The sequence below is a fragment of the Hemicordylus capensis genome, chromosome 4 (genome assembly GCF_027244095.1).
Source record: "Hemicordylus capensis ecotype Gifberg chromosome 4, rHemCap1.1.pri, whole genome shotgun sequence".
Taxonomy (NCBI): Eukaryota; Metazoa; Chordata; class Lepidosauria; order Squamata; family Cordylidae; genus Hemicordylus; species Hemicordylus capensis.
Genome location: NC_069660.1, coordinates 14,276,130 through 14,420,308, shown reverse-complemented (window position 1 = coordinate 14,420,308; position 144,179 = coordinate 14,276,130). Strand labels below are relative to the sequence as shown.

At 44.9% G+C, this 144,179-nt stretch overlaps 3 protein-coding genes and 1 non-coding gene across 6 annotated transcripts in view; all 4 read right to left on the bottom strand.

Moving 5' to 3' along the window:
* Positions 1-23,227, bottom strand: part of LAMA5 (laminin subunit alpha 5) — a 362,437-nt gene extending 339,210 nt beyond the window's left edge. Inside the window, exons 1-2 of one of the 3 annotated variants that reach the window (XM_053245482.1) lie at positions 23,209-23,227; positions 22,038-22,120 (exon numbers count right to left, since the gene is read on the bottom strand). The gene's annotated coding sequence lies outside the window, so the exon portion shown is untranslated. Of the gene's footprint in view, positions 1-10,848; positions 10,950-13,228; positions 13,277-22,037; positions 22,121-23,208 lie in introns of those variants that run through there. The other 2 variants (XM_053245481.1, XM_053245483.1) reach the window with 2 other exon arrangements.
* An 11,488-nt stretch (positions 23,228-34,715) lies between these two features.
* TRNAV-UAC (transfer RNA valine (anticodon UAC)) lies at positions 34,716-34,784 on the bottom strand. Its single transcript has one exon. It is a non-coding gene; the product is annotated as a tRNA-Val (tRNA).
* A 2,935-nt stretch (positions 34,785-37,719) lies between these two features.
* RPS21 (ribosomal protein S21) lies at positions 37,720-52,484 on the bottom strand. The gene is made up of 6 exons (XM_053249705.1): positions 52,343-52,484; positions 49,471-49,566; positions 42,253-42,316; positions 40,881-40,952; positions 38,804-38,859; positions 37,720-37,783 (listed from the first exon to the last, which is right to left on the bottom strand). Exons 2-6 carry the CDS (start codon positions 49,518-49,520, stop codon positions 37,774-37,776), a joined length of 252 nt encoding a protein of 83 aa, XP_053105680.1. The 5' UTR covers positions 49,521-49,566; positions 52,343-52,484; the 3' UTR covers positions 37,720-37,773.
* A 6,509-nt stretch (positions 52,485-58,993) lies between these two features.
* On the bottom strand, positions 58,994-127,443 carry CABLES2 (Cdk5 and Abl enzyme substrate 2). The gene is made up of 9 exons (XM_053250619.1): positions 126,611-127,443; positions 83,423-83,515; positions 82,730-82,807; positions 78,023-78,131; positions 74,935-75,097; positions 69,446-69,546; positions 66,988-67,094; positions 65,388-65,592; positions 58,994-63,103 (listed from the first exon to the last, which is right to left on the bottom strand). The coding sequence occupies exons 1-9, from the start codon at positions 127,297-127,299 to the stop codon at positions 62,963-62,965; spliced, it is 1,686 nt and encodes a 561-aa protein (XP_053106594.1). The 5' UTR covers positions 127,300-127,443; the 3' UTR covers positions 58,994-62,962.
* Positions 127,444-144,179: the final 16,736 nt, after the last annotated feature.

Genomic DNA, 144,179 nt, shown 5'->3' with positions numbered 1-144,179 from the left:
ACATACCTACTCTTTCTGGGGGAGTGTAAACCCATTCAGATATAAGCTACTTCCAAAGTCTTGACCTCCCACAATGAGTACTTTTGTCTTCCTTGGATTCAGCCTCAGTTTGTTCTCCCTCATCCAGCCCATTATTGCCTCCAGGCAGGCATTTAGGGAAGTTAGGCCATTTCCTGATGAAGTTGATAAAGAGAAATAGATAGCAACAGCAATAGCACTTACATTTATATACCGCTCTATAGCCGGAGCTCTCTAAGCGGTTTACAATGATTTAGCATATTGCCCCCAACATTCTGGGTGTCATCAGCACATTGGTAACACCTTGCACCAAATCCCCTGATGATCTCTCCCAGTGGCTTCATGTAGATGTTAAAAAGCATTGGAGATAGAATCGAGCCCTGCAGGACCCTGTACAATCACCAACTTCAGACGTAATGCCGAACCATGGGTCCAATGGACCTGCAGTTCTATGTCCCTTCCCCCTGCTTTCCTGTTCATATTCGGACGAAATGGAGAGTGATCTAACTGCAGTCACACTGACTGCAGAGAGGAGGGGGAACTGGCTGCTGAGGCTTCCTTCTGTAATGAAGGGCAGTTGCCAATGGCAGCTAGGGTGAGGGAGGAGCTTCCTCCCTCAACTCCGGTTCCATGATGGAGAAACTCTGGTGCCAGCATTCAGACGTAACACTAGCACCATGCAACCAGAGTTGAAGGGGTGAACCAAAGGTTCAGATTGGAGTTGGGGGAGGAAACCATGGGTCACTTTTCTTCTCCCTTAACTCTGATTGCCTGCATTTGAACATATGGCTACGGAAACCAGAGGTGATGGGACCTCCAGTTTCCTGTTATGTCTGAATTCGGTCTTTAGCTCTCGTTTTGAAGAGCAATAAACTCTGAGCACCACCATCTGGAACCTACCCAAGAGGCAGGAGCAGAACCACTGCAAAGTGGTACCTCCCACTCTCAAACCTTTAGATGCTCCAGGAGGATAAAATGGTATTCAGTGCCACCAAGCGATCCAAAAAGATGAACAGAGTCACACTCCCCCTTTTGATTCCTAATTGGAGATCATCCAAGAGGCCGACCAAGGCTGTCTCAACCCCATAACCCCATATTCCACCCGAAAGCCAATTTGAAATGTGTCCAGATAATCTGCTTCTTCCAAGATTGCCTGGAGCTGAGAAGCCACCACCCTCTCAGTCACCTTGACCAACCATGGGAGGTCCAAGACAGGCCTATCATTGCCTAATTCTGAGGGATCCAAAGCAGGTTTTTCTGACAGAGGTCTAATAATTGCCTCCTTGAGACAAGGAGGCATCCTGCCCTCCCTCAGAGAAGCATTAATGATCTTAACAAGGCAGGGGCGTAGCAAGGTTGTAGTGGGCCCAGAGACAAGATTTTAAAATGGGCCCCCCCACACACACTGAAGCTCAGCTCATGAAGTAAAAAAATCTTAAATGAGGCTGAATAGTGGTAACAAAAAGCATAGTAAAAACCTATGTGCCACAATAGAACTTCATCCTAAATTATTTTTTTTAAGGTTTTGTAAATTGTGGACATGCAAGTCATTGAATGGTACTAGAGAAAGACACGTTGTTCTGGTTGCTCCAGGTCTCAACACTCACATCAGTTTTGGAGGATGAATACAACTGTGAAGGAAGCCCAGGCGGGTGCATGGCTGGGGGAGTCAGTCATGTGACTTGCCTCTGGGGGGCCCCCCAAGGCAGTGGGCCCCCAGACAACTGTCTCCCCTTGCCCTATTATAGTTACGCCTCTGTACAAGGCCCTCTCCAATAACCTCCTTGCTAGATCGTATAAGCCATGTCAGGCAAGGATCAAGAGAACAGGTAGTAAGGTGAAGTGTCCCAAGCAGCTTGTCCACACATCATCGGGAGTCACACACTGAAATTGATCTAATTAAACCGTACAAGAGGAGAACATAAGAACAGCCCTGCTGGATCAGGCCCAAGGCCCATCTAGTCCAGCATCCTGTTTCGCACAGTGGCCCACCAGATGCCGCTGGAAGCCACAGGCAGGAGTTGAGGGGATGCCCTCTCTCCTGCTGTTACTCCCCTGCAACTGGTACTCGGAGGCATCCTGCCTTTGAGGCTGGAGGTGGCCCACAGCCTTCTGACTAGTAGCCGTTGATAGACCTCTCCTCCATGAAATTATCCAAACCCCTCTTAAAGCCATCCAGGTTGTTGGCTGTCACATCTTGTGGCAGAGAATTCCACAAGTGGATTATGCGTTGTGTGAAAAAGTACTTCTGTTTGTTGGCCCTAGATTTCCTGGCAATCAATTTCCTGGGATGACCCCTGGTTCTAGTGTTGTGTGAGAGGGAGAAGAATTTCTCTCTATCCACTTTCTCCACACCATGCATGATTTTATAGACCTCTATCATGTCTCCCCGCATCCAGAGCTATTTGACACCTCCACAGTGGGCTCTGTAGTCACTGTAGAGCAGGCTTCCCCAATCTGCGGCCCTCCAGATGTTGCAGAACTACTAATTAAAATATCCAGGGTTGCTCTCAACAGTCACCTGGGGATTGATTGATGCTGATCCTGGAATCTCCAGGTCACTCCTAGGGAGCTGCAATCCTAGCACAAGGATTAATATCAAGCCCTCTCCTGCTCCTTGAGTATCTCATGCAAACCGCAATGCAGGACACCAGGAATTAGAGCTACAGGAAAGGAAGAAAAATTTCTTTGGGGGTCATTAACTATTCTGACTTTCCAAATGCAAAAGCCATTGTAAATATGTTAAAGAAGTTTGATTCATGATTTTAACACAACCATGATTAACCAAGGTATTAGGCTTTGTGCCTGTATAAGCTTTTGTAGAAGTGTGTGTGTATGTTGTAACTGGACATTAAAGATCCTATTTTTCAGAGCTAGACCCACAGAACTAAACATCAGCAGTGGCAGCCTCCTCTTTTTTGATCACTCCTTTAAAAAAATTATTGGCTGAAAGCCAGACTCAGTAGCACTACTTAGGACTAGGAGTTATTCTAAAGGATTGCTTAATTCAGCAGAACTTCTTTTGAGTAATTTAATCAGGATGTCAGCCATGGTTTTTTACTCATTTTATTTAGCTATAAAAATACAAATTTATAAATTTATATTCTGATAAAAAGCACCGAGGTTCACATACTTTTCGTACATACAAAAAACCACAATAGCTCCTTCAAAAGAGGACATAAGATGATAAAAACAAAAGAAAAAATAATAGTTTATAACCACATATAATAAGACATAATTCATATCATGTAAAAACATTTAACTTATGATTTACTATTCCAGGATCTAATAAAAGGACCTCATAATAGATAAATATTATCCTTTCTCAGTGGACTTTTCTTGGCATGAACAAACCTTGCTAGTTTAGTCAATTTTGCAGTGCTTCAAAATTTATTAAGCCACAATTTTATTTAATCTCTGAAGATTTTCATTCCAAGACCACCAAGATCCTAGCTGTTAACACCTCTGCTGCAGTGCCTGATGCAGAGGTATCATCAACTTCTCTTATGTGGTTAGGCTGGATCAGTTTCAGTTTGTGACTCCTGAGGATATGGACAAGCTGCTTGGAACTATACGATCTACCACCTGTTCTCTTGACCCTTGTCCAACTTGGCTTATACTATCAGCCAGGGGGGTTGTCATAGAAGGCCTGATAGAGATTATAAATGCTTCTCTGAGGGAGGGCAGGGTGCCACCTTGTCTCAAGAAGGCAATTATAAGACCTCTTCTGAAGAAGCCTGCATTGGATCCCTCAGAATTAAGAAACTGTAGGCCTGTCTTCCACCTTATGTGACTAGAGAGTGGTGGCCTCCCATCTTCAGGCAGTCTTGGGGGAAACTGATTATAGACCCCTTTCAAACTGGCTTTCAGGTGGGCTATGGGTGGGGACTGCCTTGGTTGTCCTGATGGATGATCTCCAATTGGGAATTGACAGAGAGAGTGTGACTCTGTTGGTTCTTTTGGAGTTCTCAGTGGCTTTAGATACTATTGACCACAGTATCCTTCTGGAGCGTCTGAGAGGGTTGTGGTTGGGAGGCACTGCTCTGCCGTGGTTCTGCTCCTACCTCTTGGACAAATTCCAGATGGTGTCCCTTAGAGACTGTTGCTCTTCCAAATCTGAACTTTCATATGGTGTCCTCCTATAGGTTCCATAGTGTCAGCAACGTTGTTTAACATCTACATGAATATTTGTTGTATTGTTTTATGCCTGTTTTTATATGTTTTTATACTCTTAGCATGTTGTTTTTATTGTGTTTTTATTGTATGTTTTTAACTTTTGTAAACTGCCTTGGGGCTATATTTTAATGAAAGGCGGTATAAAAATGCAAAAATAAATAAATAAATAAATAAATAAATAAATAAATAAATAAATAAATAAATAAATAAAACTGCTGTGAGAGATCATCAGAGCCCCTGGTGGTGCAGTAGTAAAACTGCCGCCCTGTAACCAGAAGGTTACAAGTTCGATCCTGACCAGGGGCTCAAGGTTGACTCAGCCTTCCATCCTTCCGAGGTCGGTAAAATGAGTACCCAGAATGTTGGGGGCAATATGCTAAAATCATTGTAAACCACTTAGAGAGCTTCGGCTATAGAGCGGTATATAAATGTAAGTGCTATTGCTATTGCTATTGCTATCAGGAGATTTGGTGGAGAGTGTTATCAGTATGCTGATGACATCCAAACCTCTTTCCAGCCCTGGTAGCCCCAGGCCCCATGTTTGGAGGGGCCCTGCTGTGCCAGTGAGTGATGGGCAGCCTCACAGACTGCCCACATGCTCGGCTCCTGGCAGCAGCCACTGTAGCTGCCCGCCACCACCATGTGTGCTTGCCGGGGGGGGGAAGCAAACCCTACACCCCCTGCACCTGATGATTTGCTCTGAAATGGGGCTGCATGCTCTGTTTCAGAGCAAATACCAGCAGCGCTGCATATACAGCACTGGCCAGCATTTGCTCTGAAATGGGGGGTGCAGCCTCATTTCAGAATGAGGCCACACCCCCTGCTGCATCTGACATCAGACGCTGCTGATGTCAGACATAAGGGGCAGGCCCCTTCGCCCCAAGACACCTCCCCCCAAGGGACGGCACTGCTTATTTCTCCATGTCAACATCATTGGGAGAAAGCATAACCTCCCGAAATGCCCACCTGGAGGCGGTTATGGGCTAGACGAGGGATAACAAACTGAGACTGAATCCAGATAAGATAGAGGTACTCATTGTGCCGGGTTGGAATTTGGGACATGACTTTGATCTGCTGGTTCTGGATGGGATCACACTTCCCTAGAAGAAACAGGTACACAATCTGGGGGTGCATCTGGATCCTAAGCTCTCCCTGGTGTCCCAGGTTGAGGCCGTGACCAGAAGTAATTTTAATTATCTTCAGCTGAGATGCCAGCTGCATCCATTTCTCGAGATAAACGAGCTCAGAACAGTGGTACATATGCTGGCAACCTTCAGACTTTATTGCAATGCTCTCTATGTGGGGCTGCCTTTGTATGTAGTCCAGCAACTTCAGTTGGTGCAGAATGCAGGAGCCAGTTGGTCTCTGGGTCATCTTGGAGAGATCATATTAATCCTGTGTTGAAAGAGGCTGCCGATAAGTTTCTGGGCAAAATATAAGGTGCTGGTTATAACCTATAAAGCCCTAAATGCCTTAGGCCCTGGGTATTTAAGAGAAGAAGGTGGGTTTCATGATCAGTGAGACCCTCTTTGAAAGCGTTTGTGGGGAGAGCGAGCTAAGCCCGCTCTCCCCACAGATGATCAGCAAGCCCTGCCTGCTGATCCGTCACAGAGCCATCACAGAGCCGGCGGGGGCTTGGGAGTTCGGGTGCCGCATGGCCCCCGGAAGTTCCACCATGCCCTGCGCGAGTGCGCAGAGCATGCTGGAGAGACCCCCAAGCCGGGAGGCTGCTTTTTAGCCTCCCGGTCGGGGGTCTCCTCATGAGTTGCCACAGCGTGCATGGAGCAGCAGCACACGATCCGTTAACCCTGGTTAGCAGAGCGCTCACTCCGCTAACCTGGGCTAAGTGGAGGGCTTCTCAAACGGGTTAGCCACTTGTAAACCACCGGGCTCTGCCTGCGAGCCCAGTGGTTTACATGAGCAGCAAAAACTGGGCTAGGCTCTCTTAGCCCGATTTTTGCTGGTCATGAGAAAAGCCTCAACAGCTTCTTCACCATGACCCCCACCGCCCTTTGAGATCATCTGGAGAGGTTTTTCTGTAGTTGTCACTGGCTCCTCTGGTGGCTACTCAGGGATGGGCTTGTTCTGTTGCTGCCCTGAGGCTTTGGAATGCATTCTCAGCTTTTAAAAAGACAATGAAGACACATTTGTTCACCCAGGCTTTGAATTAGATGTACAGTTTTTAATAGATTTTAACAGTGTTAACATTGTGTTAAACTTAAAATTAATGTTTTAATTTGATTAAAACAATGATTCCTTTTATTTAGCAGGGGGAGAGCTCCTAGCCCTATCCACTCCCAGGACAGTACCCCTCCAGTGACTACTGCTGGTATCTATCTTATGTTTCTTTTTAGATTGTGAACCCTTTGGCAACACGGATCCATCTTATTTATTTATTATTTCTCTATGTAAATCACTTTCAAAACTTTTGTTGAAAAGCAGTATATAAATATTTGTTGTTAATTCTGTTTTAATTTGTACTGTTTTCATTGCAAACCACCCAGAGACATATGTTTTGGGTGGTATATAAACAAACATACAAACAACAAAATATTTATATAATGCTTTTCAACAAAAGTTTTCAAAGCAGTTTCCATTGCGAAATAATAAATAAATAAATAAATAAACAGATAGATAGATAGATAGATAAAATGGATCCCTGTCCCCAAAGGGCTCACAATCTAAAAAGAAACACAAGGCAGACACCAGCAACAGTCACTGGAGGTACTGTGCTGGGGGTGGATAGGGTCAGTCACTCTCCCCCTGCTAAATAAAGAGAATCAGCATGTTAACAAGGTGCCTCTTTGCACAACTAGCAGGGGTAAATTTATAAATTTGTCAAATAAAATGAATGAATGAATGAATTTTCAACAAGTTGGATATATTACATTTTAGCATAATCTTTGGCTAACCTAGAATAAATGAGTTTTATACCAAATATACTCAAATTAGCCTGAAACCCCTTAAACAACTTTCTGTAATTTGTGAGCAAAACCAATAAATATGCAAAACATCCATTCTACTATAACCATATTTCTTGCTTCTTGCTTGATTCAGTTTGTTTATGTTATTTGTTCTTTCTGGAGTGAGGTACCATTGATACAGAATCTTGTAAGGATTTCCTTGTAATTCCCGTGTGTGGAAATGTTGCTGACCTAACTGTAAACATCCTTTTCCATTTTTCTTTTGATAAATTACCTTCTAACTTTGTCATGCCTGTTCAAAACTGATTTTCATCTCTATTTGTACAGAAGTCCTCTTGGATTAAAATTCTCTTCACTTAAAAATCCACTTTTTAGTTTTCCTTATTGTTAAATATATACTCCATATTTCATCTACAGATCTCATGATGGCTAACCATCTAGACTAAGACCACCGCAGAAACAAAACACAGTGGAAACTGAATTGGCAGGACATTGTGTGATACGCAAGCCACGATCTACTAATTTAGTACATTGGTGTAAATTTAATTTTCTGGACACCTTTGAGGGATATGTTAATAGGTGTGTTGTGTTTTTCCACGATGCTAAGGGATTAGTCAAAACTGGGGTTTTCCCCCACACAATAAATGGAACAGGCAAGAGGAGAAAGTTCCAGTCTTTTAAAAATCCCAAAATTTTCCATGTGCTGACTGCTTTTTAAAGCATTTGTTTTAATAGTCTTTAGGATGTAAAGTTTACATTCTTGGAGAGCACTCAGGATGAGAAGAGATGGGTCTTTCTTGGGTGGTCTGCTGATAACAAGATTTTAGTGATGGTACATAGAAGAAGCAATAAAGTTAAGCTGAGATACTTGGGGGAATCATCTTTTGTAGCCAATGGATTTACGACACCAATTTATCAATTAACAGCAAATGTCTTGCTGAGCAAAGGTCGTACTCACAGATTTGACATGGCATTCAGCTACCTACCCCATCTGTTCTGACAGACTGACCAGTGCAGTTAAACATATGTAAAAATATATGACTGACCAGCTGTAACTTTTGGTGCTCTGCTTGATCATAAAACCTTTCTAACCTTATATTAGAGACACATTATGTTGTTTTATGTACAGCAGTGCTCCATAATTTTACAGTAGTCTAAGTTAGATAAGTATAGGGCTGCCATTTATTCTTATAGGGAAAAGTGAAGATCTGCACTTGGGGATAATTTTGCAGTGGGGGCAAAACTGCCCCCCTCATTAAAAAAAGGGGGGGGATATCTATGGTGCGGGGGGGAATGCCCATTTATTGTAAAACAATCCAGTAGCTATGTTTGCACCTGGCACATTTTGAGCAATACAGCTCTTTCTCAAAGACAGTAATATCTTCTGAGTTTTAATGAACAAGATACTTCCATCCTTAGAAAAAAAACAAACCCACTAGTTACTGTATAAGTCACCTAATGGCGCAGCAGGGAAATGACTTGATTAGCAAGTCAGAGGTTGCTGGTTCGAATCCCTCCTGGTATGTTTCCCAGAGTAGGGGAAACTCCTATATCGGGCAGCAGCGATATAGGTAGAAGCTGAAAGGCATCATCTCATACTGCGTAGGAAATGGCAATGGTAAACCCCTCCTGTATTCTTTCAAAGTCAACCACAGGGCTCTGTGGTCGCCAGCAGTCAACACTGACTCAACGACACACTTTACCTTTAGTTACTGTATAACCTCTCACCACCAGACACAGAAACCACCATCCACCAGAGAAAGAGAGACACCACAAATGGAAAGTGTTCCTCTTCCTCCCCTTCTCAAGGCAGTCCCAATATTTTTCAAGAGGGCCGCTGTACTCTCTACCCTGTCTGAAAAACGTGATGTGCCTTTCAGTAATATAACATATTTTTCATAACGGGACATCCAGGTAGAGGAAAGTTCTGCTTTAAAAATATGTTTGCGGAGCCTTACATGAACATCTCTTGCCTCTACCATTTCAAGCAGTGGGCAGAAGAGACAGAATGCTGACGAACAAAGGATCTACCCAACTTTCCTCTGGAATGCAGAAAAGCCACCAAGTCCTAACTCATATTTTTCTACTCTCTCTGGTTTTTGCTAATCTTTATGACGTTTACATTCCATCCATCATATTTATAACCAGACTTTAGGGTGAGGGATTAGAACAAGGAGCCTGTGAGGTATTCGGCAAAAGCTCTGCTTATCTTAACTTACAGAACGGCTGATCCGCATAACTTCCTTATCACTATAATTTAACATGCATTCAGGGTGCAAATCCTGATCTCAGGCCTTTGGCGAATGGCTGAACTATAACTTCTGCACATTTTCATGCTTGGCCACAGTAAGAAAACCACGAAAGGAGGAAGGGTAGATACTACATCTATTTTAGGACTAATAAGAGATGGCCCAGAGATCAACAGCATTGCTTTTAACCTGCACTAAGCTGGGAATGGAGAAAGGTGAGTGGGCCAGTAGGAAGGATTGAAAGGACCTTAGGTATGGGAGAAGGAAAAGCTAAGCACCCATCTCCCATGGATTCTTTGACACCTGGGGCAGCTTCACGCAACTGTTGGCAAGCCAGTAAGTTGGGAGCATTTAGGTAAAACGTCAAGAACTGGGAGCATGTGCTCCCAACAGGGTCAACATCTGATCCCACCCAAGTCTGGTTCCTACAGCGGCTTACCAGGTTATACCCAACAGTCTCCCAAGATCCTCCACTCTGTTGTCACCAAGAGTTGAGTTGGGCAGAGGATCTCAAGAGAATGGGCAGAACTCAGTAACTGGCACAGGAACCGGACTAGGGGAAGGGGCTGCAGCTCAGTGGCAGAGCACCTGCTTTGCATACAGAAGGTTCAATCAGCATCTCCAGGTAGGAAACTCCTGCCTGAAACCTTGGAGAAGTTGCTGCCAGTCAAGGTAGACAATACTGAGTGAGATGGACTAATAATCTGACTTGGTATAAGGCAGCTTCCTATGTTCCTATGGGTTCGGATGTCACACCTGCACATTCCCGGTTCCTGACATTTTACCAAAACGTCCCTTACTTACAGGCCAGTGGCCATGGGAAGCCACCTTAAAGTATTGCCCCAACCCTTGTTTTGCATGCAAGTGGGGCATACATGTGTCTCCATTTTCATGTCTAGTTTGCCACGCAGAGCAGACCCTACTCCGCGAGCAGACCCTAATCAACCCCTCTGGCTTTGTCCAGTGTTTTCTCATATGTCACAATTTGGAGTTTGAGCCTTAATTTGCTTCAGCCCTTCTCAAACCTTATTTGTGGGGGTTGGAACCAGAGAAACCATTTCAGGGGCATAACGAGGCTGGAGTGGGCCCAGAGACAAAATTTTGAAATGGGACCCTCGCTGATACCCACACACTCACTTCACATGTGACTTGCCTGGGGGGGGGGCCTCGAGGCGTCTCCCCTTGCCTAATGGTAGTTATGCCCCTGAACCATTTCTCCTGCTGCACAGTTCTTTCGGGATTATCAAAGGCAACACAAACGGAGACGTAAAAGAGCCACCGCAGTTTGCTAGCCTCACAGCAGGCTCCTTTGTGCAGTCTGTTTCCCTCCCTGACTCTGCCTTGCAGGCATCTGTGTTGCAATGATAAAAGCCCACAAAAAGACTGGCCCATTTAATTTATGCCAGGGGATACCATCAAAGGATCAGCAGCAAACAATGCATCACTGTACAGGTTCAAGGCGTGGCTTGATGGCAGCTTACCTTTCACTCCTGCCCCCTCAGCAAAAGGACCTCTGGGCCTCCTCAGGAGACAGGATGAACTGACAAATGACATGCTTCTTTGGGGATGGCAAATTCTTTGCCTGGGAGGCAAAGAGGGAGGTTCAGGCACATTTTTCTGCTCTGAAATCACTCCCAGGAACCTGCCTGCCTTTTCTGGCTCTCTTTGCTCCTGTTTCCCGCCCATAAGACACATTTTAAAGGAGGATTCTGTCTCTGTGCTGTGCATAGTCTAGATAAGATGGTGAGCAAATCCGGAATGCTGTGAAAGGTCTTGTTTCATGCCTACGCTGACCCTGGCACTTCTCCCAGTCCTTTTACAGCATGGCAAGGTGACAGAGGCAGGAGGAGGCGGCTGGGAATTCCTGTGTAGGAGTAAGTACCTCTGGAATTCATCGCTGCGAGGCCTGTTTTATCAAAGACTTCTCTAAACAAAGACTGTTGTGAGTGGACAGTATTTGCGCCTTAATTATTACAAGAGGAGATGTAAAGTGGAATTCACTCAGGGAAGAAGAAATGCGGAAACGTAGCTTATTGACCACCATCTGCTTTTTTCTTTACAAGAGGCTAGCTTTGCACTTTATAATCTTATGATTGCCAGCCATTTGTAATTTTAATGATTATGCAGTTTTCATAAGTTTCACAAACTCAGACAATAAAGCACAGAATTTAAGAACATCGGAAGAGTTCTGCTGGATTAAACCAAAGGTCCATCAAGTCTAGCATCCTGTTTCCTAAAGTGACCAACCAAACACCTCTGGGAATCCCACAAGCAGGGCAAGCAGAAGTTGAGGCTGTTCACACAGGAGCTGGGTAGAACAGCTTTTCCTCCTATCATGGTCAAATGCTGGGTAAGAAAGGTGAGTAGGACGGCTTTGTCCTACCCAGCTTTTCCTCCAACCTTGATTCTACACAGTCACTTGTCCCTCCTCCTAACTAGCTGTTTGTTCCCACACAACTGAAAATTGGGGGCACATACATCTCCCAAACCTTGGTAGGATACTTGTCCTACCCAGTTTTCAGTTGTGTGAGCAACCTTGTTGTTAGACTACACCTCCCATCTCCTCTAGCTACAAAGGCCAATGACCATTGTGCCATTGTGGCTGGGGATAATGGGAGTTGTAGTCCAGCAACATCTGGGGACCCAAGTCTGAGAACCCCTAACTTATTGTATCCCATTTTATTCCCCCAAAAGCATGTGAGATAAGTTGTATGAGAGACATACCTTATTCAGGACAAATACAGACTGCAGGGCGCTTTCCAAGTGAGCCACTCAACTGCGGCAAAATGCTTCCGTTCAGGCAAATTGCATTCAAAACGTAAATAGCAAAATACCGCCAGCAGGGGGAGCAGTCTCATGAAAACGAATATCCCGGAAAAAAAACAACTTTCCCCCGCCAGATATACAACGTTATAGCACTATATCGCAACATTAAATTGGAAACAAGGCATTGTAAATATGAACGGCACCGTCCTGTCAGCGTAGGGACTGCGGTGTCACAACACAGGAAGTGCGGAAGCATGCTTCAGAGAAATGTCATGACCCCGTTGCAGGGTGTAATCTGGAAAGCGCCCGGAACAACAGTGTCACGCCTGCTAGCCTTCGCATATTGGCTGCAGCTAGTAATGGTCAATGTGTGGAGGTTAGGGACAGGAGCAGCAGGTGGATCCCCTTCATCACCTGCACACAGATTTTGAACAACGAGGGCTACACTGATTTGCTGAAAGCGACCCCATGAGCTCTGGCTATTAGACCACAGTGGCTCATGCTATACCATCTATCTATCTATCTATCTATCTTAAACGTACCCGTCGCTAATCCCATGTGTGGCAGCTCTCGCGAGAGTTTGTAAGCTAGATGGACCAATGGCCTGCCTCAGTATAAGGCAGCTTCCTATGTTTCTAAGAGGCATGGAGGCCATCGCTGGGTGCCCATTGCGGTAACCACGGTGGCCCCAGCAGCAGTACCGGGTTCTTGGAACCCGTGCACACAGTTACAGCCCCACCCCGATGGCAAGACTTTAGATTGTGAGTTCTTTGAGGTAAGGTCCTGACTTAGTTGAGGAGAGGGAAGTAAACCACCATGTAAATTGATGAGCATGTTATCAGTAATAAGGAATGGCTGAAGGCTGCAACTGCAGCCAATGCAGATCACCCTTCTTCAGATTCCTCTTTTTCCCTTCCCCTTTATTCCCATGCTCCAGTGTGCTTTATTGTCCCGCTTCTAGGTTCTCTGCTTCTCTGGAGTGCTGACTCCTCCTTTCCCAGAACCCCCCATTTCTTCTGCCCACCCATCTTTAGATGGGCCCTCCACAAATGCCCCTTTCCCCTCAGGCCTCCGCCTCCACTCTGCTCCACTTACCATTTCATTGGGAGACTGATCCTCGGTCCACGTGCTACTTTACTCCCTTTGTCTCACAACTGATGCTAGGCTCCCTGCCTCTAAGCTACTGTCACTGCTCAGATTGTTTGTGACATCAACACTGCTTGGTCTCTGTGAATCAGCACTGCTCCGCTTCTGTGACATTCCCACTACAAACAGCAGCTATTTGGTGCTTAGGGTTTCATTGCTGCCACAAAAACCTCTCAATGCTTTAAATTATAGTTATATAACAGAATAAGACTACGTTGGAGGTTGCAGTGGTGATTGCAGAGAAATCACCACAAAACAGTGCAACAGAAAGGGTCATAATCACACATGAAGCTGTCAATATTATGTTGATATGGACAACGGGTTTATTAGGGTCAAAAATAATGATCAGTGAAGAAGACCAGGCAAGCTGCCTATTAAAGCAGTATAATGAAAGCAAAAACAACTAAATCACGAGTCAGTTAAATGTCTACTTAATCAGCATAGATAGATAGATAGATAGATAGATAGATCAAGGGACCATATATATTGCCAACACCACAATGTGATGCAGAGGTACAGCTTGGAATGGGAACAAGGTGTGGAGGTAGAGGGTAGCCCATTTCTTCCATGCTATTTTCCAGCTGAAAATTGCACCTCCAAGCAGTGTTCTCTCTAATTTTTTTCATCTGTGTGCGGAATGACTTTTGTTCTGGGCGGCAGTATCAAGGCAGTGTGTGCGCACGTATATTCAGAGTGGGGCCTTCCTAGTTCAACCTGAGCGGGATCTAAAATTAACTGAGCGGACATCACAGAATCTGTGAGCAGATGCACGTGCACACACCTTAGAGGGAACACTGCCTCCAAGGTAGCTATTTAATCCTGAAAGTGCCATTTGCTACTTTGTGGTTAAATAACCACTTTGGAAGTTGTGATTTTTGGCAGGAATATGACACAGAAGTACAGGGTTAAATACTCCTTCCTCTGTGTTACATAGGAGCATAGGAAGCTGCCATATACTGAGTCAGACCATTGGTCTACCTAGCTCAGTAATGCTGTCTTCACAGACTGGCAGCGGCTTCTCCAAGGTTGCAGGCAGGAATCTCTCTCTGCCCTATCTTGGAGATGCTGCCAGGGAGGGAACTTGGAACCTTCTGCTCTTCCCAGAGCGTCTCCATCCCCAGAGGGGAATATCTTAGAATGAAAGTGAACCGTGAGATCACATACTCCCTCCCCAAGCCCCTTCCTCCCACTGTAAAAATACATCCCATCCTCCTCCTGCTAGCCTTAATCACAACTTAAGTATTATATCAGCACCAGAGTTCCCTCTAAGGCATGTGCACATTCATGCGCTCACACAGTTTTTGATCTCCGCTCAGTTAATTTTAGATCCCGCTTTGGTTGAATCAGGAAGACTCCATTCTGAATGCGCATGTGCACACACTGCCTTGATACTGCTACCCAGAACAAAACTCATTCCGCATACAGCTGAAAGAAATTAGAGAGAACACTGATCAGCGCTAAAATTAACTTCAGTGGACACTAACTAGGAACATAGGAAGCTGCCGTATACTGAGTCAGACCATTGGTTGATCTTGCTCAGTATTGTCTGCACAGACTGGCAGCGGCTTCTCCAAGGTTGCAGGCAGAAATCTCTCTCAACGCTATCGTGGAGATGCTGCCAGGGAGGGAACTTGGAACCTTCTGCTCTTCCCAACACGGCTCCATCCTCAGAGGGGAATATCTTATAGTGCTAACACTTCTAGTCTCCCATTCATATGCAACTAGGGTGGACCCTGCTTAGCTAAGGGGACAAGTCATGCTTGCTACCACAAGACCAGCTGTTTTGATCCCAATCTGAGCCACCCACATTTCTATGTGGCTGCTACTCCCAAGCAAAGTTATGTGCCTATCTGCATGCTGATGCCTTTAATATGATATGTATCTCGGTCCTTAGTCTCTGTCTTAGCCACTGTGCTACAACAACTCTCAATTTTCCCAAGAAGCAACAGAGATGGCTGGAGATACAGCTAGACAGATGTTATTGGTGGCTTTAGCATTATGTCTATGAGTGTGCGTCATTTCAGTACAAACAGAGGCAATCTCACTGGGAACCAAGTGGGTGTATTGGCTGTCACTGAGCGAGTAAACAAGTCCTTAAGGGGACACACACTATCTGGTCCTGGACAGATGCATTCTTAAGACTAGCTGCCACATCAGTGTAGATACAGGTGATGTTTCAAAGATGCAGTCAGTGCAATGTAGCATTTACAGCCCGACTGCAGATTAAGCAAATAGCACAAGGCTTGACTGTGACAAAATAAGAATCGCTTTTTATATAAAATTCTTGAGAGTTGATGAAGCTGCCGTAACACTGAGTCAGACCAATGGTCTATCTAGCTCAGCATTGCTCTCCAGGGTTCAAGACGGGGTCTTTTCCATCCCTACTTGGAGATACTACCTGAGATTGAACCTGGGGCCATCTGCATGCAAAGCTTGTACCCTACAACCAACCTCTTCAGCTATGAAGTTGTCTTCGGCCAAGACATTGGTCCATCTAGCACTGCTTTACCTGCACTGACTGGCAGCATCTCTCCAGGATTTCAGACAGAGACAAGTTTTTCCAGCCCTACCTTGTGCCTGTTCACACAAACAGCCATGTTTGAACAGCCGTTTGTGGAAGGGCGGTACAGAAATCGAATGAATGAATGAGATGCCAGGCATCAAACCTGGAGCCTTCTGCAGACAAAGCATGTGCTCTAAAAGTGAACCACAGCCTTTCCCCCTTGCTCTCCTTGGAATGTGGCAGCTACAAATTGTTACCAAATATAGGAACTACAGATTTGCAGAGAGAAAACAAGAAACTAGAAGAGATAACCCCCTACTTGGGCTGTGAATCCATGCCACCTCCTATTCTCTCTTCAGAATCGATTCACAGTTTATACTCGGGACCAAAAACTACTGTCAAGTACATGGCAAAGTCCTGAGCCCTAGTCCTATGTGATGTTCAGTACACATACAGTGTAGATACATACAGTTATTCACACATGATGTTCACTTCCTAACTGTATTCTGCATTCAAGAAGACCTCCTGTACTCAGGTTCACTTTCAAAATGCACACATGTACAGTCATTCACACAAAAACATGCACACGTATGCAGACATTTGTATACATGCATAACACAATGTTCGAACAGGGCTCTTGTCATGTGTATTGCCCTTAATGTAACACACATTTAAAGGGCCAGGGTTCCTACAGGATTCACAGAAGAGGCACTCAGGAAACAATTGGGCCCCAACTTCTGTGTGCGTTGTAGGGAAACCTGGCCACTAAAATGCTCATGTATCATTCACAGCTAATGTTGTGACATGTATGTTGCCTTTAAATGTTGGTTCATTTTGCATCCTAATTCAAAAAGTCAACAAAGAATCAACTCTAAGATAAGTTGTGTCCTAACTTCCAAGAATGAAACAGGAGATCAAGAAGAAATTTGTTCAGAATTACAGTACTAATGGTAGGGAGCCACCACATGGAACAACACTTAAATCTTTGTTCCATACTATGTCCCCAAGCCCTGGGAGCTTGCGCCTTTTACTCTACCCACTCCAGCCCCAGCAAAATTCTCCTTCCAACGTAGGCCAGTTGCAACATCTTAACTGACCAATCTTAGCTTCTTCTAACAGTGTCAGGTTTGTACGAAACCATCCCTGCCTGTGCAATTAGGAAGTCCCCTGCTAACTGAGCAAAGAGGCACTTTTTAAAAGTCAGTGTAGTGTAGTGGTTAGAGTGCTAGACTAGGACTGTAGAGACCCAATTTCAAATCCTCATTCAGCCATGAAACTCACTGGGTGACTCTGGGCCAGTCACATATCTCTCAGCCTAACCTATCTCACAGGGATATTATGAGGATAAACATTCCCATGTATACCACTCTGGGCTTCTTGGAGGAAGAGCGGGATATAAATGTAAAATAAATAAATAAAATCTTTTTATCCAGCAGTGGGAGAGCAACTGGCCCTATCCATCCCTAGCACAGCATCCTTCCAGTGGCTGTTGCTGGGGTCCATCTCATGTTTATTGTTTAGATTGTGAGCCCTTTGGGGACAGAAGCCATTTTATTTATTTATATCTATGTAAACTGCTTTGGGGACTTTTGATGAAAAGCGGTATATAAATATTCGTCGTATTGGTATTTGATGGGGACACACTGAGAGCGTGCCTGTCAGGACATCCCCCATGGACATCCCTACATCCTTCTAGCACATCCCCTTAACGCACAGAGGGGACTGAATGGCCCCTCTTCACATGCTTCAAATGCTAATTTAAACAAGTATTTGGAGCAGGATAGCACTACTTTGGCCATCCTGCAGAGGCTGGACTACAACATCCACCACCCCTGACTATTGGCCACTTTGGCTGAGGATTATGGGAGTTGTAGTGCAGCAGCTGGAGGGCCAGAGTTGTGTAGTCCTGATTTGGAGCATGTGTCAAGGGGCCATTCAGATGCCTTCCAATACGATAAAGAGGCATGGTGCGAGGCTGTCAGGACCTCCAGAGAGGACCTCCCAATAGGCAAACCTTTGGTGCAATAAAGGGCATCTGCAGGACTTTTTTTTTTTTGGTGGTGGGAGCCAGCAATCCTATACCCCCCTCCCTGGGACTCACTGGGAGTCTGTCTCACAGGGGTGTAGGAAGATCGCTGGCAGCCCCTACCCCATTGCAAATAGTTAGACACAGAGAACATGGCCGGTATCAGGAGAGAGACCGCTGAGCGCCACTCCCCATTCTCCCCAGTCAGTGCTTTGTTCAAGTGCTGGCTGGAAATGAAAGAAGCGTCCCAACCAGCGCTTGAACGAGGTTCTGACTGGGAACAATTTTTAAGTGGGGCTGTGTGGCCTCCCTCCTAATACTGGCCACGCTCCTTGCATCTGACGTTGATGCGAGGTGTGTGTGTGTGTGTGTGTGTGTGTGTGTGTGTGTGTGTCCACGACCAGGAAGAGGGACTGCTCAGCCCATCTCCCAATCCTCCTCAGTCAGCACTTTGTCCATGTGCTGACTAGCTGGGGATTTCTCTGCCTCGCTGAGAGTGAGGCAGGGAAAAGAACACTGAGGCAGTCAGCCAACGTTTGAAAAAAGTGTCAGCTGGACACTCCCAGCTGACGAGCACTTCGTTCGCCGACTGGGTGCAGGAGAGGGCAAGGGGGGGCCCCTGGGGGATGGGTGCCTTGGCAGACCCCCTGACCTCCGCGGCCCAGGAATTGTCATCTCTCCTGGTCCAGTTGTGGCTATGCCCCATTGCCCCACTGAATTCAATGGGAACTGGTTCAATCCGGTGGCATCTTCCACCGCTTGCCCCTCTTGCGGCTCAAGTATCATCTGAATTGGTTCCAACTTCCTTAAATAAACCTAAATCCAGACCCAAGATTTAACCATGGATTTGCATGATGTCTGAACCATCCCAATACTTAGATGGCTTTACAAGGCGATTAGGCAAATTCTGAATTGACCGGTATTGGACATGATAATAAAATGAAGCCTCCATGTTCAGGAGCAGTAATATCAGTTGTGTGTTGGCGGGAGTGTCCTATGGTGGTGGGTCTGCTATAATCTTCATGTCTCTGGACTTTATGTGAATGAAGAATGTTTCCTGGAAGCATTTAGTTAATCACTGTGGGAGACAGGATGCTTAGAAGAGATGTGACTTTGGCTTGATCCTCACCAGGGCTCTTCTTATGTTCTCCTGAATCCAGAAATAGGCAGTTTTCTTTGAAACTGGTTTATTACTTAATGCATGCCTTTATATGATTTATGCTACCCTTCAACAAGGCTCAAGGAGAATTCCTCCTCAATACAAACATGACGAAAAAATAAAGTAAAACCCTTAAACCCTGCAAAAACAGAAGATAACATTTTTCCAAATCATAACATTAAACACTGTGACCCTTAGAAACAACTTCAGCTGAAACCAGCATGATTTACATCCAAGTACCTTTGTTTAGATTAAGATGTATGGAAATAAGTCGTGTCCATTACGTGTTTTCTCTCCTGCTAAAATGGGCTGAGCTTTCATTCAGTGTACAACGTGTGCCCCTATTTTCCTCTGACAGATGCTGAAATTGCAGAATGTGGACTATTCATAACTAGAGTTACCAGGCTGGCACCAGATATTCACTCTATCCCTTTAAAGCAAATAAAAAGGGGGCGGGGAGCGTAAAATGGGAGTTGTAGTCCAACAACTGCTGGAGAGCCTCAGGTTGGTCACCCTCATGGAGAACAGGTCTATCAGTGGCTATAGTCTGGTGGCTATTGGCCACCTCCAGCCTCAGAAGCAAGATGCCTCTCAATACCAGTTGGAGGAGAGCAACAGCAGGAGAGAGGGCATGCCCTCACCTCTTGCCTGTGGACTTCTCAGAGGCATCTGGTGGGCCACTGTGTGAAACAGGAAGCTGGACTAGATAAGCCTTGAGCCTGATCCAACAAGGCTGTTCTTATGTTCTTTAAAACTACTACCACTGCCCAAGACTTCTTCAGTCATCCCCTTCATTGACTGCAGCAGACAAACAGGACTCTAAGCAAACAGGACTCTAAGTTCAGTGGCAGTTCTCTGCTCTGCTGTGTTGACAATGAGGGAGGTTCAGCTGTCATGCACGGAGAACAGGGCCCTCTCAGTTATTGCCCACAGTCTTTGAAATGCTCTCCTGGTGAGCATCCACTCCTCAGGCTCCTTCACAGTTTTTAGAAAGCACATAAAATCTTAGATCTTTACCCAGGCTTTTATATGAGTGTTGTTTTTGTTGCTGCTGCTCTGCATTTTATGGTCCTATTGTGTATGGTTTTTAAAAACTTTTAATTAGATTTGTATTTTTATATTCCAATTTGATATTTTTATTGTGTAACTGTTTTATAGTCTTATCTAGTTTTAAACATTTTGTAAACTGCCTTGAGATTGTTTTAATGAAAGGCGGTATAAGAATTTAATGCTACATACATACATACATACATACATACATACATACATGGGCGTAACTATAATAGGGCAAGGGGAGACAGTTCTCTGGGGGCCCACTGCCTTGGGGGGCCCCCCCAGAGTCAAGTCACATGACTGAGTTCCCCAGCCGCGCACCTGCCCGGGCTTCCTTCAGTTGTATTCATCCTCCGAAATTGATGTGAGTGTTAAGACCTGGAGCTACCAGAACAGCGTGTCCTTCTCTAGTACCATTACATGACATTTTACTATGCTTTTTGTTACCACTATTCAGCCTCATTTAAGATTTCTTTACTTCATGAGCTGAGCTTCAGTGAGGGGGAGGGGATTTTAAAATCTTGTCTCTGGGCCCAATACAACCTTGCTACACCCCTGCATACATGCATGCATGCATACATACATACATACAGTCCAAGGCAGTTCAAGGCTCCTGTGCCCTGAAACAGAATACCTAGCGCTGCCCTCCTCCTATGCACCCTCTTCCTCTTCTTCCAAACTTTTTTATTATTATTATTTTAAAGCAGGGGCCTGTAGGAGATCTTGCCACCTTGTTGGTGCCCCAATAATTTGCTGCCTGAGACAATCACCTCACCCTGCCTCATGGAAGGGCTGCCCCAGGGCATGTTGCATAGCAGGAGAGGGATAGATCAAGTGGCTGAAGAAGAATCTGGTGGGAGACACTGTGGCTGCTATTACAGCTCCTGTTTAATCCGTCATTTTAAAGAGAGAGAGTGAATCTCCAGGTTGCAATCTCGCAACCCTATTTCAGTTATAGAACTGAAAATCTCAGTTCATGTATTATAGACAGAGATGAGGATGTGAAGTATAGGGTTCACTGGGCCTGTGCACAATTCCACATAAGTTAGTGCTTGTTAAGAGGCAACATAGAAACTCCTCCCTCCAAAAATTCAATTTAGGATCATTCTAATTTAGCTGGAGGCTTCTTGGCATCTGCCCAGGCTACCGAGAGTGGTTCTTTCTCCTCCTTTCTTGGCCTGTTTTCTTTTCTTTCTAGGTTGTGGATTTATTTTCTAATCCTAGATGTTACCAATTAAAGACATTTCTTTCTAGTTGAGACATTTGTTCTAAATGGTTCTAAGTGGTCGAAAGGGTCAGAAGAAGGTCTACATTACTGCACATTTGTAGCATGATTTGTGAAGTGTATCAAAATATTATTTGTCTCATGAGGTTCAGAGATTAAAAATTCCCCAGAAAGAAAACAAATATCCTGGGGGCACTGAAGGGGAAGTGCTCAATGGGCAAGATCCCGGTGGCCAGGCCAGGGGATGGAAGCAAGTACCAGCTTCAAGCAAAAAATATAGCCCCAGGGAAATGAGTCAAAACATGTCTTTAATCCCCTGGAAACTGGGTGCTTTCCAGCCTAGCTGCGCAACAGCAGCAAAATGCCTCCATTCAGGCAAGTCGCATTCAAATTGTAAACAGCAGGGGGAGCAGTCTCGCGGAAACGAACAACCTGGAAAAACAGCAACTTTTTAATGCAGGATATGCGGTGTCCTAACTCTATATCGCAGCAATTACATTTGAAACAAGGCATTGGAAATGTGAACAGCACCCTGCTGTCCACATAGGGACTGTGGTGTCACAACGCAGGAAGTGTGGAAGCACACTTCCAAGATGCGACGTGACCTCGTTGCAGGGTCTAATCTGGAAAGCACCCTGGAAGGTGTCTGTGCAGATCTGTGACCTGATCTAGGTCTCTCTTTCTCTATTATGGGGCAGCTGTCACCAGGAGTTCACACCGATTCGACGGCACACTTTACCTTTATATAAGTTAATAAATAATCATATTGATAAAATTCTAAACATCTCTTACTGGGAAGCTGCTGTAGTGCTACTATCAACGAAATTGGAGGCTTAATTTGAGGGCTGTGGAAAGAGAAGTGTACAGGAACCAACCTGAGGGTGAAGAAAAGAAAAATTAATATGTTAGTATCCAGCTTCCTCTCTACAAGAATATAAAATTAAAAGATGTTGTATAATTTCCTTTCAACCAAAACTATCTAAATCCGCTCTATGAGAAGTATATATACATGACCTCTCACATAAGCCTTTACCTCTGTATTCGATAATGTCATTTTTCCAGCTACATAGTGTGACAGAGAGAGAGAGGGGGGTGAAATACACATCTAGGAAGAAGATATGGAGTGGGATGAGGGGGATGAACTTAAAATCACACATGGTCTATTAAAAAAAACACCCCACAAACTTGCACGCGCCGTAGGTGATTTAGTGTAAATGCATCTTTGCTCCATACTGTTAAGGGGAATGTATTTTAACAAATGTTTGCAATCTCTTGTACACCTTTAAGCAAAATTAAGTAATTAAACTGCTGAAAAGCAATTACAACAACTCATTTTGGTCATATTGCAGTTGCTTCACCCACACAACCATCCACAGTTGAATTGAGGGGCTGGGGTGGGGGGGGAGGAGGCAGCTGGTCATGGTAGTAAGCATGGCTTGTCCCCTTAGCTAAGCAAGGCCTGCCCTGGTTGCATATGAATAGGAGACTAGAAGTGTGAGCACTGTAAGATTTTCCCCTCAGGGGATGGAGCCGCTCTGGGAAGAGCAGAAGGTTCCAAGTTCCCTCTCTGGCTTCTCCAAGATAGGACAAGATTTTTATTTTTATTTTAAATAGGACAAGATTTTTTTACTGAACCAACAAACTACCAAAGCATACAGTACGTTGCCAAAGCACAATTATATACAAAGTGGTTGTTTGTACATGATATGTCTGAGAGAGATTCCTGCCTGCAACCTTGGAGAAGCCGCTGCCAGTCTGTGAAGACAATACTGAGCTAGATGGACCTATGGTCTGACTCAGTATATGGCAGCTTCCTATGTTTCTATCTGACAGCTTCTGGAAGGCTTAGGATTTTTACTATACTAAGGCAATAAACATTTAACAGACTCTACTCAACAAATACAGGGGGAAAAGGGGGGAGGTATCCTTAAACATCTCTAAGGAGTTGCTTGTGCTGTTTCACCTTGAGGTTCTGAGACTTTAATCAGCCACTGCCACCCTTGAGGTAAATTTCAGCTCTCCTCCTCAGCCTTCAAGCATCTCAGGTTGTGCTATGCCACCTTGACACCACAGACCTTCTGTCCTCCTGATGTGGGAACTGACAGAGAACTATGCCACTCAGCATAAACAACCACCAAGGTTTATTCTTGTTTGAACATAATAACAACACTTTTCTCTTTTTCCCACAGAACTACAGTACAGGACACTTTCCAACCACTAACTGAACAAGCCTGACACTAACTGACTTAAATTGACCTTAAGTGTTGCAGACCCTCTCTTCTCACCTACATTTGGAATCCCCACTGCCCAGTCAATACAGTGCTTTTGCTGCCTCTCTTAATTTCAAAACAAAGCCTCCAGTTAAAGCGGCATTGCACTCTCCGATGCCCCTTTAGTTAAGGCGAGTAGCAAAAATAAGGCTCCGCTATTATAAGCTTCATTATTCTATTGCTTAAAAATATGACAGCTGTTGAACTAATAATCTGAAACTTGCTCTGTGTGATCTACTTAATGAGGTCTACAAATGTGCCGGGTCTCAAGGAGATCTGATACCAGATGTCCCGTGGAACACACATGGAATGAACTTTCACGCAGTGCAGTCATGCTCACTAGCTTAAATGGATTTTAAAGGAGTCTAAACAAATGTATGGGTTTATTAATGGCTACTAGACATGAGAGCTAAAAAAAAGCCTCCATCTTCAGAGGCAGTATACCTCTGAATACACAATACTGGGGTTAGGGTTGGGTGACCTCATGCCCCCCTTGAGAGCTTCCTACAGGTTTCTGGCTGTACTAAATGGACCTTGGGTAGCCACCTAATGGCGCAGCGGGGAAGTAACTTGCCTAGGAAGCAAGAGGTTGCCGGTTCGAATCCCCACTGGTATGTTTCCCAGACTATGGGAAACACCTATATCGGGCAGCAGCGATATAGGAAGATGCTGAAAAGCATCATCTCATACCGTGCCGGAGATGGCAATGGTTAACCCCTCCTGTATTCTACTAAAGAAAACCACAGGGCTCTGTGGTTGCCAGGAGTCAACATGACCTCCACAGCACAACTTTACCTTTAAATGAACCTTGGTCTTATCTAGCAAGACAGTTCTTATGTCCTTTGCTATCAACTGTGTCATTTCATCCTGTAAGCATCTCCAACAGTGCTCAGCAACACGGGGTGGGGGCGGCTACCTTCAGTGTTAGAAGTGCTATTAAAAAACATTGTGTGTGTGTGAAACTCATTAACCAGTTACCTTGCAACACAGACCAGGCACTGCTATCTTCAGGGATGCAGCTGCGTTCTTTCATGGATTCAAGCAACTAAATTAGTCTTAGATCTGGATGCATGCTGTTACAGATGCATGACATTTTGTTTAACACATGTGGGGATTTATGGGGATCTCTGATAAACATTTTATCTCCAGTTACAATCAGTTACCACCCTCTTGGATGGAATTTCCCTTGGTTTATTCATCATGTTTGTTCCCAGGACATTTGCTTCTCCATAGCTTAACTGGAAGGCTTTTGTTATGGTGTTTTGCAAATATGGGTAAAAATGGATATTTGGGGGCTTTGCTGTTATCTTCTTAATTTGCCTTCAAGGGTATATTGAGCTGGGAGGAGGAGCAACCAAATTCGACCCTTAAGGCCTTTTTGTTAAAGAGATGATCAGTTTGGCTTTTGCATCTTCTCCTGCCTGTAACTCAAATGTAAAATCTACACTGTTTAGAAAGAACAGCTGATTTGAATTCTCCTCCATTTTATAGATCATTTTACCAATATTCACAAGGTGACTATTGAGAGCAAATAGCTGCTTTGGGAGCAAATAGCAGATTGGGGGAGATTTTCACCAAAAAGAGGGGAAGATTTTTTGTGGGTGGAGGTGGGGAATGAGGTGCTTCCAACTAAAAGCGAACTTCAAGGGCCAAAGCCTAGCTTGGCCCTTAACTCCACCACCTGACATACAGAGCATGGATGCACCAGTGCAGTGAGAGAGCAGCCTGACAGAACTTCCCGATCCTGACTAACTGCACTGGTGCAGTGAGGAAGCAGTGATTTTTGACACCCTTCTCTTCCAGTGCTGGTTCAAGGGGTTGTGGTGCTGTTGGCTAATTTTGCTCTGCTGCCCCCCCCCAACTCCCTGCTGTGTTGGCTGTCCCGCTCTGACCGCAGCAAGAGCTTAATGGAAATTGCAACGTGTGTGCATGGGCCCTGAGTCTGATGCCATTATCAAGGCACACACACGCCTGTCACCATTTTCGGTAGGGGTCTTGCTCTTGCTGCGGCCAGAGAGGGAGAATCCGTTCTCTCACTTTCATGAGAGAGCTGATTTTACCACTGTGGCCACAGCAAAAGCCAATGCAGCAGCAGTGGGGGGAAAGCAGCAGTGGGGCGGGTCCAGGAAAAGGCGTTGCAGCAGCTGTTGCAGCATGGGGTGAGACTGTGTGGCTGGCTGCATGCTAAAAATAGCATGGGATAAAAATATATAGTTTCTCTGTGTAAACCACCCTGAGCTATTTTGGGAAGGGTGGTATAGAAATCAAATAAATAAATAAATAAATATAGTAAAAATACGGGGGCAGGGGGGGACTAGAGGCTGTGCACCTTAGAGGAAACACAACGGCGCCCCTAATCTTCTGCGCCCTTGGCCAGTGCCACTTTGGCCACCACCCTAAGCCGATCCTGTTCTCTTCCACAGGAAGCCCTCTCTGTAACCCTCAGGGATATACTTTTGGGTGGCACAGAGGGCTTCTTGGGGAGGAGAGGCATGTCAGAATTCAGCACTTCTTTGCTGCACCAGTGCAGTTAGTTGAAAAGTTCTATTAGGCTGATCTCTCAAGTCTTTCCTTGCTCTGTTTGTCAGCCACTGACTTTAGGTCAGTTCCAAAGGATGCTACAATGTCTGTTCAGGGAAGCAGGGCTCCACTACAATAATGGGACTGTTATGCTGTGTTCTTTAAAATCAGATGGGGGCTGTGAGGGAGAAGAGCCAATTAAAATGGCTGCTTTGTAGTTGTATGTGCAGGGAGGCCCTAAATCCTTCCATAACATCCTTTATTTTTATCACTCAGCTTGGTCACACAGATTCCACCTACTCTATTAAAAGAGCAGCATGGAAAAATATGAACATCACAGACCTCCCTTATTAAAGTTTGATTCCACTCCGGAGTCTCAAAATAGAAGGGCTATGATTTTCCCTGCCTGGCATCACTACACAATGAAAACAAAAGGTGATGGGGAGCGGGTGGGAGAGGCTTTTAATAGTAAACAAACAGCCCAGACCTGTCCGAATTTACTTGGAAGTAAGCCCCATTCATTTCAGTGGGAATTGCAGCCCGAGGTTCTCTTTACATGGCAGTTCATTACATTTTTAACCTTTCTCCAAAGCGTTCAGAGCGGCTTTCATGGTCTTCCCCTCATTTTATCCTCACAACAATCCTATGAAGTAAATTGGGCTGAAAGAGAGTTTGACTGGCCCAAGGGGCCAGGATCTGACCTCTGGGAACTCTGATTCAGGACATTCCAGTGCATTACACTCCCTCAGTTGTTGGAAGCTGGTCTAATAAAAATTATCCTCATGCCCTTGGGGGATATGTACTCCCCCAATAAACTAGGTTTTACTTGGCTCAGGCCTGTGGGGCATAAGGCTCAGGCAGTCTGCTTAGAGAAACTCTAGAGAGCAGAGACAGAGTGGGAGGAGGGTCATCCTTGTCTTGTTCCTGGGAAAGAATTTATATACATATTTAGCCTTTAACCCTTTAATTATGGACATTGCTGAGGCTGAGACCATAGGCCTTCTTCTGGGTCTTTGTACGTAACTGCCATTTCTGGAACAGAAGCGAGCAAGTCACCTCTGCAACGCCAAAAGAAAGGGTTTTCAGTTTAGAGCAGCTTCCAGGAGGTACGTTTTTTATTTTTCACCAGAACGTTGGGAACTATTAGCATGAAATTGTAGCTTGGGGAAGCAGAGCCAGACACAAAATGGCGGCTTGAGGTGGCGGAGCCAGTCACAAAATGGCAGCTGGTACAAAACTTATATCAACAGAATAGGGGTTTTTATCATCAAAACCACTTAATTCCAGGAGAACGTTGCTACAGGGTAGAAGAGGGAGCCAGAAACAATCCAATTACATTTAATTAAGTAAATATTGATTTCCCACTTACCAGTCTGCACGGTTCATATTAGCTATACAAATCTACCATTGCTATAATAATTCAAAACATATATACTCCACATTGCAAACTCGATTTTACCTTACCCAACCTGCTGTTGTTACTAAATTTCAAACCCTGCTGAAAGGTTCATATTGGAAAAATAGTTCTTTAAGTAAAGTAAGAATGGTTCCCAATCTTCTTTGAAGCATTCCAAGTTTTCATCCCTTATAAGTGCTGTAAGTTTTGCCATCTCAGCGTATTCCAAAATTTTTATCAACCAATCTTCTTTTGAGGGCATTTTATTATCTTTCCATTTCTGCGCATATACTATTCTAGCCGCCGTGGTTGCATACATACAAAATGTTAAGTTTTTTTAACATTTAACATTAACATTTGTTAACATTTTTTAGAATTTGATATTATTAAAACAATTTTATTTGAATTTGTCATATCAAGTGTTATTTCTTTATATTCTATATCCTTGCAAATTCACTTCTGAATTTTGGCCCTTAGGAACTCACAGAGCTTATTTGCTTTGTATTTATTCTATAAGTAGGGGTTTAAATGACACCTGCTTCTTGTAGTTGACCACCTTGAGATACCACTAAAGGTAAAGTGTGCCATCAAGTCGGTGTCGACTCCTGGCGACCACAGAGCCCTGTGGTTGTCTTGGGTAGAATACAGGAGGGGTTTACCATTGCCATCTCCCGCTCAGTATGAGTTGATGCCTTTCAGCATCTTCCTATATTGCTGCTGCCCAATATAGGTGTTCCTCATATTCTGGGAAACATACCAGCGGGGATTCGAACCGGCAACCTCTGGCTTGCTAGTCACATCATTTCCTGCTGCACCATTAGGTGGCTTTAAGGTACCACTACAAATATTAATATTCCTATTATGAAGCTCTGTTTGACAGGAAAGGCAGGATGTAAATGTTCTAGAATAAAAAATAGCGGGCAACATTCTGATTAGCTAGTCATAACTAAACACTATTGACATCAATGAGGAGTTAGTCATGACTAAACTTAAGCCCCATTAATTTCCGTGGGATGGTCCTGATGTTGTCCTGACTTTTTTTCATCCATGGATCTCAAAGATGAAATGCTAAATCAGAGAGTTGTGGGTTAAATATGAACTAAATTTTTCTCTCTTGTTCAAGAACATGTTCAAAAATAACATGCGTCATTTTCATTTCAAAGCACTTACACATATTAGTCAACATTGAGTTAAGCTATGTTTAATTTAAACAAACTTAATCTGCAAACTGTGCTTTTAAGTAGACCCTGCTTGAAGATTACACAACAAAATGCCTGAAAATATTCAGAGTGCGGGGGATGGGGGTGGGCACACAAAACCCTGATAGCATCAATTTTCATCCAAAGAACTGAAAGAAAAAGGAGAATCTGAAATCATTAACATAACCCAGCATAAGGGTTTCTGCCATATGCCTGGCCACTGTGAGTCCTGTTGGGTGGGCTTTGTGAGCTTCTGGGGAAAACAAAAGACAGGTATGCACACACAGACCTTACCTATTTTACAGGTGGAACAAAAACAGCTCTCTGGAACCATACAGTGGCCAAGAGAAGTAATGCAAAGCTGAGCGGTTGAGAGGCCTGCACTTCAGGTGGCCTTGACATTGTGACACTTCTTGTTGTTTACAGCATGCACATGACCACTAATCCATTATTTCCAGTAGTTCTGTCAGGATCTGGCCATTGTCTTCCACATGCTAATAACCTTGCCGTTCCATTTCTGCAGGGTATTTGTGTTGTGAGCCGCCCAGAGAACAATTTGTTATGGAGCGGCTAACAAATAAAGTTGTTGTTATAAATTATAAATTAGTAGTAGTAGTAGTAGTAGTAGTAGTAGTAGTAGTAGTAGTAGTAGTAGGTGTGGCACTGCCTTTGCAGTGCAGACAGTTTGAGATCTACAGTAGCCATGTAACAGAAGGAGATCCATCTTAGGGAACACATCACCACAATTCTGGCAGAGCTGCACTGCCTTCCAGGACTGATGTAAAGTGCTGATTGTTAAGGGCCAGAGTACATATGGATCAGCTTTCTTCTATACTTCCCCATTCCCTTGCATCTAAGGGGGACACTGCGTTTAGCCTAACTCCTATTGACAAAGTAAAAACTGTCAGCATATGGAGCATGTTGAGTTCCCTGCCCTATCGGAATGACTTCCTGTGGAAATCTACCATCATTATACCCTTCTGCTAGCACGGTTAAAGCATTTCGGTTGATATTCTAACTAAGGCTGCATTCCTGCAGCAGATGCATTCCTGCTTCTCTGACATGGCTGTTCACATGTGGGCTGGGGTTTTTCACCAAACCTCCACGCACCCACCTGGAAGTGCTCTTGGCAACCTACTAATATTGTCCTGAGAGTTGTGCATCCCTCAGGGACATATCAGTGGATTGCACAGAGCACTTCTGGGAAAAGGGGAGATTGGTGAAAATGGCAGCCCCCCTCCATTCAAGTGCCTGCACTGCAGACGTGCAGGTTCTATTGGCTGCACATGTGCTGCATTTGTCAGAATGTTGGCCTTTATTTGAAAGAGATATATGATTTTATTATTGCTTCATTGCATCTGATTTTTAGATATTTACTTTTAAAATAGGTTAATTTAAACATTATGCTTGTATTGAACTGTTGTCATCTTGATCTTTTGGAAAGTCATGTTACAAATCTTGTAAATAAATATTAGATACACATCTTGGGTTAGTCTAGGGCAGGGCTGCACAACTTCAGCCCTCCAGCTGTTTTTGGACTACAGTTCCCATACTCCCCAGCCAGTGTCCAATAGTCAGGGATGATGGGAGTTGTCAACCAACCTCTTCAGGAGGACCTAAGCGGTGTAGCCCTGGTCTAGGGTTACTATGGCGATCTTTGAAATACTTTGCACGGTGCACACAGGGTGCAAGATTCAGCTATGATCACGGCTGAATCAGTTAAAACGGCAGAGATTTTAAATCATGTCATTCGATTGTATCACTAGAAATGTATGAAGTACAATAAGGATCTTTTTGAACCTATAGCCTGAAATCAGGAACATAGTTATCAACTCTGTTGTAGGCAAAGGAGCAAGCCAACAAGATATATTCAAATGCTTTATTCATATGTTTGGGGATGGGGTCATAGCTCAGTGGCAGAACATCTGCTTAACATGCAAAAGGTCCCAGATTCAATCCCTGGCACCTCCAGGTAGGGATGGGAAAGACTCCTGCCTGAAACCTTGGAGGGCTGCTGCCAGTCAGTGTAGACAATACTGATGGACCTATTTATGTTCCCAAATAGCACATGAGCCTTGCAGAACACACTTTCATGCTCTGTTGTAGACTCCCTCTTTCCCACAGTACAAGATGCTTCGATATTTTAAAAAACTTTGGTTTAGGTACCTTAAGGGGAAGTATTCTGAGAACTGTCAAACCAACTCCAAATGCTGAGTCATGGGAGGTTGGGCAGTTGTTTTAATTTTTTAGACCCACAGCTCTGATCATGCCTAGTGGAATGGAGATCTTCTAGGAGTTCCCATGTGAAGCGTTTGGGGGAAAACTAGTGGATGAGTGCTCAGTTCTACATGTTTACCCATGGAAAGGGAAAACTCCATGGACTCTCCTGTGTTAGAACAGTCTGTGAGTGGGAAACAAACACAACAAACTGGTCATGAAAAGAGATGGGGTGCCATCTCAGGGAAGGGACTGAGACTCAGGAAGGTTTAAACGTCTGCTCCTGGATATATTGCATACACAGTGTATTTTAAGAAAATTCAGTGTGGTTGTGTTTTTTTATTTTAAAGGAAAGGGATTTTTGCACTTGGCAAGAATATCTAGAACGTAAGCACATTTAATGTATAACTGTCCTTACTTAATGGCAAGAACCAGGACATTACTAGCACATGCGCAGCTCCTGAAGAATAATCATGTGCTGCCCAATGGAGCATTGCATGCAGTCCACCCCAGGTTCAGTGCAAGTCCGGCTGGGAAAGATCCCATCTGAAACTCAGGAGAGCCACTTTCAGGCAGTGCGTAGACAATGCTCAGCTAGATGGTCTAATGGGCTCACTCAGTATAAGGCAGCTCCATAAGTGCAGATGAACGCTGCAACCCGTCTAGACAGTTGTGGGTTACAGAGATCCATGGCTGACACCGGCAAAAGACACTTTCATATAAGGCAAGATCAGGGGTTGTGAGAAGGTGCTTTTCCTGACGTGAGGCCATAACTCAGAGGTAGAATGTACTGAGGCGACTTGCACGATCGCCACTGGGTGCAGAGGGGGCGAGGGGCAGGGAAGGCAGGGTAAACCTTCCCTTCCCCACAGATGAGCAAGGTGAAGGTGGTGGGAGTGCATTCCCACACGGGCAGCCCTGCTTTATGAAGCATGGAGCAGGGCGGAGGGATCCAGGGCCAGAGCCGCTTCTTCCAGCCTCCAGCCATCCCACAATGCACCGCACGGCACATGCATTGCATTGGGGGATTCCCCCATCGGACAAGTGCTCTATGCGCCTGTCTCTCTCTCTCGGGCTGAACTCAGCCCAAGGAGACACACAATACCCAGCAGCTGGGTTAAGTGTGCAAGCGAACCCTTATCATTGGCTAACAGCCAAGTTATTTAGTAGGGTTAGTCGGACAGGAAGTGGAGGGATCCGCAAGGATCCTGCTGCTTCTCACGACCAGCCTAACCCAGGCTGGGCTGCCCCAAGCTGGGTTAGGCTGGTTGTGAGAACAGCCTCATTCTTTCCATGAACAAGATTCCAGTTCATTCTCCATTTAAAAGGGATCTCGGATAGCAGAGCTGAACCATAACTTTGCTTGAAGCTTTGTAGAACTGCTGGCAATCAGAGGATACCATACTGGGCTAGACTGAACGATGACCTAACTCAATACAAGGCAGTTTTATAGCTACCTCCTTCTCGAAACAGCAACTCTGGAGTTTTTAAAGGGATTAGAAAGTCATAGAAAGTGCCTGAAGTACTGCAAAGAGTCCCCAAAGTCATGTTGTCTTCAAGTTGTTAAAACTATTTTCATTGGATACTGATTAACAGTAGAAAAGCAGATCTTTTGTTATAATCTGACAAAAGTCTGCCCAGAGTTTAGTTAATCCAGCAGAGTGGATTTAGCTTCAGTATGGGATTTAATCAAGAGGAACTCTTGCCTGCTCTTGAACAATGGTATACTTCCTCATTGGAAACAGTGTTTGATTGGCTTTCCTTTGTTTATTCCGGAATGATTAGTCCCACAGATAACGGTGGAAGTGGCGAATTGTTAAAAGGACATTGTTTCCATCACAAGTTCCAAATTCCGCAACCAAACTCAAGTTAGGAAGGATTCACATTGCAGATAAAAAAAGAGAAATATTCTAACATAACTGCAAACAAATAAACACACACACACACACACACACACACACAACAAATGATAATTATACAGTACAACTTACTTAAATGAAGCTTAGCTAATGGGTCCACTTTTGCAGGAAATCATCCTCTGCAGGGTGCTGTAACATGAGTCCTATGTGGACAGTTATGTTTTTGCCTACTTGCCCTAAAGGGGTTCTGTGAGGAATTACATCTTCCTGAGATTCAGGGAACTCAACTAGTTTTCAGCCATCAAAAGGCTTGAACCATTCTTGCTATCAAACACATAGGCGTGTGACTTTCCCCAGAAAGGCCTGGGGCACCCTGGAAAAGCCACACCCCTAGACTGACAAACTCTTCTCCTCATCACGGCAGTCTTCTAAGGATAGAGGTAGTGTGTGAGTGTGTGCACATTTTTAAACCGAGGCTTTCATATGCAGCATGAAATGGCACAGTCCCAAAAGAGAGATACCATGATATCCAGCTGGACTCATTTCATCTCCTCCTGCGTTGTCCGACTCCTGACTGCATCATCCGGTATTTAAGGTAACGCCTTCTTTGTGAACCCCGCTGCCTATTAAGATCATGATCTGGGGAGATCTGGTTGCGGTTGCCACTGGCTGAATGGCAACCTGAAATGGGGCCTTTTCTAGGATTGCCCCAGGACTTATTGGAACGCGTTTCCTAATGAAATTAGAGCCTCCCCTTTTCTGGATTTTTTTAAGGACCTGAAAACATATACCTAGTCAGGCTTTTCGTTTATAGTTTTAACGTTTTAATCTGGACTTTAAAGTATTTTAATTGTTGTAATATTTTAATTGTTGTGTTTTTAAAATTGCAAACCACCCAGTGACCTGCATATGGGGAGGTATTAAAAATGTGTTCAACAAAACAAACCACATCCCCTCTAAACTATTTGTCATTCCTGATCTCTCCTGCCTCCCTTCAAATCCATCCTGCCTTGATAATGTAGACTGTAACTTGTAAATGATGTGAGGAGGAATTGGGTCACTGCTCCAGCCCATAAAGCATGCAACACACCTCTGGAAGAATATAAATGAACTGCAAGCAAAGCAACGAATAACCACTTATGCCTCAGGGATTCCTTGCACTGAAGCAGGAAGTCGCTACTTGCACGTGATCCTGATGGACTAATAATCCCCCCTCCTCCAAAAAAGTAAATGAGCTTAAAAAACAGGGTTTTGTTATGAACCAGTGAATCTGCTGCTTTGAGCTCAACTAGGCAACATGAAATAGCCCAAATCCATACAGTGTCTTTTGAATGCCAAGTCTCTGTAAGTATCAGATGAGAATTTCACAAGTTGGTGTAATGTAACCATGTAAGGACAAAGGGGTGCTAGCTACTAATGCAGTTCATTCCCTTTCATGGTTCTTTTGAGAACTGAACTATTCTTGTCCAAGAACAACACAGGCCATGTTACTGCGTTCTGAAAAAAGGGTCTTAGAAATACATCTGAAAAAGCACCCTAGAATAGACCAGGCTGGCAACACTATTTTAGACGGGTAAGAAAACAAGATTTTACAGTCCATGATAGAAGCATATTATTGCGGAAAAAGTCATATCCAGCATGGAGTATATTACTGTTACTCCAGTGCATACAGATGAAAATCCAGGAAAATACATTAACAATTGTTTCAAAGAAACAGATAAGAAGTACATAAGAAAATAGTAGCAGAAGTTAGAATTTGTGAAAAGTGTAGTTAGTTAACTATAGATGTCTTCTTTTACCTACTGAGTAAATTCAAATACTGAATGCTACAGGGTAATTGGTGTGCGGTGGTCAGAACACACAGGAGTGGAGAGACCCAAGTTCAAACTCGACCATAGGAAACTGCCTTATACCAAGCCAGTCCCTTGGTCCATCTAGCTCAGTATTGTCCACACTTGACTGGCAGCAGGTCTCCAAGGTTTTGGGTAGGTGTCTTTCCCACCCCTACCTGGAGATGCCAGGGATTGAACCTGGGGCCTTCTGCATGTAAAGCAGATGCTCTACCAGTGAGCTACAGCCTTGAAACTTATTGGATGACCATAGTCGTCACAACAGCTATAGAAGTTAAAAAAACCAAATCCTTTTATGTGCCATTGGTGTTCCAATTTGAAATATCAATGAAGTCACAATTGAAGTCTCAATCCTGTTGCAAAATATGAGCTGTATTTACTATTTTTTTAATAGCTTAGATAAATATGGCTGACCTGATGAGCAGTGAGCCATTGACAGGATCAGAGCTGCCTCAGTGTAGGAAGTAGTTAGTTGCTTGATGGGCAGGGCAGTATGTGACAAAGTTATTTCTGCTTCTCTCTCCTCTGCAAAAAGTTTGCCACCAAAAAGATGTCCATGAGGGCTGTGCAGCCCTCAGGGACATCATTCAAGAAGTGAACAGGGTTTTTGAAGGGAGAAGCAAAAATAACTTCCAATCTCCTTCCTTGCATGATGCCCTGCCCATCAAGTCTGCATTACAAGTACTCTGAAGGCTCCCTGCTTTGAGGCAGCTCTGCTCCTGTCAATGGATCACGGCTCATCATATCAGCCTATGAATTCAGCATCTAGGGCAAATTGAGTGGGGCTTAATTACAGGCCAAGTAAAAACTATAATTTCAAATGAATTACTGAGTTTTAGTGTGGAAGAAATATGTAGATCTATGCTTTCTGCCCATTTTATAGTCAGCTCAAATGAAGCACAACAGTCTTGAATAAATGAACTACTTGTGCTCTGGTATGCATGTGGAGTACTTTATACCTGTTCTTTACCTCCCACTTTGTACTCCAAATTGCTCCTTCCTATGGAATGGTGGTGATCCTGATTCAGCCTAAATCTCATAGAGGAAGGAAAGCAGTAGTGTGAAGAGTTGTCCAGTCAATAAGGAAAGCATGTAAACACACATCAGTTTTACCTGTGATTGTTTCTGGATCCAGATCAAAACACTTTGGCACCCCAAGGGAAAAGAATGCTGTGCTAAAGGTTGTTGTGCTTTTGTAGTTTCAGTACATAATTTCTGATTATTGAAAAGCATTTTGGCAGTAGCTATTGATTTGAGAATTGCTAGCTTAACTAAACATTGATGCAGGCTTGCTCTAGTTCTATAAGCTGCTAGACCATGTTTTGTCCTGTTTTTGCCCAGAATTGTCTTGCACTTAGGAGGTGTTGAGTGAAAAACAGGTAATTGGGTAATGGAACATTTCAACATGGAGGCAAAAAGGCAGTAAACAAGTGACCGTAAACAACCGGTACCCTGACGTATGGGGACCTTGCACAGATCTTTGTACAGAAGCGTGTCATACCAGTTCAAATTGTGGTAAGCTGTGAAATAAAGACTTGTTCTTAAGGAAGATCTTGTCTCTGCCTGAGGTTATTAAGGAAATCTATGCCTAGAACTTAGAACCTAACTTGTGATGGTGATGCTTCTCATTGGGTCGAAGCCAAGCTCAGTGTGAACCATCCCAATAGCAATCATCAATTTCTTTCACTATACCTGCCAAATCTTGTCCATTAAATGATTTCCCAAACAAAGATCTGCTTCAAGAAGAGTCTCAGGCAAGTTCTGATTATCAGTGGTTTCTGTCATCCTTATTGGCACAGCTACACCAAATCAAGTACCTGCTGTAAAGCTGTTCCCTTCCTCCTTAAGGCAAAGCCCTCTTCCTGATACTAGGAACATGGACAACTACACGTTCCACAGCAAAGAGCTGCCCTGTGTAGTTACCCAAAGCAGCTGTCATCTATTGGCACATGTACTATTCAATCTATGAATCTTGTATTCATAGATTCTATACTTTGTTGCTCCAGCCTTAGATTCTAGAATACAGCTGGATAAAAACCAAGATACTTCTTTAAACTATATGAAAATTCACCATTGCCTTCATGAATGTTTCTACAAAGGTCTGTCACATTAACATACCTGATTGCTGCTATCTAGCAGCTTATAAATAAGCATCTTTCAAGCCTAAAAGCACAAACAGCTGCACGTCAGGCCAAAAGTGCAGCATGGTGGATATTAGCCAGAATCAGGGGAGTGACAGATAAGGCCGTGTCAGCCTGCGTCTTCTCATTGCATCCAGCTGCGTCCCTTCCAGGCACGGCTGTGGAGATAGCCGAAGAAACTTTTTTACCTGCTGCCAGATTAATAGGCTATTATAGGACCTACGGAATTAGCTGCTCAGCTATTTGGTAAGATGTTTCTACATATTCTGAAATAATGATATTTACCAGAGGATATCAACATCCTGCATTTTCCCTGCTTGAGATCTTAACAGGAAAAGGGAAGTTCTCTAACAATTGGTTTCTTGCCGCTTAGTTAATCTAGGAAAAGCCTGCCCAGAAATGCAAGCCCTTGTCTATAAAGTGGGAGAATATCAGCTAGCATATGGAGGAAAATGACTCAGAATAGCCCCATTGCCATTCAAAGGTTTAAGTCTGGCATTGCCTAACTTGCCCTTTTACTTTCAATGGGACTACTTTAAGTAATCTGTCAGTCTGTCAACCATCAAGGGTAAGAATATTGACCACCAACTACAAAATGAAGAGGGCACATAGGAAGACCTTGATGGCTAACCTTCAGCTCAGAACTCTCAACAGGCATAAAGTTGACAATACTAGAGTATTTCATGGCAAGGATGATAAAACACTTAGTTTGAAGCAACAATTTTAAAAGCAGGAATGATTGTGGAGCTATATGTATTGTTATGTATCCTAAGTACTTGTGAAAGATGGACCACCACTTTTTCATATCCAAAGACCAAAACATTCAACCATCCAGTGAATAACTACTTCTGAAGAGACAACCAAGTACCCTGTAAAAATGACACAGACCTTTGCTACCACTGTCTTATATGATCCACATCAATAATACTGTAATATTCAGAATAAGAGGGACACCTAAATTAGCTGCCTTTTAAGAACTGTGCTCAACTTATGAACTGAAAAGACACGCTGTGTACATCAGATGTTTTCCAACATTTTTATTTTATTAGAAATTCCATTTCTTGATGTTCCTTCAGTTAGAAGTTCCTGGAACAGAAGAGGAGAAAAAGCTCACAGTTACAAATGTATAACTTTCTAACAGCTTAAAGAGTTTGATAAAGCAACAGCAACAGAAATTCATTCATTCATTCATTTGATTTCTATACCGCCCTTCCAAAAATGGCTCAGGGCGGTTTACACAAAGATATAACAAACAAATAAGATGGAACCCTGTCCCCAAAGGGCTCACTGTCTAAAAAGAAACACAAGATAGACACCAGCAACAGTCACTGGAAGTCCTGTGCTGGGGCTGGATAGGGCCAGTTACTCTCCCCCTGCTAAATAAAGAGAATCACCACGTTAAAGGTGCCTCTTTGCCAAGTTAGCAGGGGTAGCCAAGTTAACAGGGGTAAACCTATAATACACAGCTGCAAATACTCCCTAGAAAAAGAGATTCGATGCAAGGAGGAAAAGAAGGAAACCCGCTCCCCGCAGCCAGCCCGCCAACCACGTGTGCCTCCCGGTCTCCCTGCCGCTGCAGGTGGCTTGAATTAGGATTCGTTCACTCTGTCGCAGAGCCGGCAGAGTATGCGGATTTCTCCCCCCATTCTCATCCTCCTTTTTCTTCCCTTTGGGGAAGTTCTTTTTCCTCTTCCCCTGACCATGTGGGTCAGGGGAAGACAAGTGGCGGAGTCTCTTATGAGACTTTTTCTTAACCACCCTAGGGTCTTCCCCGGTGCTCTCTGAAAGGGATACCTGTAGGGTATCCCCTGTCTGAGAAAGGTCCATGTTAGTAAAAGGGAAAGCTCACCAAGAAGAGTTGGAAAGGATGGTCCGGGCAGGAGCCTGCCCAGATGTGTCTATTCAGGAGCTAAGACAGGAAGGAACTGGGGAAGTACACCTGGGCATGCTGGGAGAAGGGGGACGGATCATCACCTATCGGAAACACCTGAGACTTCCTGTCTATCTGGAGCAAGGAGTGGAAGACTACCCATTGTGAGCCGTGACCTCCTACTTCGAGGGAGAATGCCTGGTCTACAATTTCCACAGTTTCATGAACATACTTACTTGGAAACAATGCCATCATTCTTTGCCAGACGTAGAATAGAGTCATCAGATTCCCCCTGAACACAGACAATAAATTCTGTAATTAGCTAAGAATACAGTGTTAACAGAATTCCAGTCTCAAAGTGCTTAGGCTTGCTTTGGAGTTTGTCACTAGCTACAAAAACCCATGGAGCATACTGCCCCAACACACCTATTCAATGTGACTGCAAAGCTGCTGCACAATTCTTGTTTCCGTATTTATTTTTGCTTCCTTCCTGTTCGAGCCCAGCAGCACGTGTGGGCACAAACAGCACAGCTAAACTCTCCCATTTGGTGTGCTGTGCTGACTTGCTCCAAGTCAACTCCAAAGGCGGGAAGTTTGAACTCCCGGCTTTTGGAGGTGACTCCAAGCAAGTTAGCACCGTACACCAGTCACAAAATGCTGTTTTAAACTACTACAGATACAGAGCACTTATGTGGCACTTCAGTGTGTTCAGCATGCTTCATGCTAATTTTGTAAGCACATTAAGATAACAAGGATGAAATGCTGAACTTCTCATGCAGCTAGCTTTAAGAGCACATGAGCCAGAACTGACACGTTAGCATGCTCACTTGATTTGCTTTCCTTTCTGCTTTAAAGCAACCAGAGCAGGAGGAGAAAGGGCAAGCAAGCACCCTCTCAGTAATGATCTTCCAGAATGATTTAGGCTATGTTTAACACATTGCTAATGGTTACCCAGGCCAGGTTTTTGTATTGCTTTTTGAGGTGGTCCAGACACTACTCTTAACCCTAAGCCAGTGCACAAAATTATGGGGGATAAGACCTCCCACCCCCACCCCGATGTTAGCCAAATCAGATCCCTCTCCCATGGCTTTCCAAAAAAACAAAAGCTAAGAGGGCCAGGCTCCCTCTGTAATTCGAGCACTAACTAAATGAAGTCCAGTTCCCACCAGTGCAGTCAAATGTGTTATTTGCTTCTTAGTTATTTTATCCCATTATAAAGTGGCACAAGAGTTGAATTCTTACAACTTATCCTGAAATTCTGTTCACAATATCAAAACAAGGTTCACCCTACCTATTCTACAATGACTGCGTGTATGACAGAGGAAATTATTACTTCCTTCCCTAGGAGCAGGTATTTATGGTGGTTGCTTCCTGTGTCTGGAGAAGTACAGTCTGTGAGGACTTGTAAAGAATCACTGTGCATGAGCACATGGGGGGGGGAGGGGGAGAGGGAGAGAGAGAGGGGAACTCTTGAATGCCCCCTGTGACTTCTCTAATTCATCTGCCATTTTCTGGGAGAACTGAAGATACATCAGAACACTACAAGTATACCACCTACTACTAGTGCCTCAATGTGGTTCACAACAATTTAAAATACATCCATAAAATGTCAACAATTAAAACACTGAACAATTTAAAATCAAACTATTTTTTAACCTTTCAAACCAGTTTTTCATGCAACTCACCATTATTTCTTATATATACATACCTCATACCAGGGATCATGGGTTTAATTCATAGCCATAAGCATACTGACTAGCCAACAGCCAGAAAGACCTTTGAGGGGAGCATCAAGGTTTTCTGTTGTGTGGTGGGGGTGGCAGATGATTTGCAGTGATCTTGATCTCCCCTTCCCTCTGCAGCCACTCATGCCTCCTGAAACTACATCCCTGAGAATTAGGAGACCCTCAGGAAGATTGTTTTAGGAGGCATACATGGCTGCAGAGAAAAGCGGGGGATTCCACAAAAGGCACCCCTTCCCCACTGTGCAACAGAAAGAGCTGGTACATCTGTGGAAGGTTAGTTTGGATTTTGGCCTATGATGTCAATGGCAATTACTCTGAAGTGAGTGTGCATAAGATTGTAGCCCAACAAACTGAGCAACTGAAGCTTTTAAAGAAAAATATATGTTTAAATATCACTATCAGAAAAAAGTAAATATTTTCTTTTAAATGGCAAATGTCTACATAAATGCAGAACACAACATGTAGTGAGGTCAAACTCCTCATGGCTGCCAAAGAAAAAAGAAACCAAAAGTTGGAAGGCAATGAAAGTTATACCCATCTTCGAAACATGTTTTAAGAAAACACTTACCATCCTACGGATTGCTCCACAAATCGCATATGTTTTGAACTGGCCATTGACTCTGCCTGTGACCTTATCAACCTGGGATTGCAGTAAGATAAAAAAAACATTTTAACTGATAACACCACGAGGCTGATAACACCACGAGGAGAAGATATGCACACAAAAATCCCTAGTGTAGATTTTAAAAACCAGAGCCTAAAAAAAAATACGTGTGGACATCATCCAGTTCAACTTCCAGCCCAAGGACAGTTGAGGATTACTTCCATCTAAAGATGCAATTAAAAATAATTGTACTCATAAATAAGAAGCTGGAAACACAGAATGTATAGTAGATATCAAATGTTTTTTTGGACCCCACAGTACATCCAGCCAGGGAGTTTACAGAAAGCAAATTGATGGGTTTAGCTGCCTTAATGAAAAATGCATTTGCCCAGATTCACTGGAGTATTGAAAGCTGGGGCAAAAGCCATTCATATCTCATGTATAGAAGGGGATTTATTTTTCATTTCTACTAATCCACAGCACATCTAAACAAGTAGTAAGTTATTTAAAGGCATAATGGGAAGTGATGGAAAGCAACAAGAGCAACCACTACAAAAAAGGGGGCACAGTACTAAAGGCAGCCCGGTCGTGAATCCATGAGGAATTGGTTGCCTCTCTATTGTCTTGGTCACATTCACTCCCTACCTTCTGCCACCCGCCCACCCCCATAATTTCCTGTGTGTTTCCTTTGGACCTCAGTGTCCTGGATTCAACAGAGGTAATGGCAGAACAAATCCATGGTTGGCTTTCTCATGCTCAGTAAGCCAAGAACAGCAAATAATTCCTCACCCCCATTTCCCTTGGATCCAGGAGTCCCAAAGAAGCCATGGCAATTGCTGCGGTTGTCTAGTAATGCTTTATCTTGTTCTGCTTTAAAAAGGCCAGTACCTCTAGATCAGGCATGGGCCAACTTGGCTCTCCAGCTGCTGTTGAACTACAACTCCCATGTTGGGAGTTGTAGCTCAACAACAGCTGGAGGGCCTGTTCTAGAGGAAGAAAGAGAACTATGTCCTACATTTGATGCATGACTGAGCAAAAGGTCGCTGCAGCCAATTCAGTGCTGCCTGGCTTTAAAACGCTTAGCCAACTACTGTACATGTAGCCTGGCTCTTGTCCGCTGTAACCAGGGGAAGTAGGCTTCCCGAGCCACGAAGAGGGTGCTCAGCATATGGAATCACAGTGTAGCTTGTCATTCAGAGACAAGTACTGATTGTTTGGGTTGAATAGAAACGTTACTATAACTTAACTGTCAGTAAATTAAATTCAACGCCTCAGAAGGAAATACACCCATTTGAAATATTTAAAGCTTTAATCTGTATTCTGATATGTTACTCACCTCAGAAATATTCATTTGGATGGAAGCATGGTCTTTAGCACCAATTATCCGGTTGCTAGCAGAGCTGAGAAATAGAAGACAAAACATTATCTATTTTTTTAATTAATTATTATTTGTTCTGTACAAGAGGCAGAAAAGGCTGACTTGGCAAGAGACACTGTTAGGGCCACACACTAAATTTAGTTTCATAACTATATCTCAGCTTCCTAAAATACAATCAAGGCAGCTCATGATAAATTCACATAAAGACCACCACCCCAAACAAAAAAATATAATCAAGCTACAAGAATAGGATAATCACAAAAGCCTGTTGGAACTGAACTGTTTTTGCTGTCCATCTAAAAATGAACAATGAAAGGGGCAGGTGTATCTCCCTTTGGAGACTATTTCAGATTCAGAACAGATGATAAAACTGTTTTGAATAGCTGTTCCCAACATTTTTTAGCATGGGTGCCCCCCTTTTTTCACAAAACATGCGTTCAGGTATCCCATATAGATTGTTTTTATACACACACACACACACACACACACACACACTCTTCAAATTCATACACACACACACACACACACCGCCCTTCCAAAATGGCTCAGGGTGGTTTACAATTAAAACAAACCACTAAAACAATAAAAAGCTAAAACAAATTAAAAACAATATAACAACAATTAACAATTAAAAAACATTTTAAAACAGCAATTAAACAATTTACAGTAATTAAAAGCCCCAAAATCAGGTTAGAATTTAAAAACCCTGGAAAGCCAGGCCAAACAAATACATTTTAAGGGCTCTCCTGAAGACTAATAGAGAATTCAAATTACAGATTTCCACAGGGAGCGCATTCCACAGCCCTGGAGCAGCTATAGGGAAGGCCCGCCTCTGAGTCGTCACCAGAAGAGCTGGTGGTAACTGGAGACGAACCTCCTCAGATTACCTTAATGTACGGCGGGGATCACGCAGAAGAAGGCGCTCTCTAAGGTAACTCGGGCCTAAGCCGTTCAGGGCCTTAAAGGCAATCACCAGCACTTTGTATTTTGCCCAGAAACATATCGGCAGCCAGTGCAATTGTTTCAAAATAGGCGTAATAAGGTCTCTCCAGGTTACCCCAGAGACCAATCTGGCTGCCGCATTCTGAACTAATTGAAGTTTCTGAACTACGTACAAAGGCAGCCCCACGTAGAGCGCATTGCAATAGTAAAGCCGGGAGGTTACCAGCTGGTGCACCACTGTTTTGAGGTCAGCCTCCTCAAGGAATGGACGCAGCTGTCGAATCAGCCAAAGCTGATAGAAAGCACTCCTGGCCATGGCCTCCACCTGAGAAACCAGGGTGAGGCCTGGGTCCAGGAGTACTCCCAAGCTGCGCACCTGCTCCTTCTGGGGGTGTGTAACCCCATCCAGCACAGGGAGATCTAACTCACTCCTCAGATTCTGAGCCCCCACAATGAGCACCTCCGTCTTGCTTGGATTCAGCTTCAATTTGTTCTCCCTCATCCAGCCCATTACTGCCTGTAGGCAGGCATTTAAAGAGTGAGTGCCATTTCCTGAAGATGAAAAGGAGAAGTAGATTTGGGTGTCATCAGCATACTGATAACACCCAGCACCAAATCTCCTGATGACCTCACCCAGCGGTTTCATGTAGATATTAAAAAGCATTGGTGACAGAATGGAGCCCTGAGGGACTCCATATAATAGCTCCTGCTTTGAGGAGCGACTGTCACCAAGCTCCACCATCTGGGATCTACCCGAGAGATAGGAACGGAACCACTGCAAGGCAGTGCCCTCTATTCCCAACTCCTCCAGGCGACCCAGAAGGATACCATGGTCGATGGTATCGAACGCCGCCGAGAGATCCAAGAGGACCAACAGAGTCACACTCCCTCTGTCGATTCCCCGGTAAAGGTCATCCATCAGGCCGACCAAGGCTGTCTCAACCCCATAGCCCGTTCTAAAGCCAGTTTGAGATGGGTCTAGATAATCAGTTTCCTCCAAAACCGCCTGGAGCTGGTTAGCCACCACCCTCTCGATTACCTTGCCCAGCCAGGGGAGATTGGCCTATAACTATCCATCGCTGAGGGATCCAGGGTAGGCTTCTTAAGAAGAGGTCTAACTATTGCCTCCTTCAAACAAGGAGGCACCCTCCCCTCCCCCAACGATGCATTTATGATATTAACTAGGCCATCTCCAACAATCTCTCTGCTAGATCGAAGCAACCAGGTCGGGCAAGGATCCAGAGAACAAGTGGTAGGCCGCACCGCTCCAAGCAGCTTGTCCACATCATCAGGAGTTACAGATTGAAACTGATCCAACCTAACACTGCAAGAGGGATTGCTGGATGCCTCCCTCACAGACCCTGCAGAAATAGTGGCGTCCAAGTCGGCCCGAATACAGGAGATTTTATTCGCAAAGAACCCACTAAAGGCGTCACAGCAGAGTATCTCTGGGAGCTGATTTGAGGCAGAAGGAGCAGAGATTATACTCCTCACCACCCGGGATAACTCTGCTGTACGTGAACCTGCAGGCGCAATGCGCGCTGACCAAAAACGCTTTTTTGCCGCACGCACTGCCATTGCATAGGTCTTAAAATGGGTTCTATGCTGCATCGTGTCAGATTCGAGCCGAGTTCTCCTCCACTTGCGTTCCAGTCACCTACCAAGCCGCTTCATCGCCCGCAACTCCTCCGTGTACCAGGGGGCCATCTTAGAAGCAGGCCTGGAGGGACACTTAGGAGCAATAATATCTACTGCCCTGGTGAGTTCTCTATTCCATGTTCCCACCAGGGCATCGACAGAATCACCCGCCGGACCAACATCGAAACCCTCCAAGGCCTTTTGGAAACCTGCTGGGTCCAGTAGCCTTCTTGGGCGCACCATCCTAATAGGTCCATCACCCCTGCAGGGGTGGATTGTGACCGTGATGCCAACCTTAACCAGGTAGTGATCCGTCCATGACAATGGGGTAACCACCGGATTCCCCACCCACGGAACACCCCCCTGATCCGAACAGAAGACCAAATCCAGTGTGTGGCCGGCAACATGAGTTGGTTCAAAAATTAATTGGGATAGGCCCATAGTTGTCATGGCCGCTATGAACTCCTGAACTGTACCAGACAAGCCAGTCCCAAAGTGGATATTGAAGTCCCCCAGCACCAAGAGCCTGGGGGACTCCAACACCAACTCCGCGACCAGCTCTGACAGCTCAGTTAGGGAGTCAGTTGGGCAGCGGGGTGAACGGTACACCAACAGAATCCCCAATCTATCCCTAGTTCCCAGCCTCAAAAATACACTCTCAATATAGGTCAACTGTCTCACAGGGCCCTGGTAAGGGAGATAGTATTTTTATGGACCACAGCCACTCCACCCCCCCTAACCTGCTCCACAACAGAGTAACCTGGAGGGAGAAGCTGAGCCCACACTGGGCCACTCACTTCCCCCAACCAGGTCTCAGTTATACATGCCAGGTCAGCTCCCTCATCCATGATCAATCATGAACAATTTCAGTCTTATTTTGAACTGACCTGGCATTACAAAGGAGCAAGGTCAGGCTCTGTGGGTAGTTGGTGCTGCTCCCCAAGGCCTGAGAGTTGTCAGAACAGTTGGAAGTAGAAATAGTTACTAAATTACTAATTTCTCTTCCCCTGTAACGGCCAGCTGTTCTGCCAGCGCCAATTCTTCTATTCCCCACCACTACAGCAATAGCTGCCCCAAGGCTGCCAGGCACACCCCCTGCATCATCCCCTTCAGGAGAGCCCAAACACATCTCATCAACTAGGCCTCTCATCAACTCAGGGCAATAAAAACAGCACTTGACCCAAAAAATCCACCCACCCACCCACAAAACAACCATCCCCCAGCCCTCAGTCCCACCCCCGAAGGCCCGGCCCCAAAGGCTGGCCCCCTTTGGTGGCCGCCTACAGGCAGGCTGCTGGCCACGCCACCGGCGTGTCTTCAGCAGTATTTATGAGTCTCTAAAGCTTCCCAGCAGCCCCTTCTGCCACAAAGGACTGCTGGCCGACACAGGTGTTAGTTGTCAGGCTTTCTGAAGGCAGCAGGCAGCTGCTCATCGGAGCAAGATGGAAACACAAACCCAGAAGGGCCAGATGTAAAATCCGAGCAGTGGGGGGGGGGGGGGGGAGGAAACAACAACCAGACCCTCAAACCTTCTCCTCCTCCTCCGAGAGAGATCCAGGCTTCTCCAATCACTGGCTTACATTCAGTCTAAATTACTCATGAGTACTCCCACTGAAATTAACAGGACAAGTAAAGTGTGCCGTCAAGTCGACATCTGGTACCCACAGAGCCCCGTGGTTTTCTTTTGGTATAATACAGGAGGGGTTTACCATTGCCTCCTCCCGCACAGCATGAGATGATGCCTTTCAGCATCTTCCTATATCGCTGCTGCCCAATATAGGTGTTTCCACCTTCTGCTTGTTAGTCAAGCATTTCCCCGTTGTGCCACTGCAAGCAGCTAGGACAAGTAAACTTGTCTCAATTTCAATAAGGCTACTTATTAATAACTTAATGTGGCTCTAAGCCAGTGATTGGAGGAGCCCGTCTCAGAACCATAACATTTAAGTGTGCGTGACTGTGTGTGTTTATGTTCACCTGGGCTTCTCAACTTCAGCCCTCCTGCAGATATTGGCCTACAACTCCCATAATCCTTGGCTATTGGCCACTGTGGCTAGGGACTATGGAAGTTGTAGTCCAAAAACAGCTGAGGGGCCAAAGTTGAGCAGGCCTGATGTACATACACATACACATCTCACTGAAATTTAAGAGTTATTGTTAGGGAGACAGGCTATTACAGTCATTGGCTCACATCCGTGTCAAGTTTACTTGCATTAATTTCAATGGGAGTACTCAATGCTAGTTTTCTGAAGCCTGTCAGTGAGACAGAGGGGAAGGGTACACTGAGCTTCCACACGTAGCTAGCCAATCAGGAGCAGAGGAGGTGGGTCTTCACCCTCCCCCTCCACTTTTGCAGTGGACACATTGCTGAGGATGCGTCGGCTTCAAGCCAGCAAACATAAGGAGGGAAACAAATAGAGCAGCTGTAGCGTGGGGAGACAGGAAGGCCCAGAGTACCCCCTGGGATCTCTTCAAGAACACCTAGGGGTATTTAGTGCCCCACTCTTGGGAACCCGATTTATAGCTTAAGATATCATGGAAGCAGCAGTTCTGCTCACACTGCATGACATGCCTGCTAACACCCCTCGTCTGACCCACATAGCCTTGGCAGGAACTCCACACGCACTGCATGGTATGGATCTAGTCAGGACCATCCTAGTAAAGTCTTGCAAGGCTTCCCCCCATAAGCTTTAACCTAATTTCCAACAGCCTTGCCCACCCCCGCCCCCGAACAGGTATATTCAAATATGTATATATTTGGTCATGCATATTTGATTCAACCATTTATTGGCCTGGACTTCCAAAGACAGACCTTGCATGAGCCAGGAAAAAAACCAGCTACCTGGTTCTGTACAAATTTGACCTGGGCACCTAGGAGTTTGAAAACTGTTCTAAACTGGTGCTTGATGATAGCTCCTCAGTTCCAAAACATTTCCCACCTGACTTAGTTGGTTCCTTGAAAAGTCACTATAGGGAACAGCTGAATCTGCTGCACAGCTGGACTGCTGCCACTATGCATCTCTCCTGGGTCACAGGACAGACCTTATCTTCTCGCCTCATGCAGGTTACTCCCTCGCTTCGGAAGTGCCTGACACGTACCTTTTTGCCAGATTTCATCTGGAAGTGTTCCTGGATCTTCTGGGGAAGAACCTGATTTACTATCTATTAGTCATTGGTGCTGCTGGTGCAGGTGGCTTTTACACCTTCAAAATGGTTTCTTCTAATAAAGCCAGATACATTGAACGTATTGATGATATCCAACAAAAAGATTCAGCAGAATGGAAACCAAAGCCTTGGCCCCCATGGTAATAAAATAAAAGGGACATTTCCAGATCTGAGGAATCAATTTTTAAAAGGACTGTCCAATGTATGCCTTGCAAACTTGAGAAAATTGTCTATTGTAGAACTCCGTATCTGTGAGATTTTCTTCCAATAACTGTATCTTTGCAAGGCCAAGACACCGCGCTATTTAAATGCACCCTGTAGAAGATTACATGGCATTCTTAAGACACTGGCTATTCTGAATGACTGCACTTATAATCTGAATGTCCAATAAAGTGTACTGAATGATGATTATTTTTTTAAAAGTCACTACAGGATGCATTACTTTACTGGGGAAGCCACAGCAATTTGACTTTATAGCTGCAAGATTCTTATAGATTCTTTCAGCATCCCCAGATATTAACATTTTAGCAATCTACCTTTGAAGATGGTCAGCACTCAGTGACAGGACATTTTGAGGCCACTATGGAAAAAAAGAGTTTTTGCTTGCTATTTCTAACCTCACTGCCAGCAAGTAGAAAAGCCAGGATTCTCCCACTTTTGACTAGTGGTATCAAGAAATATGTTCATTGGCATTAATGGAAAAATTAAAGCAAATTCATGTCTGTAAAAAGTGAGATAGTTCAGACTCTTGATATCCATTCATCTGATTTGTAAATAATAAGCCATTAGTGATGTGTTTTTCTGTAAGACGTGCCAATTTGGCCAGATTTAATTACAATACAGTACCCTTTATTAGTCTTATAGGAGTGATAATGTATCTTTCGTAACATGCTTATACTGAAAGGAATGAACTGTATGATTTCCTCCCCTTTTAAATAAAAACAGTGGCCTACATCCAGAGTAACCCAGCACCAATGCACCAAGCTTTCTCGTCATGTGAAGAGTGGGGTGATTTTCAGCAATCTCTCCTTCCCTCAGTAGCCACCGGTGACCAGTGTTCCTTCTAACAAGGATTCCCAGATGCTGTTGACTACAGCTCCCATAATCCCCAGCCAAAGGCCATTGCAGCTGAGCATGCTGGGAGTTGTACTGAACAACATCTGAGAATCTGTTAGAGGGAACTGTGCTGGTGACCCCCAAAACTATGCCCCTGAGGGCTGCTGAAATCAACCCTCTGTGTGACAATTCCATCAGGGTTGATCTGGATGTAGCCCTGCCAAGACCTGAAAACGTTACAATAGCTTACATATGCTTTTCTGCCTGGAACATCAACCAAATTATCAGCTGCATTAACAGAAAATGGTAAGTGTGAAACATTTTCCAAGTTACCCATGCTTCCTTGGGTAACCTCCATGAAGCAGACAATACACTCACCATTTACGAGGAACATAAAGATCCACAAATTCTCCAGCGTCGTTCTGCATGTTGTGTTTCTAGTTTTTGCCACAAGTGACACACAACAGGATATTCCTAAGACGACATGTCAAGAGGATCAGTACCTGGCAGATGTTCAAGGGACTGGAAAATATAGAAGGCCCATTTCTACTAGTCTCTGCAAGCTAATATCCTTGCTGTGAAAATATCACTACACCTTCCCCAGTGTCATGCTGTAGCTCAACTCCTTATTCATTGAAAACCATTCTCAGTTCTGGAAATGAGACACAACATGATACTGGAGACCACACACTTGGGTTCAAATTCCTACTCAAGACCACAAAGCTCACAGGATGGTTCTGAACAGCTCTTTTTCTCACAGGACTGTTGGGAACATAAACCAAGGTAACATAAGTACATGGCAACTGACCATAAAGGGCTTAGATCAAGCTAAATACATGACATCACCATGTACACTTCTGGAGGACAGACTGTGTCTTTTTCATTTTTTCTTGTAATGTTACAATGACTACAGGGTACATAATACCCCATACATAAGCCCACTGAGTCAGTGGGACTTCCTAAAAACATTTATCAGGCTGGACACCTGTTTATCCCCATGAACATTATTCAAAGTCTATTAAATCCTAGTACTGAAGCTTAACAGTGCTATATTAGTTATACCTGCTATTTCAACCTCCGAACCTTGGCAAGAGAGCTGGTCTTGTGGTAGCAAACATGAATTGTCCTCTTTGCTAAGCCTGGTAACCACTCTGGTTTGCTTTTGCATGGAAGACTATATGTGAGCACTGTAAGATTTTATCTTTAGGGGATGGGACTTCTCTGGGAAGAGCATCTGTATGCTTGCATTCAGAAGGTTCTAAGTTCCCTCACTAGCATCTCCAAGATAGGGCTGAGAGAGACTCCTGTCCTGCTTGACACCTTGGAGAAGCCACTGCCAGTCTGTGTAGACAATACTGAGCTAGATGTTCCAATAATCTGATTCAGTACAAGGCAGCTTTCTATGGTCCTATGACTAGGGTTCTGTCAAGATTTATACTCTTTTCCAGAAGTGAGAATCTAAAAGCTAGCTGGAGAGCACAGATTATCGTTAGCCTTCAGCCCATGATTGTTGTGGATGTTTACATGCATAGAACACCTTGGTCTACCGGGGGTCTAGGAATGAAAGCACATTGCCTGACATCCAAAAACATGCTGCATGCGTACAGTGTTTTTCACTGATCTGCCTCACTTCCCTCTGAAGTCCACTGTGCTGCCTGAAAATATTCCCTGAGAGTCTCATGACCTTCAGGGACATATTTTTGGGAGGAACAGTTGGCTTCAGAGGAAGGGAAGATCATCGTAAATTGCCCTTTTTTGTTGTGCTTGTGGACGTCAGCCACTATGAGCAGAATGTACTGCATGCATTGTAATCATCTGGAGGAATGGATGAGCAAATAAACTAGTATTTTATTATTATTATTAATTCAATTTCTATACCGCCCTTCCAAAAATGGCTCAGGGCAGTTTACAAAGACAAATAAAACAAATAAGATGGCTCCCTGTCCCCAAAGGGCTCACATTCTAAAAAGAAACATAGGACACACACCAGCAACAGTCACTGGAAGTACTGTGCTGGGGGTGGATAGGGCCAGTTACTCTCCCCCTGCTAAATAAAGAGAATCACCATGGTAAAAGGTGTCTCTTTGCCCAGTTAGCAGCTCACCTTTCTAGTCAATCCCTTAACTCTAACAGAAGAGCAACAGAGATGAAAATATGATACAAAGTGCACACAATTGTATTTTAATTGAACTGGCATAAGGACAAGCTTCTGATTTCATGCAACTTTTCCAAGCATCAACAGCCCTTTTCTAACACACAAATGTAAGGATTCAGCACTTGAAGTATATTTAAAAGTTTTGAAAGCTACCTTGTACTTTTCAGAAGCAGGATATTATAATGGCCAGCATCCAGCATTATGCATCCATAACATGGTGTTGTGGGGCTGCTGTACCCTTCAAAGGCAGCTTTGGGGGTGTGCAAAATGTGCGGTCAGTGCTTTCATCGATTTTCCCGAATGGGGAAATCTATCGAAGCACTCGTAGCACAACTGCACATTTTGTGCAGTCCCAAAGCTGTTTTTGAAGGGTGCAGCAGCCTTGCAGCAGACCTGCAACACTGTGCTGGACGTTGGCCAGTATTTTTTAAATCACCTTTCTAGTCAAAAGCCCTCAGGCAATTGGTCTACAAATAAAACAAATGAGCTTCCAAACTGCAAACTCACTACTCCAATCCCACCCCACCCCTTGTGGCAGCCTATATACCCACTTAGATCTGAAAACTGAAGGGTTGGGAGAGAGACAAAGAATACTACCCGCAGTCTTGTCCTTCCCAATCCAAAATCCTAAAATGCGGCAGAGAATAGGGCTGCTCCCTCGTTCCTTCCCAACCACCAAGGAACTTACACTCCAGCATCTCAAGCATGAAAACAAGGGCCCCCTTCCTTCCACCAGGAGTCAGGGGGTTAGCATTCCTCCACGATCTCATTTTGCTAACAGCAAAATACATCCATTTACTCTGCAACCGCCCTGAAACACGAGCTCGCGAACTGGCCATAAAAGCTTCTCCCCTTTAATTGAGAATGTGTTTAACCTCACCATGGGCTTGATTGAGGCTTATTACAGAGGAACTAATGGGGTGGGGGGGGCGCATCAGCAGCAGCTGGGAAGCTACAGCGGACCGGACAAGAGCTGAAGGGGATGGCGGGGGAAGGTTCACTGACTACCTCCTCCCCAATTTTAATTCTCCCCCCCACAACTGCCGGGAACGAGGAAGGAATCCCTTCCGCGAGACGGAGCAGGCCTCGCCTCACCTCCTCACACGCCGCGAGCCCAGGCCGGAAAGGAAAGGCTTACGTCACTCGGAAGCGACGCGGAAAGCAAACGGAGGGGGAAAACGACGCGAAGAAAGGGCGCCAACGGGAAGAGCCAAACCACGCGACGCAACTCCCGCGAGGCCCCAGGAAGGCGTATCCAAGCGGCGGCAGCCCCTCCTATTTCTTCTCTCCGCCTCAGAGCGAGGCACGCTGCGTGTAATGAGATCCTTGGGCCCAAAGGCAGGAATTCCACCCAGTTGCGCGCGCGTGCGCGGTCTGTCGCTCGAGTGGGAGGGGGCGAGGCAAGGAAACCTGAGGAGAACGCTCCCAAAGTCCCTTATTGGCAGGCACCGGTGTTCCCTCTAACAGGTGGGAATATTGTTGACTACAACTCCCATAACTCCCTAAGCAAAGGCTATTGCCGCCGAGGATGCTGGGAGTTGTAGTCAACCACATATGGGAATCCCTGTTGGAGGGAATGCTGGCCTGGTGGACCGTTGGTTTGACCTTATGCTCTGGAATTACTTGATTTCTCAACATTATTAGCAGCAGCAAATGTGGAACTAACTCCACTGAAAAGCATTTGTGGAGGTGACACAAAATCTCTCCCTGGGACTTCTACACACAGCAGGCTTTACCACAAGGTTTCTGGGAGGCTTTACTGTGAACTCGAAGTTGTCCCCCCAAACCGATGCAAATAGTGGATTAGTTACATTTTTGCGTGGGGAGGGGAAGGAAATATGCTTTTGTGGGGGAGTATGCTTTGGGGCCTGAAGATATGGAGTATTAGATTGACGGGGAATTCAGTAAAATGCTGAGGGGAACTCGGGGATGGAGAGAGCACAGCACCCCTGAATAGGTGCAAGGTTATGCCTGACCATTTAAAAATGTTTTGTTTAATTTAAATACTAAATGAAGCAATAAACCAGCATGCCTATAATCTAGTTCCTTCAGTTATATGCAATGAGTAAAAGTGGCATGAAAAGGAAAAGAGAACAGACTTCCTCCACTCCAGTAGCAAGAACATAGGAAGCTGCTTTATACCAAACCAAACCATTGGTCCATCTAGCTCAGTATTGTCTACATTGACTGGTGGTGTCCCTCCAAGGTTTCAGGCAGGAGTCTTGCCCAGTCCGATCTGGAGATTGAACCTGGGACCTTCATTACATAAAGCAGATGCTCTACCACTGAGCTACAACCCCAGTGAGCTGTGGGGGTTCTCCACCTTCCCCTCATCTTTTATTACATTTTTATAACTATCCCTCCAGTAAGGTTCACCTGGCTTCATCACTTTGTTCTTTTAGATGCCAGGTAAAGGCCATTTTGTTCACCCAGGCCTTTTAAATCCAGGTTTTCAGATTTGTCCTGATTTTTAACTAATTTTAAAATGAGTTTTTAAGCTGCTTTGTATTGTATTTTGTTTTCCCCCCTTTTCACTTTTTTGTCTGTTGTGATTTGATGAGGCGGGTCTCACGATCAGTGAGACCCGGTTTTGTGGGGAGATTGGGCTAAGCCCGCTCTCCCTGCAGACAAGCCGTGATGGAGCCGGTGGGGGTTGGGGAGTTTGGGGGCTGCGTGGCCCCTGGAAGCTCCGGTATGCCCTGCACGAGTGCACAGGGCATACTGGAGAGACATCCCCCACCGAGCCGGGAGGCTGCTTTTAAGCCTCCCAGTCAGTGGTCTCCTCATGAGTAGCCACGGTGCAGCTACTCACAATTTCAAAAACTGGGTTTGCGGAGCGCTTGCTCCACAAACCCGGTTTAAGTGGCGGGTTACCCGCTCAGGAACCAACGGGCTCACAGCTGTGCCTGGTGGTTCCCACGGCCAGGCGAAATTGGGCTGGGCTTCCCTAGCTTGATTTTGCATGATCATGGGAATGGCCCCAATGTGTTGTGTGTTTTTATTGTATGTTTTAATCCTCTGTTGTGAGCTGCCCAGAGAACAATTTGTTATGGGTGGCTAACAAATAAAATTGTTTATTAGTACTACTATATTATTTAGTACAGTTATTACTATAACTGTAAAAATACTACTGCTGCATCTTATTAGTATTAGCTTAGTTTAAGAGCAGACATCAATCCCATTGCTTTACAGAGATTGTCCTGCACAATTTGAGGATATGTGACAATGCATTAAAATGTTGCCTGGCTGGCTGAAGTGTTCAAGCCCCATTATAGCTGGATACATAATGCAATTATTTGATTGCCCTGGAGAGCCAGATCAGTTTTCCACCCATACTGGAGGTGTACAAGGGAAGAAAATTAATCACCTGCTGAAAATCAGTCTGGCCATACTATAGCACAACCAGGGCTGCTTCACACATCACACAGTGGCCAACACATCTGTTAGCACATGTAGATGCAGCAGGGAATTGCAGACAATGCCAGCACTCTGCCACATGTACAGCACATGCAATTGCAAGCAGTTGGTGCATGCAAAAATGTATACAGATAAAAACAAGTTGCATGAATTAGCTGTAATGGACATTGAAGCCATACCACGAGACCAGGGATGCACAACTTCAGTCCTCCTGCAGATGCTGGACTACAACTCCCATTACCCCTGACTAATGGCACTGTGGCTGGGGATGATGGGAATTATAGTCCAAAGTAGCTGGAGGGTCAAAGTTGTGAAGCCCTATGCTCAACAATCAACAAAAATCGGGCTAGGCTCTCCTAGCCCGATTTTTGTTGATCATGAGAATAGCTCCATGGTGTCAATAAGGGATGCAAAAAAAGAGCTTGAGGAGCATATAGCTAGAAGTGTCAAGGGAGGATAACAAAAACTTCTTTCAATATATCAGAAGCAGAAAACCTGCCAGGGAGGTAGTTGGACCGTTAAATGATGTGAGTGTGAAAAGGGTTATTAAGGAGGATAAGGAGGTTGCCGAGAAGCTGAATGAGTTCTTTGCATCTGTCTTCACAGTGGAAGATACTGACCCTCTCCGGAATTGAGGTTTTCAGGTTTAGTGGCTGAAGAACTGGGCCAATTTGAGATGACAAGGGAAGATGTTCTAAACTGTCTTGAAAAACTAAAAATTAGCAAATCGCCAGGACCAGATGGCCGCCACCCAACAGTTCTGAAGAAACTTAAATGTGAAACTGCTGAACTTCTAGCAAAAATTTGTAACTTGTCCCTACAATCAGAAGACTGGAAAGTAGTTAATGTAACTCCCATTTTCAAAAAGGGATCCGGGGTGGGAAATCCAGGAAATTACAGGCCGGTCAGTTTAACTTCTGTGCTGGGTAAATGGATGGAAAACATACTTAAGGACAAAACTGTTAAAAACAGAGAACCAGCTGATGGAGAACCAGCATGGCTTCTGCAAGGACAAGTCTTGCTTCACTAACCTTTTGGAGTTCTTTGAGAGTGTCAACTGGCATGTGGTTAAAGGTAATCTGGTTGACATGGTATATTTGGACTTCCAAAAAACTTTTGACTAAGTTCCCAACCAAAGGCTCTTGAGTAAACTTAGAAGCCATGGGATAAGGGTTCATGTGCGGATTGGTAATTGGTTAAAGGGCAGGAAACAGGGTAGGAATAAATGGACAGTTACCACAATGGAGGGAAGTAAGTGGGACCCCTCAAGGATCTGTATTACCAGTGCTCTTTAACTTCTTCATTAATGATTTAGAAGTTGGGGGAAACAGTGAAGTGGCCAAATTTGCAGATGAGACTAAAGTATATAGGGTAGTGAAATCTTTCAACAGTAGTAAACCCACAACTCCTGTTGGGAGTCCGAAAGGCTTTCTCCAAACTGGGAGAGTGGGCAACAAAATGACAAAAGCAGTTCAATGTAAGCAAGTGTAAAGTGATGCATATTGGGGCAAAACCCCACAACTTCACATACACACTGATGGGGTCTGAGCTTTCAGTGACAGGAGAGAGATCTTGGGGTCCTGGTGGACATCTCATTGAAAATGTTGACTCAATGCCTGGCAGCTGTGAAAAAGACCAATTCCATGCTAGGGATCATTAGGAAGGGGATGGAAAAATAAAAATGCTAATATTATAATGCCCTTATATAAATCTATGGTGTGGCCACATTTGGAGTAGTGTGTACAGTTCTGGTCACCATATTGTAAGAAGGATATTGTAGACCTGGAAAAGGTGCAGGCAACCACAATGATCAGGGGCCTGGAGCACCTCCCTTAAAGCATCTGGAGGTCTTTAGTTTGGAAAAGAGGCGACCAAGGGTAGATATGATTGAAGTGTATAAAATTATGCATGGAGTAGAGAATGTACAGATAAATTTTCCTCCCTCTCACACAACAGTAGAACCAGCGGCCATCCCATGAAACTGAAGGCTGGGAAATTTAGGACTGATAAAGAAGTATTTTTTCACAAAGTGCGTAATTAATCAATGGAATTCTCTGCCATGGGATGTGGTGATGGCCACTAGCTTGGGTGGTTTTAAAGCGGGCTTAGGCAAATTCATGGAGGACAGGTCTATTGATGGCTACTAGTCTGGTTGCTATAGGCCACCTCCAGCCTCAGAGGCATGATGCCTCTCAATACCAGTTTCAGAGGAGCAACAGCAGGAGGGCGTGCCCTGCCTGTGGGCTTCTCAGAGGCATCTGGTGGGCCACTGTGTGAAACAGGATGCTGGACGAGAAAGGCCTTGGGCCTGATCCAGCAGGGTTGTTCTTAGGTAAAAACTTAGGGGAATGAAAGTTTCAGGCACTAATGTAAGAAACACTACTCTGGTTATCTAACCCCATAAAATGCAAAGTTGCTCCAAAACAATTTCATAAGGACTGAACACACTTATTGATAAACACAGTATAGGTCTTCTGGATTGTTTTTTATCACTGTATTGGATCATATTGAATTTTTAAATAGGACTCACACTAAGGCAAACTCGAAACATCTTGCTCATACCTATTCTAACTGTATGATAAAAACAATACATTCAGCTTTTCACAGCAGAGAAGTCTAGATCTGGGGAATGAAGTCTCATTTTTACATATGAACTCTGTAACACTATTTTCTAAAGCATATCTTCTTCTACCACAGACATTGCAATGGCACAAATACCCTAAGCAGTGGGAATAGATACTAGGTAGATTCCACAAAATCACCCTCCACTTATATGCAAGGTCTAGCATTGCTGTAAAGAAGGGATTCTCAGACTCATGTCCCTAAATATTGCCTGACTACAACTCCCATCAGCCACGACTCCTGTAAAAGGCAGCCAGTGATGGAAGCTGATTCTATGATCCTGAGCGGGGCAGTATTTGGTTCATTCAAGATCTCACTGATGCTGGTCACATTATCTTGATCCTCAGTTATTTTGAAACTCAACTCCTGACACTTTTGTATCTAAGTATAATTGCTGATCATCTGGCATGCAAAAAGGCAGGCATTGAAACAGACACCTTGTTTGTACCTATAACTGGAACATTCGTAAGGAGCTATTTGTGGGTCCCTCCTCCCTATTTATATATCTGAAGCAAAGAAGGGTCAACTTGCCACCAGCTCCAACTGTTAAGGGCAGCAATATGCAATTCATTCAACACCTGTGAGGTAAATAGCTACGTTTTCTTCAAGCTTATGGAAACCTGCTGGGCACCTTATGGAACTTGTTCCCACAGCCAACTGTCCTCAATATTTTAAGTATTCAGATTAGTTTTACTTCTATATCATGTTGCAAAAAGAAACTTTAAACCAACCCAAACAGGTTTCAGTGACATTTTTGCCTCATAACAGAATCTGTAGCAGATGGCCAAAATGATCCTTAAGTGAGATCCGTTAGGCAGAGTCATACTCATGCATTAGCTGGTATAGCAGATTTTGGCAAAGATGCAGCACAATATTCTAGACCAGATATGCCAATGCAAGTGTTGATGACTAGGGTGCCTTGTGGTTTTCTTTGGAAGAATATGGGAGGGGTTTACCATTGCCTCCTCCTGTGCAGTATGAGATGATGTCTTTCAGCATCTACCTATATCGCTGCTGCCTGATATAATACCAGCAGGGATTCGAACCAGCAACCTTCTGCTTGTTAGTCAAGCATTTCCCCGCTGCACCACTTAAGGTGGTAGGATATACATATATTAAGACAATAAACTAGGAACATAGGCAACTGCCTTGAACCAAGACGAGTAAGACCATCGGTCCATCTAGCTCAGAACTATCTGTAATGACTGGCAGTGGCATGCCAAGGTTTCAGGCATGAGTCTCTCTCAGTCCTACATGGAGATAAAGGAGTGAACCTGAGACCTTCTGCATGCAAGCAAGAGGGCTTCCACTGAGCTAAGAGGGACATCTATCTTACAGTGCTCATGCTCATTTCACATGATGATGAAACGTTTAGGACAGACCTACAAGCTTAACCTAGATCTCAAGGTAGGCTTCAAATTCACGAAACAGCAAAAACATGGAAGAATATGAATCTACTATAGCTTCATATGCAAGCACAGAACCATAGTTTGCTTTTACAATAGCAGCACTTCAACCTCCAAATTGTAATAATCTGTTAACAAGGTCTGTTCATCACTCTTGAGGACTGAATGCAATCTATTTGACGGTTCCAGCCTTGGCTGTTGTGAACGCTAGACATCCCACCCTCCTTCCCCCTCCAATATCTCATTATTTGCAGTCAGATCTCTCAATGATGGGCTGGGGGAGAAGAAGAAAGACACAATGTTTTTTTAAAGGAATATTTATGACACAATCCTGAAGTATCTTCAGGTGTGCTTGGTTATAAAATATGTATCAAAACATTCAGTTACCACAGCACCTTATTAACAAATTCATTTCATTGGAAGAACAGAATTCGACGATTTACAAAGTAGGGACTTAAATTTACGACAACACAAAAATAATACTATTTACATAAAAATGTACACAAACTCCTGTTTGGAGTGCTTTCTTGGGCTGAAGGTAAATGAGCACCACTATTTACAGAAGATTACACAATTTAGATTTCAAATGTCAGAAACCATCATCATCTCTCTCTAAAGAAAGCAACCTGGGATGTTACACTGGGTCTTGTTTTGGTTGTAATAATAATCTTTACCACACAGTGGCAGCTTTTGCATGAACAAGGAACTAAAATGAGGCTTAGCTGATTGAGAAAAGAAACAAAAAATTAAGGTAAGAGAATGCAAGCGATCCCACATTCCCCATATCCACTACTATATACAACAGAGGAACTGTGTTTGTACAGGTTAAGTTACAGGAATAAGATACTCAACATACAAGTCAAACTGCAGATTTTTTTAAAAAAACCAATAGTTTGAAACTCAATTCATCATCACTATGTCTCCTGAAATAACATTTATCTGGGATTATGTTATGCAGCATCCATTCTGGAGCAGTTTTAGGAATTTAATATAATGCACAGTGCATACATTAAGAGCCACAGAAACTCATTTTGTCCATAAATAGGCCACCCCACTCTGCAGGTACATGTGTACAGAGACAGAAGGAAAGAAAGCTAGGATTCTGATTTCAAAGCTAGATATTTTTTAAAAATCTTAAAGCTGATTTTTACTCAATTATGAAATTTTTAAAATCCAGTTCACTCACTGAAGAGGGTATCCCCTAACAAAACAGATTCAATCCATATTGTCCTTATGTATTAAAAGCTGCAAAGATGTTTGACTGAAGATCAGGCTTTAAGAGTTTTACAGGGGGGCTTTACATCTGCCCCATGCCTTGGATATTTTTAATTCAATATAAACATTCTTAGGTGTTTTACCATTTTTCAGAAGACAGAATCCATGTATTTTTAAATTCTTACTGGCCAGCATCCAGTGCAGCATTAGGCGCAGCAGTGAGGGTTTTCTGAGTTCAGTCAAAGGGCTGCTGAGCAGCAGAGCATGTGCATGGGGGAAGGGGGAACAATTTTTGCTGCTCTCCCCTTCCTTCTAAAAAGCTCTTTGACTCTCAGGAATATGTCCCTGAGGGTCATGCAGCCATTGGGGACATATTCATGGAAGCCAAAGAACACTTGTAGAGAGCGCAGCAAAAATCACTACTCCCCTCTCTCTGTGCACATGCTTTGTTGCATGAAGAGCTTTGGGCTGAGCTCAGAGCAGCCCTCACTGCAAGAGCACAGCTCCTGCTCTGCCCTAACACTGCAATGAATGTTGGCCAGCTCAAACAGTTCTAATGTTCTCACCTTTACCAGTTCTCACCTTTACCAGCTCAAACAGTTCTAATCAGAAGTCAATTCCCCACATTTTTGCTTAAACAAGGCAATGGCTGCTTCAGCTGGAAAGTTTAAGTTGGCCAACAATTTCAACTAGAACACAGTGTAGTAATAAGAGTAAATTGTGTTTATATGTTTTATAGAAGATCTACAGATACCATGAAAAGTTATGTAATAATTTTCAGTTCAGGAGAAGAATCAAATGTTTTAATCCCCCATAAAATAGTTTCTAAACTTGTCTTGGAAGCAGTTAGGATATCATCTTTCCTGGTGAAAGTTTGCTCAGTAATAAACACACATTACACCTTATGTTCTCAACAGTAATAGCTGTTAAACTGCATAATATCTCTGTACTACAATTATATAAAAAGGTGCTATAATTATGACTTGACTGGTACAACTGTACTTAGATGCATTAACACTTAAGCCCTGGTTAGAGAGGCATTCTCAACTATGTTTGCTGCAATTTCAATGAAGTCAAACTGGCCTTCTCTAAAAAGGTCTATCTGAATAGTTCTATACTCATGCATAGGTGCCAAAGGCTTCTTTGCTTTTCGGAATCCCCTCTCAGGGCAGTGCTCCCTTCTCCCTTTCAAATGTTTTTAGAATCTTTTTGTAACTCTTCCTCCATTTTTTCATGGCTACTGAACACATATACCCAGGAGAATCCATGGCATTCTAGGTGCTGGAAGGCATAAGTACTTCTTTACTTTAGCAAGAAGCATGGTTTCCAAGAGCGGATCTACAGTTTAAACACAGAATGGAGACGATGATAAGCAGTAAGTTCCGAGTTGTACCACTTCAGTCTGCAGCTGGGGTGGTAGTCACACTTGTTTCTGAATGCTCCCCTTGCGGAAAATTATTTGCGTGCACTCAACTAGCAGAGCAGGGAGAACATTTTAGCCAAGCCCAACGTGTTGATTCACCACCAACTGTGTGGGGTGGGTGGGAGAAAGGCCTTACAATTACCCCATACCTGCAATGGTACGCTCCAGAACCCTACCACCTCATTCAGCACAATTTATAGAACTGGCCAAAGTCACAGTAAAAAATTAAAAAGTAATTAACTTCTCAATCACAACTCCCAAGTTGCGATTTTGTTCCCTGGCAAATAGCATACTTGTATACACGCACAAACACATTTTGACTTTTATCACAATATTGCTTGGAAAAGAAACCCGACCGTCACCAACTGTTCTTCTACTGTTCAAGAATCAACATCTGTTCATCCTCAACATCTGGATGCATGAGCCAAAATATCTGTCTAACAGTGGTAGAAGCCATTTCATCTGCATAAACATCACTGCACTGGACAGAACCACCATGAGAGCGGTGTATTGGATGTACAACCAAGGTCAGGTTTACAGGAATCCTCATCACAGTGACAAAACGCTTGGAAGAACCAAGTTTGAAAAAGAAAGGAGTATTTTAGAAATCTGACATGTTTGGTTGCATTGGCTTAATTTAGATAACGACAGCTGTACTGACTGAAACATTTGTGCGTCACAAGCACACAGGAAAGACAATACATGAAACACATTGTTATAAATAAAACAGTTCTTAGTTTCAGGCTACAGTAAGCCATGACAAAAAGTTGTCCGTTCCAGGAGCTACAAGACCAAATTACCACCATAAATCAATGACCTTCAATCACTCTCTGAAGGACGAGTTAAAATGGGAGTTCCTTTGCTAGAGCTGCCTTGTTCAACAAGTGCAACATTTGAGAAACATTTCAATTTTTAATTTTTTTTTAAAAAAGGCTATTATTCATGAACAAAGGAAAACTAATATTATTCTAGAATATACATCCCTTCTGAAAATGATAGTGCAGACACAATGGAATTGGTTTCCTTCTAGCACAAGGTAAACAAAAGCAAAAGGATAAATTACTGTTTAAGCTTCAGCATTTGCTACTAAGCAATATAACTTAAGGGGGGAAAAGCAGGGGGGAAAACCAAGAGAGACTGGTACCAGACCAGCTCAGGCACGTCTTTGTCTCTCCTCCCCATCCCAAGCAGTAACTGTAATTTTCATGGTTTAAAATGTGAATCCTCAGTAATACTATTGGTATGGTTCTTTTTGAATGGAAGTGATGCTGTCTTTTAGATTCAAGGAAGAGAAAGTGGGAGGAAAAGAAAAGTTTCAAGGAAATGTCAAAGTAGCAACACCTGGAGCGAAGAACAGACCATTTCCACGTAATAAACCTGAAAGCGCAAATACCAGCCCTGGTGGTAACTGGCCTTGAATAGTTTGTGCTTTAACATCCAAAGCTCAAAATCTTTTTCCTGCCACTTCCCACAAGTGGAATCTATATTGTCCAGCTGCACTTTGGTAGCTCCACAAAATCCCACAGCAGTCTTCACGTCAGATATATTTCACCACAGTGTTCAATACTGTGGCACAGAAAAGGACAAAATTCAATACCCAAGTATTGGCACTTTGCTAGAATGTCGCTTTGGCTAGGATTGCTGTGCGAGACGCCGGAAGTGAGGTAATACTTGGTTGTCAGGAAGGTACAGGGCGAGTTCCAGAGCAACAAGTACAGTAAATTCAAATCCAATGAGATCACGTCTGTTGAATCTGAATCTCTCTTCTAACTTCTGTCATGACATAAAAGAGAGAGAATCAAACAGTAGGTTGCCATGTAATATATCAGATGACCTTTTAGAATAGTTTGCAACATTACACATCAACTGAGGAATAAAGTCAATGGTATGTTGACTACAACCAAAAGCAACCTCCATAGATAGCCATGCAACCATTTGCACTTCCAGCACAATCTGAAATAAAAGTAAACTCAGTCTCTTATGATTGACTTGTAGGCAGTGTATTTAGTGTTGTGAATCTAGGTATTCAGTTGCTTTCTAAATGCATGTGTAATGCCAATATATAACACATTGCTCTTTATTTTGGCTGTATTTTCTTTCCTTTGAATTTTTTGTATAGCTTATTGGAAAACTGTTTTTTGGCAAATACACTTAACCCCCTAAGGGTCCCCAGGACCATTTCCCATGTGCTTTTAATGTAAACCACCCCAAGCCACTTTAGGAAGGAAGGTATATAAATGGAATGAATAAACAGACAAATAAATGCTGTGAATTTGGTTTGTATCAGACTGTAAATGAAAACATGATTAGAGGGATGGGGACATGGACACACACAGACACCCCAGCCCGACCCTTCCTTCCCTTTGGAAAGTAGGCTAAAATACTCTACACAGCTAGCATCTCAGGGAGAACGGTTTACACCTAGTTTTCTTTCCAAAATGTTAAACTGCCATGTGCTGGGATTCCCCGCCCCCCAGAGGTGCATTTCCATTAGGCAAGTCCCCACTCACAGCCCAAAATGCAACAGCACAGACAGAGGTTTTATCACCTCAGTGAGAACTAGGGGCAGAGTAGCATTTGTGCTGCGACAGAGACGACCAACATTTGTTCACTGTTCTGCAAAGCTTATTTCCTACTTTTGTGGAAAACACATTCTAATGCACTGCTTTGGTGATGTTTTGCACGTAAGGGTAGAACTGTCTCCAATACTCAAGGAAGACTTGCTCTCTAACTTGATGCAAGCGAACCTTCTATGGATTTTAGTGCTTGGTCGTCGTTTCATTGACACATACATAGCCAGAACAATTCCATGTTCACTTACTTGGAAATAAGGCCCATTGATCTCAGTGGGGCTTACTTCCAAGTAGGGCTGCACAAGACAACTCTAAAGCAAAAGCTCCCAGAGGGGAGAAAAAAGCAGGAAAGGAAGCTTCTTGTTATCAGAAGGAGTTTACTAAATGGGAATGGAAAGTCACAAAGTCTCCTGTTGAAGGAGTCCCTTTGGGATATGAGCAGGGACTTGGGTTGTTTTGCGGATGATTAAAGACCATTTGAGTGGTATTTCTGGTTTCCAGCTGAACACAGTCATTTGGTTAATGACCAGTGGCAGGCTGTGAGCTTGCCCAACACAACTGAAGGATAAATAATGGTCCTATCCATCCAAACAGTAGCTTCAAGTCAATACTGGAGATTGAGAACCGTGTCTCTCTCGAGTCTTCATGGGGACAACTGAGTAAAGAGCACTTGTGTCAAAATACTGAAAACCCGCTTCTGGCTACAGTCTCAATACCAGAACTCATTTCATGCTTTCATCCAAAATATATGCACGGAGGCGCTCGTACCCCTGGACCTTGGGGACCGGTCCGTGGCCTCCAAGCTCCAGGGAGGCCTCCAAAAGTCCAGGGGGACCTCCTGCCGCCACCCTACCCCGCCGCTGCTCTGCAGTGCCGAAAACGTCCAAGAATTCTAGCCATGCCATGTGCATGGCTGGGGGGTGCGGATGAGCCGAGCAGGCCTCCCCCACTCCCGCGGTGGCGGTGGGTGGAGCGGGAGCAGCTGCTGGGTTTGACCGTTCGGTCCAGTGGCCCTTGAGAACTGCAAGGAAGCTCCAGCATGCCTGTGTAGTTACTCTCTAGTCTAACTGTGCAGGCACGCCAGAGTTTTCAAGGGCCGCCAGGCCTAACAGTCAAGCCCAGCGGCCGCTCCCACTCTGCCTGCCGCCACCACATGGAATGGCTAGAATTCTTGAAGTTTTTAGCACCGTGGTGGGGTGGCGGGAGGAGGCCTCAATGGACCTTTTGGTGCCGTGGTTCGAAAAATGCAGGTTCAACTTGATTTTTTTTTTAAAAAAAAACTTTTTAATTTTAACTCGCGGCCCAGGGTGGAGTCCAAAGCCCTTCAGAGCTGGGCACCAAAATTACCTAGGTGCTCCCCTGTATATGCAGGCGAAAAGAAGGCGTATGCAACTCTTGCTGAGACTTCTACACACAAGGAAGAAATGAGCACCAGTGTTTTCAGAGGTCTGGACACCCTGGGGAGTTACCCTGGCTGTACTTACATCAATAAGGTGTTTGACTTCGTATTTCCTGAGATCACTGCTAATCTTGGCTGCAAGCAGCACACAAGCACCGGCACACAGTTTTCGGTTCTGTTTGTTGAGCTTGCCTTGGAGAACAAGCTTCTCAAAGTAAACATAAGCCATGGACACAGTTACTGGCTCCAGGTTGCATTCCATGCTCAGGTTCCGCATCTCTCTCTTTAAACTGTGGGGAGGAGGTGGAAAGGAAAAGAGGCTAAATTTATTTTAAAGTCAATCCAACAGTTGCAGCTGAAGAGGCACACTCTAAACTCCCTTGGACCGTGTCAGTGCTATAGCTCTTTTTGAAGCTGGCTGATGCTAGAATGCTTACTAGGAAACCAGAGACCTACCCTACAGAAACCTACGGAAGCTTCAGCTGGTCCAGTATGCTGCTGCAAGGATGTTCATAGGCAAAGCTCTACATGGCTTGGGGCCGGGGTACCTGTTGGACCACATTCGCCCATATGAACCTGCTAGGTTCTTCTGCTCAGCATTTCAGGCCCTGCTACTAACAGAGATCCAGTTTGTGGTGGGACTAGAGACAAGGCCTTTTCAGTTGTGGCCCCTCGACTCTGGAGTGCCCTCCCCAAAGAGCTTCACCATGCTCCTCCCCTCTCAGTGTTTTGAAAAAACATACCATGCATTTCTAAAGAGGCTTTTTAATTTTTTATCTGCTGCTGATATCTGGCAGGTTCTTTAGTCCTCAATTATTAGCTTTTTATTAATAATTTTTAATATGAAACCTTTTTTTCAAAAAAACCCCTACAATTTCAAATGTGGTTTTAGCCTGGTCTTTTAACTTTTATAGGTTTATTCATCTTTTATTTTACATCGTATCTAATTTATTAATGTTGTGAACCACCCCAAGGACTAATGTACAGGAGGGGCAGGGGAAAATATTTTAAATAATTTAATCATAAATAAATACCCTTTGGCAAAGAGAAAAAAGAGGGTCCTCTTTAAAAGGGTGCCCTCTGCTGTGATAGGGATCTAGCTGATGCAAGCCACGACATAATATGGGTAATGAGTGTATGCAAGTGTGAGATACCAAACAGTTCATTTGAATAGCACCTCCAGATTTGATTATTTGTGTCTGAAGGAGAACTCTTCCATGATTTGTGATACAGTAGGACAGGCAGATGGCTGCAACTGCTGGCAGCATTTCACCAAGGATCTGTTCTTGCAAAGATGTGAGAGGTTTTTGGGAGGGGGAAAGAGCATGCAGAGTTTTAAAGCAGCAGAGGCCGAGGCTGGTCAAGAAGGGATCCCCAGGTTTCAGCCCTGTGGACCAAGTGGGGAGAGAAGGAAAAAATTGGGTAATTCTGCTACAAGTAGTCAGGTGAAGGGCCACCTGCCTATGTGAACAAGCCCCACATTTATATCTGGGGTTAAGGTTCCAATCTTACGAACACTGAACATTCCAATCTTATTGGGACATATTTCCAAGTGCAGAAGACTGAGCTGTCTTTAATCATATATTATTTACACAATCACCACCTGATACAAGTTTAGAAGGAAAACAGCTTGTTCCAAACTGGCTTATGTCACAGTAATTTTTCCCCTCTCATTCTTTTCCTACCTTCTGATTTTACTCAGCGTCAATTTAATGTGAGGAAATTTCTCTTTAAATGTTTCGTTCATATCCTTTTTAAGGTCCGAGGGTTTCACATATTCTATCACTGTGGTCTGAAAGAAAAAAGGTAGAGCGTTTATTTCATTTCACGTATTAACTGTTATCAAGATAAAGACTGAGGCTCTGAAATGCACTAAATGAGAAACCAATCCATGATAAAAGGACCAGCTAGACACGATGAGGTCCAGGCGGTGATCAAGAGCAGCCGCCATTAACACGAGACGATTTGTGATGGGACATCGTTGCTGAGTTTCCCCTTGCCTTCTGCAAGGGGCAGCCACTGAAACAGAGCAGGGTGGAGAAACTGAGCACACTGACATTACATAATGTACCTTCCTTGACTACACTACTGGGGAGGAGACAAAGATTCCTGCTCTGAGCCCATGGCAACTGACTGCCTGAGTTGAAGGAGAACTGTGGGCAGGGCTTCAGCAATTCTCAGCAAGAAACAGTCTCAGACGGTTCCACCAAGGCAGACAGTAATGGCAGTAATGGTATTCCTGCCATGCCCCAGTGGGGCGAGGAATGCCAGTGGCAGTAGGGAGGCCCATGGGGCTGTGCCCATCATGATGGAAGGCTGGTGCACGTGGTCCTGCCCTCTTTCTTGCGCCCGTGTCTGAGGCGACCACCTCACCCTGCCCCATGGAAGGGTTGCCTCTGGCTCTTGGTGGCAGCCACGGAGCTCCCTCATCTAGTTTGGCCCGATGTGGCATCTGGTGGGCCACCATGTGAAACAGGATGCTGGACTAGATGGGCCTTGTGCCTGATCCAGCAGGGCTGTTCTGATGTATCTGAATACGCAGCAAAGCATCCTGGCCCATTTCCACAACAAGCCTTCCTATTTGCTCTGCTCTCTGGTTTCTAACTTTTACCTAACTCCACAGCTGGTTTCCTAGGTCATTCCAATGGTTCCCTAAGCTTTCACTAGCTCTCAAAAGGAAGCCAGGCACCTCTCCCCAGAGTAAACATCACTACCTGAGTGAACAATGTGGAGAGCCGATAGTCTCTTCAACAAGTGCACATGATGTTTGTATGGCCAAGCTTACTATTGTAAGCAAGAACCCATAAATCAAGGTGTTAGCAATTAGCATCAGTCTCATCAACCATTATGCAAACATAAGGGTATGTGTTAGTAGGCCAAAGGCTGGATGGACTACGTAGTCCCCTCTGCAGAGTTTTAAAGGTTGGCTTCAGCTGTACTATTGCAAAAAAAGACTTCAGAACATAAGGTTAGGTGGTATCGAATTATGCGAAGTTTCTGCTACTAACCACTGTTTGACCTTGAACAGGATTACAGGCAGGTCCTCCTGTATCTAGGCCATCACTATAGAATCCTAGATGAGAAAAGTTTAATCTCTTTGAGGACAGAAGGTTCTCAGAGCTCTTTTGTAATCTTTTAAGCCTGTAATACTTGGCACTTCAAGTGCAGTGCAGAACTGTGAGTTTGCACTACTTCCATTTTTGGCAGTACACCCTACGAAAGACCAGAGACTTGTGTTTTGGGCAGTATACAAATATGCTAATTAAAAATAAATAACTAGATAAATAAATAAATACCGCCGGGTTCTTCTGCGCCTAGAAGGTGTAATGTTAGAAGTAGGTACAAGAAAGATATAATAATACCCCACCGGCGGTCTTTTGCTATGGCAAAGTCACAGTTTGCTTGGAGCAAGTATAATAGGGGAATTAGAGAGGGTGTGTTAGGATTTCTTTGCTGGATCAGACCAAAGGCCCAACTATAAATAAATAGCATTTGACCTCTAGCAGTGGTCAGTCAAGTGCTCCCAGTCTCCTAAATAATCTATGCATACTTACCCACATTGAAGAATTTAAAATGACACTCTTAAAAAAAAGAGACAGGTTCAGTACAGGTTATACCTGTATTTACCCAAAAAGACGACGACTGAATTTAAGATGACTCCCTGATTTCCAACACCAAGCAACTTGGGGGAAAACCTAGTCTTGGATTCAGGTAAATATGGCATTTGTATCCCGCCCCTTCAGTGCAATCCTGCTAGCCACCCTCTTATTTGCCCCAAACAGCCTGAAACACCACCGAGCATTTATTTAGTGTTTACATACAGGATGGGTTCATACATAATGCAGAACCTACTTGCAAATTTGATAGCCGTTCTACCTGTGACTGTCTGAACCCACACCAAGGCAGAAACGTGAGCTTCACTTGGGGCCTCAAACAGAGCTGGGTTGCCAAGATTTGAGGTTAGCTTGCCAAACCCAACCACTGAGCCACTTCTACCAGCCAAGAAAGGCAAGGATCAAGCGTCGACAGAGACACCCGCGTGCTGCTTGTCCACATTCACAGGTCCTACAAGGTAGCAAAGGCAACAGGACAAGGAGGCGCTCAAGGCAAGTTGCTAGGAATTGCACTGTATCAATGTCTTACCATGTACGATGCGAAGATGAGGACACGCTTGTGCTTCCCGCAGGGCCACTGAGGGTCATCCAGAAGGTTGGGATTGTACTCTGCTAACTCCCCTTCACTTCCTAAATGTAAAAACAACACAGCATGATGCATTAGATGCTCACTGGCATGCTAAAGCCGCGTTTTAAGGGATACACACATCAGAAAAATCTTTTCAAGTTTAGAGCTAGTTTACAAGTAGGACAAAGAGAGAGAAAACACCTTTGACTTCTGTGATGAAGTTGCTCCACAAAACACAACCATAAGACAGTCATTGGGCTTTGAATGCAACCATAAGACACTCGGGCTTTGAATGCTACTGCCAAAGGCAGAAGCCAATGAATGAACTGCATTTCTGCATCTCCATCCCACTGGGTCATGGGAGGAGAGCTGGTCTTGTGGTAGCAAGCATGAATAGTCCCCTTGGCTAAGCAGAATCTGCCCCGGTTGCATTTAAATGGGAGACTACAGGTGAGTACTGTGAAATAGCAATGTGCAAATATGTTGCTGAGGGCTGTGCAACCTTCAGAGAATATCTGCACGCTGCACAGAGCATTTCCCAGTGAAGGGTGAAAAACTGCCCTCCCTTGCCCACAGTTCAGAAGCAGTAATGCACCTGCTGCATACATGCAGGATTAGTCAGGATGTAAGTCACCAAAAGGAGAGGAGAGCTGGTCTTGTGGTAGCAAGCATGACTTGTCCCCTTTGCTAAGCAGGGTCTGCCCCAGTTGCATATGAATGGGAGACTAGAAGTGTGAGCACTGTAAGATATTCCCCTTAGGGGATGGGGCTGCTCTGGGAAGAGCAGAAGGTTCCAAGTTCCCTCCCTGGTGGCATCTCCAAGATAGGGCTGAGAGAGATTCCTGCCTGCAGCCTTGGAGAAGCCGCTGCCAGTCTGTGAAGACAGTACTGAGCTAGACAGACCAATGGTCTGACTCAGTATATGGCAGCTTCCTATGTTCCTATATTTGAGGCAGATTTATTGCTACTGGCTATAGAAATCCCAGCACATATATGGCAGCTTCCTATGTTCCTATATTTGAGGCAGATTTATTGCTACTGTCTGTAGAAATCCCAGCACATTTAAAACAAGTAACTTTTCATTGGGAGACAATTTGTACTGGAATGTCTTCTGTGATTGCTCCAAATGGATGTATTGAGTTATCGGGCTAGTAGCTCCTTTTGGAGAAAATTATCTTTGATTAAACAATTGCCCCAGGATGGATGACTTCTCCCTCCCCCACCCTTCTCTCAACCCCATCCCCCCCAAAAAACACAACCCAAAAAACTGTTCCAAACTGCCCAGGATAGTATATGGATTCCAAAATGCAGTATAACTTAACCTGAAACAACACACCTGAACAAGAGAAATGGTGTTGGTGACAAATGAACCCATTTACACCAAATTATGGTCCTTTATGCCTGAAATTGCCTGTCAAGATACTATACAGGTGGTCCTCATTATCTGTGGACTTGCGTATCCACGTTTGGATCTCACAAGACCCAGTTTCTTAATTCGTTGGTAAAAATATAGGCAAAATTTGCCTATCTGCTGTTTTGAGTGGCAAGAAATGAGCCAGAAATAACTTCTGATGTCATTTCCTGATGCCATTTTATAGCTCTTTAAAAAAAGGTGAATATTTGATAGTCTTCTGAGTTTGGGGGGGCATTGCTGGAGACCTGAAGAATAAGGTACAGTGCTTTTCTCCTCTTATTTCTGCCTCCCTTACTTTGGGGGGGGGCATGAACCTAACCCCTAGATCCACATGGGGTAAGGTTCTGTTATTCACGTTTTCTGTGTTCGCGTCTGCAGGCGAGAACGGACCCCCGCGAATAACAAGCGCCACCTGTACTTTGGTCAAATCCTCCTCAAAAACTACCTTTCCCATGAATCTTTTGAAACAACTCCTTAGTCCCAATACCCCACTATAACCAAGTACAGGCAACTTAAATAAATGCACAGTCTTCTCCTGTTCATCTCCTTCCTTTCTTCTATTTTGTCCTGTGTGTTGAATGTGAGACTGTAAGTTCCTTGGGGGCAGAGACTTGTCCTGTTTTTACTTTGTAAAACACTATTAGGCACTGACGGAACTCTATAATACCACACAATTACTACCGCTGTTAACTGCCTTTCTCACCCTTACTCCAAGGAGCTCAGGTTGACATACATGGTTGAGCACCCTTCTTTTTATCCTCACAACAACCCTGTTATGTAGGCTAGGCAGACAAACAGTGACTGGCCCAAAGCTAATGAGTTGCAAAGCTGAGTGGGGAGTTGAACCTGAGTCTGTCTAGCTCTAGTCCAACACTTATACATTGCACCATAACATTAATAGCAATAAGCCCCCGCAACAGAAATGAAGCTTAAGTAGGTATGACTGCAATTACTCACACTCATTCCTGCTTCCTTTGCTTCTCTAATTCTTCCCCTTCCTGCCGCTTCCCCCGCCCCCAACGTGCTGTTAAAATGTACATTCTCCGGGTGACAGTCGGAGGTGGGAAGAGATCCATGGTGGGGCTGATTCATATCCTCTCCCACTCACACACCAGGGAAGTGGCACCCACACTGCTGCCGGGGCTTTTGACAGGGGTGAGGCTCGGGGCTCTCAATCAGAGGAGATTGCATTGGGCTAGATTGACAAACCCCCAGCTGTGCAACTTCAGCAATGACTCCGAAAGCCAAGCCCCTGCCTGGGCGGCTTCAGTGTGCAGTGAGGAATAATTGTCCTTCCATATTTAGAAGCTCTGATGCACAGAACCAACAAATCCTTGATCTTTGCACAGCAGCATGATTACAGATTCTTCAAAGCACTGGGGAAATAGTTGTTGGTTTGTCTGATCTGTGATCATAGCAAAGTTTCTTCTGTTCTATTCTTAGTGTAAGCCTTGAGCTAACAGGACTCCCAAGTAACAATTATGGAGGTTTTATCTAATTGTCTTGTGGTAGCGAACACGAATTGTCCCTTTTGCTAAGTGGAATCTGTTTTGGTTTGCATTTGGATAGGTGACTACATGCGGGCACTGTAAGATATTCTCCTTAAAGGATGAGGCTGTAGCTCAGTAGCAGAGCATCAGCTTGCATGCAGAAGGTCCCAGGTTCAGTCCCTGGCATCTTCAGGAGAGCTGGGAGAGAAAAGAGCCACTGCTAGTCAGAGTATTATTATTATTATTTCTACATTTATATCCCGCTCTTCCTCCAAGGAGCCCAGAGCGGTGTACTACATACTTAAGTTTCTCTTTCACAACAACCCTGTGAAGTAGGTTAGGCTGAGAGTGAAGTGACTGGCCCAGAGTCACCCAGCTAGTATCACGGCTGAATGGGGATTTGAACTCGGGTCTCCCTGGTCCTAGTCCAGCACTCTAACCACTACACCACGCTGGCTATCGTAAGAGTAAACAATACTGGGTTAGAAGGACCAATGGTCTGACTCGGTAGAAGGCAGCTTCCTGTATTCTAGTTTTTGCAAACTGCCTTGGGATGTCTTATGAAAGGTGGTATAGAAAGTGAATAAATTTTATATAAATAAAATTTAATTAAATAAACAAAACATCAGCAGTAAAGAGCTCAGTGTTTATTACTTTATTGGTGCTTCTCCCATATTCTTATAACAAGTTCTTACGTTTCTGCATTTTAAGGCATTGCTACAATCTTCAAAGAATGTCTTTGTTTCTTTTGCTTAGCCGTGTTTACAAGGCTCAAAAAAAAAGAATGATTCTGTATTTACTGAGGTCCCAGGATTTCAGTGTACTCTCTGCTGAATCTATGCTTTGTAGCATATATTCTCCCATGCAATCATGGGGAGGTTTAGTTAAATTGGTAGCATTTAAATACTCTTGTGAGCAATTCTGCATGCCTGTGATTTTGCTGCCGAAATATGGAAGCTGGTATCTGGGACAGAGTTCTGACTTTCTCATCTTTTAATTATTTAAAAGATGCAAATTTCTAGCCCTTTCAAGCTGGGTAGAAAAGCTTGAAGGTGCGATTAGTTTCTAGTAAGAGAGTCTGAGAAGCTGGGGGAGGCGGAGAAAAAGTAGAAAGTAAAAAAGGGATGTGCGTGTCTGGCTTGAATCAATGCAAAGCCCCTCTTCACTTTTCTATGGCTACTGTTTCCTTGCTTCCTATAGCCCACATTTCCAGCCTTCCTATTTTCCCCCCCTTCCATTTCCCTAGCCCAGCAGTTCCCAGCATTAGGTCCCCAGATGTTGCTAGACTATCATCATCAATGACAGAAGATCATTGTGGCTGAGGATGATGAATGTTATAGCCCCAAAGTTGGAACCCATGCCAAACACCCAAAGCTCAAAAGCTGAGCTGCAGAACTAACAATGCAAGGATACATGCAGATGTGCTTCATTTATGGAGGTTTTTTAGGCAGCGGAATTTAGGCTCCTTTGGTTGAGAGTATACACAGAGCCCAGAAGTAGTGGATTTCAGAGAAAAACTGAAGTTATCCGGCCTTCCTTATAGCGAGGCAAAACTGACCGAAAGCAAGCGGATGAAACTGGCAGTAAGTTGGGACACAGACCTTGAACAGATCTTGGCTAAGTATGCAGAATGTATCACACAGGGTGTGGGTAGAAAAAACCAGGAGATTCTATGACATAGGCTAGACAGTAAACTACTTGAAGCAGGATTGCTGGGTGTGGGGGATTTCCCCCCTTAGGAACATTGGGAGCTGCCTTGTACCAAGTCAGACCACTGCTCCACCGAGCTCAGTATTGTCTACACAGACTGGCAGCAGGAGTCTTTCTTAGCCATATCTTGAGATGCCAAAGACGGAATTTGGAATCTGCTATGTGCAAGCATGCAGGTGCTCTTCTCAGAGCAGCTCCATCCCCTAAGGGGAATATCTTACTGTGCTCACACATGTAGTCTCCCATTCAAAAGCAAGACAGGGCAGACCCTGCTTAGCAAAAGGGACAATTCACACTTCGCTACCCCAAGACCAGTTCTCCTCCCCTTGATTTTATCCCTTGCTGAGATCTCAAGATATCCAATGTTACCTTCTTAAAAGTAATACAATGTAGAACAAAGACACAATGTTGCTCTCCTACAGATGTTGCACTACAACGCCTGCCATCCCTAACAACTGGCCACTGTGGCTGGGGTGGGGGCAAATCTCCATTTAAGACTTTTGTCTTTTAATTGCCAAAGAGAAGGAATCATTCCTAGGCTGAAGACTGCTCTCTCTTAGTTCATGCTCCTAATTTAGCAAGCCATTCTGATATTTGCACAACATTTCAGGAACTGCCAGTGTGATATCCAGGGGTCTCCCCAAGTCAATACTCAAGCGATGTTACCTTTTGGGGAAAGGTAGTTTGAGAATGAGCTGGGCCTCTCTCTGGCCTGCACTCCGAACCCAACAGTGGATGATGGGGGTTATAGTCCAACAACAACTGGAGGGCCAAAGGTGTGCAGCTCTGATGTACAAGGGCAAGGTGACAGCAGGTAGCAACTGCCCAGTGCTTACCAATATCTGTTGCGGGTATTGTTTTGGCTGCTGCAGTTTTGAATCTTGGTCCACCAGCATTCCGGGGAGCAGAGGCTCGACACACAGGAACAGCACCGTGGGCTTCAGTTTTGCGACCAACGAGCGCATTGGTTGGATACAAGAACTTTGCATAGGACACAACCTGGAAAAGAGCCAGTTCCATTAACATTAGCAAAGTGGCACCCTATGACTATTTTAGCATTAGGCTCAAAATTTCAAAACAACTTTTAAGAACATAAGAACAGCCCTGCTGGATCAGGCCCATCTAGTCCAGCATCTGTTTCTCACAGTGGCCCACCAGATGCCGCTGAAAAGCCCACAGGCAGGAGTTGAGGGCATGCCCTCTCTCCTGCTGTTGCTCCCCTGCAACTTGTATTTAGAGGCCCCTTGCCTCCGAGGCTGGAGGTGGCCTATAAGTCCTCAGACTAGTAGCCTTTGATAGACCTGTCCTCTATATTTTCTTCGAATATGAAGTTATGAACTCAGATATGACTTTTCCAGAAAATGAGGATCATCAAATATCTATACAGCATCTCTCAAAAGTTTTTTCCCCAACCATCAAGACAGTAAAGCACAATTATGGTGCAAACCAAAACATGTCTGCTTAGAAGTAAGTCTCAGTGATCAATAAAGCTCACTCACTATTAAAGTGTATTCAGGGCTGCACCCAACTCTGCTTTCAAATGCTATACGCAAATAAATTCCAGGATTTACTTATAAACTAGCTGGGCTGGGCGCAGAGCACCTACGCCTCCGGCCAGCCCACCCACCGCCGCTGCCTTTTTCTCGCACCCCGCCCCCCCGCCTGTCAGCCCGGCTTTCTCACCCCCTCTCCGGCATTTCTTGGCTGGCGGGCCAGAAAGCCGGCCTGCCATCTCCTCCCGCCTGCCCCCCCACTCCTGACAGCCGCTGCCTCCTTGCCACCAGCCAGCATCCCTATTTTCTCCCCCATCCTTTTCGCTATCCTATCTGGCAGCTGCTCATGAACTCTTGCATGGGATTAGCGACGGGTACGTTTAAGATAAATTTCCCAGGTATAAACCCTTCTTTTCACATTCCATTTACACAATCAATTCCAACTTTCCCCCCATGATTTTCTCCACACTTTTTACAGGAGCAACCAAAACCACTCAGGGAAGGGTTCTCAAACTTGGGTCCTGAGATGCTGTTGGATTACAATTTCCATCATCTCCTGCCACGATGGTCTTTGGCCACTGCGGCAGGGGATGATGTGAGTTGTAGTCCAACAGCATCTCAGGGGACCCAAAGTTTAGAACCCCTGACTTAGGGGAATAAAGGTGAGGTTGGGTGGGCAGAACTGATGTCTCAATGTCTTTTGAGAAAAGGAGAGCTGGAGAGAACTGGCTTGTAGAAAGTTAAGTTAGTAGTACAGTATACACAATATACCTATTCAGGAAAGTCAATTGCAACTTTGAAACTGCCATATTTGACAGAAAAAAATTGTTAGATTATTAATCAATGCAATGAAACAATGTAGTTCTAGGAATCAAAGATTTTCTTGCAGAAAAATAAGGCAGCAGAACATATATTCTGTTGACATATTTCTACTTCCCAGAACTGGTTGTGGAGCAATTATTTTCCAAACACAGACTACCAGGCCTTAAACTAAGCCTTTTGGAGAACTATTTAAGAAGAAAACTGTCCTAGTTCCCCAGATAGAGAGAGGTGGGATGAAGCTGGTGTTTAGCATTAATCTGGCTTAGCCTTGTTTGTAAAAACTGAATTTGATACTAAGAAGTTCTTTGTGGTTGTAGTTAATAATTAAAGACCAAAAAAAGAAGAAGAAGAAGAAGAAGAAGAAGAAGAAGAAGAAGAAGAAGAAGAAGAAGAAAGAAAATACCAGGGGGAAGGGGAAGAAGCAGAAGTGTCATTAGTCTCTTTCCAGTTCTGTCTTTTAGGTTTTATTTCAGAATATTAAACTGCATGTTCGCTCTAGTTAGCACTTCTGTGCAAGAACTTCAAATGGTTCAACAGGTCTCAACATCTAACGCTGCTGAAAAGACATGCTATTGAAAAAATGTTATTGTACTGGACAAATACTGCAAAAACAAGAAGTGACCCAACCAAGCCCCTATTATTTATTTATTCAGCAAGTTTATTGACCGCCTGACTTCCTTAGATTTATATGAGCACACTGTTCTGATGGTTACATGAGACTGCCCTCTCCCTCGGCTTTTAAGAGAATATCCCAAGAGACTTCTTCAATGGGCTCTGACAGCAACAAAAAAGATGACCCAATGAGCACTGATGGGTACGATTGACTAGCTATGAACACACCATACTTGTTCAGAAGAAGTGATGGCACATTGGATGGAGCCAATCAGAGAGACTGAATCTTACAGCTACGTGGCAAGCAGGAACCATGTTTTCAATTCCAAGCATATGCTGTTTGGGGAGGAAATCGACAGATGCTGGAGACTTGGGATGTGTGGCTGCTCTCCTATCTGCAAGCTGTATATTGTTGTTTCAGAAGGAAACATGCTCTAAAAATGTATTTAAAAGGCTTTCCTGCAACCACATATCACTCAGGGAAGCAGAGAGTATGGAACAATATCAATAATGTAATAATACTTATATTGTTCCATATTCTCTGCTTCCCTGAGTGATATGTGGTTGCAGGAAAGCCTTTTAAAGCATTTGTTTCCTCGTTAATAAGATCAACGTTGATCAGCATTGTTAATAAGATCAACAGAACCTCTGGACAAGGGCTTCTCAAACTTGGGTCCCCAGATGTTGCTGGACTACAACACCCATCACCCCCAGACACAAAGGCTGGGGATGGTGGAAGTTGCAGAGCCAGGTTTGAGAACATTTGGTCTAGACATGAGCTGAATAATTCACACTTGCATTGTGAAGTTCTGAGAGAACCACAAAGAAGCTGCAGAATCAGTGTGTGAATTAACTGGAAATGGCACGTGTGCATTTAAATGTCCAGGTATCCTCACTATTTGTAGTGAAACTGACCAGCTGCCACCATTTCCAAGTAAATGCAAAGCAGTGCAATTCAGCTATGGACTCCCCCAGCACACCAAGAAGGGCTCCTTACCTTGCCATCAGCTCCCAACTCGACTCCTTCCATTCCCAGCACCATTTCCGAAGTGACTGAAACTCCGCCGGAAGGATGCCTCTGTTTCTGTCCCTCTATTTTCAGTTCACTGTTAAGGGGAAAGTCAGCAAGATAAGATTTAAAGTAGTTTCTTCTCATCCCAGCCTAAAACATCTTAGCAGTAAATAATAAAAAAAAACACCCCAACCAAAAACCCACACAGTTGAAGATTAGAAGGGCAATTCCCACGTCTTCCCTGCTTCTATAAACATTTGTTTTTAAAAAAACCATGATAAAAAAGGGCTCACTCTGTGGCAAAGGAGATGTCAGCAACAGCCAGACTCCTTCCTATTTTTAATATCATTTAACTCAAGAATAATGCATGCATTATCAGCACAAGGAGTGCAACTCCCTCAAGCGATTCCCATGATTAGATACAATTTCTAGGCAGATTATTGCTCATGTGTGCGATACAATCCTTGACCTGTAACATGAAGTTCATGGGATTCTCATGGAGGAAAAAAGGAGAGACAGAGAGAGATACGCAAACACTGCAGAACACACACACACACCCTACTATAAAAATCCAACTGCAAGCAACAACAGCACACATACTGTGCAGGGAGACACCAATCCAAGAGAGGGGCATGCTTGCTGCATCAGAAGTGTGATGACACACTCCTGAGTAGCTACACAACATGGGAGAGGGAGAGGGAAGAAGATGGTCTTGTATTACCAAGCATGAATTGTCCCCTTTGCTAAGCAGGGTCTGCCCTGGTTGCATTTGAATGGGAGACTACACGTGTGAGCACTGTAATGATATTCCCCTTAGGGGATGGGGCTGCTCTGGGAAGAGCACCTGCATGCTTGCACGCAGAAGGTTCATTCCAGGTTCCTTCCCGGGCATCTGCAAGACAGGACTGAGGGGAAACTCCTGCCTGCAACCTTGGAGAAGCCGCTGCCAGTCTGTGTAGACAATGCTGAGCTAGATGGACCAAGGGTCTGACTCGGTGTAAGGCTGTTCCTATGAAGCAGTGCTGGCAGGCTGCAGAGTGGCTCAGAAGCAGCGAGTGTGACCCTCTCTCGCATCAGTGGCTTGCTGCCCAGTGTGTGTGTGTCAATGTAGGTTTGGAAATAAGATATCTGAACCCTTTCTTTCCCCTCCACTCTTTTAATCTGGACAAAAAGAAAAGGTTTTCTTGCATTCACTAACTCACTTAGACATGTTAAGCCTAGTATGAGTGGAACACGTTGACTAATTATGTACAGATTATTTAGAATTAACAGCACTGGGACCTTGGGCTCAAAAGATCTACCCAGGATCATGAGCCTAGAATTTGGATTAAAAAACAAGCAAACCCTAAAAAACATTGCTCATATTCTGTCTGCTTTTAAAAGACAGTATGGAAGCTTCAACAAGGGCTGAATGAGGCATCGTGATTGCTAAGAGATGCAGGTTGATGCTCATGTGTTTAGCCTGTTTTGAAGCTAACTGTATGTGTCCAAGTCTTACTAGACCAGCGTTGCGCAACTTGTGGTCCTCCTGATGTTGCTGAACTACAATTCTCATCATCTCCAGCCACAATAAATTCAGCAACATCTGGGGGACCAGAGGTTGGGAACCCCTGTACTAGACTAAGAAAAACATTACAGATAAGTAGACAAAACTTAGGACCGACAAGAGGAAGTACTTTTTCACAAAGCGTACAGTTAATCTATGGAATTCTTTGCCATGGGATGTAGTGATGGCCACCACTTGGATGGCTTTAAAAGGATTTATTTATCAAATTTGTGTACCACCCCAAACTTTCATCTCTGGGCGGTTTTAGAAAATTCATGGAGGACAGGTCTATCAATGCCTACTAGTCTGGTGTCTGTGGGCCATCTCCAGCCTCAAAAGCACGATGCCTCTCAATTCCAGTTGCAGGAGAGCAGCAGAAGGAGAGAGGGCATGCACATACCTCTTGCCTGTGGGCTCCCCAGAGGCATCTGGTGGGCCACTGTGTGGAACAGGATGCTGGACTAGATGGGCTTTGAGCCTGATCCAGCAGGGCTGTTCTTATGTTCTTATATCCCCCACACTCACAACAAACTGTTAATCCATAACATATCTGAGTTCATATTTCCAGAGTCACGTGGGACTTCTAGCCAAAGCCATTGTTCCTATCTGCACCATGCAATGCCCCTCCATGCTTCAAAACAGTTCCCCTCCATTTCAGCCACTTATTTAGTTTTCAGCAAAGACATGCTCTTTCAAGTGACCTCGCAGTTTTCCCATAGAGCTAGAAAGAAAGTTCCCATAGCCTATTTATAGAATGCACATCTCCATGTGGATTTCTGGCAGGGGAAAAAAAAATCAGTTTCCTTCATTTGGTTATTCAAAGAAACTTGAGTGATACTTTTTTTTTTGGATGCCATAGCAGATTAAATGCACACAAAGATAGGAACGAGAGTGTGTTCACACTGGTTGAAGTAAGGGGTGTCATAAGGGGTTGGTAGTGAATCTCTGCTTGCCCCCTCTCTCACTTTTGTTTCTTATTAATGTAACTGTACCTATTACTATGTCCTGGGCAGGGACCACAGCTCAGTGGTAGGGTACATACCTAGCGTGCAGAAGGTCCCAGGTTCAAACCCTGGCAGCATCTCCAAGCACGGCTGCTGCTCATCAGTGTAGACTAGACCACACTGTGCTATATGGACTAACAGCCTGATTCTGTAGGACAGCTTCGTATGCCTTCATTACAGCTACATCACTCTCCTAACAGAAGCACACAGTGTCCAGATCACAAGTAGTAATCATTCCACTCTATTCTGCGCTGGTCAGATCTCACTTGGAGTGCTTTGCTCAATTCTGGGCTGCAGAAAAATACTGATTTGATAAACTGGAGTGGGCTTGGTGTGGGGCGGGGGGAACAGAGACAGCAAGGAGTCTGGAAACCAAAGTTCTATGAGGAATGGGTGGAGGAGTGGTGTATGTCTAGCTTGGAGAAGAGGAGACTTCTCCACATCTCCTCCAAGTCCAAGGGGAGACATGATAGCCCTCTTCAAATAACTAAATTGCTCATAACAGAAGGGGCAGACTTGTTCCCTCTTGCTCCGAGGACAGGCCTAGAACCAATGGGTTGAAAATGCCAAGGAAGCAGAAGCAAAATTTCCAAACATAAGAACTGTTTGGCAGGGCAGCGGTCGACCTCTCACAGTGGTTGGCAATCCTTTGCTGGGGTTTTTCAAATAGAGGCTGAATGGCCACCTGGCACGGATGCTGTAGAACATCCTTGCACTGAGCGGGGTGTGTGTGTGTGTGTGTGTGTGTGTGTGTGTGTGTGTGTGTGAGAGAGAGAGAGAGAGAGAGAGAGAGCTAGATGACCTCAAAGGTCTCTTCCAATTCTAACATTATATGATTCTATGCTTTTTATCTATACATGTACACACATTTTGTTGGGAATCCTGTGGAATGAATGAGCTGTGTCCATTTCTTGAGGAGGATGACCTCAAAACAGTGGTGTAGCAGCTGGTAACCTCAAGGCTTGACTACTGCAATGTGCTGTACGTGGGGCTGCCTTTGTACGTAGTTCAGAAACTTCAGTTAGTTCAGAATGTGGCAGCCAGATTGGTCTCTGGGGAAACCCGGAGAGACCATATTATGCCTGTCTTGAAACAGTTACACTGGCTGCTGATATGTTTCTGGGCAAAATACAGAGTGCTGGTTATCACCTTTAAAGCCCTGAATGGCTTAGGTCTGGGTTACCTTAGACAGCCCCTTCTTCTGCATGATCCCCACCGCACGTTAAAGTCATCTGAGGAGGTCCGTCTCCAGTTGCCACCAGTTCGTCTGGTGGCAACTCAGAGGTGAGCCTTCTCTGTAGCTGCCCCAGGGCTGTGGAATGCACTCCCGGCAGAAATCCGTAATCCGAGTTCATTACTGTCTTTTAGGAGAGCCCTTAAAAACTATCTGTTTGGCCTGGCCTTCCAGGGTTTTTAATTTGTTGTAAATTGTTTTTAACTGCTGTAAGTGTTTGGCCTGGTTCTCCAGGGTTTTTAACTGTTTAAAAGTTTTAACTGTTAAATAGTTTTATGATATTTTTATAGTTTTGATTTTAACGGTTAATTGATTTTAGTTGTTTTTATTTTGATGTAAACCTCCCTGAGCCTTTTTGGAAGGGCGGTATATAAATCAAATCAAATCAAATCGATCGATCAAATAAAATAAATCCAAATTAAGTTCAAATATCTGATATGGTAGCAATTTTCATATTCTATTTTTTAAAAGAGCAATCTATTATTGTTTCCAAGTGGGAATGAGAAGGAGACAGTTTTTCAAGGGCAGGCCACAGTGTTCAAAACCCTTGAGACTTAAAGAGTTCCCACAGTCCAGTTTCTAGACACAGCATTTAGTTCCTTAAGAGCTCTGGGACAAGACTTGGTTCAGTTGAGCTGCCTCAGAAGAATGTCCCCCTGGCACCACAAATCCCTCCTGAAAACAGTTCTCTGCCTTAGGACTTCATGATGGGAACTCATGAAGGGGAATACACTGGGGAGGCATTTCCCGCCTTAAAGGGTGCACTGTAATGTGTCCTTGAGCACAGAGAGAATTGCGACCATGTGAATTCATCAGCTACATTCACTTGTGCCAGTCTGCATCTGCAACCTTGCAAATGGAAAAAAGACGAAAAGTAATCAGTATAACCAAAACACAAATCTACTCACCTGATCCTCAAGCTCTCCCCATAAGGCAGGATAGAAAAAGCCACACACAAAGTTCGTTTAGCACAGATTAATACTATCCTAAAAGAGATACAGAAAATCTAGAGTGAATAATTCATCAACATCATCCTAAGCAGTTATACAGTGTGTATTAATCTTCAACGCATTTCCATTGCATTATCTTGGTGCAACCTATACAATAACCTTGGAAGGGGGGTGGGGGTCAGTATTATCCCCATATTGCAGATCGCACCCAGGGGTGGGGGTGAGTTTGACAGAGACTTAAACAAGTCAAGTGAATTCATGGCAGAGGTGAAATTTGAACCAGGAATTTCTTGATTCACTGCTCAATCTCAGTCACTCGTATTGCGTGTTAGTGTCCAGCTTTCCTATTTCTTTGAAGAGCTTATGTGCCATCCTTAAGCTAAAAACTCCTAGGGGAAGTGAACAAAAACGACCCTTTGAATAAGTTTTTATGAAACGGCTGTCTGAGCCCAGGGAACATAGCTCTTTACTAGAGCAACAGTCAAGACTGGATGCAAAGAGAATGCAGGTAAGTGAGCAAAGCATCCTCACCCTGGGGCAATTTTAGCTCCTTTGAATTTTTTTTCTTCACTGAAAACATTCACTTGCATTCACTTGACATTCACTTGCATTCACTTGGCAAGGAGCCCTTGAGTTAAAGAGAGGGGTTACCTGCTGTTCCTTGTGTCGTACTGCCTCATGTTCTTGATGAAGTGTATCTTCTTCAACCCTCTGTGTCTTGGAGATCCAGATATGTGCTTGGTTCTACAATTTAAGAAAAAAGGCAACTGAGAAACCTGAGCAGAAAACAGCAATCAAGGATAATAAAAAGGATGCAAAGGTTACAATTGGAATGCAGCTCGCATGCAGGACCTCACGTATTCGGCTTGGAGGAGGGTGCAGGGAAAAAGAACTTGCAAAGCATGCAACGAGAGAAGGTCAATGCTGCTGTGTGAACAAGTACCTTCGTACACTGGCACATTCCACTATGTCTTCTAAAAACTCTAGAGAGCAGCGCTGGGAGATAAAACGCCTTCTGCAAAAATGCACAACACCACGAAGAGCGAACAGTATTAGTTCAGGGCCTCCGAGATCAGCAAGCCATTTTAGTACAACAGCAGCCCTAGATGCTTCGTCTGTTTGCCCCCAAGCTTTCTAGAGCAGCATTCTAACTTTCAGGGAACACTTTTCACAATGGCTTGTCCTCTACAGAGAGGTGTCTGAGCTTCTGTCATGAAGCCATGTGCTCTGCAAGTGATTCTGGAGCACAGACTTGGTCCCACTGGGAGTGTCAGCCCAGACATGCTGGACCTCATTATTGCTCCACATAGGGTGTGCACCCTAAAACATTCTATGCTTTTCTGCAGGTATTGCAGAGGATGAATGGCATTAGTGGCCAAGGTGTCTTTGGGGGACAGTTGTTCACAATTGCCGATCTTCTCACTGAGGCATCCCCAAAAAGCATCCAGTACACCCCAAAACACATTATGAAAAATAATGGTCTCTAGAGCCACTACCAAGATTACTACACATTTCCTTTAGTGGGTCACACTGTCATCTCTGAAAAGTGTCTTAGCTTTCCTTTCTGCCTGTTGGAGGTCTGCGTGAACTTGCACATTGAAAAGCATGCACATTTTCAAGAAAACAGTAATTGGCCTATTATGAAGTTGTCATCTCATCAGTAACATGGGATCTCCCATGTTTATAGTTTATGGATCCAGTTAGCCTCTGATGGAGGCTGTGGTTTTAAATAAATTTTGAACCAAAGTCAATCTCAACTCTTTTGCTAGTGCATAGTATATTTAAGATTGACCTACCCCGTCTGTGTAAAAAAGAAAAATTGCTTCAAAGTTATTGCCAAGAAGTTTTTGACATGAAAATATTGAAACTTGAACAAAGGGAGGAAAATAATGGCATACAGGACTATGTGCACTCTATGCTAAGTTAAAAATAAATACAATTATGCTCCTGGGAAATTCAACATCTGTGCCAAGAAAAGTTGAATCCTGCAATCTGAATAATATATGCAAATTAAACAATTTTGCACAATTTATTCTGCTTGGGGGGCAAGACTATGTTTGGCACCCAAGGCCTGTGTTCCCAACCAATGAAAACCTGAGATTTCAAGAGGTATTGCCCACACACTTTCAAGCAGATCTTCACAGTCATAAGGGCTAGAAACCCGTCTTTTGTTTTTTAAAATGGGAGATTCTGTTCTGTGCCCAATATCACAATCTGTATTTCTGCAGCATCACAACTTATCCAAAGACAACTGCTCCACAGACAGACTTACTCTGGCTCTAGAAGCCACCCCCAAAATTTAGGAGGCAGGCTGCTCTGCTCTATTCAGGGGGGATTTTGGACTTACTGCTTGACCTTGGCCATGCCCCCCTCTCCATGAGGGGGCAGACTCCCCACCTCACTTGCCCACTCTTCCTCACCTGTCCATCCATCGCCAGCCGGAACCAGACAGACACAACCAGGAAGAGGAGAGAGCATCTGCCTCCACCTTGTTCACAAACGTCTTGTAAACTCCTACTCACGGTCCATAAGTAGATCTCCCCTCCTCATATATGTGGGGACAGATGGGTGGCTGGCATCATGTCTAGCTTGCCCTTTTGGCACCCAATTTTGGGAAACTGGTGCCATGGCGAAACTGAAGACAGAAACCTGCACCTCACACATCCAGCACAGATATTTCCAGAATGAGTCTATTTGTTCCCTTATAATTAATGCTTCCCCTTTCTCCCCTATAGAATCCACAGCTGTAAATGCCACTTATAACCAAATCCCCTCCCCTCCCCTGTATAATGGAAAAGGCCAAAGTGGCCACTTCTGCCTTCACTTTAAATATGACAAGCCTCTATAATGACATGTCGAATTACATAACAAGTACTCCCTCGAGCAAGAGAAGTTACCACAGTAAGGCAACACCACATAGCCATTTGCTGTTAACTCCATCAAGTTACTCTGTGAAACTATCCCTGAAAACTGTACAATTTGAAAAAGCCACAATTTACTATTTTACAAATGTTTCTTCTCCTAAGAACATGCCAAGAACACAAGATGGACTATCCCACTGCAGCCATTTTCTTCTTCACCAGCAGAGAATAAAGAAAACAAATGCCATTTAAACAAGCAAAATCTCACTTAAGAGAATCTTTGGTGGGCTATTCCTCCTGTATATACCTTATTAGGTTTACTTTCTGGTGAGAATATGCATTTTAATCCCTTCCTCAAAAGAGGTGTGCCAGATATTTTTCAGGAGCAGAGAAGCTCAATCAGGCAACACAACATCTCATCAAGATTCTGAGCTCCAGGTAGAACAGAAAAGCGGGGAAAGTAAGAGGGAACTTTCCCCCTCTACATCCAATGTTCTTCAACCAAGCACCTCTGCTTAAGAGAACACCGGACACTTCTCATCTGGTTCACAACCTGGTTTCTCTACTGGGTCTATTCAGTCCTTTGAACTTCATCCATCCTTTTGGTGCCCTGGCTCTCTGAGCTCATTAGAGCCAGCAATGTATAGTCTTCACTGACTATATTAATTTTGATAGCCTTGTGAACATATTTGCTTGGCAATTATTCTAACAAGCTAGCAAAGTTGCCTAGGCTGAGACAGCAGATTTGTTCAAGGTTACAATACACTTAAAGGCCAAACTGGGGCGGCAGAAGTTTTAAAACATCAAATCCAACACCTATCCATTACTTCACAGTTTTTTACTAAGGCACAGAACACACTTTTGTGATCTCAGACTCGCAGATCAATTGACTAAATCAGAGGTTCCCAACAGAAGGTACCAGTACCCCTAGGGATACTTGAAGAGCTCTCAAGGGGTACTCTGAGCTCTCCTGCATCCCCACGCTGCAGCCACACTATCTGTCCTCCATTTGATGCATGCTGGCTTGAAACTGATGTGTCCTCAGCAATGTGTCTGCTGTAGAAGGGGAGGGAGGAGGGTTAAGACCCTCCTCCTCTGCTCCTGATTGGCTGGCTATGTGCTGAAGCTCAGCATACCCCTTCCCTCAGCCTGACTGACAGGCTTCAGGTGTGCCTGTCTTAACAGAACCTTTGCACATCTTCAAAACAGTGCTCTTGCACAAGAGGCAAGAACTGCACAAATGCAGTTGCGCAATGGACACAATGCAACTTGATTTGTGCAATTCTCACACCTTGAACAAGAGTGCTCTTGTGCATCCCCACATATTCTGTTAAAAGGCAGATGGAACACTGCATGGCATGTCAGCCAGTATCTTTCTTTGCTTCTTAAAGGTGAAGTTACCATTTGTACAGTTTGCAGAGTTCATAGCCATGAAGTCTGCAGTTCTAAACAGATGCATACAAATAGATGATCTCCTCCCGATTAATCACAAATGAATGTGTGTAAAAAAGAAAGAAAAGTAAATGAGTTCCTCCCCAACCCCCATTGATAGGATTATGAATGTGTCACTGCCCTATAATCATTCTGTGTAGAAGATTATAAGGATGGCAAATGCTTTTCACCTGGGAGGTTTTAACAGATCCTTTAAAAAGCTTATTCTGTTTAAGGCTGGAGGGTTTACTTAAGCCAAGTAAAAGAGCGCTTTACAACCACAATATCTTCTGTAATCACCCCAGTTTCCTGTTTAGTAATCATAATCCTCATGTTATTGACTAATGGAATTATCCTAAGAATAGGCCATGTTGGATCAGTGGCAGATATTGGCTTCTGGTTCACAGTTCATTAGATCATGAATGTTTGTTTCTACTGATTTCCTTGCAACATTCCATAGATTTACAATACAAAACGAAAAGGATATAAGCCAGGGAACCTTTTTGCACCTAAAGATCCTCAAGTATCTTCCATGGCCCCCCACCCCATTTATGTAACGTATGAAGGTTCCAGTAAAAACTAGACAAAAAAATCAATAAGTACTCAGGATAGTTATTTTTTAAGAACTATATTCTGGCTCACAGGGAAGCAATTTCAATTCAAAGCATCAAAGATTTTCCACGGAACACCTAGACCTACCCCATGGATACCAGGTTACGAACTTCAATAGAAGCAATGCACCTGATCACTATTGTCCACTGAAAAAGAGTTAAAGGAGATCCAAAGTCCATCCAGGAATTTGGACAAGATCAGCTCAGCAACACTGTTTATCCATTCCACTGCGAGTGAAATTGGTAGGTACTGATGTCATTGCTTTCCTAGTAAGTAAACTGCCATTAGAAGGGTTTACCAGCCTATTCAATTTAGCTGTCAGGACATCCTAGGTTATGACATCCTAGGTCCGCTCATAATATCAGCTGCGATTCAAAAGACACGCACATTAATCCTAATTGAGGAGTATTTTCACCCTGAATGTTTATGGCACAATCCAGCCACCTGATTCCTCTACTCTTGGTTTGCCATTTGCCAGCGAAGCCAATAGAGAAGGTACCTTCAAAGGACAGTTGCCTGGTTCACAGAATTGTTCAAATCTAGGTTTAATATGAGTTACCAACATCAGTATCATGATTGTGTGAAGGTGCCAAGGTGGTTTATGGCCCAAGATGCATCTGAGATTCCCACCTTGGCATGGGTTCACACACTCATGCTACTATCAGTAACCCATATTTAACCTAGATTCAAACAATTGTGTGAACCAGGCCAGTATATACCAAGAGAGCTCAAACTTGGATCTCCAGATGTTGTTGGGACTACAACTCCCATCATCCCCGGCCACAACGGCCAAGGCCACTGGAACTCAGTTTGCAACTGCAGCCTTCATTTTTTCTCATTTTTAATACTGCTGTATACCTTTTGTTCGTAAAAGTCTTTAAAAATTAAATCAAAGAGAGTTTGAGGGGTAATTTTATGTAAACTGCCTCGAAAGATGTTATTAGATGGTTTATAAATTCTAATAAATAAATAAAAACAGTTATTGTATTCTTTTTATTGTTACACTATAAGTAAGAGTTTGGTTTGAATCCCTGGAAATTGCCCCAGTCAGACACGATCCCCAAATTTGCAACAGTTCAAGTGTGAGGCTGCCCTTTCTCCTATGAGAAAATATATATAGATGGACCTCACTATATGTGGTTCTGCATATTTGCGGTCCACAAAAAGGCACCCTACCTCATTATTCACGAATACAAAAGGGTTAAACCCACATATCGACAGTTCCTAGAAGTTCCATGTTAACTTTTATTGTTTTGTAGGAGAAACAGTGTATTCTCTGTCTCTCTCTCTCTCTGCCCCAACCCACCACCTCCACAAGAAGCCTAAGACCTTTCACAAGATCACTAGATCCATTTCTACTTCTGCCCTAAAACCAGTTATCATATTTTATTTATTTATTTATTTATTGTTAAATTTATATACCACCTTTCATTAAAACAATCCCAAGGCGGTTTACACAGAATTTAAAAACAAGATTATAAAAATGCCGCAATTAAAATATTAAGCTAAAATATAAAAACAAATCTGATTTAAAAGATTTAAAATACAAGCATAAAAACAGTACAAAATATGAAAAAGCAGCAGCAGAGACAATCATATAAGAGACTGGGTAAAAAGCCAAGATTTAACACGCTTTCTAAAAACTGTGATGGAGACCGAGGAGCGAATAGCCACCGGGAGAGCATTCCTGAGTCTGGGGGCAGCAATCATGAGCCTCCTAAACTGGAACCAGGCATTAACACTACCTTTGATTTCAACCCTGCCTTGTTGCTCCATTCCTCCCTTCAAGCAAATATTCAGAAAATTATTGTGCTCCACTTAAACAAGAAAAAAAAGGAGTGAAGTGTCACGTGCAGATCCAACCGAGAAAGCTAGGGGTTCTCAAACTTAAGACCCCAGATTATGTTGGACTACAGTTCCCATCATCCACAACACACTGGCCAGCCACTGTGGCTGGGGATGACAGGAGTTGTAGTCCAACATCATCTGGGGCCCCAAGTTTGAGAACCAGTGGGGGAAGCTAATAATTCTCACTTCCTGGGCCAGCAAAGCACAATGGAGCCATGTTACTATGAGAAACTAGAGATTTCCTTCAACTGTGGCAGGTACAGCAGATCAGATAACCTTCCTGGTCTCCATGCCATGCACTCAACCCGCATTCATCAATAGTGGCAAAACTGGTATTTGTGCGGTTTAAGGAATCTTGTTACAGTAAGCGATTTACCAAGATATGCACACAGAAGACTACTGCTAATAACCTTCTGATTTTTTTAGAACTCCCCCGACCCCACAGTTGGGCAGGGTGGGTAGGTGAGAAAAATCAAAGAAAAGGTTTCTGGGGAGAATAGTTGTGATCCTTATTTCACTAGGTATGACAATGTCAAGGCTTGGCTGTGTACAAGATGTTCTGCTTATATGGGAGCTGATTATCCCTCACCCTCACACAGCATTACAAAAGGAATACCAAATTATGCATCTGCCTTTAATTGTAAACTGTAAAATTTAAATTGTAAATTTTAGTTGGGAGTTACGTGAATGGTTAATAATGCCACTGTTACTGCATGTCCCCGGATGGTCTGAAGTTGGCCAGGTAAACACACTTTTAGCTGGGGATAATGATGTGATTACTTCTCAAGTGGCTAGGTATTGTTCTGTAACTATTTGAATTAGATGCAGTCACACTGGTTTTGATAAGGTTCCCTCTACCCACTTGCTTCTGTTATATGTGGTACGATCTGTTGTCTTTACTATATTGGTACTGTGTATTGGGCAGCAGTAATATAGGAAGATGCTGAAAGGCATCATCTCATATTGCGCGGAAGGAGGCAATGGTAAACCCATCCTGTATTCTACCCAAGACAACCATAGGGCGCTGTGGGCGCCAGGAGTCGAAATCGACTCGACGGCACACTTTACGTTTACTGTAACTGCTGGTCTATGACTGAAATAAAGAGATGTAATACATACATTTGCCTCAAATTTTAATGTAGGGGGTGGGAATTAGGGTAGAATCAGCAGGTGAAAAGAGGGGCTTTCCCCCATCCACCTATGGCCCTATCCACCCCCAGCACAGTACTTCCATTACGGTTGCTGGTGTCTATGTTATGTTTCTTTTTAGAGTGTGAGCCCTTTGGGGACAGTGAGCCATCTTATTTGTTTGTTATTTCTCTGTGTAAACTGCCCTGAGCCATTTTTGGAAGGGCAGTAAAGAAATCAAATAAATAGACAGACAGACAGACAAAAATCCATTCCTCCTTCCTTCCAAATGACTGCTTAATTTTGTTTCCTCTTCTGGCTCCAGAGCAGAATTGAACTCAATGGGAGGACAAAACAGACTCAAGAGATGTGACAGATGCAGCGTGAACATCCTTTTTGCAAACCTTCTTCCTAAGATTGTTCCTTGGTCCTGGCGCTCCCATTATCTCAAGAAATGAAGAGTGGGGGAGGGGACACTTACAAGGTTTGTTGAAAATGTCTAGTTTGGCTCTAAATCTAAATATGCTTGTGCTGGCGGAACACACTCATCCAAGTAAGCACACTGAAGACAAAAGGTACTAGAGCTCCGAGCTTATAGTCTATGTTCTGCAAGCTGAACCCAGTTGGGAGCAATATTAAAATGCACACTGACACAAGTTGGTTTGTACCCTCTTCCAAATGCATCCAACGCACGATGGGAGGAGAGCTGGTCTTGTGGTAGCAAGCATGAATAGTCCCCTTCACAGAGCAGAGTCCGCCATGGTTGCAGTTGAATGGGAGACTACATGTGTGAGCACTGTAAGATATTCCCCTTAGGGGATAGGGCCGTTCTGGGAAGAGCATCTGCATGCTTGCATGGAGAAGGGCATGCCCTCTTGACTCAGGGACATCTGGTGGGCCACTGTATGTAACGGGATGCTAGACTAGATAGGTCTTGGGCCTTATCCAGCAGGGCTGCTCTTATCTAAGTTCTCTCCCTGGCATCTCCAGATACAGCTGAGAGAGATTCCTGCCTGTAACCTTGGAGAAGCCGTTACCAGTCTGTGTAGACAATACTGAGTTAGGTAGGCCAATGGTCTGACTCGGTGTAAGGCAGCTTTCTACGTTCCATGACAAACCACTGCATCTGAGCTTAGGAAGTTTTCTGCCAACACCCAAATGGAATCCTAGGGAGCAGTGCTGCAAAAGCCCCAGGCATCCAAGACCTGATGCCAGCAAGTCTCTCTGCACAGGCCTCAAGCAATCCAGTTGAACACACAGAGTCTACAAGGTCTGCTTTGGGCAAGAAAAGAAGTCATGGAGGCATCTAAAAACAGAACACTGCTGGAGTTTCTATGCATTATCTACATCTTAGACAGACATGGAAATGAAGTTCTAAGGATGACCGCTGGCTAAACATCCAGAACATCCTTCCCAAGACATTTTCATTTTAGCATTTAAGTGAAACTAGTCTTTGCTGCAGCTGTCAAATGATTGGGGGTCAGGAACCCTTTGTGATCCCCTGCAAATCACTAGTCTTTACAAGTGTATTGTGAAGGGCTGGGGTGGGAAGAGAAAGGAGGGACAGCAAGAGGTATATATTCATTAAATACCAGGCAACGGTGCCAATATATCACCGTTATGGCTCTGCAGTTCTGGCAAGCGGAGCATTAAAAGCAACAGGGATTTTATTTCAAGACATGGAAACTCATCTCCGTAATGAAGCCTTCGCTCATCAAGTTTAATGGCATATTGTACATTAGATATAAATGTCAAGACTTCATGAAGAATAAGACTTTAGTAGCAGATGAATATCAGAAGAAGGGAGCCGGGCCAGACACTAAAACAGGCTCACATAATCAGGGAGGACAGCTCCAGCCTGCCTTGTTTTATAAGATCCCTTGGTTATATTGTTGGGATTGATAGGGGGAAGGTTAAAGTATGAACCCTATCAGGCTCAAAAGTTTATTAACCACAGCAAAAATAAAGTCATGGCAAAATTGTGGTGTTCCACATGGGTTCCAGTAGTACAAAGAGTGGTTACAGTCTGGTGGTATGTAGTTAAAATGTCAACGCTCACAGAGGCAGTAAAACCTAAGGAAGGTCAATATAAACCGGAGAGCCTGTTGGATCAGAACAAAGGCCCATCAAGGCCAGGGTCTGTTTCCCACAATGCCCAGCCAGATGCTTTTCCTAGGGGCCCACAAGTAGGGCATGAAGGAATCAACTCCCCTAGCAACTGGCATTCAGAAATACAAGTATGGACCCACAACAAAATGTTGCAGTATATCCCTGAGGGAGTGGGGAGGTGAATGTTGTGAGTGTGTGTGACTGTAACACTGCACTCCAATAACTGAAATGTGAAATGGCTGGTGAGAAAACTGAAGCGTTTTAGACACCTCTCCGCCGCCCTCCTCAGAAGCAGATGTGCTTGTGATTGTCTCCTGAAGGAGTATTCTTTAAGCTGAGAAATGTCCTGTTCTTTGTTCAAGCCCTTCTCCCCCCACTCCTCGCCACTGTGTTGCATTAGCTTAACGCACCTGGTTGTCTGTTAAAATGGCCTCTGAGTCTGCAAACATTCTGCTCCTAGGGGGGAAATTTATGGGGTTGCCTCTCGGGTTGGCCCCCCCCCTTCAGCTTTTTGTGGAGCTCATATGTCTGCAGGTTACCTCAAATCTGCTGGTACCTCCAGGTTAACCAGAGTCTGCCGGTACCTCCCTCTTCACTGCAGGTACTCCGGTTATGTGTCCATAAGGATAACATTCCCAGCTCTTTCAAAAACAGAGATTAAGATACTGCCTCTAAACACAGACTTTTCTCATAGCCATGACGACACACAGTCAGTGAGATCTCCCCTTCATGCATCTTCTTTTAAAGCCATCTAAGTTCATGGCCATCACCCTGTTTTGTGGCAGGAGATTCAATAATTAGGTGCTGGGTAAGGAATTTGACTTAGTGCTGTGTCTTGAATCTCTTGTTAAACAACAACACACACACCCCAACAGTTCTGGAAAACTATAACACACTGAGTTACATGTGTTGGGTTTTGCTGCACAAACCAAGTCATTCTACAAATATGCATGTACTGAGCCAGTCTCAGCAGTACGAGAATGTTAGATGTTTTCCCCTGCTCCTGGCTTTGGGCTGACTTCATTTGGCAGAATTTTGGGACTTGTTCATCCAAAAAGTTGGCAAATTGGTAAAGGTATCCCAGGGATTCAGACTGCAAGTAATGGCAGGAGAAATTGCATGATGAACCTCCATAAAGCAAAAATCTCATTGCACATAAAAACAAACCAGATGTTAGAGAGAATAATTGTAGCTAGCCTTCTCCCAGTTTGCTAGCCCTGTATATTCAGGGAGTCCCTCACTCTTTGGGAAAGCATTCAAGAACCATACAATTTCTCACCTGAAGGTGGAAGTGCTACACTCCAGGAACAAATTTCCCACTCTATCTAGGGTATGTGAGCGTGCATGTATAAGTAAACTGGGCTAGGGGTGTGAACGAACGGTTTGAAGCAAACCGGTCTGCCATGAACCGGGCCAGTTCGAGCTGTTTGATCACGAACCAGACCACCCTTCAGGAAGGGGCCCTGGTCTGAGATTGAACCAAACCAAACCAGTTCTGCGGCAAGAGGAATATAGGAACATAGGAAGCTGCCTTATACCAAGTCAGACCATTGGTCCATCTAGCTCAGTACTGTCTACACAGAATGGCAGTGGCTTCTCCAAGACTACAGCAAGGAGTCTCTCTCAGTCACTTGGAGATGCCAGGGAGGGAATTTGGAACCTCAGATGCTCTTCCCAGAGCAGCCCCATCAATATCTTACAGTGCTCACATGTCTTCAAATGAAAACCAGGGCAGATCCTGCTTAGCAAAGGGGACAATTCATGCTTGCTACCACAAGACCAGCTCTCCTCCTGGGGTGAGGGCAGTGCCAGGGAGGCAGCGAGATTCATCTTTCCAAGCAAATGAGCAAGTCCTTACCAATACCGAAGCTGCCTGGAGCAGCGGCACTGCACTCCATCGCAGCCGGTGGCCCACTCGGCCACAAGGCAAAGCCAGTTAAGTCCTGGAGCCCTGCCACTGCTCCAGGCAGCTTCGGTACCAGTACCTTCTCATTTACTTTGAAAAATCCCTCTCACTGCCCCCCGCCAGCGCCGTCCTCAGCCCACTTGCTGCCAAACTAGTTTAAGCTGGTTTGGGCAAAGTGACTGGCCCAGATGGTCAGTTTGACTGAACTGGTTCACAGACCTGCCATTGGGTTCAAATTCGGACCGAACTCCAAAAAAACTGTCAGTGCACAACCCATAAACTGGGCTTCTGGGAGGACAGCACTTTTGCTGCTGCAGCTAGCTCTGTCTGCCCTAGATAACAAATATCTCTATCATCCCTAGCCTGTCTTGGTCATCACACAGGCTCAGGCCAGGACAAGAGGTGGTAGATGAAGGACAGAAGGCAGGATGTTCTGGCATCAAGCAAGGAAACCCAGGATTAGTAGGCCCAGGGCTGGGTTAAGGGCTATGTCTGTCCCAGCGTTACTTTCTCACTTGTTATTCCAGGACTTCATTTGTATGTGGCATGTCTGAGAAGTGGAAGAAACAAGAGGAACCACAACTAAAGTATGGCAGTGCGTGCAGCAAAAAAGTGTTTTTGGTCGGCGTGCATTGCGTCTGCGGGTTAACGTACGGCAGAGTTATCCCGGGTGGTGAGGAGTATAATTTCTGCTCCTTCTGCATCAAATCAGCTCCTGGAGATACTCTGCTGTGACACCTTTAGTGGGTTCTTTGCGGATAAAATCTCCTGTATTCGGGCCAACTTGGACCCCACTATTTCTGCAGGGTCCGTGAGGGAGGTATCTCACAATCCCTCTTGCAGTGTTAGGTTGGATCAGTTTCAATCTGTGACTCCTGATAACGTGGACAAGCTGCCTGGAGCGGTACGCCTACCACTTGTTCTCTGGATCCTTGCCCAACCTGGCTGCTTCAATCTAGCGGAGAGATTGTTGGAGATGGCCTAGTTAATATCATAAATGCATCTCTGAGGGAGGGTAGGGTGCCTCCCTGTTTGAAGGAGGCAATAGTTACACTGCTTCTTAAGAAGCCTTCCCTGCATCCCTCGGAGATGGATAGTTATAGGCCAATCTCCAATCTCCCCTGGCTGGGCAAAGTAATCGAGAGGGTGGTGACTAATCAGCTCCAGGCAGTTTTGGAGGAAACTGATTATCTAGATTCTTTTTTAAAATCTGTTTTAATATTCTAACCCGATTTTGGGGCTTTTAATCACTAATTGTTTAATGGTTGTTTTACAATGTTTTTAAATTGTTAATTGTTGTTATATTGTTTTTAATTTGTTTTAGCTCTTTATTGTTTTAGTGGTTTATTTTAATTGTAAACCGCCCTGAGCCATTTTGGAAGGGCGGTATATCAATCAATCAAATAATTAAATAAATAAAGTGTCAAGTCAGATCTGAAATCTTGTGTTATAGTGGGGAGGAAGGTACAAAATAGGTTATTGATGGGCTGTAAGAAGGTGAAACGTAGGTTTTTTGTGGGGAGGGATGTCTTCTCAGAATGGTTTTCTTGTTTGGTATGCTATATTTTGTTGCTTTCACAATGTTTTTTCTTTTCTTCTTTTCTTTGTGTTAAGAATTTGTTTTTCTGTTTTTATGATGTGCTCTGCTTTTGTTTGCATCTTCCCCCCTTTATAGCCTACTTTCCTTAAGGAAAGTAAGCTTATGAGATCACCCCAGCTGTCTGTGGTCCATCCCCATGCCTGGGGATGCCTGGACCGATTTGAACCTAATTTGGTACAGTTGTAGGGACACCTCAGCAGCAGTGTTCCCTCTGACAGGGATTCCCAGATGTTGTTGACTACAACTCCCAGAATCCCCAGCTGCAATGGCTTTTGCTTGGGGATTACGGGAGTTGTAATTAACAACATCTGGGAATCCCTGTTAAAGGGAACACTGTTCAACAGTGTAGTTTGTGATGACGTCATCCACTCCATTTCAAGATGGAGGATGTGTGAACGTTTGAGGTGTAGTGGGTTAACTTGTGAAGATTGTAATTATCAATTAAGATTATAGTGAAAGGGATGCAGGCAGATTAGTTCTTACCAGAACTTCTTATCTCCCCCCCATCCCCTTTTAAACCTTGCTGGCTATTGATGATTATTTTACTGCATATTTCCCCATTTTTGATCTTATTAATGTTATGTGAACTGCCCTGAGTTTTGATTTAAGGAAAATATACAAATGTATTAAAATTAAGACCTCTGAAGGTCGGGGCACTTGGAGCAGTGCCTCTGATGGTGATCTCAATAGCAGAGCAGGTTCAGCAGATGGCAAAGAGATCCATCAGCCTGCCTATGCGTGCACAGGTGCTTTGGACTTGACCTGTGGCAACCTTAGCAAAAGTGATTTCCTCACTACTGGTCTAAACTAATTCACTGGAATATGGCTCCAATTTAATGAGATGCGAAGGGTCAAACCACCCCTTTTGAGATGTTACTACCAAAAGAGACAGCCCACTTCTCCCCAATAGTGTCTAGAAGTGAAGATAAACAATACGAAAACATGGTATGCAAATATTTGGGGAGTAAAACTGGTCTTGCAGTATTGAGCAAGAATTGTCCCTTTTGCTGAGCGGAGTCTGCCCTGGCTTACATTTGGATGGGTGACTATATTGAGCGCTGTCTGCTGTAAGATATTCCCCTTAGGGGATGGGTCAGAAGCTCAATGGTAGAACTTCAGCATTGCATGCAGAAAGCCCCAGGTTCAATCCTGAACCTGGTGGAGAGACACCACTGCCAGTCGGTGTAGACCAGGGATTCTCAACATTGGGTCCCCAGATGTTATTGGATTTAACTCCCATAATCCCCAACCAAAGGCCCCTGGGGCTGGGGATTATGGGAGTTGAAGTCCGATAACATCTGGGGACCCAATGTTGAGAATCCCTGGTGTAGACAATACTGAGCTAGATGGATCAATGATTTGACTCAGCATAAGTCAGCTTCCTATAAAAAATCCTGCCCTCCTACTCAAAGTGGCAACGACTGAAATAGAGCAGAGATAAGGGGACCGAGCAATGACATCACAGCCTACATCTCACTTTATTCGACAGAGGTGGGGCTGGTATGCCCAACGTCAGCCACACATCCCTCCAATGTCTTGTTCGGCCCTAAAAGACAAGGACTCCCCAAGATACTGAGTGCCAATCAGATAACTAGTCAGGACAGACAAGACAGTTGGAAAAGGACCACGAAAGTACAGGCATGCCCATATTCAGGATAAGCATGCGGAATGTTTTATCTAGGGGACAAAAAATGCCAGTGTTTGACCCTGTCAGGGTCATGGGAATCTTCTGGCTAGACTAGCAGAGAGGCAATAAGGGCAGTGCAGCACAAGTAGTGTTACAAGTATTTGATTTCACAGGAACAGGCAAATCCTTCCCAAGGACACATTAAGCTGACAATCATCTTACTCAATTTTGGGAGCTGTACATGCTCCCGATTTTGAATAGTCTGCCAGTAAATAAAAGAATAGGAAGGTCTGGGGGGCGGGGAGGGGTTTTTGTGTGCAAGGCTCCTGATGAAACGTGGAACCAGCCCTGCTTTTGCCGGCTGTAACACAAGCAAGCATCATATTACAAAACAGCAGGGAACAGTCAGTCTTGTGTTGTCTCCTAGCTTAATAAAAAAATCGCCATGGTCCACTAATGCATGTCGAAATTGCCAAAGCAAGATAATAGATATCCATACTCACGAGAGTTTAATTATTAAGACACAGCAAATCCACGTTAAGTGATCCCAGGTATACAATCTTGCTAAAGAACTCAAGCACCTTGCAGGGTCAGATTGAGGTCTGCTGTGCTGAGTCCAGTGTTTCTTGCAAGCAGCCTAGCAACCAGCAGGCACTAAGTGGTCTATACCGAGAAGAGGCTAGTGGCTCAATGCAATCTACCTTCTGCCCACACCTTCTATAAATGATCTGGAGTGGGAGGAGGCACGCTGCAGCCATGCAAGATGTCAACCTCAATTCTTCTTGAAAGACACCCACTAGGTCTTTAAAGCCAGAGATGACATAATTGTTTCCCAAATACAGTGTTAACTAGCTTGAACCAATCCGCAACACACATCACCGGACAGTGTCTAAACCCCCTGCTTTTGATCTGGTAATTTACACGGCTACAGATGTATGTAGTTTCCCCTTCTCAAGCTTCCTTGATTGCTGACTGAGTCACTTTAGCAATGTCACCACCCAATTAAACCAAAGTTATTTTTATCTTTGTTCTGTCTTATTACAGACTACTGGCAGATTCCCACTCCTTTGCCATATGATTTAAGACTGGATATCGTGGCTGAGAGCCAACCAAAGAACTTCTAAGGTTCACACAAGGGGCTTGCACTACGCTCAGGGGAATGTTTTACTTCTCCCTTTGAGCAGATGCTCAGCCCGTACATTTGGCATCTGTATAGCACTTGGAACACTCTAAAGAGCAGGTGTGAATTTTGGGGAAAGTTTGAATTTGACATTTTTAATGGGGAAAAGTCCTGAGAAAAATTCCCATGCAAGTTTCCCCCTCATTTGCATTTTCTCTTTAAAAAATACACTATATAAACGATCTAAAGCCACCACATGGCACAGCGGGGAAGCAACCTGCCTAGAGAGCAGAAGGCTGTTGGTTCGAATCTCCGCTGGTGCATTTCCCAGACTATGGGAAAAACCTATATCGGGCAGCAGCGATAAAGGAAGGTGCTGAAAGGCATCATCTCATACTGCGCAGGTTATTTGACCTATTTATTTGTTTATCATACTTATATATCACCTGATAATGTGTATCTCTAGGCAGTGGTGTACACAATTTAAAACATTTCAAACTATTTATACAGTAAAAAACCACCACATTAATTTCCCATTACTGTATCTCTAAGGATACAGGAGTCAGGTAGAAATTTTAGATATGGAAAATTTCCCCCCACATTTCTGCAAAGAGCTTGTGTAATATAACCATTACATTACAAGTCTGTATGAAGTAGTATCAGATGCAGATACCCCCATACTAAGAGCGGTTTGCTCAAGGCTGCTAGAAAATTCATGCCACAGGTAAGATGGAACTGATGGCTTTCTTATTCACTGCTCAATCTTAGCCATTACAGTACAGCAGGGCTGCTCAACTTCGGCCCTCCTGAAGATGTCGGCCTACAATTCCCATAGTCCCTGGCTACTGGCCACTGTGACTGGGGATTAAGGGAGCTGTAGTCCCAAAACAGCGAGGGGGTGGGGCGGCTAGGTTGAGCAAGCCTGCACTATGACACCTCGCCTGCGAGGCGACAATCCATGTCATGCCATACTCCAATTCCAGCACTCTCTCTTGATTGCAGTATTAAAAGGTAAAGTGTGCCGTCGAGTCAGTGCCAATTCCTGGCAACCACAAAGCCCTGTGGTTGTCTGGTAGAATACAGGAGGGGCTTACCATTGCTTCCTCCCGCACAGTATGAGATGATGCCTTTCAGCATCTTCCTATATCGCTGCTGCTTGATAGAGATGTTTCCCATAGTTTGGGAAAAACCAGTGGGTATTTGAACTGCCAACCTCTGGCTTGCTAGTCAAGTCATTTCCCTGCTGTGCCATTAGGTGGCAGATTTGCTATCCCTCTCACCCCCGCGAAAAAGCAAGGCCACAAAGTAGTCAACTCAAACATTCTGAGTGGATTTCAAGCGACCTTAACATCTGAAAAGTGTCCAATTCCAGCAGCTTACATTCTATGCCGTGCCTCACCAATCCAAGAGTAGGGGGCACATGCTACTCTAAGGCCCATCCACGCTGCAAGAGAGTGTAGAGAGAGAGACCGTCACTACTAAGAATTGCCTCTTGGACTGATGGAATGTTGTGCAGAACATAAGCCCGTTTCTTATTTGCATTCTGGCTTGAGCTTTCCAGCATCTCTCACCATTAAGGTGTGGAAGCATTTGATTTTATTTCAAATGGGACAAAACTATTCCACTCAGAGATGCATTTTGTTCATTCCTAACCTGCGTGTGAAAGCACAGTCACCCTTCAGCGAGGGGAGGAAGGGGAGGATTTTTCAGACCTCATGCCAACAACAAAAAACACAGATATTCTCATTAAGGCTTTAGAGGCTATTCTGGCTGCGGATTTAAGAGCAATAGGACACCAGAACTCCAGTTGTGGCAATGCAAGAAGTAAATGCAGCAATCATAATATTACTACAAAACACTGGTTTTTCAACATGTGGTATACCACTGATAAAAAGGGCCCAGATGAAGAAACACAGCAGTTTAGAGTGCAAATCAACTACTTTTGCACTTAAAGGCTGCTGTGAAACAAAGGCAGTCAACCCCAGGTTTTAGCCATTATTATGATCTTGCACAGAATGCACACAGCAGAATTTGGTCTTCTGGCAATTTAAGCCAAGGGGGCAATAGTTTGTTCACCTGGATAGACACACTGAGTCTATACAACGGAAGCTACCATTTCACATTACAAGTACCCAACTGACAACCAATACTATCCACACAGAATGATGGACGAAACCCTGAAGGTCATCTAATCCAACCCTCTGCTCAGTGCAGGATAGCCACAGTGAACAGAAGCACAGTCAACCTGTGGAATTCTCTGCCACAAGATGTGGTGACAACCAACAACCTGGATGGCTTTAAGAGGGGTTTGGATAAATACATGGAGGAAAAGTCTATCAACGGTTAGTAGCTCGAGGCTGGAGGTGGCCTATAGACCTTAGAAGCACGATGCCTCTGAATACCAGTTGCAGGGGAGTAACAGTAAAAGAAAGGGCATGCCCCCAGCTCCTGCCTGTGGGCTTCCCAGTGGCACCTGATGGGCCACTGTGTGAGCCAGGATGCTGGACTAGATGGGCCCTGGGCCTGATCCAGCAGGACTGTTCTTATGCAACAGACAAATCTGGGACTCAAATTCACCACTCTGCCACAGACAGCCGTCCAGCTCAAAGATGTTAGTGAAGCTAGAACTAAACAAAACATAGCATACTATACCATGCAGCCTAAATAATGTATCTGTTAAGGGTGTGGTTCTTAACAGAGCCACAATGTGTTAAGGTTTTTTGTCCATGGATTATTATTACTGATACACTGCTTTCCCACAAAGAAATTCTCAAAGTCGTTTACGCAGAGAAGGAAGAAGATAATTCTCTATGCCCAAACCGCTCACAATCTAAAGAGAAACTCAAACTGAACACCAGCAGTGTTCTCTCGAAGGCGTGCCCCCATGCTTGTGATCACGAGTTATTTTGTGTTCACTTGGTTAATTTTAGATCCTGCTTAGGTTGAATCAGGAAGGCCCCAATTTTAATGCATGTCCGTGCACAATGCCTTGATATTGCCGCCCAGAACAAAACTCATTCCACACACAGATGGAAAAAAAATTAGAGAGAGCACTTAACACCAGCCATTGGAGGGATGCTGTGCTGGGGCTGAACAGGAACAGGGAACTAACAGGGAACAGCTGCACCCCCCGCCCCCCCAATATAAGACAGTGACCACTTTACAAAGATACCATTTAGCCCAGCCAGCAGGGTGGTGGTGTCATCACCAAGTGATGAACATTAAACATACACACATGAACCGAGCCAAATTCTGGGCATAACTCCCAGAAGGAAACACCTGTGTGCACCTATCTGAAACCTGGCCACATACATCCTCTCCCGCCCCCACCTTCCTGTCCCAGCTACAATGGGGCTGTAGGCTCAGAGCCTACACTTTGCATGCAGAAGGTCTCAGGTTCGATCCCTGGCATCTTCAGGTAGGGCTGGGAAAGGTCCATGTCTGAAATTCTGGAGAGCCACTGGTAGTCAGTGGGACAGACAATACTGAGCGAGATGAACCAAAAGTCCAATTCAGAAGAAGATGGCTAAAGCTTCACATGCTTAGACATAGGAATAGAGGAAGCTGCCATATTCTGAGTCAGACCATAGGTCCATCTCGCTCAGTATTGTCTACACAGACTGTCAGTGGCTTCTCCAAGGATACAGGCAGGAATCTCTCTCAGCCCTATCTTGGAGATGCTGCCAGGGAGGGAACTTGGAAGCTTCTGCTCTTCCCAGAGTGGCTCCATCCCCTGAGGGGAATATCTTCCAGTGCTCACACATCAAGTCTCCCATTCATATGCAACCAGGGCAGACCCTGCTTAGCTAAGGGGATAAGTCATGCTTGCTACCACTAGACCAGCAATCCTCTCGTTTTAGCCACTCATTTGGAGGGGAGGGGGAAGACCCAACTAGAATATGCTTTGAATTGTTTGGGTAACACTCCCAGGAGTCGATGTTCTCCAGTTGCCTCAAAAATCCACCATCAGTAGGAAGAGGGTTTGGGGTTTTATTGTTTTACACCACAGCTTCCATTAGGTCAGCAACTACACAGACCTGAGCGGCCCCCGTTATCTGCAGCCAGAGACCTTTATCCTAAGAAAGGCGGTGGTGAAAGGTAATCTGACAGTCTAAACATCACCTACACAGACGGCTGTTGGGGTGGGAAGGGTGGGAGAAAGACGACGTTTTGTCCCATGTGAGCTGCATTAACCTGAGCTAAGGCAGGTGACTCCTTGGGGTTTGAATAGAGAACTCACATGGTAGGGAGGAGAGCTGATCTTGCGCTAGCACACATAAATTGTCCCCTTTGCTAAGCAGGGTCCACCCTGGTTTGCAGTTGAATGGGAGACTACATGTGTAAGCATTGTAAGATATTCCCCTTAGGGGATGGGGCTGCTCTGGGAAGAATATTTGCATGCTTGCACGTAAAAGGTTCCTCCCTGGCATCTCCAAGATAGGGTTGAGAGACACTCCTGCCTGAAATCTTGGAGAGGCCGCTGCCAGTCTGTGTAGATAATCCTGAGCGAGATGGACCAATGGCCTGACTCAATACAAGGCAGCTTCCTATGTTCCTATGTGTAAGCGTACAAAAGAGAAATGGGGAGAATGATGTGAATTAGGCTTTTTCAGAGTAGGAGATGAATGTTTACCTATTTATCTGTGGATCAGCTTGAACGATACCACCTGACAAAGCCGGTGAATCACATGAGAACCATGTGCACACATTTTCGTCCCTCACCTGGCCCCCATTCCACCTCACTTTGTCACATGGAGGGCAGAATGTCAGAACTGCCCCAATTGAGCAGTTAGGATAGGCTATATGACGATGCGGGGAAAGAATGGTTGGGGTGTGTGTGTGTGTGTGTGTGTGTGAAAGTGTAAAAAACTCACATCACCCCCAGCCACATTGACCTTTGGGGGACTCAAATTTGGGAACCCCTGGTTGCAGTGGATAGCATATTTGACTCTGACCAGGAAGATACAGGTTTAACCCCTGCGCCATAATGGCGCAGCAGGGAAACGACCTGGATAGCAAGCCAGAGGTTGCCGGTTCGAATCCCCGCGGGTATGTTTCCCAGACTATGGGGAACAACTATACTGGGCCGCAGCGATAAGAGGGAGGTGCTGAAAGGCATCATCTCATACTGTGTGGGAGGCGGCGGCAATGGTCAACCCCTCCTGTATTCTACCAAAGACAACCACAGGGCTCTGTGGGCACCAGGAGTCGACACCGACCCGAAGGCACAACTTTACTTTTTACCATAAATAACGTCAGGCAAGTCACTCTCTCTCAATTTAATCCACCTCAAAGGATTGTTGTGAGGATAAAGGGGCAGAGAAGAGAATAGTGGGTGCCTCCTTGTGCTCCTTGAAAGCAGGAAAAACACAAATGCAACATAGTACTTAGCATGCTTAGTAAAGCCTGAGAGCTAGGATGTGAAAGAGAAAGCAAAGATAGCCACAGGGAGCTAAGGGAGAGAAGGACTGGGAGCTTTGGATATGACAATCACTGGAGCGTTATTTCTTTAGCCACTACAAGCAATACCCAGGTGTCTGTATTGGCATACAAGCTCTTGGCCCAGGCATTTCCAGTTACAACCATGAAGGTTAAAAGCATTTTTTAAAAAAAAAAAAAGCAGCAAGATTATTTAGAAGTCAAATAATATTATTTTGGAACAGTCTTCTCAACTGAACCTGCTGTTCAGATATTGGTAAGAAAAACAATAGTTATAAACACTGTTCCCTCAAAGGCATGCGTGTGCTCACAAGTTTTGGGATGTCCGCTCAGTTCATTTTAGATCCTGCTCAGGATGAATCAGGAAGGCCCGATTCTGGATGCACACTGCCTTGATACTGCCACCCAGAACAAAATTCATTCCACACAGAGATGAAAAAAATTAGAGGGACCACTGGTTATAAATATATATTATTATTCATTTATTATTATTATTATTATTATTATTATTATTATTATTATTATTATTATTATTATGCTGGATACCTCCATAGTAATAGCAGCAATTATTTCTCAAGCACTAAATACACAAGATGCTTCAAAGAGGAAAACAACACCACCACCCTGCTTGCAAGCTGACATTCTGAACAGGCAGGTTCACATGTTACAACTGGCCTCGACAAATTTTCTTTGGACTTAGGAGGCAGACAATAGACACTTGACAAAATCATTGGACTCAGTGACAGACATCGTGGAGGGGAGAAGATAAGTGGGCTTCTCTTTATCTTCTGTACTACTAACATACTGAGAACAAAAACAGGACTGCCTGGGGCAAATAAAGATTTTATTAACTAACTCTGATAAAGGATGTAATCTATCCTCACCCATGTTTACTATCCTCACTTATAGAGGTAATGTAATTAATGTGTTAGTTTATTTATTTTATTAATGAACATTAATAAAATAATGACATTTCCAAATTTAATTCAGAAAATGGCCAGATTCCTTTTAGAAAATGTAAACCGCCCTGAGCCATTTTTGGAAGGGCAGTATATAAATCAAGTAAATAAGACTGATAAAATAAAATACTAAGGGTATTCACAGACACAGCCTAATCCAGGCTAGGGCACCCAAGCCTAGGTTAGGCTGCATGTGTGAAGGACCGGAATATGCTGCCTGCCCCAGCTTTTTACCCTGGCCTTTAGCTGAGGTTAAGGGTGTGAGTTCACCCTTAAACCAGGTGCCAGTGTTGTGTGCACGCCCTTGGGCTACTTGCAGTCAGAGTGGACACAGAGATGGGCTCCTAGAGCACCCACTACACAGAGGTATCCCCCAATGCACCATGCTCATCACGTAGTGAATTGAGGGATACAAGGAGGCCAGGACGCATCGTTCTGCCCTCTGGAAATCAGCGCTGGATGCAGCAATATGGATCGTGTGGAGTGTGGTCTGCGCTTCCCACCACCACTGCAGGATTGTCGGGGGGAGAGGTATGTTTTGCACAGCCTTCCCCCGCCCCCAGCCATGTGAATAGTCTTACCGTCTTTTTTGATTAGTCCAAACGTGCTTTCTAGGCTAGTTTTATCTTTCTGTCCAATACCATGTGGCAGGAAAGACTGGTGTGGGGTCAATACAGGCCAGCTGAAATCTGCAGGAGAGATGACCCTGCCGCCTCAGCCCTTATGGCCACACCCTGCCCAATTCCTGGTCAGGAAGGAAGCTAACAGGTTGGCCTGGCTCCTGGGAGGCTGGAGGAGCCGACCTGGCTGCACTGGCTTCTGCTGCTTGTTCCGGGGTAGAGGAGTGAGTGAATGAGGCTTCTTTAAACAATGGAAGTCTTTAAAAATAATTCAAGCTATAGGACCATAATATATTATGACTGTATTGTTTGCTGTAAAATTGCAGTCTGGTGAATGGGGGAGCAGGAAATATTTTGAGGGGAGCACCTGCTACTCCTTTGAGTCATCCCTGTTGCAAGGGGAAATCCTACTCTCTTCCCCCTGCCACAAACCTCGGAACTCCCCTCTTCCATAACATCCTCAAGTCTTCAACCACAGCAAAATTTAACTCCATGCAACGGCATTTATTTGCTCTTGCTAGCTGTGTCTCTTTCCTGTCTTCTCATTCCTCTGCCCACTCTTCCCACTGCCAAACTACAGGCTGTGAGATCCCCAAGGCAAGGACCTTTCATTCATGTTAGCACAGCCATACACCACCGAGGCTGATAGCATTTATTATACAGTATGAAGACCTTAATGATTCTAATCGCAAGGACACCATCACAGCTAGAGCTATGTTTTCCATAACGAATTATCTTAAGGCTGCTTGTCCAATGCTAAACCAATTAACATTCAACACAGGGACAATCCAAGTTTTGCCCCAGGAAACATGAATCCTTTGAACTGTACAATTATGCAAGCTGAGCATATCGGCAAACTTCTTTACAAAATTGATTTTGCATTTGTTTCTATTTTGAACAATTTCTTCAAGCTATGAGGAGCAGAGAGGCTACACAGGAGATTGAACTCTGCCCCCAACCACTGGAACCCTTATTCAGACACTCCTCTGGCTTCTGAGATGTCAGCAGGCATTACCCACCGGTTGTGCCAAATGTATCTTGAGAGTCATAAAGGTTAGCAACTTGTTTTTAAGGGGCGGAAACCTGAAAGCTTCCTTAAGATCCCGAGGAAGGCTAATTCAGAGTCCCGAAACACATTCTATGCCTCTTCTCCATTCCTGCAGAATCACAAAGTGCAGATCTAATTATATTCTGCCAGTGAGTGATGCATGCTGGGTTCAACTTCACTTCCTGTTCAGTTTTCTTCTAAGAGCAGACCTTATCACTAAAAGCACAAGTTATATAAACCAGGACCTGATAAACCCTGGGCTCACTGCAGCTCACAGATATTTAGCTGTGGTGCCTAGGGAAATGATTGCATCCCAGCAATTCTGTCCCCTGGGCTAGAGCTTGCAGCTACTCCCCACACACACCCGCCCGTACTTGTGCCACTCTTCCGGTTTCTTCTTTCCCCCAAATCCTCCTGGGTGCGCTCTTCTTCCTCCAGCTTCAACATGTTGGCAAATGGGCCACCTCCCCTTTCTGCATGGAGCAATACTACAAGAAGCTGGATTGTGAGAGCTGTGGCTACTGCTTGATGTGGGCATGAAGGCCTCTATGGGGGACGCGGACAGTGACAGGATGGAGGCCTTGATTGCTGCAGCTTTGGAGCAGGAGACGACACATGCTTTCTCGCCAAACGTATGCGAGGAGGAGGCTGGCCACGGGGACAGCTGGCCTTGCTGGTGCTGTGCAGAGAGGATAACGTTCTGAGCTGCACTTTCCCTCCCTATCAGGAAGTGACCCCTGTGAAGCATCAACTGTGGTGAGCAATGCGATTCCAGTGCTCATTTTCCTTGCTGCCGCCACCTCCTTTTTCCTTGCTCTCTGAAGCCGGGCAAGAAAATGAAGATGCAAACATGTCCTAGATCCTCAAGGCGGGAAGACACCCCCCCACCCCTTCACATTAGGGGATGGGCTGGCAGCTCAGTGATGGAGAACATGCTTTGGCTACAGAAGACTGGCCCACCAGATTGGCTCCCTGATATTTTCCAGATATGGCTGGGAAGGACTCCTGACTGAAACCCTGGAGTGCCACCACACGCCAGTACTTTAGACAGCACTGAGCTAGATGAATCAGTGGTCTGACTTGGGACAAGCCAGTTTCATATGTTCATATTCTCCAGCGCTGCTGCACAGAAAATCAGAGGGAAAGGACACGGGATTGTTTGTTTACACCACACAGCAACATCTCTTCAGCCTGGTATCCCCTTTCGGTGCTCTGGAGCTTTACTGGCACTTCAAGAACATAAGCAAGCACTGCAGAGTCAGGCAAGCGCCTTCCTCCCTCGTATCTTTCCTGCTTTCATAACCTGTCAAGTTTGCTGAGCCTTCAGCTATCTTGGATGCCACTGCAAATCCTGCCAGTTGGGAGGCCCAGGTGCAGAAATTCATCAAAACCATGCAATGCTGAAGAACACCCTGCTCACCTCCTTCCCTTTTGTAGCCTTATTCTTTGAAAGAACAAAGAGGACAGAGAAAGATGAGAGAGAGAGAGAGAGAGAGAGAGAGAGAGAGAGAGAAGGCAATCAAAGAGCTAGTTTAAAAGAGGAGGGGGACACATACAGGGTTTTTATTTGAGGAACTGAAGCAGTCTGTTATCTGCAAGAATCCATGCGGGTGTGGGATGGGGGCACACTTCTTATTTTCACAGGCAATGCTTAAAGCAGGGCTCAGCAAATCCCAGGCACCAGAGAGCCATGGCACCTAGAATAGGGTATTCAGAAATAGAGTTGTTTAATACAATTTATATTTATCCCAGGCAGTCCTTTTTCTGTTCTGTTAGCCGTAAAGGAGATAAAGAGAAGTCAATTTACCCTAATGTCTGTCATGAAGCCTGATAATTTTGTCAGGTGTCCATTGCCTAGTTCCCAAGTCCAAAGAAAATTTGTCAAGGCCTTAAGGTCTTAAAGGTGTGGCAGAGTATTTATCACCCATGGTAAATAAACTCTGTTAGGAGACCAGTATTTAGCTTGAATGATCGTTCTGAGAGGTTTCACGTGGCCAATGGTGCTCAAACTTCCTTACATTTGTCTTTTCTTCAAGTCCAGTCAGCACCCTAACCCCTCACACAGAAGTCACGTTTCCCCTTCCCACTGCTTAGCAGTATCCCGGCCCCGACTTGTACGTTTCCTTAATTCGCCTTAAATCCCTATGCAAGCAATTTAATAGGATTGCAAGGCTGCGCAAATTGTAGTGCTGGATTTCAACCCTGTCAAGATCCAGGCTAAGTGTCATTTATTTAAAATGTTTTGATACTGCTTTTTAGAATCAAAATATCTGAAGTGGTTTTACAATAAGAACAGAAACAACAAAACTAGCAGCAACCCACAAATCTAGGGACAATTCACAAATCAGATTAAAAAACAGGGGCAGACAACAGCCAGCAGACGCAGCCACCAGCTCACTCATCTGGAGAGGTCCGTCTCCAGTTGCCACCGGTACATCTGGTGGCGACTTGGAACCGGGCCTTTTCTGTAGCTGCTCCTGGTCTATGGAATGCACTCCCGGCAGATATCCGCAGTTTAGGCTCGCTGTCAGCCTTTAAGAGAGCCCTAAAAACCTATTTATTTGGCCTGGCCTTCCAAGGCTTATAAAGTGTTGTTGTTTTTAAAAGTATTTTAATTGGTTTGAAATAGTTTTAATCATTTTTGAATTGTTTTTATATTGTTTTAGCATTGTTTTAATTGTGGGTTTTATGTCTTGTAAAAAGTTATTGTACACCACCCAGAGCCTCTGGATGGGGCGGTTTATAAATGTAATTAATCATCATCATCATCAAGGCCTCAAGCAACAAGGTCTTAACTGATCATCTGAGTGATATAAGGAATTACTGCCCATTGAACCTGCCTGGAGATGGCATTCCATAACTGGGGGCCATCAGAGAAAGAGCTGTCTCCCTTGTTAACTGCTTCATCCCTGAAGGCAGGGGCACCAGGAACACCAGCTCCAACTCCAAACTTGGGGAAGGACCTTGGAGCAGAGAGAGTGGACAGAGAGAAATTTTTCACAACACTAGAACCAGGGGTCATCCCTGAAGGCCAGGAAATTTAGGACCAACAAAAGCAAGTACTTTCTCACACAGCACATAATTTATCGATGGCATTCTCTGCAACGGGTTGTGGGGATGGCCACAAGCTTGGGTGGCTTTAAAAGGGGCTTGGGCAAATCCATGGAGGACAGATCTATCAATGTCTCCTAGTCTGGTGGCTGTGGGCCAACTCCAGCTTCAGAGGCACGATGCTTCTCAATACCAGTTGCAGGGGAACAACAGTGAGAGAGAGGGCATGCCCTCACCTCCTGCCTGTGGGCTTCTCAGAGGCATCTGGTGGGCCACTGTGGGGAAAAGGATGCTGGACTAGTTAGGCCTTAGGCCTGATCCAGTAGGGCTGTTCTTATGTTATTTATCATATTTTTATACTGCCTGATCAGTGTTCCCTCTAACAGGGATTCCCAGATGTTGTTGACTACAACTCCCTTAATTCCCAGCCAAAGGCCACTGCAGCTGGGGATGCTGGGAGTTGTAGTGGACTACATCTGGGAATCCCTGTTAGAGGGAACAGTGCGCCTGATAGGCACATTTATTTATCTATCAAATTTTATCTATCTATCTATCTATCTATCTATCTATCTATCAAATTTATATCCCGCCCAAACTTATGTCTCTGGGCAGCTCTAGGCAGTGACTATAGCTCAGTGGAAGAGCATCTGCTTTGAATGCAGAAAGTTCCAGGTTCAAGCCCTGGCATCTCCAGATAGGGCTGAGACACACTCACCAGGATTTTGGATGAGGATAACTGCCTGTCAGTGTAAACCCATACTGAGCTAGAAGGACCAATGGCCTAATTCTGCATAAGGCAGTTTCCTATCTATCTATATCTTTGGCTTAGGACGCAAGAAGCAAGCCCTGCCCAATGAAAACGCAGGGGCAGGGCTTGTGACGTACACGGTGAGGATGTGGCCAACGGGGCGTGGCTCTGGCTTCTTCCATGGAGATGAAGAGGGCGGAGAATGCTTCTTCTGTGGGCCCACCTGTTGCCCAAATGACAGGTTGGACTATTCCTGGGCTCTGCGCACATGCACAGAGAGCCCGAGAATGGGCTGAAAACGACCCGACCCTGTCATTTGGGTGGCAGGTGGGTCATGGGGCTGGATCAGCTGGTGGGGGGCAGAGAGAACTAGCACGCAGATGCTCTGCACTGGACCAGTTAGTATAATCTTCGTTTCTCCTGTACTTCTTTCACACTTCAGAGTCTGGAGTTCCATTCCATGTCTCCAAAAGATACTTAAATGATGAGGACACTTAAATAAAACAGCAAAACAACAACGGACTGGATGAGTTCCAGATAAGAACTGGAGAACACATTAGCGGTGCAAGGTGAAGGCCCAAGGCTATACCGACCGTTGTTTTAAACAGAGAACAGCTGCACTTGCAGGATCACACTCACATCTCAAGAGAAGCAATAGCTATACCACATGTAACTATCAGGGAGGGCAGATGGTTAGCCTTCCAAAGATTGCTTCCAAATTCTTGCCATACCAGCACAGTCCCTCCAACACAGATGCACCAAGGCACTTAGCTCAATTCCTGGGAGCAATGCTGTGCTTAAAAATAACTCTGAGCCTTCAGAAATTCCGGCCAGGGCTTCCCACACTCTCGGGACAACAGACTGCTATGCCCTGCACACCCTCCAGTACAGTCTCTGTTGCCTCTGTTCCCGGACACGCCACTGAATTCCATGCCACATTTCCATTCCTCTTCTGCCCTAGTTATAAGGGCAGGTCAAAACTATTCAAGTCAATCTTTCAAGCAGTCGACTACATATCATGAAGTCAGAATACAAGAAATTCCCCCCCCTCCGCCCACTTACCTCTCTTGTGGGGAGGAGAACTGATATTGTGGTAGTGATCATGAGCTGCCCCCTTTGCTAAGCAAGGTCTGCCCTGGCTTGCATTTGGATGGGTGACTACATGCAAATGAAGTCTGCTGTAAGATACTCTCCTCAAGGCATGGGGCCATAAGCTAAGTGGTAGAGCATCTGCATGCTTGCATGTAGATGGTGCCAGGGTTACTTCCTGGCATCTCCAGGTAGGATTGGGGAGACTCTTGCCTGAAATCTTGGAGAGCTGCTCCCAGCCAGCATGGACAATATTGAGACCTCTAATAACTTAGCTAAGAATCACAGAATGTTGGCTGGAAAGGAACATCGAGGTCTTCTCATCCAACCCCCTGTTCAATGCAGGAAATTGTCAAGAACATAAGAACAACCCTGCTGGATCAGCAGAGTTCCCTCTAACAGGGATTCCCAGATGTTGTTGACTACAACTCCCTTAATTCCCAAGCAAAAGCCATTGCAACTGGGGATTCTGGGAGTTGTAGTCAACAACATCTGGGAATCCCTGTTAGAGGGAACACTGTTTGTATCCACCTTTCTTTCTTAGTGAAATACAAGGCTGCATATATGGGTGTGGTGATCGGCCCTCCCCTCCCCTAAAGAGTGAACCGGAAGTGAGCCCTGTCCTGTCTGTCAGGCAATGATCTCTGGGGATCAGCCACTTAGCACACAGTGGCTGGGACCTAGGGGGCCTGGTAACAGGAAGTGAAGGGGGTCTTTGTTCTCAGAAGGAGCCAGGAGGGTGATGAGAGAAGATGGGGATCAGGCTTCGTGAGCACCAGCCATGAAGTCTGGCTGTCCCTCTCCCATAACACTAGAACCAGGGGTCATCCCATGAAATTGATTTGGCAGGAAATCTAGGACCAACAAACGGAAGTACTTTTTCACACAACGCATAATCTACTTGTGGAATTCTCTGCCACAAGATGTGGTGACAGCCAACAACCAGGCCCAAGGCCTATCTAGTCCAGCATCCTGTGTCACACAGTGGCACACCAGATGCCTCAGGGAAGCCTACAGGCTAGAGCTGAGGGCATGCCCTCTCTCCTACTGCTACTCCCTTGCAACTGGTATTCGGAGGCATCTTGCCTCTGAGGCTGGAGGTGGCCCATAGCCCTCAGACTAGTAGCCATTGATAGACCTCTCCTCCATGAATTCATCCAAACCCCTCTTAGCCATCCAGGTTGTCGGCTGTCACCACATCCTGTGGCAGAGAGTTCCACAAGTGGATCACGCGTTGTGTGAAGAAATACTTCTGTTTGTTGGTCCTAGATCTCCTGGCAATCAATTTCATGGAATGACCCCTGGTTCTAGTGTTGTGTGAGAGGGAAAAGAATTCCTCTCTCTCCACTTTCTCCACACCATGCATGATTTTATAGACCTCTATCATGTCACCCCGCCAGTTGTCTTTTTTCTAAACTAAAAAGCCCCAGGTGTTGTAGTCTTGCCTCATTAGAAAGGTGCTCTAGGCCCCTGATCATCTTGGCTGCCCTCTTCTGTACCTTCTCCAGTTCAACAATGTCCTTTTTAAGATGTGGTGACCAGAATTGTATGCAGTACTCCAAGTGTGGTTGCATTATGTTAGCCGTTTTATTTTCAATCCCCTTTCTAATGATCCCTAGCATGGAATTGGCCTTTTTCACAGCTGCCGCACATTGAGTCGACACTTTCAACGAGCTGTCCACCACGACCCCAAGATCCCTCTCCGGGTCTGTCACCGACAGCTTGGATCCCATCAGCATATACTTGAAGCTGGGGTTTTTTGTCCCAATGTGCATCACTTTACACTTGCTAACATTGAACCTCATTCGCCATTTTGTCGCCCACTCCCCCAGTTTGGAGAGATCCTTTTGGAGCTGCTCACAATCCGTTTTGGATTTCACTAGCCGGAAGAGTTTGGTATCATCTGCAAATTTGGCCACCTCACTGCTTACCCCTGCTTCTAGATCATTTATGAATAAATTAAAAAGCACCGGTCCCAGTACAGATCCCTGGGGGACCTCACTTCTTACTACCCTCCATTGTGAAAACTCTCCATTTATACCTACCCTCTGTTTCCTGTCTTTCAACCAGTTAGCAATCTACACATGTACTTGTCCCCTTATCCCATGACCGCTAAGTTTCCTCAGGAGTCTTTGATGAGGAACTTTGTCAAAAGCTTTTTGGAAGTCCACGAAGACTATGTCAACTGGATCACCTTGATCCACACACTCGTTGACACCCTCAAAGAAGTCCAAAAGGTTGGTGAGGCAAGATTTACCTTTGCGGAAGCCATGCTGGCTCACTCCCAGCAGGGCCTATTCTTCTAGGTGCTTTACAATTTTATCCTTGAGGATGCTTTCCATCAATTTGCCTGGAACGGACGTTAGGCTAACCGGCCTGTAATTTCCCGGATCGCCCCTGGATCCCTTTTTGAAAATCGGTGTCGGAGGGCTGTGGGCCACCTCCAGCCTCAGAGGCGGGATACCTCTGAGTACCAGTTGCAGGGGAGTAGCAGCAGGGGAGAGGGCATGCCCTCAACTCCTGCCTGTGGCTTCCAGCAGCATCTGGTGGGCCACTTTGCGAAACAGGAAGTTGGACTAGATGGGCTTCCTTGGGCTTGATCCAGAAGGGCTGTTCTTATGTCTCATGGCTAACAACCAGCCTGGAGACATATCTCATGGAAGGACATCTGCAGATCCTTGAGCAACAGGATTGCAGGAATCCTGAATTATCTACTTTGGGGGTGAGTTCAAGGGGAAAGGCAGCTAAGGGCTTTGGCTTCAGGGAAATGTTTAGCCATGAATCGTGTGTTAGGTAGCCTGTCTTAGATTACTTTTGATTTTGTGCTTTTGGAAATCCTTTCAATTGGTTTTGTTGTATTTTTATCTGTAACGTAACAAAGAGGAACTGAGCCTGAGCCCTTTTTATCCAGCCATGGCTTTGTAGAAGTCTCTGTACCCTGTAAAGGTGCTTTTAAAGGTTTCTTGCACCTGGGGGTGCTTGTTGAATTATCCTTGCAACTGGGTAACCATGGTTTTAAAGTGTGCCACTCCAAACACCAGCTGGGGTGATCTTTGGAAGTAATCTTGTAAAGTACTGAGTATTTCTTTTTACCTTGTAACTTAAAGCTGAGAGAGCCTCAGACTGAAAAAGTCTGTAGTATTTTGAATAAAGTTTTTCTCTTTTTGTTCTTTGTATTTTACCTGCCTCTGAGTGGATTTTTAACTCGGGAAAAGGGGTTTTACTCTGGTGCAAACATGTCTCAATGTTGATTGCTCAGCAACTCACACTACCAAGTTTGCTCTTCACGTGTAGGCTGCACGTGGAAGGTTTTATGTATTTCTCCATTGGTAAAGGAGGAGTTTCCCTGGACTTTCACCCACACTGGGAGGGGAGGGGGGAGAATAAACTCTGTTAAAAAGTGGGCATGGTGGCAGCTAATGGACTACCAAAGGAGCAATTTAAGTTTTAAAGGAACAGCCTTTGTTGAGCAAACACGAAGGGAATGATGCAGTATCTCCCCCACCCCCCGTGGGCTTACTCTGAGACAAAGGCTGGGCTTAAATCCGCTAGTCGCTACAATGGGGCTCACAGGAAGTCTTCCATCTCAGAACTGACTCAGCAAGAAAGCAGCATCATATGCCCTCTCAGGCCATGCCCTAGGACCAGTGAGCCTCCTGGAATACTTTTTAGGAAGATGTAAGTTGTTGTTTTTCCTATCAGGGGACTTTCAGACTTGGGTCCTGGACTGCAGCTCCCATAATCCCCAGCCTTTAACCATTGTGTCTGGGGATGATGGGAGTTATAGTCCAAGAACATCAGGGGACCCAAGCTTGAGAAACCCAGTTTACATGTTCATCTAAAATGTGAAGCAATTACATTCTGTGGTGCACCAACTCCTTTACACAACAACAAAAATCCCTGCTCTCAGGAGCATACAATCTAGATGTAGATATGTGTAACTAAAAAAAAATGAAGCCAGCAGTCCCAAGTTTCAGCATTTATAGCAAATGTCTTGTCCTAGTTACAATCTGCCCATTTCCTAATCCCTCTGTCCTCCTCTGCCAATATGTAGGAACTTGTTATTTTCTAGCCAGATTTTTAAAAAAGTATCTCAACTTTTAAAAGGCTAAAAATACAACTGTCGTCTTTCTGGTTTATTGCTAAGATTGCTTGCCAGCAATCTTAAAGCCCGAACAGTGAAGTCCACCAATCCATTTTCATCTGGAGAACTGCTTTTAGGTTTTGTTTCAAAAGTGCCATTCCAAAATTACAGCTTTGCCATGTCCTTTAAAAAAAAAAGATCTTGTAATTGATTCTCTTAAATGTCAGTGTGCCATTGGGGTTCTAAATATTTGTTCTCAAAAGACCAAAAAGGGCGAGAGAGAGAGAGAGAAAAGGGAGAGAGTCAACCACCACATACTAAATAAAGCTACCCTGACCTCTTATGCAACAGCAGCCTGAGTCAATATCATGTCAGCCCTACAAGCCATTAATTCTGAACCCTGCAGGGAAAAAGTTCTAATGCGAGTTTCCATATTTGATGCTGAGCAAAGATATCTGCTAGCACATCTCTCTCAAGGGGACTCTGAGATAAAGGATAAGTTCTTTTTGAAGTCATTTCCCATAGCATCCTTTGCTTATATTCTACATTTCTAGGGGCACTCATCAGCATCACCAGTCATCCATAACAGTGCAGAATGTCACTCTGCCCCAAGCTTATTACCTAAATTTATCTGGTTTGTCCGACTTACCCTTGAAGGGCAGAACTACCTCCTACTTTGTAGAAGTGCAAGCACTATTGCTTTAGGGGCAATTACCTCCAATATCCTTGCTGCTATCAGCATTTCATGAATGTAATACAAGTTAATCACCACCATTCATCCACACTAAAGTCCATGGAGCTCTGCACTCCACTGTTGGCCCTCCTGAACCATAGAGGCAAGACCAGAGGGACAATTTTTGTCTGCTGCTCAAGTGGAATTTAGGAAAGCAGTCAGCAACTTGAATGTCCAAACACTGTTTGGCGGGCATTCCCTGACTTCCACATTTTTCATGCTCCTTCTATGCACAGGTTCTATTCTGTGATGTTTACAGCTTGCGAGGGAGAAGCTGTCACAGCCCTTCCCTTCCATGACAGCAATGAAGAAAGGGAAGGCATGTGGATTGGTTGCCTTGAGATTGTTTTAATGAAAAGGCAGCATTATATAAACAAATACCACCACCATGTTTCCTTTACTTCCAGAGGAAATTTATAAAACGTGATAAGGAAATCATGCCAATGGAGGACACAGATGAGGGAGAAATGGGGAAGAGATGACAGGTACAGATTGGAAGTTGAGCCAACTGGCAGTCCATTGGCCAGTTTGGACTACTGGGCTAAGGAGGAAAGGCAAAATGCCATTTACATGCAAGTTATACAATGCCTTAACAGGATCTCCTGAAATGGAAATAACTCACTCCCCAGAAAAGTAAAAGCTGCCAAGGAGAATGGCACCCAGCTGGTCTTATTGTTTCCAGACACCAAAGTGCTGCTTTTAACCTCTAGCACTGAGAAGTCCAGGACTAAGCTTTCTGAAGGATCACCTGCTTCCACACCAACCTATCCAGTTGCTGAAATGATTTAGGGCAGGAGTGGGCAGAAGGCAGATTGGAATGTACTGGTAGATGTATAGAACTGCAAACCTTTCCAGGTCCTAGCTTATTTAATAGCAGCAACAATAAGGGTTTCCTCCAAAAGAAAGCCACAGGGCTCTGTGGGCAGGCACCAGGAGTCGAAATTGACTTGATGGCACCCTTTACCCTTAAGCAAGGAGTTAGGATCCCTGATCCATAGTACCTCCAGATGTATATTTGAATTTGCACGTGCAGGTCATTGGCTCTGCCCCCTAAGCCAGCATTTTGGATCTTGCTTTGACTGGTGGACCTCAGGGTTCCAGTTAAAAAAAAAAAAAGGTACTACAAACTTGAAATCTGCCCTTGTCTGATCTATGGATGCCCAGCTCTGGGCACACTCACCTAAGTTAAGGTAGGCAACTCCTAGAGACAAGGCCTGCTTAGTAGTGGTGCCTCAACTGCAGAACTCTTCCCCTTTGTTTGTCTGGCACCAAATTTGTTAATTTTCAGGTGCTGAGTGAAAACAATGTTTTCCCAAGCATGTAAAATTGTTTATTACTCTTTTGGTTTTAGCTGCTTGATCTGCTGCTGATTCAAACCTCACTGCTGTTTTGCTCTCTCTCTATTATATATAATGGTGATTGCTACTGGGGTTTTTTAAAAAAAAGAATGGCAACCACCTTGGACGTTTTTGAAAACTGGAAGGCAGGGCAGAAATATTTAAGCAAGAGGAGCCTGCAACAAAAATGTGTCAGACCTGAAAGCTCGTGCATCTCAAGGGAAATAATAGGGCATGGATGGGTAGCAGGAAGGCAAAATGTAGCGGAAGGTCGGGTCTTGTCAGAACAGTTTTCTTTGCTTCCTCCCTCACCTACTTCTCCCTACTCCCCTTACCCATTTTTCTCTCTCACCCTCCTCTCCCCAAACTCCTAATGTTATTGGTTGTGCCCTGTTGACTGACACGAGGAGAAGAACCTCCTTTTGGAACCTCTCTTTGAACATTCCATGGCTGCAAAGCATATGCACTCCCTTTTAGGAGGTGGTTTTTGGTTTGGGGGAGGCCCATGTTTATCCACCAAAGCTACCAATTTTAGGTATGCCTTGTGGTCCCACGCCCAGCACCCTCAGACACTCCCCTTAACATGAGCTTGCAGAGGCTCCATGCCTATCCACACTCTCAGCAGTCAACGGTATATTAGATAGATTTTTAAAGTGCAATACTGTATGGAAAAGGGCAACCAAGATGATCAGGGCCTAGAGCACCTTCCTTATGAGGCAAGGCTACAAGACCTGGGGCTTTTTAGTTTAAAAAAACAACAACTGAGAGGAGACATGAGAGAGGTCTATAAAATCATACATGGTGTGGAGAAAGTTGATAGAATTTTTTCTCCTTCTCTCACAACCAGAGGTCATCCCATGAAACTGATTGCCAAGAAATTTAGGACCAAGAAAAGGAAGTCCTTTTTCACACAGTAGATAGTCAACCTATGGAATTCTCTGCCACAAGATGTGGTGATGGCCACTTGCTTGGATGGCTTTAAAAGGGGCTTAGACAAATTTATGGAGGACAGGTCTATCAATGGCTACTAGTCTTGTGGCTAGAGGCCACCTCCAGCCTCTGAGGCAAGATGCCTCCAAATACCAGTTGCAGGAGAGTAGCAATAGGAGAGAGGGCATAGCCTCAGCTCTTGCCTGTGGGCTTCCCAGAAGCATCTGGTGCACCACTGTGTGAAAAAGGATGCTTGACTAGATAGGCCTTGGGCCTGATCCAACAAAGCTGTTCTTATGTTATGCTCTTGTGGCATCCATACCTTGGATGAAAGTATATGGAATATGTACCTTGCTAGTGCCCCCGCCCCCCCCCCCCAAGCCCCATACCTTTGTTGCTCAAGCAGTAACAGAGAAACATGGGTGTGTGTGGATATAGACAGAATACTAGAACTGTTTGGTAAATGATTGAACCTAACACAGAGGAAAAAGATCTGGCCAGAGAAGGGAAAGAAAAGTTGCATATTCAAAAAGGTCAGGAGGAGGACATTGCGTCGTCATAAATATATTGCAATGGCTCCCTTTGAATGAGGCTTGGCACAAGCGGGATGTGGGAGATATTGTGTCAGCATGAATAGCTAATGTGATTGATATGAGGCACGCAGCTTGGGTCTGTTAAAAGCTGTACTGTTTAGGTCCAATGAGGGTAGAGCCACCGGGAGTTGTTTTTACACCTGCAAGCAAAGAGGACCGAAAGATCTGAACTGCTTGCACAAGCCATGCGGAAGGCTGCTCTCAAAGATCTGTGGCTTGTTCATACACCTGGTGGGCTGACACAAGGAACATGCTCGCTATGGGAAGGCTGAAGCCTGAATGCCAGCACTTAAAGGACATTGGAAGGGGACTGCAGACAGATGTCACAAGGCAAAGGTTCAGGAAGAAGGGTGTGCACTCTCACCACTATAATAAAAACGTGCATCAAGTGTAACACCAGTGCAATGTCACAACACACAAGATTACGCCACCACACTACAGTCAGATCTCTGCATACTCAGTGCAAAGAGATGCTGCCTCTAGGCAGAAGTTATACATACTTTATGCAAAACAAGCAAACGTGCCTATCCTTAGTTTGCACAATTTCCTGCTGGTCACAGCGAGGTCTGAACATGCAGGGAACTGAACTGCCTATTCTCTGAAAACATTATTCAGTCATCTCTCAGGCTTCTGAGGTTTCAAAAGGCACTTTCAGGCATCTCAGTGAAGCTATGAGGGCTAGAAATTTGCTGTCTAAGTTTTTTTTTAATCCTGATCTTCCCCAGAAGCTGAATGTTGCGCCCAACTCCACACGTTGGACTCTTTCTGTGCTCAGAGTCACAGAATACCAGAGTTGGAAGGGACCTTAGAGGTCTTCTGCTCCCAACTCCCTGCTCAGTGCAGGAAACTGCTATAGCATCATTGACCGATGCCTGCCCAGCCTCTTTGAAAATCTCTGGTGAAGGAAAGCCTACCACTGCACTAGGCAGACTGTTTCATGGTCCAACAGCTCTTAAGATTTGGAGACACTTCTTAATGTCTTTCCTAAATCTGCTTCCTTGCCATTTCAGCTCATTGGTTCTAGTCCTGCCCTCAGAAGCAACAGAGAACCAGCCTGCTCCTCATACTTGACAGCCCTTCAGATATTTGAAGATGGCTCTCATATTTCCCTATAGTCTTCTCTTCTCCAGGCTAAACACAGCCAACTCCTTCAACCATTCCTCATAGGCACTTGTTTCCAAACCCCTCACCATCTTTGCTGCTCTCCTCTGAACTCTCAGAATCATAGCATGCGTGTGCACACACACAATTCTGCTTACCAATTCAGGACAATGACCCATCCACACTACTATCATCAACCTAACCATGATGTTAGCTCCAATGCCAGCTTCCCTAGAGCCCTCTCCCCACACACCGGTCAAGTATGCGGAGGGGAGCAGAATGGCACCTACTGGTCCCTGTCCTCCATCTGCTGAGCAAATGCAAAAGTGGACCAGCATGCACACAACCGCACACAGCCCCCATGGACTCTGACAAGCCCTATGTACACAGATCTCATTCTTGCATTTTACCCAACGTACAGCAGTCAGAGTGTGGGGCCAGTGGGTGCACACAGGTGGGGTGTGTGTGCGTGTGTGAGAGAGGGAGGTGTTGGTGGTGGCCAGTAGCTATGATCCACTCCTCTCCACATGTTGATGGACTGTGGTGTGGGAAGAGGTCTAAGATCTCAGGCAAGTTTCCCCCCTGTCCTGCTTCCAATCTCTCTTCATGGCGTGATCTTGGAAAGGGAATTTAGGCCTCATGCATGCAAAGCAGATCCTCCACCCACTGAGCTAAAGCTCTCTCAATGATCTTCTGTCTGTACAAGAAGCAGATGCACCAGCATGAAATGTTTAAGTTCAATCAAGGTGCTGCTGGAGAAGTTATTCAGTAATGCAATTTCTTCCGGCAGAAGTAGAACAAGAATAATTAGGATTTTTGGTAAACGTGAGCTCCAAAATGCCACAGGCTCACAGAGTGAAAATCTTCATCTCTGAACACAATAGCCTGATTTCCATTAAAGCACAATTCTCATTTCTTCCCTGAAGAACAGTGTGTTTCTTTCCTTCTGGAGGCTCGCCCTCAGAAGCCCTACAGCACACAAGGAGCTTATTACTGCTGGGGCTTGCGAAGAGCCAGGGCAAACAAACAGAGCAGGGCAACTAAAGCAAAAGCAAACACAGGAGGGAAATGGTTTTTGTCTGGACAAGATAAGATACAACCCTACAAAGCACACAGCCACTAGCAATGTTTTCTGCCCAAATAAATGAAAAACATTTGTTTACTCCACTAAGGCTGGCACTTAACATGAAGAAACTTGGTCAAGTGGCCAACTAAATATCTTAACACACTAACATTAAGAATAGTCAAGATGAACCTAGAGAGGATTCTGCTAATTACAAACATGATTAACCTTCTAGAAGAGTCCAGTCCCTCCCAGAACTGTACACAGCACCATGCCAGATCCCATAAAGGTTGCTGCTCTATATAGCAGGTGAGATGGACTTGGCCAGAGGCTGCTACCTGGGCACTTTGTGATCTGTGCCACAGTGACAATACGTTTGTGCTTGCTTTGTGCTACCCGCCAAACCCTGGGTTCCTGTTCAGAGCTGCCTCTAGTTACAGCACAGGGTTATGAGGAGAAGAGAGGCCATGTGCCTGCCAAGAGCAGAGAACCCTACAGAGCACAAGGTCTTTGGAGAGAGTTGCAGGAGTTGCTTGCTTCTTAGTGGAGAAGGCATGCAGGTCACACACACACACACACACACACACACACACACACACAGTCTCGAAGGACTCAACACCAAGGAGTGTTCACTTCATTTCTATTAGATAATGCAATTAGAAAGAATTGAAGGTTTACTGCTAATATAAAGGGTGGTTCTTGACAATGTGGTGCATGGGACTGTGCTAGGCTTCAACAAAACCAAAAATTTAGGAGCCCAGCTACCCTCTGGTCCATGGGGGTGTGGGATGGATATACCCCACCTTGCTTGTTCACTTCTCCTCCCAGTTGCATCCATCTGGCTCAAGCAGGTAATGGATGGACATGACCACTCCTCCTCTTGGTTACATTCATCCATCCATCACCTGACTCAGGTGCCACACTTTAATTTCTAGGTGCTCAGGTGAGCCGGAATTCAGTGCAGAACTTCACTATAGGGATTTCAGTATAGAACTGAAAAATTGTATTGTGAGGTGTTCTATCTATGCAGTCTTGCTTTACGGAATGGAAGCTTGGACACTTAAACCACAGAATATGAACCAACTAGAATATTTCGAGCTCTGGATATCTCAACGTATATTAAGAATATCATGGGTAGATAGAATTACCAACGATGAAGTTTTGAGAAGAATGGCAAAAGAGAAAGAGCTAACTAACAACATTAAGAGAAGAAAATTTGAACATCAGAGGGAGAGGGAGAGGGAGAGGGAGAGGGAGAGCCTGGGAAATGTTGAGCCTTGGACTACAGTCAAAGATGCATTCAACCGACCAGCACAACTAGCCTATGTGAAGGAAACATGAGCATCTCAACTGCTGGGCCTTGGCTACTGCAAGGGTCAGCAACCTTAGCTCTCCAGCTGCCCTTGAACTACAATTCCCATCATCCCCACCCAAAGCGGATAATGGGAATTAATAGTTCAACAGCAGCTGGAGAATCAAGGTTGCCCACTCTGTGCGATCATCTCAGCATCTGGACAGTAGAAGCAGGTTGGAAAGCAGGATTCCCAGATGTTGTTGACTACCACTGCCAAAATCCCCAGCCAAAAGCCATTACAGCTGGGGATGCTGGGAATAGCAATAAGCAACATCTGGGAACCCCTCTTACAAGGAACACTGGTGGGAAGACCTGACAATGACAGGCCTGCAGCACATCCTATAACCCAAGGGCGACACAAGCAAGAGGAGATCTGGTCTTGTGGTAGCAAGTATGACCTGTCCCCTTAGCTAAGCAGGCTCTATCCTGGTTGAATATGAATGGGAGACTAGAAGTGTGAGCACTGTAAGATAGTCCCCTTAGGGGATGAAAAAGAGCAGAAGGTTCCAAGTCCCCTCCCTGGCTTCTCCAAGATAGGGCTGAGAGAGATTCCTGTCTGCAACCTTGGAGAAGCTGCTGCCAGTCTGTGAAGACAATGCTGAGATAGACAGACCAATGGTCTGACTCAGTATATGACAGCTTCCTATGTTCCTAAACATGGGAGGAAGGGAAAGGGGAAAGGGCAGTTGATTCCAGCTTTCATGCTTGTGTTCTACACTTCCTCTGGGAGCTCTGGGCAGCACACATGGAATTCGCTCAATAACCTTGCGAGGCTGAGTGCGAGTGACTTGCCCAAGGTGACGCAGAGAGCAAGGATGTGAACTCAGGCCTACATCTGTCTATACCACCATGCTGGCATGGCATGCCAAAGGGGAACAGTCTACCTCTAAATGCTACAGCAGGGGCTCCCAACCAGTGGTCTTCCAGATGTTGCTGAACTACAACACTCGTCATCCCAAGCCACAATAAACTGTAGCTGGGGATGACGGGAGTTGTAGTTCAGCAGCATCTGGAAGACCAATGGTTGGGAATCACTGTGCTACAGAATACCTGGAGAAACAGACCCATGCACACATTGGCTTATTTAGAAAACGTTAACTCTATTTTTTCTTCACTTTTCTTTTGCTTGTAACAAAATGCAAGTCAAATACCACTGTTATTGAACACTCCACCCGTACACACTCTTCCGTTTATGCTCAATGGGTTTCTTCCTTGAGGGATGCTGCTGACAGCTTCGTTAACTGCTCTGACTGCCTTCGGAGAGGTTCCGGGGGGCAGTGCTGAACAGAGCCAGCTACCTGTTGGTGAAGACAAGATTTTCCCGGGGCCTAGTCAGCACATGGAGAAAACCCAAGGTGGGAAATGGGGCCAGAAGAGGACCTCCCAGAGGCAGGGCTGAGGGAGGAAGAGAACCTCCTGAACTACTATCCAAAGGAAGCCTGTTATACCAGGGTCAAGCATAGCATTAATGTAGTCCCACAGAAACACAGGAAGCTCCTTTATACCAAGTCAGACCTTTGATCCATCTAGCTCAGTACTGTACACTGACCGGCAACAGCTCTCCAAGGTTTCAAGCAGAAGTCTCTCTCAGCACTACCTGGAGCATTTCCAGATGGGGATTTTAGCTCGTTTCTCCTCCGGAATGGAGAGTGTGCATTCACATATCGGCCAGATTTACCCTGAAGTCACTGAGATGAGATCTACTGGGGAGCACTCCACACACAATTTGGAACGTAGCCTGAATTATGTCCAGGGTGGGGGGGGGATCCATTTTTTGTGTCTTTTGTGTGTGGCAAATTTGAACTCATGGCAAAGCCTCGCAATAAAGCCTGCTGTCTGAAAATGCTCCTGGAGATGCTAGGGACTGAACCTGGGACCTTCTGCAGATGCTCTACCACTGAGCTCCAGCCCCCTCCCCAAATTAGCCAACAGTTTAGTAGAGTTTAAACCATCTGACCCATCTCTACGTCCAACAGCACATATAATCACTATTCACCAGGGGTTTTCCCAAACATGTGTCCCTGGGTCGTGTTGGACTACAACTCCCATAATTCCCAGCCACAATGGTTTCTGAAGGCCACTGTGGCTGCTGGGGATTATGGGAGTTGTAGTTCAACACAATCCAGAGACCCACATTTGACCCCCTCCCATATACACCATTGCGTGGACACAACACATCTCTCAGTGTGTGCTTTTACAAGCTCTGCTTTCTCTCCCCCCCACACACGACTTTTTAAAACTTTTGAGACGCCAACAGCAAGCTAAATTAAGTTAAGCAGTTGTCCAACCGGAACTGAAAGAGGTATTCCAAGCTAGCTTTCCTTAAGCACCAAAGGACGGAACAGAGTTCTATTGCTTCAGGAATCCTTGCGAGTATCATCAAAACTCAGAAAAGTTAAGCCTTCCGAGACATGTAGAAGTTACTGGGACCATCCCACAATATTTGAAAGATTATAAAGATTGGGGTATTAATTTGGCTTGGCTGTTGGATTTGTCACCTAGCTTCTCCAGGAGGCCCACAAGAAATGAAAGGGGCAACCTTTTCTCCATTGATGAGCAACATGAATAAGTGAAGCTGCCAGTCAGTGAAGTTCACTCCTGACAGCCTCCCTCAAACTATAAATTAACTTCCTGAAATGAAAGGGGTTCCAAGAACAAGCCTCCCCTCCCCTCCACTCCACCCCACCCCAAAAAATCCAAACAACAGCACAGGTTTAGAAGGTAAAAGTCCATATACGATTTGAAAGCTCTGTAGGTGCCTTCTAGCTTTCTCTCCAATTTGGAGGGTTTTAGCAGACAGAGGACCCACAGACATGTTGCTTTAGCTTTCTATCCTTCTGGGACAAAGATTGCCATTATTAGATTAAGGCTGCAGTCCTATGCAATGTACAAAGCAACCCTTGATTCCAAGTCCCACTGGTTAGTGGTGCTTACCAGGCAAACGTGCATGGGATTTTTGCAGACCTTGGCTCTGCAAAGCTGACTCTACTACTGAGGTGGGTTTTAGTTTGTCATCGTGTGTCTTTAGACTGCGGTCTCATGGCAATGTTTAAACGCAACCTGCCTGGCGCTCTGAGAGGACTAGGCGCGTTTCGAAAAACACAAACACACACGCCGAGGCGGAGTCCAAGGAAGTCACGAAGGGGGGCTGAGCTGTGAGTCCAGCAATCAGATAAAATGCACGACTGGGTGTGAAGACTAAGAAGGGAGGGCTGAGTGAGGAGAATTGCACGAGGGGAGTGGAGCACCTCTGAGATAAGAAGCAAGAGCAAAAGAACCGGAAAACCCCTTTGCAAGGGGCAAAAGGTGGCGGGGCAGAAAAGCATCCCCTTCCTTATCTCCTGACCCAACAGTGAAGAGCAACAGCACCTCAACGCCCCTCCCCAGCCCGGGCAACCCCCTTACCCAAGGGGGACCCAGGAGTCCGGGAAGCAGCTCCGGCCCTCACCTTTGCCTTTGGACTTCCAAGGGGAATCCTCCCGCTCCAGCGATGTTCTGGGTGGGGCTAAGCAGCCCCGGCGGGGCGATGCCAGGCTTGTTGGCAGCCCCCACCAGGACCCCTGCCAGGGCGGCCGGGGAGACTGCGGAGGCGGGCACGGGCGTCGCGGGCACCGGGCACAGCGGGCTGCCCAGCAGCAACTGGGGCAGGAGGGCGGCCGCGGCGGCAGCGCCCAGCCCCCGAGCAGGATCCAGCTCGGCGGCGGCAGCAGCAGCGGCAGCAGCAGCCACGGGGGGCAGGAGCAGCCCCGGCGGGGGCCCGTTGAGAGGCATGAGGAGGCGGGGGCCGGCATCGGCGGCGGCATCTTCCTGCAGCTGCGGTTGCTGCTCCGCCGAGGAAGAGGAGGAGGACCGGGGCCGTGGCGGCGGCGGAGGCGGCTGCTGCAATTGCTGCTTGCCCGCGGCCAGGCACGGCGGCCGCCCGTCCAGGGAGATGTTATTGAGGAAGAAGAGGGCGGCCTGCCTCCGCCGCGAATCTCCTCCCCGCTTCCTCGCAGGAGGAGCCTGCTGGTGGGGCGGCTGCTGCAGCGGCGGCGGCGCTCCTTGCTGCTGCTGGGGCTCCGGCGGCGCTTGCTGCTGCTGCTGCTGCTGCTCCTTAGGCGGCCGGTTCGCGGGGGAGCCGCACGCAGCCGCAGCCATTCTCTCAATGAGCCACCGCCGCTCCGAGCAGCGGCAGGGCTGCCCTTGGCCGCCCGCCCCCGAGTTCGGCCGGGTGGAGCTGCCTATCCCCCGTCGCCGCCGCTCTGTCCAGCTAGAGGCCGCTCGGGCAGCCGCTGGTTAGCGATTGGGCGCGTTGCGCCGGTATGCAAATACGGAGCGCCCGGCGGCGGCCGGCATTGGCGCACACCCGCTCCTATTGTCTATGCCAGCCTCTGGGTTCCTCCCCTCCGTCCGCAGCGAGTGGGGCCTTTTCCTTTCTTTCGAAAATTTTAACCCGGTCCTAAAGACCGCGGGTTCTTGCTCCGGGAGCACAAAGGAAGCCCGAGTTTCTCGTAGGAAATAGGAGGCTGATCCTCCTCAACGCTTGCCGTCGTGGAGACTCTTTAAAAAACAAAAGCAAGCCACCAAACAACAACAACAACAACAACAGGAATTGACCTCTTAAAAAGAGAGGTGGTCCCAGAGCTCAAACTCATTGCTGGCTTGGGACATTTTTAAACATTTTCATTTTATTTATTATTCAGTTTCAATACTGCCTTTCCTAAAAACATCCCAGGGCGGTTTGCAAAAATTAAAATACAATAATGCTCCATAAAAATCACATGAAAACATTACAATCAGTTAAAACAATAAAATTGTATAACACCCAAAGACAACAACGAAAGAAGGGTCCTATTCTGGATCAGAATGAGGGTGCAGGGCAGCTCCAGTGGGGGCATGGGTGGGCAAGCGTCCCCCCCAGATAAGTAATCTGCCTCCTTGCCTGCTCCATTTTTGAACTCAAAAGGATTTATTTCAGTGAAAATATGTTCAGCACGAGAATGTTAATGTGAAATACACTATTATTTCTGTTTCAAAAACCTTATCTATGGGACACAACATGACCACCCAGAAATGCACTTTCCCCCTTCAGACTTTGAAATGACTTTCTGGCTCTGAAATGCACTTTTCCCCTCCCTGATTTTTTTTCCTGGTGCTGCCATGGGCAAGGATGCATATAATCCAATATCCTGTTTTTCCAAGTGGCCAAACAGATGCTTTGGGAAGTGGCTAGTGGCCATCACCATGTCTTGTGGCAGTGAGTTTCACAAGTTATTTGCGGCTGGATAAAGAAGTGCTTCCTGTTGTCTGTCCTGAATTTCATTAGGGGTGTGCACGGAACTGTCTGTCCTGGTTCAGTGTGAGGCCGGACCAGCCTTGAATGGAACTGGGCCCGTTCAGTCCTGCCCCCAGCGAACACCCCCGCCCCGGTCCGGTCCCGGACCAGTCTGCAAACTTTTTTTTAAAAAAATTAAAATTAAAAGTAAGTACCTGTAGCCTCTTTGGGGGGCTTGTTGTAGCCACAGGTAGGTGTGTGTGTGTGTGTGTGTGTGTGTGTGCGTGCATGTCCACGAGGGTTCCCTCTCCCCCCCCACACGGCCTCCCTCATCACCGCCACGGCTCGGGTCAATGTAGTCTTTTTGGCCCTTCGGGCCTCCGTAAAGGTGAGCGGCCACCATTTAAATTTTAAAAAAAATGTTTGTGGACCTGTCAGACTGGACTGGCAGTTTGGTTCCAGTCCAGACGGAAATGGTGTGTGTGTGTGTTTCAGCTCGATCACGAACCCACAAACCCCTGGACTGAACCATCGGACCGCCGACTGCCAGACCAGTTCCGCACATCCCTAAATTTCATGCCAATTAGTTTCATAGGAACACAGGAAGCAGCTTTATACTGAGCCAGACCACTGGGCCATCTAGCTCAGTATTGTCTACACTGAAGGCCAGTGCAGCGGCTCTCCAAGGTGCCGGGTAACGTTCTTTTGGTCTTTCCCGTTGAGATCTTTCCCGTTGAGATGCCAGGGATTGAACCTGGGACTTTCTGCATGTAAAGGAGATGAGCTGCATGTAAAACATGTAAAGCCCGGAGTTGCGCCCCCATCCATTTCATTGGATGACCCTTCCTCCTGGTTTCTAGTGTGATGGGAGAAGGAGAAGGACTTCCTTCTAGTTCCTTCCTCCCACTATGCACTGTGGCACAGAAGGGGCAAAGTGCATTTCAGGGTGGGTGAGTTGTGACCCACATGTTAGATTTTTGAAACAGAAATGGGGGGAGGAGGGCAACTACTTTTCTGAGGGAGTCCTTGTCCACCCTTGCCCTCCTCCTGCAGCCACCTCCATGCATAATTTTATACACCTATATTATATTCCCTCTTAGTTACTGTCTTTCTAATCCAAAAAGACTCAACTGCTTTAACATTTTCTCACAGGGAAAGCACTCCAGCTTCCTGATCATTTTGGCTGCCATGTTCCTGGACATTTCCCACCTCTGCTATATCCTTATTATTTATTTATTTATTTATTTATTTATTTATTTACACAGTCAGACAGGTGTCATTGACTGGTTTGTTTTATCCAGACATCGAGTCCTTCCCAAGGACCTGGGATGGCTGAATTTTATTGTCAATGTTGTTGCTTTTATAGATATCGTCACAGAATATAGGCTGTTCCCAGTAAAGCTGCTTTTTGTAATTGGCTGATGGTGATTTCTGTGACCCCTATGGTGCCACAGAAATCATCATCATCATCCATCATCATCATTATTATTTTTACATTTATATCCTGCTCTTCCTCCAAGGAGCCCAGAGCGGTGTACTACATACTTGAGTTTCTCTTTCACAACAACCCTGTGAAGTAGGTTAGGCTGAGAGAGAAGTGACTGGCCCAGAGTCACCCAGCTAGTTTCATGGCTGAATGGGGATTTGAACTTGGGTCTCCCTGGTCCTAGTCCAGCACTCTAACCACTATACCACGCTAGATCCTTCTTGAGATGTGCTGATCAGAAACCACATAGTTTGATTTGACAAGGCCTGAGGCCTAATCTAAGATATATGTAGAATAGTTATTCAGTTTGCGGGGGTGGGGGCAGGGACACATGGCACATACTTGGGAGCAATCTTCTCCTCTGAGCAAAGCACAAGATTCAAAACAGTCTCAGAGTCTGAACCTTGGGTTCAGATTAAGCATTGAATATCACACACACACATACACACACACACAAATTCCATATTGAGTAATCCAGAGTCTTACCTGGATATTCTGGATTCCTGAATAGCTTCCATTCTCAGGTTTACATTCATTAATACAAATTAGAATCTCCCCTTCTAATTGAAGGGGGAGCTTCTATTTTCTGGCAAGTTTCCTATAAGTAAGTATGCATAGGAATGAGATGGAAGGGTGTAATTTCACATGAAAGCTGTAATTCTGAGTAACAGACTTGTGGTAGCAAGCATGACTTGTCCCCTTAGCGAAGCAGGGTCTGCCCTGGTTGCATTTGAATGGGAGACTAGAAGTGTGAGCTCTGTAAGATATTCCCCTTCTTAGGGGATGGAGCCGCTCTGGGAAGAGCATCTAGGTTCCAAGTTTCCTCACTGGCTTCTCCAAGATAGGGCTGAGAGAGATTCCTGCCTGCAACCTTGGAGAAGCTGCTGCCAGTCTGTGAAGACAATACTGAGCTAGATAGACCAGTGGTCTGACTCAGTATATGGCAGCTTCCTGTGTTCCTAGGAAGCAAGTCCCATTAATGATTTTTTTGGGGACCACTTAAATTGTATAGGCTTTTGCTGTTCCTCCCAGGTGATATGGCTTAATCTTAATTTGGTGTGTGTCCATCCATCTGTCCCAGAGTGTACTGGAGGATAAGCAATTGTGGATAATCTTCCAAACACTTTCCATGTGAGCGTCAGCAGAGTTCAGTCATAACGCTACTGAGTTTTTAAAACTCCACTGTGTGGCAGCATGAAGTTTCTTGTTTCAGAATTGTCTGGAGTACCACCGGTTGGGAACCCCTAGCCCTTACAGTGTTCCCTGTCACAAGGATTCCCAAATGTTGTTGACTACAGCCCCCAGCCTCCCATAATTTTATGATGGAAGATTATGACAGAAGTGTTGTGTCTAACACTTCAAAAATCTTTCTCGTCAGTCAGAGAACTTTGATCATGGATGATTGTTAAACTCCTATATTTGTGAGATAATTTATAGAACTGGACTTTACGACGGAAGATTATGAGTTATCATCTGGGGGTCCCAGTTACAGGGAAGAGGAAAGGAGAGCTGGTCTTGTGGTAGTAAGCATGACTTGTCCCCTTAGCTAAACAGGGTCTGCCCTGGTTGCATATGAAAGGGAGACTTGATGTGTGAGCACTGTTAGATATTCCCCTCAGGGGATGGAGCCGCTCTGGGAAGAGCAGAAGGTTCCAGGTTCTTTCCCTGGCAGCATCTCCAAGACAGGGCTGAGAGAGATTCCTGCGTGCAACCTTGGAGAAGCCACTGCCTGTCTGGGTAGACAATACGGAGCTAGATAGAGCAATAGTCTGACTCAGTATATGGCAGCTTCCTATGAACCCTACACAACACCCAGTCCTTTCCCAGCTCCAGGACCCTGATATTCTTCCCAGGGGATGGAGCTGTTCTGGGAAGAGCAGAAGGTTCCAAGTTCCCTCCCTGGCTTCTCCAAGATAGGACAAGATTTTTTTATAGGACAAGATTTTTTTTATTGAACCAACAAACTACCAAAGCATACAGTACGTTACCAAACACAATTATATACAAAGTGGTTATTTGTACATCATATATCTACAAAGATTTACATACAAGGATTTGGTAACCTACAGGGGCTGAGAGAGACTCCTCCCTGCAACCTTGGAGAAGCTGCTGCCAGTCTGTGAAGATAATACTGAGCCAGATAGACCAATGGTCTGACTCAGTATATGGCAGCTTCTTATCTTCCTATATTCCTATGAGGTATTGGTGAGCGAGAGACCAGATTTATTTATTTATTTGTTATATTTATATACTGCCCCATCCAGAGGCTCTGCACAGCAAGAAAACCAAACAAACAAAACCAAACACCATTTAAAACAAATGACTTAAAAACGATATAAAAACAAATCTAAAAGTTCAAAACCATTGATAACCAATTTTAAAAAATTAAATAATGTTTTAAAGAACAATTTTAAAACCTTGGAAGGCCAGGCCGAACAAATAGGTTTTTAGGGCTCTCTTGAAGGCCAACAATGAGCCCAGACTATGGATATCTGCCGGGAGTGCATTCCACAGGCCAGGAGCAGCTACAGAGAAGGCCCGGCTCCAAGTCGCCACCAGATGTACCAGTGATAACCAGAGACGGACCACCCCAGATGACCTCAACGTGCAATGAGGATCATACAGAAGAAGGCGTGCTGGAAGGTAACCCGGATCCAAGCTGTTCAGGGCAGTAAAGGTGAAAACCAGCACTTTGTATTTTGCCCAGAAACATATTGGCAGCCAGTGAAACTGCTTGAGGACAGGCATAATATGTTCTCTCTGGGATACTGGAGATTGGCCATCATTTGCCAGGTTAAGAGGTGGCAGCTTTTAGAATGAGGATTGGAGGATGCGGTGTTAAGGAAAAATCCCCCATCCCCCCCCCACAAGGCACTCTTAACCCTGGAAGTCCGGGGTTGAAGTCCAGGGCCTTGACAGCCCCTGGGGCCCCCCAAATCCTCTTTAGTCTATCGGGGTGGTATGGTTGCCTGGCCGAGCATGATGATGATTTTAAGGGGAGGGGGCCCCTCCAAAGGCCTTTAGGGCCAGGCTCCAAAATTACCTAGGTGCACCTCTGTCCGCCGCCCGCCCCTGTTGTGAACTACACCTGGTTTCACATTCTGTATACGCTCAGAGGGAAAGAGGGAAAGTAAAATCATACACAAACTGAATTGGTTCTTGGGGATGGTGACCATGTAGGATCTGGGCGTGCAAACAGAGATAGAGGGAGACACACTCAGAAAGTTCAATGGGCTTTATTATAGAAAGTTGCTCATCAGGATAAAATTCAAACAGGTCACCCAAATTAAAAACATGTTTCCAGTTCAAGGTGTAGTGCAATGTGCCATAGCTAACATACGTGTGTGCAATCAGTAATTACAGCTACCTAACAAAATCCTAATAAAACATTTAGAGAAGCAGAGAAAGAAGAAAGAAGAGAGGGCTTAGGAGTAGGATGGCAGCGATTAGTAGGGCGGAGGGAAGCGGGGAGCAGGCTGAGCTGTGCGTTGAATAGGCATCTCACCAGGTTCACGAAGAAGGCTTCAAAGGACTTGTTTGTTGCTGGAGCTTGGAAACGATGCAGGCTTCAAGCAGTCAGGCAGGCTGGTGGTAAATGCTTAGAGCAAAGCCGAGAGAGAGAGAGAGCACCTTGGCTGCGTAGTCTTGACTTCTCACTCACAGCGGAGATCACTGATGGTTCCTGTCCATGGAAAGAATTCCTGCTCTAGCCCTACGGCTTGAACAGCAAACTCTGGGATCGCTCTTGAGCAAAGATTTGCTGGTGGGCAAAGCTTGCTGATTTGCCATGTCCAGAGACCCCACTTCTTAGCAGCTGGCTCCCATAGACCTGCAGTAGGAGTTCTTTCAAGATAGCAATCTCAGTCCTGCATCACAAAAGGTGTTAATTGCTGTTACCCTCCAGATCCTGTCTTCTAATTACTAATATTAGTTCAGGATATGAGGATCTGGGCTCCATCTCCTGATAGCTGTTGTTTGGGAAGGATATTGTTGTTGTTGTTATTTATTATTATTATTATTATTATTATTATTACATTTATATCCCGCTCTTCCTCCAAGGAGCCCAGAGCGGTGTACTACATACTGGAGTTTCTCTTTCACAACAACCCTGTGAAGTAGGTTAGGCTGAGAGAGAAGTGACTGGCCCAGAGTCACCCAGCTAGTTTTATGGCTGAATGGGGATTTGAACTCAGGTCTCCCTGGTCCTAGTCCAGCACTCTAACCACTACCCATGTTGGATCTCAATTGTTCTGTTGACATTCCCCAAAGCAAATCTGCATCTTTGAGCTTTCAAATAGGCATCCTGTTTTGTCTCCAGATTTTCTGGCACCTGCCCCCCCCCCAAGTGTTAAAAGGTGTTAAGAAGGAAAATTCAAAGCTACAGGTGTGAGAGAGCAATTAAATCATTTTCTTTTGTGTGTGCATCTACCTAGTGTGTAATTATAACATAAGAATGTTTAAAGTAACAGCAAAGCGGGTACATGTTTGAGGCTAATTAATCAATGCATTTGGCTAAGGCAGAAGAATATAGGTGACATCAACATGATAAGCATTCTGTCATAGGAAGTAAGGGATTAGCTTCCAGCTTGTCTCCTAGGAGTTAATCATTTCACTCAGGGTTGAGTGAGGCCTTGCCACAGTGTTTCTCTCAATGGAATTGCTGGCAAAGACACACAGGCCTCAGCACCGTTTACGCTGTTGTGCAGGAGTGCATCTCTGCTTGGGCATAAAGTGTCTGTGTCATTGTCTCTGTGGATTGTATTGATGATGTTGCCTTCTGTCTAGCAAACGTTTATGTTTTGTTAATTAGAAGTTTGTCCTAGTGGGGATCCCGTAAAGCAGGAATTCCAACGTTGGATCCCCAGATGTTATTGGACTTCAACTCCCATAATCCCCTGCCAAAGGCCACTGGGGCAGGGGTTTGTTTGTTTGTTTGTTTATTACATTTATTTATTTATTTATTTATTTATTTATTTATTACATGTATAAACTGCCCCATCCAGAGGCTCCATCCAGAGGATTATGCCCCATCCAGAGAATTGTGGGAGTTGAAGTCTAATAACATCTGGAGACCCAACGCTGAGAACCCCTGCTGTAAAGAGTGGGAAGTGGGCGTGGAGTCAGAGAGGAAAGGGAGGGAAAGGAGAAGGAGAAAAGGGAGTTGTTTTCTGAACAATTTAATCTACATAAGATTACTTTGTGTTGATGAGGGAAGTAGTTATCAAACAGATGGTGTGATTGATTGCATTTTGCACAATGCCACACCGGAGCGCAGCTGTGTTCTGGTGCAATGGTGTTGGTAGTGTTTACAGTGACACAGCAGCATGGGTGGGAGAAACTTCTGCAGGCCAGCCAGCACGCTGAGTCCTGGTATGATTGATCTTTCATTGGTAAATAGTATCTCTTCCTCTGGATTGGAATTGCAGCATGCGGGGAGGGGGGCTTGACCCCTCCCGCTGTTTAGATCAAGATTGGGGATGGGGTTGGGGTGCAGACTGCCTTGCGAAGGAATCTGTCTTTGATACCAGTGGTAGCTTTCCTTTCGAAGGAAACAGCACTCATGGGGGGAATGCGAATCCAGAGGTGGCCCTCTGATGAGACAAGCTCAGTCAGTCAGTTCAATCAGTCAGTTCCACCACCATCACCTCCCTTGAGGGGACCAATCTGACCCTCACAAACTTTGCAGGGAGCCCTTTTCCTCCCACTCCTTACAAAGCTTGCAAGAAGCTCAAGGAGAGAAGAGGAGGCTGAAGGCAACCTCCTTCCCTGCTCCTCATGCTTCTTTCTAAGCTGAAAGTGTGCCGTCAAGCCGATTTCGACTCCTGGTGCCCGCAGAGCCCTGTGGTTTTCTTTGCTAGAATACAGGAGGGGTTTACCATTGCCTCCTCCCGCACAGTATTATTATTATTATTTTTACATTTATATCTTGCTCTTCCTCCAAGGAGCCCAGAGTGGTGTACTACATACTTGAGTTTCTCTTTCACAACAACCCTGTGAAGTAGGTTAAGCTGAGAGAGAAGTGACTGGCCCAGAGTCACCCAGCTAGTTTTATGGCTGAATGGGGATTTGAACTTGGGTCTCCCCAGTCCTAGTCCAGCACTCTAACCACTATACCACACTGGTGCCTTTCAGCATCTTCCTATATCGCTGCTGCCCGGCATAGTACCAGCGGGATTCGAACCATCCACCTTCTGCTTGTTAGTCAAGCATTTCCCTGCTGCACCACTTAAGGTGATCTTCCTAAGCTTGCAAGCATTTATTTATCGATTGGTTTTTGCATTTGTTCCCCACTCTTTCTTCAAGGAGCCCAGAGCGGTGTACATGGCTATGTTTTATCCTCACAACAACCCTAGGTTGGGCTGAGAGATATATGACTGGCCCAGAGTCATCCAGTGAGCTTCATGGACATGGCCAAATGGTTATTTGAACTCAGGTCTTCCCGGTCGTAGTCCAACACTTTAACCACTATGCCATGCTGGTTGTGAAAGCGGGGCTGTCCCCTACCTGCGTTGTGGGGCAAGGCACCATTTTGCATCTCACCTCAGGCACCACAATACCTTGGGTGCTATCCCTGCTAGGGCTGGGACTGTGGTAGGGGCAAAAGGTTAAAGCTCCCTCCGCCACACCATGGTCCCAATCCTGACCCTCTGATGGCTGCTCTTTACCAAGGAAATACCAAGCACTCTTGGACCAAACATGCTGTTAATGTAACATGTCGTTAAGTGAGGCTGCTGTAGATGTTGATCCTGGAAAGAACAGATATGACCCTCTCCGAAGGGAGAGAAGGGTTGCCTTCATCTCCTCCGATATCACAGCCAATATTCTTTGCAAAATATACCAGGCTGTCCTGCTGCCAGTAAGCACAGCAGCCCAGCATGTCTTGATGCCTTGGGAAATGACTCAGAGTTTTATGATGCCATTAAGGGTTTAAGAAAGGCTGTGCTGATTGATTTAAGCACGCAGCAACAGACTGTGGAGGGTGATGTGTCCTCTGAATGAAGCATGCATGCAGCACTTCTATGAATGAATCAAAGACATTTCCCTTCACCACATGCTACAGAAACTGTTGGGTGATTAATCACAGGAGGTGTAGAGCTGATTCCCCCCCCCAAAGTATGGGGGGGGGGAGTGGAAGGATGAAGGCAAAAAGGAAGGCTTGAAAAATGCATCTCCTGATTCAGCACAGAAATCAGTATTCAAAAAAAATAATCCAAGTTGCTTAAGAAATTAAAGGGCATAGACAGCAGGTGAAAAGAATGAGTTGCTAAATGTTTTAGTTTTTTTTCCTGGCAAGACTCTTGAGTCTTTAGCAGCCATATAATCAGCAGAAATTAATCCGGTGGGGCTTTTCCTGACATACAGAAAGGGTTGCCAACTGTCTTTCCTGGTCCTGAACATGTGCATTTAACAACAGCCTGGCAGGCAGAAATTAAGAAGGCGACACTTATTCTATTTCCATGTCAGGAGACATTTCATCAGCAAAGTTTCTGTGTGTCAGATTTCTGTTAAAGGCACAGGAGCATGACCAGTCAAAAAAGTGGCAACCTGAGACTGAGCCATATTCTGATGTTCCACCATCAGGTGACTGAATTGTTGGTACCTAGTGCAGAACCAGGACCATCAGGCCTGTGATTGTTTCCTATAGGCTCAAGGTACCACATAAACACGTGTGTGTGTGTGTGTGTGTGTGTGTGTGTGTGTGTGTGTGTGTGAGAAATCCAGGCAACATTCAAATTAGAGATGTGCAAATTTATTCAAGTCGCATCAATAGAAATGCGAATCAGGCCAATTTGAGTGATTTGAATTCAAACAGAATTGCCCTTAGAATAAAGGTCTTGATTCGAGTTTGAATCAAATCAACCCTTATTCTAGTTTGAATCAATTTGAATGATTTGAGCGGTATTCTGGCGGGCTTCCCCACCCCCCCACCCCGCTTGCTGATTGTTTTTCTGATTGGCTTGAGATCTCCTTGCTTCTTGGTCAGCTTCTTATCATACAAATCAAGTGTTGTCATGGGCAACTGTGACCCCACTGGCTGGTGGGAAGGAGGATAAAGTGGAGAGAGAGATGTTTTTCTCCTCCTCTTGCAACCCTAGGACCAGGGATCATCCCAATAAACTGCAGGAGATTTAGGACAAAGGAAGTACTTTCCCACACACAGTGCATAATTAAGCTGTGAAATTAGCTGCCACAAGATGTGGCGATGACAATTGGCTTTGATGACTTTCCAAGGGGACTAGGCAAATTCATGGAGAACAACTTTATAAATGGCTGCCCCAGTCATGGGGATCCTGGGAGGTTCAGAGGCTTATTCAGTATGCCTCTGAATACTGTAGCAGGGGAGCAACGGCAGGAGAGGGAGCATAACAGTTTGTGGCAGCGTATGATCTCTGGAATTCAGCTCTTCACACTAGTATATCCTGGTTATATATCCTGGAGATGGCTATAGGCCACCTCCAGCCTGAGAGACAAGTTGCTTCTCAATACCAGTTGCAGGGGAGCAATAGCAGGAGAGAGGGCTCTTGCCTGCGGGCTTCTCAGAGGCATCTGGTGGGTCACTGTGGGAAACAGGCTGTTGGACTAGATAGGTCTTGGGCCTGATCCAGATGGGCCGTTCTTATATTTTTGAGGTAGCAGTGGCACCTTCAGGTCTGAGGGGCCCTCACCAATGTGCCTTTCTAGGGCCTCCTCCTAGGTGAGTGTCCCCACAGGATGACCTGGAGGTGGCTTCCATTTGCAGAAAGGGTGGAGAGGAGGAGGAGAAGGTTGCTGCCTCCTCTCCTCTCAACAATTTTCCTGATTAAAACTGCTCCCTGAAGTTGACATTTTCCCCTCCAGAAGCATTCCTAGGTGGGTTTTTTAGCTCGCATCTTCACCAGAATCGAGGGTCATGTATCAGCCAGATTTACCCCGAAGTCTGTGCGACATATCAGAGGGCACTCCATACACGATTCGGGTTCCCCCCTCCGTATTGGAACCTAGCCTGATTTGTGTCTGAGGTCTTTTGCGTTGGAGTATCCCTATGCACGCACTCGCAGTAAAGCCTCGCAGTAAACCTGCAGTAAAGCCTGCTGTCTGTGAAAGCTCCAGGAGAGAGGATTGGATTATTCGCCTCTGGGTAAGCTGGACTCTCAGGAGATGCAGAGGAAGTCCTAGAGCTAAAGCTGGGTGGAAAAGCATGTAGGTTGAGTCCCTGGCATCTCCAGGGTGTTTTGCACACAGGGCATTTTAGCTTGCATCTCCTCCAGAATGGAGGGTGTGCAATCACATTTCGGCCAGATTACACTCAAAGTCCCTGCAAGCTATTGGAGAGCACTTCACACATGAGACGGGTTTTTCATTGTGAATTAGATTGTAAAGGTAAAGTGTGCCATCGAGTTGATGTTGACTCCTGGTGACCACAAAGCCCTGTGGTTGTCTTTGGTAGAATAGAGGAAGGGTTTACCCTTGCCTCCTTCTGCTTAGTATGAGATTGTGCCTTTCAGCATCTTCCTATATTGCTGCTGCCTGATATAGGTATTTCCCATAGCCTGGGAAACATACCAGCGGAGATTTGAACCAGCAACATCCGGCTTGGTAGTCAAGCCATTTCCTGTAGCCCAATTTATATCTAGGGTAAAAAAAAAAAATCCACTTTTTGCATTGGTTTTTTTGGAGCAACTTCAAACTTGCAGTAAACCCATGCTAAAGCTTGCTGTGTGAAAAACACCAGTGTAGGATTAGAAAAGATGGTGGTATATGTCATGTTAAGATTTGTACTGTGCCTTTAAGTGGTTTAGAAGTATAAGCAAGAGAAAGGAAGTCAGCAGATAAAAAGGGCAGCAGAAGGGAGCTTGCTACGTTCTGACTGTGTGTGAGTGAGTGTCTGTGTGTGTGTGTGTGTGTGAGAGAGAGAGATATGCCTTGTGGGGAGAGCTCTTAATAAAAGTATTTTGTGGACCTTTCTATTGTCTTGTCTTGGATACAACAAAGACCCTCACCTGAAACCCAAGAAAGCTGCTGTTGGACAATACTGAACTGGATGGGCCAGTGTTTCAACTTGGCACAAGATAGCCGCCTAGTCCCTAAAACCCTCAGCTAGCTTCAGGTGAGAAGGTTTCCCTGGAGGATTTATACACAGGGCTATCTATCTATCTATCTATCTATCTATCTTGTTCAATCAATCCAATCAATCAATCAATTAATCAATTAAACATATATATGTACCGCCCAAAATGCAAATCTCTGGGCAGTTTACAACAATACAATAAAAACAACAAGAACAACAAAAGGTTAAAACATTACAACAATTTAAAATTTAAAACAATGTTAAAACTATTAAAAACCATCAAACTATTAAAACAGTATCTACAGGTGAAACTCGGAAAATTAGAATATCGTGCAAAAGTCCATTAATTTCAGTAATGCAAATTAAAAGGTGAAACTGATACATGAGACAGACGCATTACATGCAAAGCGAGATAAGTCAAGCCTTAATTTGTTATAATTGTGATGATCATGGTGTACAGCTCATGAAAACCCCCAATCCACAATCCCAGAAAATTAGAATATTACATGGAACCAAGAAGACAAGGATTGAAGAATAGAACAGTATCGGACCTCTGAAAAGTATAAGCATGCATATGTATTCAGTACTTGGTTTGGGCCCCTTTTGCAGCAATTACTGCCTCAATGCGGCGTGGCATGGATGCTATCAGCCTGTGGCACTGATGAGGTATTATGGAAGACCAGGATGCTTCATTAGCAGCCTTCAGCAATTCTGCATTGTTTGGTCTCATGTCTCTCATCCTTCTCTTGGCAATGCCCCATAGATTCTCTATGGGGTCAGGTCAGGCGAGTTTGCTGGCCAGTCAAGCACAGTACACTGTATACTTTTCAGAGGTCCGATATTGTTTTATTCTACAATCCTTGTCTTCTTGGTTCCATGTAATATTCTAATTTTCTGGGATTGTGGATTGGGGGTTTCATGAGCTGTACGCCATGATCATCACAATTATAACAAATTAAGGCTTGACTTATCTCGCTTTGCATGTAATGCGTCTGTCTCATATATCAGTTTCACCTTTTAATTTGCATTACTGAAATTAATGGACTTTTGCACGATATTCTAATTTTCCGAGTTTCACCTGTAATTAAAAGCCTGGGTAAACAAATGAGTCTTGACTGCCTTTTAAAAAGTTGTAAGCGATGGGGCTGATCGGTATAAGCCAATTACAACAGCAATGAATGCACCACGGAGAGACGTTAAAGGCCAAGTTGAGGACAGATCATCCTGGAGAGAATCTATCTATGTGGTCTCTAAGAGTCGACACCGACTGAATGGCACTTAATCAATCAATTAATCAAGAGATGGGGAGGCTCTTATTTCAGCAGGCAGCGTGTTCCAAAGCCTCAGGGCAGCAACAGAGAAAGCCCATCCCTGAGTAGTCACCAGACGAGCCGGTGGCAACTGCAAACAATCCTCTCCTGATTATCTCAATGGGCGGTGTGGTTCATAGCGAAGAAGACGTTCTCATAAAAACCCAGGGCCCAAGCTGTTTAGGGCTTTATAGGTTATAACCAGACCTTGTATTTTGCTCAGAAATTTATTGGCAACTAGTGTAGATCTTTTAAGATAAGAGTTATATGGTCTCTCCAAGATGACCCAGAGACCAACTTGACTGCCACCTTCTGGACCAACTGCAGTTTCTGAACTATATACAAAGGCAGCCCCACATAGAGCAAATTGCAGTACTCAAGTCTGGAGGTGACCAGCAGATGTACTACTGTCTGAGGTCATTTATCTCAAGAAACGGATACAGCTGGCGTATCAGCCGAAGCTGATAAAAGGCACCTCTGGCCACTGCCTCAACCTTATACACCAAGGAGAGTTGTTTCCAGAAGCACCCCCAGACTGCGTACCTGTTCCTTCTGGGGAAGTGTGACCCCATCCAGAACAGGCAGATCAAAATCATCTCCCAAGTTCTGACTCCGCACAATAAGTACCTCCGTCTTATCTGGATTCAGCCTCAGCTTGTTATCCTTCATCCAGCCTATCACTGCCTCCAGGCAGGCATTTGGGGAGGTTATGCCTTCTGTTGATGATGTTGACATGGAGAAATAGTTCTGGGTGTGATCAGCATACTGATAACACCCTGCACCAAACCTTTTGATGATCTCTCCCAGAGGTTTCATGTACATGTTAAACAACATCAGAGACAATACGGAGCCCTGAGGGATACCATACCAAAGTTCAGTTTTTGAAGAACAACAGTCTCCAGGAGACACCATCTGGAATCTGCCCATGAGTGAGGTAGGAATGGAATCACTTCAAAGCAGTGCCTCCCACCCCCAACCCCCTCAGACGCTCCAGAAGGATACTATGGTCAATAGTATTGAAAGCCACCAAGAGGTCCAAAAGGACTAACAGAGTCACACTTCCTCTGTCAATTCCCAATTGGAGATCATCCATCAGGCCGACCAAGACAGTCTCCACCCCATAGCCCACCCGAAATTCAAATGGGTCTAGATAATAATAATAATAATAATTATTATTTAACATATTTTTATACCACCCAAAACTTACATCTCTGGGTGGTTTACAACAAAAAACAAAAAAGTTAAAACTTTACAACAATTTTAAACCTTAAAACAATATTTTAAAACAATGTTAAAACTATTAAAATGGTATTTAATTAAAAGCCTGGGTGAACAAATGAGTCTTTAAAGATTTTTTTAAAAAATTGTCAGAGATGGGGAGGCTCTTATTTCAGCAGGGAGTTCATTCCAAAGCTTTGGGGCAGCAGCTGAGAAGGCCCATCCCCGAGTAGTCACCAGATGAGCCGGTGGCAACTGCAGATGAACCTCTCCTGATGATATCAGTAGGTGGTGGGGTTTATGGCGAAGAAGACGTTCTCTTAAATACCCAGGGCCCAAGCCATTTAGGGTTTTCTAGGTTATAACCAGCACCTTGTATTTTGCCCGGAAACTTATCGGCAGCCAGTGTAGCTCTTTCAATACAGGAGTAATATGGTCTCTCCAAGATGACCTGGAGATCAAGCTGGCTGCCGCATTCTGAACCGGCTGCAGTTTCCGGACTACATACAAAGGCAGCACCACATAGAGCTTACACAGAGTTACCAGCATATGTACCATTGTTCTGAGGTCATTTATCTCAAGAAACAGACGCAGCTGGCATATCAGCCGAAGCTGATAAAAGGCACCTCTGGCCATAATCAGTTTCATCTCAGACTGCCTGGAGTTGGGAGGCCACCACCCTCTCAATTACCTTGCCCAACCACAGAAGGTTGGAGACAGGCTTATAGTTGCTTAACTCTGAGGGATCCAATGCAGGCTTCTTCAAAAGAGATCTAATAATTGCCTCCTTAAGGCAAGGAGGTATCCTGCCCTCCCTCAGAGAAACATTTATGATCTCTACTAGGCCCTCTACAACAGCCTCCCTGCCAGATAGTATAAGCCATGCCAGGCAAGGGTCAAGAATAGAGGTGGTAGGCTACATTGCTCCAAGCAGCTTGCCCACATCTTCACGCGTCACAAACTGGAACTGATCCAGCCCAACCACATAAGATAAGTTGCTGGACACCTCCGATTCGGACACTGCAGTAATTGTGGGGCCTAAATCCAAGTCAGCTCGAATGTGAGAGATTTTATCCACAAAAATTCATTAAACATGTCACAGCAGGTAATAGATGGTTCGGAGTTCTGATTCAAGGGAGGAGGGGCACTTACTAGTCCTCTTACAACCCTGAACAACTCTGCTGGACATGAACTTGCAGACACAATACGGGTTGAAAAAAATATCTTCTTTGCCGCCATATTGCTAGAGCATGGATCTTCAAATGTGCTCTATGTTGTAATCTGTAGGATTTGAGTCGAGTGCACTCCAGTCGTTCAACTTGCTACTACAGCCCCCGTAGTTCTTCTGTATACCAAGGGGCCATTTTTGAAGTTGGTTGGAGAGGATGTTTAGGAGCGATCATGTCTACTGCCCTGGTGAGTTTGCTGTTCCAATTCTCCACCAAGGCATCAACAGGATCACCTACAGAGCCAACACTAAATCCCTCCAAGGCTTCTTGAAACCCTACTGAATCCAATAACCTTCTCGAGTGGACCATTCTAATGGGCTCCCCTGCGAAGGTGGGGTGTGACTGTGAGTCCAACCTTAACCAGATGGTAGTCTGTCCATGACAATGGGGAAATCATAGGAGTCCCCACCCATGGAACACCACCCTGATCAGAGTGAAAGACCAGATCAAACGTGTGGCCATCAATGTGCGT

Coding starts and splice junctions, on each gene's coding strand:
- CABLES2 (XM_053250619.1), bottom strand. CDS start 127,299: ATGGCTGCGGCTGCGTGCGGCTCCCCCGCGAACCGGCCGCCTAAGGAG. Junction 82,808..83,422: donor TACGACACAAGGAACAGCAG/GTAACCCCTCTC, acceptor TATCTCTTTTAG/GATAGTATTAATCTGTGCTA. Junction 75,098..78,022: donor AGTTGGGAGCTGATGGCAAG/GTAAGGAGCCCT, acceptor GCTCTTTTCCAG/GTTGTGTCCTATGCAAAGTT.
- RPS21 (XM_053249705.1), bottom strand. CDS start 49,520: ATGCAGAACGACGCTGGAGAATTTGTGGATCTTTATGTTCCTCGTAAA. Junction 40,953..42,252: donor TCCAAATGAATATTTCTGAG/GTGAGTAACATA, acceptor CTGCAATCCCAG/GTTGATAAGGTCACAGGCAG. Junction 38,860..40,880: donor GTGGAGCAATCCGTAGGATG/GTAAGTGTTTTC, acceptor GTCTGTGTTCAG/GGGGAATCTGATGACTCTAT.